General features: G+C 40.7%; 19 protein-coding genes, 2 long non-coding RNA genes and 6 other non-coding genes across 30 annotated transcripts in view; 8 read left to right on the plus strand and 19 right to left on the minus strand.

Moving 5' to 3' along the window:
* Positions 1–3,342: 3,342 nt before the first annotated feature.
* Positions 3,343–13,795, minus strand: LOC137912793 (neuromedin-K receptor-like). Its single transcript, XM_068756932.1, has 5 exons — positions 13,425–13,795; positions 10,531–10,719; positions 9,325–9,475; positions 4,383–4,579; positions 3,343–3,676 (listed from the first exon to the last, which is right to left on the minus strand). Exons 1-5 carry the CDS (start codon positions 13,790–13,792, stop codon positions 3,343–3,345), a joined length of 1,239 nt encoding a protein of 412 aa, XP_068613033.1. The 5' UTR covers positions 13,793–13,795.
* Positions 13,796–17,606: 3,811 nt separating this feature from the next.
* Positions 17,607–21,267, minus strand: LOC137912784 (cyclic nucleotide-gated channel rod photoreceptor subunit alpha-like). Its single transcript, XM_068756921.1, has 7 exons — positions 21,188–21,267; positions 21,051–21,113; positions 20,677–20,841; positions 20,479–20,583; positions 20,109–20,215; positions 18,728–19,338; positions 17,607–18,632 (listed from the first exon to the last, which is right to left on the minus strand). The coding sequence occupies exons 1-7, from the start codon at positions 21,265–21,267 to the stop codon at positions 17,607–17,609; spliced, it is 2,157 nt and encodes a 718-aa protein (XP_068613022.1).
* A 13,408-nt stretch (positions 21,268–34,675) lies between these two features.
* On the minus strand, positions 34,676–35,614 carry LOC137912817 (uncharacterized). Its single transcript, XR_011106364.1, has 4 exons — positions 35,588–35,614; positions 35,373–35,449; positions 35,185–35,253; positions 34,676–35,094 (listed from the first exon to the last, which is right to left on the minus strand). It is a non-coding gene; the product is annotated as an uncharacterized lncRNA (long non-coding RNA).
* A 697-nt stretch (positions 35,615–36,311) lies between these two features.
* Positions 36,312–37,488, minus strand: LOC137912815 (threonine-rich protein-like). The gene is made up of 4 exons (XM_068756954.1): positions 37,434–37,488; positions 37,248–37,322; positions 37,058–37,126; positions 36,312–36,949 (listed from the first exon to the last, which is right to left on the minus strand). The coding sequence occupies exons 2-4, from the start codon at positions 37,302–37,304 to the stop codon at positions 36,707–36,709; spliced, it is 369 nt and encodes a 122-aa protein (XP_068613055.1). The 5' UTR covers positions 37,305–37,322; positions 37,434–37,488; the 3' UTR covers positions 36,312–36,706.
* Positions 37,489–39,625: 2,137 nt separating this feature from the next.
* On the minus strand, positions 39,626–40,450 carry LOC137912818 (uncharacterized). The gene is made up of 4 exons (XR_011106365.1): positions 40,421–40,450; positions 40,233–40,306; positions 40,047–40,112; positions 39,626–39,928 (listed from the first exon to the last, which is right to left on the minus strand). It is a non-coding gene; the product is annotated as an uncharacterized lncRNA (long non-coding RNA).
* A 1,624-nt stretch (positions 40,451–42,074) lies between these two features.
* Positions 42,075–44,237, minus strand: LOC137912785 (uncharacterized). The gene is made up of 9 exons (XM_068756923.1): positions 44,229–44,237; positions 43,854–43,889; positions 43,720–43,767; positions 43,429–43,683; positions 43,229–43,285; positions 43,005–43,127; positions 42,432–42,464; positions 42,219–42,281; positions 42,075–42,110 (listed from the first exon to the last, which is right to left on the minus strand). The coding sequence occupies exons 1-9, from the start codon at positions 44,235–44,237 to the stop codon at positions 42,075–42,077; spliced, it is 660 nt and encodes a 219-aa protein (XP_068613024.1).
* A 2,434-nt stretch (positions 44,238–46,671) lies between these two features.
* trnac-gca (transfer RNA cysteine (anticodon GCA)) lies at positions 46,672–46,743 on the minus strand. The gene has a single exon. It is a non-coding gene; the product is annotated as a tRNA-Cys (tRNA).
* A 921-nt stretch (positions 46,744–47,664) lies between these two features.
* Positions 47,665–47,736, minus strand: trnac-gca (transfer RNA cysteine (anticodon GCA)). The gene has a single exon. It is a non-coding gene; the product is annotated as a tRNA-Cys (tRNA).
* Positions 47,737–47,999: 263 nt separating this feature from the next.
* Positions 48,000–48,071, minus strand: trnac-gca (transfer RNA cysteine (anticodon GCA)). Its single transcript has one exon. It is a non-coding gene; the product is annotated as a tRNA-Cys (tRNA).
* Positions 48,072–48,334: 263 nt separating this feature from the next.
* On the minus strand, positions 48,335–48,406 carry trnac-gca (transfer RNA cysteine (anticodon GCA)). Its single transcript has one exon. It is a non-coding gene; the product is annotated as a tRNA-Cys (tRNA).
* A 257-nt stretch (positions 48,407–48,663) lies between these two features.
* trnac-gca (transfer RNA cysteine (anticodon GCA)) lies at positions 48,664–48,735 on the minus strand. The gene has a single exon. It is a non-coding gene; the product is annotated as a tRNA-Cys (tRNA).
* A 2,464-nt stretch (positions 48,736–51,199) lies between these two features.
* Positions 51,200–54,810, minus strand: LOC137912799 (SPARC-like protein 1). Its single transcript, XM_068756939.1, has 10 exons — positions 54,757–54,810; positions 54,584–54,649; positions 53,475–54,485; positions 53,095–53,203; positions 52,699–52,820; positions 52,500–52,620; positions 52,270–52,406; positions 51,833–51,981; positions 51,459–51,607; positions 51,200–51,228 (listed from the first exon to the last, which is right to left on the minus strand). Exons 1-10 carry the CDS (start codon positions 54,808–54,810, stop codon positions 51,200–51,202), a joined length of 1,947 nt encoding a protein of 648 aa, XP_068613040.1.
* A 3,171-nt stretch (positions 54,811–57,981) lies between these two features.
* Positions 57,982–60,708, plus strand: LOC137912816 (dentin sialophosphoprotein-like). Its single transcript, XM_068756956.1, has 11 exons — positions 57,982–58,035; positions 58,390–58,437; positions 58,804–58,896; positions 59,068–59,121; positions 59,237–59,269; positions 59,392–59,439; positions 59,524–59,565; positions 59,655–59,714; positions 59,826–59,867; positions 59,943–60,002; positions 60,101–60,708. Exons 1-11 carry the CDS (start codon positions 57,982–57,984, stop codon positions 60,449–60,451), a joined length of 885 nt encoding a protein of 294 aa, XP_068613057.1. The 3' UTR covers positions 60,452–60,708.
* A 185-nt stretch (positions 60,709–60,893) lies between these two features.
* trnai-aau (transfer RNA isoleucine (anticodon AAU)) lies at positions 60,894–60,967 on the plus strand. The gene has a single exon. It is a non-coding gene; the product is annotated as a tRNA-Ile (tRNA).
* Positions 60,968–61,243: 276 nt separating this feature from the next.
* On the minus strand, positions 61,244–64,102 carry LOC137912810 (aprataxin-like). Its single transcript, XM_068756950.1, has 7 exons — positions 63,973–64,102; positions 63,554–63,600; positions 63,094–63,372; positions 62,926–62,985; positions 62,609–62,835; positions 61,993–62,096; positions 61,244–61,871 (listed from the first exon to the last, which is right to left on the minus strand). The coding sequence occupies exons 1-7, from the start codon at positions 64,100–64,102 to the stop codon at positions 61,720–61,722; spliced, it is 999 nt and encodes a 332-aa protein (XP_068613051.1). The 3' UTR covers positions 61,244–61,719.
* Positions 64,103–64,255: 153 nt separating this feature from the next.
* LOC137912796 (dnaJ homolog subfamily A member 1-like) lies at positions 64,256–69,696 on the plus strand. Its single transcript, XM_068756936.1, has 9 exons — positions 64,256–64,306; positions 65,298–65,449; positions 65,688–65,880; positions 66,189–66,293; positions 66,514–66,741; positions 66,828–66,942; positions 67,323–67,438; positions 67,803–67,903; positions 68,047–69,696. Exons 2-9 carry the CDS (start codon positions 65,318–65,320, stop codon positions 68,272–68,274), a joined length of 1,218 nt encoding a protein of 405 aa, XP_068613037.1. The 5' UTR covers positions 64,256–64,306; positions 65,298–65,317; the 3' UTR covers positions 68,275–69,696.
* Positions 69,697–70,928: 1,232 nt separating this feature from the next.
* LOC137912805 (WD40 repeat-containing protein SMU1-like) lies at positions 70,929–77,115 on the minus strand. The gene is made up of 12 exons (XM_068756945.1): positions 77,090–77,115; positions 75,294–75,504; positions 75,046–75,198; positions 74,847–74,963; positions 74,510–74,632; positions 73,764–73,883; positions 73,475–73,591; positions 73,144–73,271; positions 72,201–72,327; positions 71,921–72,082; positions 71,272–71,424; positions 70,929–71,027 (listed from the first exon to the last, which is right to left on the minus strand). Exons 1-12 carry the CDS (start codon positions 77,113–77,115, stop codon positions 70,929–70,931), a joined length of 1,536 nt encoding a protein of 511 aa, XP_068613046.1.
* Positions 77,116–78,386: 1,271 nt separating this feature from the next.
* On the plus strand, positions 78,387–80,268 carry LOC137912786 (perilipin-2-like). The gene is made up of 6 exons (XM_068756924.1): positions 78,387–78,407; positions 78,535–78,709; positions 78,999–79,081; positions 79,163–79,412; positions 79,508–79,617; positions 79,960–80,268. Exons 1-6 carry the CDS (start codon positions 78,387–78,389, stop codon positions 80,266–80,268), a joined length of 948 nt encoding a protein of 315 aa, XP_068613025.1.
* Positions 80,269–81,133: 865 nt separating this feature from the next.
* Positions 81,134–84,000, minus strand: LOC137912798 (small ribosomal subunit protein eS6). Its single transcript, XM_068756938.1, has 6 exons — positions 83,952–84,000; positions 83,226–83,357; positions 82,898–83,108; positions 81,881–82,027; positions 81,644–81,801; positions 81,134–81,267 (listed from the first exon to the last, which is right to left on the minus strand). Exons 1-6 carry the CDS (start codon positions 83,955–83,957, stop codon positions 81,172–81,174), a joined length of 750 nt encoding a protein of 249 aa, XP_068613039.1. The 5' UTR covers positions 83,958–84,000; the 3' UTR covers positions 81,134–81,171.
* A 643-nt stretch (positions 84,001–84,643) lies between these two features.
* On the plus strand, positions 84,644–89,754 carry LOC137912814 (alkaline ceramidase 2-like). Its single transcript, XM_068756953.1, has 6 exons — positions 84,644–84,757; positions 85,028–85,142; positions 86,902–87,043; positions 87,519–87,656; positions 88,701–88,838; positions 89,255–89,754. Exons 1-6 carry the CDS (start codon positions 84,644–84,646, stop codon positions 89,439–89,441), a joined length of 834 nt encoding a protein of 277 aa, XP_068613054.1. The 3' UTR covers positions 89,442–89,754.
* Positions 89,755–92,217: 2,463 nt separating this feature from the next.
* LOC137912797 (tetraspanin-5-like) lies at positions 92,218–99,237 on the plus strand. Its single transcript, XM_068756937.1, has 10 exons — positions 92,218–92,301; positions 93,403–93,453; positions 94,447–94,593; positions 94,717–94,887; positions 95,020–95,145; positions 95,555–95,602; positions 96,493–96,609; positions 96,713–96,774; positions 97,133–97,185; positions 97,299–99,237. Exons 1-9 carry the CDS (start codon positions 92,218–92,220, stop codon positions 97,143–97,145), a joined length of 819 nt encoding a protein of 272 aa, XP_068613038.1. The 3' UTR covers positions 97,146–97,185; positions 97,299–99,237.
* A 1,180-nt stretch (positions 99,238–100,417) lies between these two features.
* On the plus strand, positions 100,418–110,636 carry LOC137912792 (microsomal triglyceride transfer protein-like). The gene is made up of 18 exons (XM_068756931.1): positions 100,418–100,478; positions 101,172–101,359; positions 101,504–101,647; positions 103,415–103,522; positions 103,620–103,736; positions 103,815–103,954; positions 104,315–104,465; positions 104,922–105,079; positions 105,685–105,853; positions 106,133–106,240; positions 106,388–106,600; positions 106,679–106,890; positions 107,000–107,097; positions 107,249–107,370; positions 107,513–107,740; positions 108,063–108,187; positions 109,503–109,673; positions 109,782–110,636. Exons 1-18 carry the CDS (start codon positions 100,418–100,420, stop codon positions 109,927–109,929), a joined length of 2,661 nt encoding a protein of 886 aa, XP_068613032.1. The 3' UTR covers positions 109,930–110,636.
* On the minus strand, positions 106,971–120,380 carry LOC137912790 (uncharacterized protein C4orf54 homolog). Of its 4 annotated transcripts, XR_011106363.1 has the most exons (3): positions 116,251–120,380; positions 114,616–114,762; positions 106,971–107,124 (listed from the first exon to the last, which is right to left on the minus strand). XR_011106363.1 is itself a non-coding variant. In XM_068756929.1 (2 exons), the coding sequence occupies exon 1, from the start codon at positions 120,343–120,345 to the stop codon at positions 116,275–116,277; it is 4,071 nt and encodes a 1,356-aa protein (XP_068613030.1). In that variant the 5' UTR covers positions 120,346–120,380; the 3' UTR covers positions 106,971–107,124; positions 116,251–116,274. The 4 variants fall into 4 exon arrangements, 3 of the variants coding, with proteins under 3 accessions (XP_068613030.1, XP_068613029.1, XP_068613031.1); XM_068756929.1 differs by lacking the exon at positions 114,616–114,762; XM_068756928.1 differs by lacking the exon at positions 106,971–107,124 and having other exon boundaries at positions 114,124–114,762.
* A 4,114-nt stretch (positions 120,381–124,494) lies between these two features.
* LOC137912787 (leucine-rich repeat LGI family member 2-like) lies at positions 124,495–127,711 on the plus strand. Its single transcript, XM_068756925.1, has 8 exons — positions 124,495–124,670; positions 124,823–124,894; positions 125,112–125,183; positions 125,530–125,601; positions 125,742–125,813; positions 126,065–126,234; positions 126,520–126,684; positions 126,876–127,711. The coding sequence occupies exons 1-8, from the start codon at positions 124,495–124,497 to the stop codon at positions 127,709–127,711; spliced, it is 1,635 nt and encodes a 544-aa protein (XP_068613026.1).
* Positions 127,712–129,439: 1,728 nt separating this feature from the next.
* Positions 129,440–131,630, minus strand: LOC137912788 (extracellular superoxide dismutase [Cu-Zn]-like). Its single transcript, XM_068756926.1, has 4 exons — positions 131,611–131,630; positions 131,357–131,554; positions 130,625–130,690; positions 129,440–130,022 (listed from the first exon to the last, which is right to left on the minus strand). Exons 1-4 carry the CDS (start codon positions 131,628–131,630, stop codon positions 129,440–129,442), a joined length of 867 nt encoding a protein of 288 aa, XP_068613027.1.
* Positions 131,631–132,918: 1,288 nt separating this feature from the next.
* LOC137912789 (extracellular superoxide dismutase [Cu-Zn]-like) lies at positions 132,919–135,122 on the minus strand. The gene is made up of 2 exons (XM_068756927.1): positions 135,032–135,122; positions 132,919–134,074 (listed from the first exon to the last, which is right to left on the minus strand). The coding sequence occupies exons 1-2, from the start codon at positions 135,109–135,111 to the stop codon at positions 133,453–133,455; spliced, it is 702 nt and encodes a 233-aa protein (XP_068613028.1). The 5' UTR covers positions 135,112–135,122; the 3' UTR covers positions 132,919–133,452.
* Positions 135,123–136,279: 1,157 nt separating this feature from the next.
* Positions 136,280–136,631, minus strand: part of LOC137912809 (extracellular superoxide dismutase [Cu-Zn]-like) — a 5,748-nt gene continuing 5,396 nt past the window's right edge. Inside the window, 2 exon segments of the mRNA XM_068756949.1 lie at positions 136,280–136,303; positions 136,305–136,631. The exon segment at positions 136,305–136,631 is cut by the window's right edge and continues 256 nt beyond it. Of these exon segments, the coding sequence (XP_068613050.1) occupies positions 136,280–136,303; positions 136,305–136,631 (351 nt within the window).

Below are 136,631 nucleotides of genomic sequence, written 5' to 3' on the forward strand. Positions count from 1 at the left end.
TTGGACCTCAGATATTCTCACATGCTATTATCACGGGCTACTTGCGGTAAATGTATTCTATTGAGTGACCATTTCTAATTTATCGTTTGATCTTTTCCTGTAACCGCTGCATCTCTCGCAACACTTATCTGCTTCAGCTTCGGCTGGTGACCTCACATACTTGCCGGAATGCCTACGACACTAACAGGCTCCAGCAAATAACCAAGATCTTCTGATAACAAAATGTCTAGAGTTAACAGGAATAACACTGGTAATGGATTTTCACACAGGAGGAACGTCTTTCAAGCTTCCAGCAGAATTTTCCATCATCAACACATATTCAAGGTTTTATAGGTGCAATTACTGTAATCTAATAATACTCAGGAGTGGGGGAGGGTGAAAGGAAGGTTAAATCACTCCTGCCTGGTCACTAAAAATTTCAGCTGAGGAAAAGAGGATCTAAGAACACAGATTTTAAGGCAAATCTTAGATTTAGACAATCAGCAAATCAATCATTGTCAAATTGTGACATTTGATAGACTCTAAAATAGCACGTCTGGACTGTTTGTACTGGAAGTCAGGAAATAGTTTCACTTTGGTTATGCTCATATTTTCTAGAGCAGTCCACACAACAGAGAAGCATGTGGCATTCATTTGGCCCCATTCTACTCCAATGCTCATACTCACTGTCACAGTATGAATAGTTTATTAATCAATTCTATACAGCAAGACAAGGACAACAAAACACTATAAGCACTTAATAAAGGTCTTCTTAATGTTATAATCCACAATATTTAAATAAATCTCAACTTTGGTGGCTTCTTTGAACACTTGCTTATTTTCTTTTTCTTTCCCACAGCTTGTTGCTTGTTTGACAATTTTGTTGTTGTTGTGCTCATATTAGATTACTAATGTTGCAGTTGCAGGATGCGCTATATAAAATGTACTGTTTACTGTTATTCACAAAAGCACACGGAAAGTGATAAACTAGCTCGATTGAGGTCGGTATGGAAATGCAAAGCTCCATAATAGCAGAATATTAGGAAAATATTTCATTGCTACAAAATCCATATTTAGATGCAGTCTTCAATGCAATTTCCTATCATACGATCTAGTATAAAAGATACATATATTGGGAAAGCCAAAAGCTGTGAATGATTACAATAAGCAGACAATGAACATAAAGCAAAACTCTGTTTTGCAAATTCAAGCCACATTTCAAATCTTGTAAACACATGACAATGGAGCGATCTTTGTAATAAAGCTACATTGTTGAAAATAGATAGATAGATGGACAATCACTTGACAGGCACACATCGTACGGTACATTCAAAAATAACATGATACTGCCACAAGCAAATATTTCACCAATTTCAATTAACAGCGGCTTAAGAATACATTACATTGAAATACACAACTTTTTTTTTTTCACATTCTTCATTAAATACTTTCATGAAGTCTGCATATTCTGAACTGCTGGGAATTTTTTTTAGAACAATTATGACAACTCCTTATCAGAAGTATAAATCTGGATCTTCTGGACAACAGAAAATAAAATATTCTAATAATTCTTGTAACTATATATTTTATTCCCAGCTGGGCCACCCATGAGCACATAGATTAAACATTTACTATTTACACCCTTGTTTATGCACTTTTCTGTGTCTTTTGATTAGCTGCGCCAGCTTTCAGAGCCCTACATTTATTATATAGTAAACCCATGATGGCTCATGGCACGCAATCGAGGATATCCAATTTTCCAGATGTACACACACAAGCAGGGAGTTGAATCAAAGGCAATATAACAGTGAAACAATGGCTGTTTCCACAACACTGTGCAACTTCTTCTTTCAAAATACAGAGAGCAGGGACAGCGACCCATTACCTCCTGGTTGGTTAGGTCAGGTGTTCATTCTTTGGCATCCTGTTTATTTACACGCTACTAATATATGCTGGATTTCACCTCTGGCTTGTTCCCATTTATACCAGGAAAAACGTCTACTACATGTTACGTAATTGAAAGCCCCGCACACTTTCAGAGGCAAACTTAGAGCCACATTTAGAACCAAACAGAGTTCAATCAATGGTTTTTCCATTGGTGACTGTTGCTGATGACTCATGTAGCTGTTTATTCAATGGAGAGCCAGACACAGAGCGTACGCTCGAGGAACTGTTCTGTCAAAACAGCACTAACGCTAAGAGGTGGAAATGAAAACTAATTACAATCATCATGACTGATCTTTTAATTGTTCTCGCTGTGAGATTGACTCACCTTTCCAGGATTTATACGAACAGCAAACTTCAAAGTAGAATAAATTAATTTCATTATAAATCATTTTAATTTTAGGGTTGAGACCTTATTGAAGCAGAAGTATGTTTTACATACTAATCTCTATCAGGGTTGAATACTAATCTGAGGAAGGAATATCAATTTAAAAAGTTGGATTCATTCAGTGGGACCCCGACTGGGCCCGCCGCTAACAGGCAAAGTGCCCGGAATGTAAATGAGACTACCGGTACTAAGCGAGGTAGCATTTTTCACTTCATATGTTGTTCTGGGCAGACAACAGGCACTGTTATGTACTTGTTTGAGAGCTGCTTTACGAGCAATGATTCATTTGGCCACATTTTCAGTATGCAAACTGCAGTTTGTAAAATAACATTATAATTCTCTCTCCCATGATTTTTTTTTTTTACACATTTCACTAAGACGAGCAAAGAGGATGAGGCCCCATAACCTTAACTTTGATAGTAGCAAATTTGTGAATGACACTGTTACAAATATTTTGGGATCTGCATTCGAGCAAAGCTCGTCTAATTCATTTTGTGAAACAGGCCACTGGATCCACAATGACACGCCTCCTCCAGAGATAAGTACTTACAGAGAATGCACAAAATGTTGGAGGAGAGAGAGAAAAAAAAGTGTGATATGTGATATATTATCCTTAAAGCAGAGGAAGTCTGTTGTGAGTGGCTGGTTAAAAAATACCTAGCATATAAAGAAAACTATAATAGGTCAACCCTCCCTTTTATTGAGCCGTGCAACATTTTAATGAGAACTGCTAATAACATTCACTTCAAACTGAAGCCCTGGGGCCTGTGCCCAGTAAGCGCGCTGACTAATTCTTCTGTGCTCCAGAGCACCTAAAAAAGATCAATGCTATCCATCAGGGTAAAATATTACATAATCTCCATATCCACATGGCCATTCTCTGCACGTTAATCACTTCCACAAATATGCAATATTTCCACATCTAAATCAAGCAACCAACAGACTACTGCTTGCAAGTACAATGTATGCATGCATGTAAGTACATTTGCTGCATGCATATGTCTGTTGTGTAAAGTCTGCCAGAATACCCTTCAAGCAAACTCTTCTGACTGGGCATTTGGAGCCTCTCCGTTTTGCTTCTTCCCGCTACCTTCGCCGCATCCACCGATCTCCGCATGGCGAGACGTGATGTAGCTTTTCTTCCTAGTGGACATAGGATGCTTCTGTCCAGGGCCACCATCAGCATCACCGTTGCTCTCGGGGGGGTCGTACACCACCAACAAGGAGGTATCCATTCGAGACATAGTGTACATGCTACTCTGCCTTGTCGGATGCATCCGCGTCGAACGTAGTTCCAACTCGTCATTGTTGGACACCTTGATGAACGGGCACCAACGAAATGCTCGCTTGAAGCCAGCTCGAAACCTGGAACCACATGAAGAAGAAGAAGGGAAAACATTGAAAACGAAGGGCAGCTGGTCGTTTGGGGAGTAATAAATACATGGAAATAAAATAATCTGTGTTTGGAGTATTTATGAAGTTTATTTTCTGTTAAGTGCTGCATGGGGAGGTCGTCTCCTAAATTAGGAAATATTGTATTAACATGTCCCTGAAGCTTTTAGAAAGGCATTTCATTTTGTGCAAAGATATAAAAAAAAAGGTCGTACAGCCTTCCTGATAACATTGTTATCTGAATACAATGAGATTATATTCATTCACATAGCAGAGGAAACGCTTCTAAATCAATTCAATAATTCAATCCAAGGATATTATAGACAACAGTTATTTGCTAAAAAAAAAAAAAAAGGTCCATAGACATTTCTGGCAAGGGAAAATTGGATTAAAACTGAAATTCTGATTTTTAATTGTTCAGTGTTGCATAGATTAAATGCTCCCGAGGTGATGTCACAACATCTAATCAGCCAATTCCTTTCCAATTCTCTTACCACGGGAAGATAATGATAAAAGCCCCAAACTTCATCTGATCTTCCATTAAAACATGTAATCGACTTAATTAAATTCAGCGATGTTAAGCAATAACACAGCAAGTAACGCAACAGTTTAGAAATAGGGGCATTCATTTGTAACATTTACTTTGCCAGTATATTAACATTGTCCTATTGTTACCCACCTGCTGTTGAGGCAGCAGTAGATGATGGGGTTGTACATGGTGGAGCTCATCGCCAGCCACAGCACTGAGAGATACACCTGCTGGATGTACTTCCACTTGCTCAGTCGCTTGTTGACACCCGTCACAATGAAGTAAATATGATAGGGCAGCCAGCAGAGGGCAAAGGTTACCACGACGATAATCATCATCTTCACCACCTGTGAAGGAGCAAACAGTATTGAGAAGAAATTCTTGTCACATTGTCCCAGAAACATTTAGGATGTTTCCTACACTCAACTCTTGAACGAAGGAACAAGTCACTGCAGTGTTACCTTTACAGCTATAAATTGTATATACAGTATATATATATATATATATTAATGCATCTACATAAATGCATCTAGATAAATGTTGAAATTGTTACCTACTTTGCGGAGTGTTTGGTTAGTGTCATGGTCCCAGTGAGTTCTTTCCAATACAATAGTTAAACAGTGTACTCTACAGTATTGTGTTGCTTTTATTTTGAAAATCTAAATACCCAAGCAGTTTGTATGTGCTGCGAGAGACCTATGAATTAAATGTGCCATCTCGATTCAGATTGTAGAGCCTTTAGTTACTTTATTATCTTCCCGTGTCGAGGCTGTGCTATGATTTTATACGAGCATTGCAATTAAAACGTGGATCTCCTGTTAATAAGAAAACCACCATCTTCCTGCACGTCCCAGCATCTTTCATCCCTCCTTTGGGATTAATAAGGCATTCTAAATCTGAATGTTTGCGCTGCAGGATGTTCTTCATCATTTTCATCTTCATCTTCATTCAGTGGCTCATCCAATGATGTACAAAGCACACAGCCACTGACAGTGTGTAGACGAAACGACCTAATCGTCTAAAGAAAATGGATGGATGGACTGCTGTTGGCATGAATGTGGCACTTGTCTGCCATTTGTTTTTAGAGGACAGGCCTTGCAGAGAGGTCTGAAGAGCGCATTCAAATTTTCTTTTGATTGAAGGATGATTGTCTGCTCTAATGATATACAAAATCTACATGGGTAATTTCCATGCACTGCATGCTCATCAGCATATATTATGTCATTATGTCAGTGTCATCTTATTGAAAAGTACAAGAGACAAATTGTGTTAGTTTGGCCAGGCCCAAATGTTCTCTCAGAGTTCAGACCCGACAAATGAAACAGAGTTGTGTGCCCAGTGGTTCACCTCTTCTGAATAATTTGATGAGCTTTTTTGTTTCTCTCTAGTCCCTTCTATCACGTCACATGAAAACTAGAAAACTAAACTTCTTGGCAAAGGCAAAGAGAACCTGCATGGTGGAGAAAAACAGAACCTGCATGGTGGAGACAAACAGAACCTGCTTGGTAGACAGAGCCTGTTCTCCAGCCTTTATGCCACTGCATCACATTTTTGCACTGGAAAAGCACGCTTTGTTGCATCAATTTTGAGAGCAGGCCCTATTTTATTTTATCGGGTTTAGCCTGCTGTAAAAGCACTCTAGTGGGCATTTCACCACAATCTTTCAAGAGCAAAGGCCCCTGTAGGGCACGCCATTTTGTTTTTTCCACTGAAGACGCACCCAGGAGAGCCTTAGAGGTATTTCAGTGTTTTGGTTTTTCAAACATTACCACGAGTTTCCCATTTCTACTTTTAACATTGCAACATATAAGGTAGACTGCTGCCAGATATTTGTTTTAGAATCGTTTAAAATCTACATACTTTGTAAAATACTGATGTACAAAGAAACACTTTCATCTAAATAATCAATACCATACTGCTCATTTATCATTCAGTGCCTCTTTCAGCACCCTCCTCTACTTTGAATCGAACCTAATAAACTGGTGTGGATTACCTCTAGGTGGTTAGAACTGCGAGCAAACTTTATTATATTGTCTGGCTTCTCGAAGGCAGGCTGGGGTGACATGTTACAAGGAGCAAGACAGATGCCACGGACCCCTTCCTGAAAGCCAAACACAGGTCTTGGCACTGCTTGTTTTGAGAGCACATTTCGAATACATTCGTGGCACATGCTGGAAACTTCCAAGTAGGCTCCTGAATGCTGCTTGAATATAGTGATGCTGAATGGAGGCTCTGATTTTCTCAAGCAGGAGCAAGCAAGACTAGAGAATGACTCGGAAGACTAATTGAAAGACATAAATATCAAAATGTTAACACTGCAGGGTAAATGTTTCCACGAAGTGTTGCCAAAGAATCTTCAAGCAAGCGAGACAGCGGAGAACAAAAGGAGGAGAGTCCTGTGTTGTGTTTATGTTAAGGTTTCTGGATTGTATCAACCTGTCTGCAGGTTTGTAATTGTGAAATGTACATCTCTCAGGTTTTAAATCCATTATTACAATGGCGGTGAATTTTACGTCAGTCACGTGTTCTTTGGACAGAAGATAGCTGTGCCTTAATCTCCGTTATTATATTCCCCCAAAACTATGAGCAGTATTTCATTTCTCAACACTTAATGAATTTCTATGCCAAATGTTCTGTTTTTTCAAGAAGGTCAGATCAGGATAGTGTTTGTCAGTCAGTGTTTTACCACTGACAACCTTAATATATATCCCTTAGACATTTTGTTATTCATTTCCTTTCTGTGAATACAAGCTTTCAGGCTCTGGCTACTAATGTTTTAAAGGATTCTCTTCGTGTCTACTGGCAGCTGATTTTGTAGCAAAGCCTCAGGCACGCCCGTTTAACCTTACGGTGGAAAAAAGGGTTTGGAGATCTGCTTGTGTAACGCTTTATTGATCGGTGGAAAGCCTTTACCACTGTTGACCATGACATTTTAAAACTCAGACTCCTTCACTTGTGACTCTCAGAGCAAGACGTCGCTTGGTTCACAAATGCACTGAGATCTATCACCGCAATAACAGAACTCAGTGCATTAAATATGACCTTTTGTGCTCTGAATTTGTTACTGTCGACAAGAGGTCCACAGGGTTCTGTATTAGATCCCCTCTTAGTCATTGTTTTTATAAATGATCTAGGTCTTAATTAATCAGGTGCTAATTTGCATTATTAAGTTGACGACAGTTATTTACTGCTGCAAATCAACTCTTGTTCAAGCCATTACATTCCTACAAAAAGCTTTTTTGCCCTCCAGCACTCGTTACTCCAACACAAACCTGTTCTCAATGGAGACAAGACTAAGCTTATACTGTTGTTCAATTGTAGAAGTGGCCACAAATGAGCCCCTTATCGATTCCTCTCAAGGAAAATAAAATAGTGTGCGTATTGATTTGATGACTCCCACGCTTTCAAGCATCATGTGGATAAATTTGTGAAGACACTGAGGCTGAAATTAGGTTTTTATTTGTGAAACAAGTTGCGTATTTCTTTAAATGCGAAAGCGCTTTGTAGCTGCAATATTTTTTTTTCATGGATATCTTTTGTATATGAATACTTCTGCTGAATGTCTTTGAATGGCTGATGTTGCTTTTCTGGTTTGTCTGAGGTTCATTGTATTGTTTATTTACAAAAGCAAACTACAATAGGTGCCAGTCAGCCAAAAAAAGAGAAAATGCTACTAATTCACAATACTGTATGTGGTGCAGTTTGCTGCATAAATAATTAAGTTTACTAATAAATGCACATTTTAGAGAGCATTTTATTGTGAGAGGTCGAGAGTACACATGTACTGTAATAACTTGGTGACAGTCTCAGTAAATAATACCACATTATGAATTCATATAGTATTTTACTATTATTAATATTTAGACAGGAAAATTGCGATGGCTGATGGTCAAATGAGTCATTTTAGAGGAGACAACGTGCCATGCATACTTTGCTAAAGACTTGTAAATTAGCATCTAAATGGTTATAATTCCCTGTGTGCTTTTAATAGAGGTGACATTGTTATACTCACACAATAAAACCTATATTATCCAGGATCTGGATCTGTTATCCCATAAATAAATCAAGACTTGCCCTTAAAGAACTTTGTCCAGTATGATTTGTATTTTCCCGGGATCCTTCAGTAGATGATTAATTTGTTTTTAGCACCTTACATAATCGACTGCAAGATGTATTTTCTCTTGTTTGGACACTCTTTGCTGCAACAGTAAACAGCCTCTCTTAAATGAGCGCCCGACTCCTCGGACATAAAGGCCTCAGTGTAAGACACATCGACAAAAAAAATACAGCCTAATCCGTAATGCCTTGAGACAACGTTGTTCTTCAGCGCTTGTGCCTGTCTGGATGCGCGGACGAAGAGTTGATTGAGAATAGGTGACAAACGCAAAGGTTGTGTTCCCTGAAAGGATCACAGTGCAGGGACTCTACCTGCTTCACACACATGCAACATGTGCCATCTTTCCCTCCCACAGACAAAAGAACTAATATCTTTACTCACTGTTGAGTTTACCTACATTCATTTTTTTTATCCCACCACTGAGTATGATAATATTTTAATTATCCACCTCTGTGTTTATTTTTATTTTTTTTATTTTATTTTTTTTTTATTTTTTTTATTCTCTTTTTTTTTTTTTTTACCTTGTCTGCATTCGTGCTCCACAGTGACGGACATAACGTCAGTCACTGCTGGAGTTCTATGCAATTCTTATTCTTATAGTGTTTAAAGTGTCTACTGCTTGGGCTTTAGAGAAGGCATATACTGTAATTATAGGTTTGGGTACTGCTGCATCCCGCAAGGCGGATAAAAGGGTTGTAGATGAAAGGATTGAAGTCATCTTGTCTATGAGAGGATGGATGGATGGATGGATGGATGGATCTGCGTGTCTAATACTGATTAAATAGAATGTCCAATTAATTTGCAGACATTTTACTTCCAGTGATTAAACACACACATCTGAAAGCTCCAAAAGATTTATTAGGGTTCATTTAAACGTGTTGTTAAATATTCAGATGGAAGCTTAAAAACTGTATAAAAATATTCTAAAGAAGTTCCCATATTGAATTGTAATTCTTATTTTCTTAATATCCTTACCTTCCTTTTGGCCCTGAGCTGTCCATGATAGTTATCCGATGAGTCTCCTGGAATCTCGCCCCCCCACAGAGTCACACCCACTATGGTGTAAGTGACGCCCATCACCGCTAACGGCAGCACGTAGACTAACAATGTCACTATGGTATGATACCTGTGGAGAAAAAGGAAGAAAGAATGTAAACGAAATGGTGGCATTTTATGTTTGAGGCACCTCTACAGCATAGATCCTTTTAAATAGTGAATTACAAAACACTCGTGAAACATTGTGACTGCATTCATGAACATAATTAATTTCTTACACCCTTCAACAGACCTCAGAGCGCGGACCTCCGCCGAGCATCTCATTCCCCTCATAATTAGATTTACACCATCCACATGGTGATCTGGATCATTACCAAAAGGTTATCAATTGTTCTTGGTATCTTTATACACCAACCATGAAACGTAAAAGTGAATCGGAGTTGATGTGTATTTGTAACAGATTTTTTAATCCGTAAATGGGGTTTTCATTTCGGATCGTGATGACATTTCCTGAAAATGTCATCACGATCCGTCCAGAGCTCTTTGAGTTATCTTGCTAACAGACGGACAAACAAACGCCGGCGAACACATAACCCCCGCCGCAGCAGAGGTAATTATTCATTATGCATTTGGTTTATAATTACCTCCGCCGTGGAGGTTAAGTAATCGACGGCATTTGTTTTTCTGTCCGTCTGTTAGCAAGATAACGCAAAAGGTTCTGGACAGATTTTTTTTCGTTGAGCAAAATATGGCACACAAAGAATTACAGCTCTGGGTTCTATGGGGACTCTAAGAGTATTCCTGCAAAGAACGCAGAATTAAGAGAGAGCTCAAAGTTGTATCTACCTTGGTCCCACCCATGGGGGGGGGGGGCCTATCCTGGATCAGTTTCTATGTGTGTTGCTTCATGGTCATAGCAGTTCTGTGATATTATGGTGCATTTTGAGTGTGTGCTTGTTGCTGTAAGCTGAATGCAGCTATGAAGCTTAGCTATCTCTAAAGTCCTCCTTGAATAAATAAAAATAAAATATACTAATCCTACACTTCTATTGAGCTTTTGAAACCAAGATTGCAATGTCTAGTTTTATAAAACAAAATGCCATCTATCATTTTTCTTGTAGACGAGACGACCTCGATCAAGGAAGTCTCAAAATGTGTAAAAACAAATGACTAAATATTCCTCACATGAACGGGTCCTTGGCCATGCGAGGCCAGGCCACGTAGCAGAGCGTCCTGCGAGGCAGAATTCGAGTGGTGGAGAAGTAGCAGAGGGGGAAGGCCAGGACCACGGCCAGACTCCAGATACACACGATGACCGCTACGGTGACCTTCGACGACAAGCGAGGCTTCAGAGGATGGATGATGGCCATGTACCTGGAAGGTCAGAGGTCACATGGTCAGAAAGACTTGTGCTAAAAGCTAAACCAAATCTGATGTTGTTGGTTTTATCATCTGGGATTTATTGATCTAAATGAATTTTGCTCGTACGGGCAAAAAGCCAACAGTATCTTACAAAATAGGAAAAACATTTGATGGCACTACAAAACATGAGTGTAATATGAACCTGTTGCCAGGTAATGCCATGTAAATGTTTATAATTAATAAAAGTTCATATTTCTACCTATTTTTTTATTTTTATATTCAATCTTTGAGGGACAGAAGACAACTCTAGGGGGTTCAAAAACAAGATGCCCCCTGCATCCACCAGTAATTGCTTGCCATTTAGGTGAGTGTCTCCCTGGACCTTTTATATGGCAGTGTGTGAAGTGACTGTTGGATGTTCAGTCTAGAACACAAAACAGCAGTCTATAGATATTTGAGATCCATCACACTTGAACAATGGCGGCTTGTAACCACAACGCAGCTGAAGAAAAGCCTGGATAACGTAGCTGAGATTAAATGTCAAGGTATAGTCACAGAGGCGTCGGCGACGAGAGGCCTTGATCTCGGAGACGTTAAAGATGCAAAGTAATAAATTATTTCAAGCATGTTATTTATTTATTTTTCCTGTGAGTCAAAACTTAAGTTGCAAAAGCTTTCAGACAAAAATATATTGTGAAGCAATCTCACTGTGATGCGGCAATGCAAAAATAAACACTCAATATTATACTCAATATTATGCATGCAGTCACGTGTTGAATCAAAGCTCCTCAGAGGAGCGCTGTGTTTAATCTCGCATAATCTCTCTCCTCATTTCTTTAAAAAAATAATAAAACACTTGTTTACGTGGATTTCCATCCGTCCATCGATTGCCAGCGGCTTTTCTGATTTTGCGCGGAGATCTGCTGGAGCCTATCCCAGCTCGCTGTGGGCGAGAGGTGGGGTACACGTCGGACACGTCGCCAGCGCATCGTGAGATTTAAGTGGATTTCTTTCAAGAAAAAATCCTCTGATTCAAGTAATGAAGTAACCATTGCACCAGATTTTCAACAGACCAAGAATTATCCACAGTAACAGGATAATTGTTCCGAGAAAGACACTTTTATGTTCTTTAAAACATTTTTTTAAACATGATTCTTCAATAACGCAGAAAAAATAGAACTCATTGTTCATCATTGTGTTGTTGAGGCATAAATCTCAGAGACATTTCACAAACTGGAAAGCGATATTTGCGTGTGTGTAATGAACTGAGACCTTTATGGAAAACATACCCAGCCATAAAAAGCTTTAAGGCTTTGCTGGTCGCATTTCATTTTGATGCAATGCCTGAGGAGACATGCTCGGCAGCACAGAGAGTAAGGCAGACAGACAAATTCACAGACGATCACGAACTGTGGCCTCGTGCCATTTCAAGACATCGGAGCAGGTACAGCACCATGCTGAGGTTAGGAAAAGCGTGACCGCAGGTTATGTCTCCATCACGCAGGTCATGGTGATGTTCTCTTTCTCGGTGCATGCTTGACAGAATTGAACGGACATCACGGAGTAAAAATACAAAAGCATCGAAGTTGCTCTGGAGGAGACAAAATAAGCATCAGATCGTTCCCTTTGTGTGTCAAGGAGAAATGCTGGAGGTGGAAAACAGCTCATAATATCACAACACACATGGCATTCCTGATGTATAGACACACTGTTCCAGCCTCTGCATGCATTTTCTTTCCATTGTGCTCCATCTGTAACCGCTTCCTTCATCAGTCTGATCCCTTTATTCAAACACTATGACATACAACGGCCCACTGATCAGTATCAAACCCCTGCTGACTGCTGTGACTGCATCACCACATTGCAGGAAGGAAAGAAAGAAAGAACAAATGAGTTGCTGTGATGGAGTACAAGGGAGCCAGAGAGCATAAATGCTGAGGGAGAGGGTGATCTATCATATTGATTGCAGTCCAAATGTACATCTCCAGTCTATTAAACACTGACAGTGAAATATACAGAACATGTAAATGAGTGAAATAGACCCACATTGGGCAGCCGCCTTTCTATAATGCCATGTCATAGTGTGAATACTAAATCAGCAGGGAGCATAAACTGAAATGAAAGCATGAAATATTCCGGGGATGAACCCTATATGAGATACCATCAGTGGAATTACTGGGAACGCCATATAATGGAGCTCTCGTGTGGGTGAGAGAACAAGGCAGGGCTTCAAATGGCTTTCATTTGCATCAGATTTGGTCAAATTGAGGGCAATTCTCTTAAAGCAATTAAAAATACTGTTTTGAGTTTTGAGCAATACCCAAGTGGAATAATCTGAGATGAAATGTCCCTGAAATTCCTGCCTGGAGCGCGTCTGCGGGATGAATGTGCTTGGAATTTTACATGCTGGTTGCATATCTTGGAAATGTTAATGCGATGAGCAACGTGCTTGGGGTATTTCATTGCTTTAAAAAAAAAAAAAAAAAAAAAAAAAAGCATATGGTCTGTGGAGGACATTCTATTGAAAGCTGTTCTATCTCATCGAATCCCAATACAAGCAGCATTTACGCGAGGAGAATATTAAACGACTCGTCCAATTAAAGCGCAACACATTCACCAACATGAAATTGATAATCGATAGTTCAAGTGGGAGGAATGGCGCGGCGCCATCAATCGATCCTTCAATCATGTTCATTCATGAAATCTAATGAGCCCACCTGTCCACGGCGATCGCAGTCATGGAGTAGATGCTGGCGAACACGGACGTGACGGGGAAGAAGTTGTGGAACCTGCAGTACGCTTCGCCGAAGTACCACTCCCCGTGGGACGCGTAAATAAAGTTTATCAGGGTGTTGAACGCGGCCATGGACGCGTCCGAAAACGCCAGATTTAAGAGAAAATAGTTCGTCACCGTCCTCATGCGCTTGTGCGCGAGGATGATCCATATGACGATGAGGTTTCCGAACACCGCCACAGTCAGCACAAGGCTGTAGGCGACCGACCAGAGCGCGACGCGCCACGGCGGCTGCACGAACTGGTTGGAGTAGTTCCCCGTTGGGTTCGAGCCGTTGTGTGGAGCCGCCATCCTCGTCTCCTTTACGCTTAGATTAAACCTTCTGAATGGCGACGCGTCAGTGGTGGGACAGGCTTTGAATGCTCCAAAAGCGCGCGCCTCGGGCGCATCATCACCGCTCCGAAGAGACGCGCATCACCCTCCGAGATCTCTGCTGGATGCGTCTCCAAAAACGCTCCGCGCGCTTCCCAGCGCGCACAAATACCGAAGGTCCATTTAACAACTACGGCGCCTGTTGGACGTGCGTGCGTGTGAGCCTCCCCCCCGTCCAGAAGCAAGGCGCTGCGCGCACCCAGTGACGCGCCAGCAGCCCAAATGGTGTCATTGACTGATCGATGAATATTCGATTGCTTTTAGTTTTTTCAGTTTGGCAGAAGTTTGTCTTCTTCTTCTTTTGCTTGCTTGCTTGTTTGTTTGTTTGTTTCCATGACTCCATGGATAGACAAGAAACGCACACATGATGAATAATAACATTTTAGTCCGCACTCATTTGTCTATTGCATGCAAACGTTACAGAAAGCTATAGGGCCCATCTCTAGGCTCATGCGAGCAGCAATTGAACAGATGAGGCGAAGACCACAGACCAATGGATGGAAATGACCCGCCAGCATGATGGTATAACTTAGGATGGAATTAGCTCCACAATATGACATAAAACAGTAAAGACTTTTCACCTGTCAGCCAAGAAGCTTCTTCATTTCTGATTGGCTGCTGGGGAGTTTCAAATATTTGTATTCAGGCAGGAACTCTGTCACAAACTGGTAATAATAATAATAATAATAATAAAGACCCATTAGGCAAAGCGGCCACTTCAACGGGCCTCAGTGATCCACAAAAATGTGGTTTTGAGTCAACCGTGAAGGTGCAAACCTTTTTTTAATGACCTCATAAGAGTTTCTTCTATGTTGTCTATCTCGGAAGATTCTGTTTGCACTAAAGTTTGTTTTACAAGTTTCATATGATTAAATAAAGGCATTTTTCATGCGTGTTGTATATACATACACCTCTGTGCTGAACGTAGCGCATAGCAAACATGGCAATACATGTTATAGCAGCCTATTTGTAGCAGCAGCAGGACTCATTAGGATGCAGGCAGCTCTTGTGAGGGGGGCTAAACATATGCAGTTTATTTTTTCCTCAGTTGGGTCAAATGGTTTTGTGGTTGGAGCTGAAGCTTCTGGCCCGTGGTCGGCTAATTAGTGACCCCTGATCGGAGGGTACATTTACATGGGCAAGGACTAATATTATGCTTTTAGGTGCAGTGACAGTGACATGGGTTATCTGGAAACTAAATTGCTTTGTGGAAGGTTGTGCTCCTTGAGAGCTCTCTCTCTCTCTCTCTCTCTCTCTCATCATACCTCCTAGCCCACATGTTCCTTTATCGTGTGACCTCTGAGATGATCTTCGGTCAACAGAATTTCAAAAGACAGACAGACAGGATATTGAAATGTCATGAAGTAAAGAAGGAAGAGAGATGTGCCTCCCACACACCCCAAGCTCTCCAGAATTTCAATTTAAATGCGATGGAATACTTTCCAGATAGACTGGAACTGAGCTTACATCAGAATCAGAATACTTCCCAGTGGGAAATTCGGCACATGCGCACTAACAGGCTGTACATGTACATGCAGTCACATTCAAGCCGCCTTCTCCTTAATATAGTTAATAGGGGGAGAAAATAGTGTAAAGAAAAAGACATCTAGAATTTTATTTTAGTTCTTTTTTAGATGACATTGGTTTTATTGGACAAGGCTTTGTGTTAGAGCAGGCTTTTATCTTCTGTTAATTTGCAGACCCACACCCACACTGTAGCTCGAATTACTATATGATAATATCTCATGCGGGTAAGTGTGGGTTCTTTCAGTACTTAGTGGCAGTCTGATGGAAAGAATAATGTGAATTCCCAGCATGTTGCTATAAACTTTCATCATAAAGTTTCATACACTGTGCAAAAACAAAGGACGGCAAATATTTTAGTGATTTCTTGAGATTCTCCACCCCGATCCGTTGCTGTTTAATTTGGTTCCATGACTTCCATCTCAAGATCAAATCTATTTTTGATTGCTACCTGAGCTCATTTAGTATTAAGCTACACATAATAAAAAAATCCAGTGAAACCTTGTGAATAAAGTCAGTGAAAGAAGCAATGACCGATAAACCAGTGTAAACGTCACGACCTTTGCTAATATAACAGCTAACAATTTCACTTTAATGACTGTTTATGTTAATGCTGTTCAATGCAGAGAAGAGCTGCCGGCCATGAATCTCACTGAGAAATATCTCCCCTGGGAAATCAGTCTAACAGGCTGCATTTTCCTAAAAATAAATAACATGCATTCCATCACTTCTCTGTGCTCAGTCAGCTGGGACCTTTTCATTTGCTATTACGGTTTCGATCACGACAAAACAAAGAATCCGGCAAGGTAAAGGTAAAAATGTATATTAAAACATGTTCGAATGATTGTCTGTCTGCTTTGTCTGTTTTGGTTGATTATTGCATTTTCCTTCACGCCTCAAAATAAATCTGTATAATCTTGAATTTTAAAGGTGACGATGCAGTTGCTGAAAAAAAAGAAACCATTCCAGCTGACGTTGGACCAGTTCAACACATGTTTATTTGCAATTACGAGTCAGTGTTTCAAAGATATTGGCTGTTGCTGGACTTGATTAATGCATTAGGTTTCGTGAACTTCACTGTGCGAGTGAAGTGCGGCTGTGAGAGATTTGTGTCTGTTCTGAGCAAAAGCAAATCGAATGCGCTCGGTGATGGAGAAACAACTTGCAGATACATTTCATTGGTAAAGAATTGTTCACATCCGGGCAGGCCAGCCCTACTGTGGTACAAACATCAAATTGAATGTGCTTCTATATAAAACATAATTGCTACACTTGTAACAGGATTGGCACTCAATAGAGCTCACAACCTCCGCCAAGGACTAATAGGCATATGCCCGTTTAGGATTCCTGCCACATTTTCCTGCCTTGCATAAGGATTACTTGGAATCTTTACAGCTCCCCCTCCCCGACTCAAAGTTAAGGAAAGCTATAAAATATTCCAAGATGTGTCCTTTTCTATGGATCTACATTTGATGGCCTCCCTTTCTCTCGCTGCCTATGACCCATCCTTTCAACAAGTTTTCTGGCGATCTGGTAGTTTTTGTGCAATCTTGCCGACAAGTGAAATAGCCAACCAACCAACCAATTGATCTGACCATAAGGTTTACTGTGAATTTCACAATCCATTTTTTTCCCAGTTTCATTTTGAAAGCTGGTTTCTTGTATTTTTGTATTCCGATTTTTCTTTTATGTTTCCTGTTTGTGTTCTTTCCCTCTCCATGTTTCATGTCAGCTATCATTGTGTCTTTCTTTTGTCTTTCCCCTGAAGATTTCCCTCTCCATTTCCCCTTTCTCCTCACTCTCAAATTGCGTTGACCTGCTTTCCATTGTCTCGTCTCTCAGTGTATTTGGTCTGCATCGTTCTTCCTGTTTGTCGATAGTTCAAAACGGGTTGCCGAGGTCAACGTGAAAAAAGAACTCCACATACATGAAACAGAAAACTCCTGATACTGTTAGATTATCCTTGCTATCTACTACCCCCATGTGAACAAAAGTAGGTACTGCAGGATAGTGTAAAGCAGTCTGATGATGTTACTGTGTATGTAGGTTATGAAAATCACAATAAACAGGACAACTGAAGCAGGTCTTTTATTTGAATTTAGTTCCAGTGTTGCTATTGGCAGTATTTGTTCATTTTCAGTTTTGTGATTCAAAAAGAGACATTCTTTTGTATCTAATAAATTAATAAGTACTTATAATTTTACACAATCTATGGGCTTTTTTTCTCCTCCTCTGTGGCCTCCTGAGGCTTTGTCTTCTCTTCTTCTGTTTCTTTGCATTTTCCTTCCTCCACTTTTGTCTCCTCTCCCTTTTCCCCCTCCTCTGTTTTCTCTTCACCCGTTCCTTCCTCAGCTTTTATCTGCTCTCCTCCTTCCCCTTCTATCGTTTGTCTATCCCCTTCGCCCTCATCCAATTTTTCATCCTCCCCTTTCTCCCCTTCCATCTCTTTCTCTTCCCTTTTCACATCTTCTTCATCCTCATCTGTATCTTCTACCTCCTCTCCCATGAGGTGTTCCAGATCTACGAGGCGGTATTTGAGAGCCTTGTCAGCATCCTTGTACTTTCCCAGAATCTTCTTCAGTTTCATCTTCATCAGCTCCATTAAGCTGTACAATTTGCTGACCTTCTCTTCCAGCTCCTTGGCCTCGGGCAAGATGTTAGCTGGGTCTAAATCTATCAGCCCGTCTTTCATCAAGATCTCCCGGCCTTTCTCCTCTAGCATGGCTTTAGCATCCGGATACTCTAATAGCGACTCCATCAGGTCATCCTTGGACAGGCAGAAGAGGTCTGAGTATCCAATGCTACGAATGTTAGCTGTCCGCCGGTTGCCTGCTTTGCTGCCTTTGATATTTAGGATACTGATCTCACCAAAATAGCTTCCGCTTCCCAGCACGACAAACTGTGTGACGCCATCATCAGCAACGACTGCAAGCTTTCCGTCTTTGATGATGTACATCTCACGGCCAATGTCGCCCTTTTTGCAGATGTAGTCTCCTGGGCTGAACACCTGTGGCCTTAACTTGAGCACCAGCTCAATCAGCAAGCCGGCCTCGCAATCTGCAAAAATCCGAACCTTCTTCAGTGTGTCCATGTGGACTTGGATGGCAATCTCAGCCTTTAGCTTGTCTGGAAGATACCTCAGCACTTCTCTTTCGTCCTGTGCCTTGCCGTTATTCCACAGATAGTCAAACCATTTGATTACCCGCAACTCAAGCTCCTTGCTGACCTTTCGAACCTACAAATTAAAGGGGAAAACTTCACAATTAAATTTAAGGACACATTATTGTTATTCTCATTCTTGTTCCGACTGGAAATAAGAGGTCCATTTACCTGCATGTACTGCTTGATGTTGTCAATCCGAGACTGAAACTTAGCTTGTGCAGCGTTCATATTGGAGATCATGGTGGCGATGTTTCCAACAATGGTGGCAAAGACCAAGACCCCAACTAAAAAGTCGATCACGTGAAAGAAAAATTCTGAGTCCAGGGCTGGTGGTGGTGTTTCTCCAATGGTAGTCAAGGTCAACGTGGACCAGTAAAGGCTGAATGAATACTTCCGCATTGGCTCTGCAAATGCTGGCTCTTCCGGATCATCCAGAGATGGGTAAACCCACTCATCCGAACCAAATCCAATGGATTTAGAAAAGGAGAAGTAGAAGCAGGCATTCCAGTGGATGATAATGAGGATGTACATAATCAAGTTTGCAATTCGGAAGATGTTGGGGTAATTGGTTTTAGTCTCTGTCCTTTTGAAGAACTCCATCATTCGGCCAATTCGGAGCAGCTTATTGAGCCGAATCTCTGGGTAGTCAAGGCCGAAGTACAAGTAGAAAATGTCAGTGGGAAGCATGGAGATTAAATCAAGACGGAACTGGATGCTGTTGATGTAGCGATCCCTGAGTAGCTGTTTGTCTTTCACCATCAGGCCTTGCTCAAGGTAACCTGCAATAAAACAGTCGATAATATTTTGTTGAGTTAGATTTTCCCAACATTCAGATTTTTTAAAGCAATAAAGACATGGCCCGATTGGCTTTGTTTTTAGCTGCAGTGTCAAAATTAAACCACAGTCCAATAACCGTGATGCCCACCTCCCTTTATGCACGTTGGTCTTTAAAAACCAATAATCCCTTGAGAGGGGTCTGGACCAAGCTGAAATGGCAAAGAGGAACCTGTTGACTGTCAACCCACACAAAGTTGCTGGGGCAGGACATGTGCTAAAGGGACCATGCTAATCAGCTGCCAGATGTTCTCTCAGATATTTTCAGCTTCTCCATAAGTCAGGCTGTCGGACCCACAGTGGATGAAAAATACAGCATCAGCCCAGTGCGGAAAATGTTGAATCACAGTGACTGTTGCCTTATGACACTGACTCCAAATAGTCTCACGATGTATAAAATCGTGTCTGCATATTGCACCGACCAATTTGGAGGTGGCACAATTTCCTTTTTTCGTTTTTTTAATCCCCACTCGAGCAACAAAAAAACCCACTTACATCAGGATGCTGTTTATTGACTTTAGTTGAGCATTAAAAAAAAAATTCAACCCTGAGAAGTTGGCAGGGAACCTTTTTTTACACTGGGCCTCAGCATCCTGATCTGTTTGTGGATTGTGTGAACAAATGAAACACAAATGAAAACATTTTGAAAACATTTACTGTGTTCATGGCACAATAACAGAGGCATAATAACAGAGAATCAGGTTGGCCTGTTTACCTGTTTTGGTCCTGAAAAACATATCAGCCAGGTAAACAAGGTCTGCGCCGTAGTCCAGAAAAATCCAGTAAAGGAGGAAGTTTTGCTGCAGCTCCTCAAAGCAAGCCCTGTTGGAAAGAGCAGATTATTCTGAGTTTACTTCATGAATAAAGCATGAGAGTTTTTTTTCCCTTCACCCATGACCTATCATGCTATTGGAAGTCTGGTCTCAATCCTAAAAAAAACTTCACCCTGCTGTTGGAACCATAATAATGTGTACCTTGTGTAATGTGTAGGATTGGATGTTAATATCACTTACATGGAATGATAATAGGATTTTGAACTGAAGCAAAAATAATATTATTGCAAGAGAATAATTTCCTGTAGTTACCTGGCAATGATCATAGTCCAGTTGTACATAACTGGTATCGTGATAATGAAAAGCCAGTGGTAATACAAATTCCCAGCTGGATTTATGACAAATATTTCTTGGGGCCTTTGAAAACAGAAAATACAATTTATATGAAGCATTTGTATAAGTTAATTCAAAATTGTACGTTGAGTAGATTACTATGAAAGATATACTTACTTATCTTTTTCTTGTTTTTCCTTTTCTTGTTTTTCTTTTTCACGTTTTTCCTTTTCACGTTTTTCCTTTTCTTGTTTTTCTTTTTCTTGTTTTTCTTCTTCCTCCTTTTCCTGTTTTTCCTCTTCTTTCTCATTATCCTTTCCTTCATTTTCCTCCTCCTTCTCTCTGTAATTAGATATAATGCATATAGATTGTTGCAATTAGTGAACATGAAATCTACTTTTAAAGCAACATATACAAAAAGCTTAATCCTAATTACACGTTATTCTGCTTCTTTTCTTTCTTCTCCTTTTTCTTTTCCTCCCTGGAAAAAGAGATTCATTAAAACATTTAATGTGTTGTGTAAAATAGAAAGTTTGCGCTCCTATACTTACTCTCCATTGTTGTTGCTGTTATTGATATTAAGCAGGTGGTAAAAATTTGCTTGAGGGACACTTCTGATAAAAGACAGCACAATGCATATGAATGTAATAACTGTATGATACACTCTCTCTGAGTTTCTTTTACTTACATGTCATTATTGCTGTGCTCCTCACTGGCTGAGACAAGCTGTGGCGCAGTGAGGGAGGTCGGAGTGTTTGAAGAGGTCATGGCAGCAGATCTGAATTTTTATCCCGCTTAAGAAAAATATATTTTTTTTATCTACAGCCACACATGCTGCAATAATAATAATAATAATAGTAATAAAAAAAGCAAAACACATTTCTAGGAACTTGATTGATATAGCTCTATAGGTTCTCAGCAATGAGATAAACTAACTGTGACACAGAGTCTCAGTGACCCTGATAAGGATTTGAGGATTAGAGCTGGCAGAGGGGAGGAGAGGTAAAGTAACTCATCCTCATTGCTTGTCCACTCCAGTGGGAGATGGGATACACTAAAGTCAAGCATGAAATCCTCACTCGTGTGAATGTGAGGACAATGAAAACTTTTGCATTGGACATCCTTGTTTGTTTGATCAGTGACAGACCATAATTTTGACCATTTATCAAATGGTGAAGGATTTATTCGGCTTGCGCGCACACACACACACACACACACAGGCAGCCTCTGCGCATTCAGCACTCTTAACGATATCCAGCTCTGATCCTATTATAGTGTGCTGTTTCAGATCAGTCTGATTGGGTTACTTATAAATGTCTAAGAATCACAGGACTGAAATTAGATCCAAACACCAGTGAGTCGTATGATGCGGCCTCACGGCAGGAGAACCTGCTACCCTGCGGTTCAGTAGCAGTTCCTGTTGGCTGATGTTGCAGCTTGTTATGTTCAAATAACATATAATGATCTTTCATTGTCTTGGTGTTCTCCATGCCACAGAGTGTTATCCTTAAAAACACTCGTAATAATTGTTGGTTCTGTGAAAAATACCTCTCTATGGAAGAGTCTCCCAAGACCTGTAATCTATACACCTTTATCACGTGACGACAGCAACATATGTGTTTTGCATTATATCTTTTATTTAATCAATAATAATAACCGGTAGAATGAGACGCAAAAAAAGTCAAAGAAACATTTTAATGGTCCAGTTTTGAACTCGAAAGCACGCTTTACTTGGTTTGTTTACAAAGAACATTACAGATTGTTTCCACACTTATATTTTTATTCTGATCTCTATTGAACATGCCAACGTTCCAAACGTATGTGTTGTATCACATCTAATGGCTATAAGCGGAGCACTTTGACCAGGGGCAAAGGACTATTGTACAGTCCTGCAGGATCTGTGTCTGTCTACGCTAGCAGAGGGGAAGCACCAACATCAACAGCAACGGCAGCATCGGCTACGCCTGGGTCGGCTGCATCAATGGCCACCTCAGTGACTGCTGGGAAAATATCAATAGGAACCACATCAACAGGGGGCACAGACACATCACCAGCATCAGCTGCAGCAGGGTCCGCTGCCGCAGGGTCTCCTGCAGCATCAGCTGCAGCTGGGTCTCCTGCTGGGTCTGCCGCAGGGTCTCCTGCAGCATCAGCTGCAGCAGGGTCTCCTGCTGGGTCTGCTGCAGGTGCTGCAGGTGCTGCAGGTTCTACCGCGGGTCCTGCTGCTGGCTCTGCTGGTGCTGATTCAGTCACAGGTGGTTCCGCTTCTGCTGCCTCCACTTCCTCTGTTTCCTCTTCCTCCTCTTCATCAGAGTTCAAGGGGGCAGCTGGCACACCAGGTGCTGCAGCTTTGGGAGCAGGGTCTCCTTCCTGTTCCATACAGAAAGAAAATGGCTTGGGTTTGATCTGCATAAATTCCAGACCTATTTGGTTATCCACTGAAGGAGAACGTGATAGTTGTACGTTTACACAATTTTATACAGCTTTACACAAACATTCTCTAAAAACATAGTGTGTGGATTTTTTGTTTTCTCAAGATACAGAAATGTTCTTGGCAGGAGGAATCCAGTTAAAGATGACACTTGTAGCTAAGACTATCAGACGGATTTGATGGACTTACAGTGGAACACACAAACTCCAATGTATGAACAAAGACAGATCTACATAGACTTTCTGCTCACTTCTGTCTCCTCCTCTGATGCATCGCCAGCACCAATGGGAGCTGGAGGCGGGACATCAGCTGACTGGACGGGTGCAGCACCCACCTGTATGAATGAAGCATCTGTAACTTACATTGTTATTTGAATTGTGACAAAACTACTAAAGGTTGTCATCATACAAGGTGCAAACTTACAGGAGCATCGGCAGCAGAAAGGAAAGGGTTTCCAACTACACCCTGAAAAATAAGATTTAGGATTAATGAATAAATGATTGGTTAATGAAAATGTATTTATTTGTTTTTAAATGACAATGAGCCTCCATAACCTGCTGCTGATGCATCCTGTACATCTCCATCCACTTTAAGGCCAAATTAGCATGTGCCGCAACCTGCTAAAGAAATACCAGACATTTCCAGACGGCCATTGCAAATTACATCAATTACCCTTCTTCTGTCTGACTTCGAGCGTCTTCAACATTTGATGACTTTACAAAAACATGGTACAACATGCCTCAGAAGACAGAAGCAAATTCTCACAGAAAGGGAAAAGTCTTTCACCTCATTGCTATCACTCTCCTGAGCCTGCAGAGCAAACGAGATAGAGGAAAGGCTTAATGCAACTTTCCTACAGAAAAGAATATTTGACATTTTTAAAGGTGACAGAAAAAAATGACACATCATGATGAGGTCAAACTTACAGGAGCAGCCAAGGTAGTGATCATCAGACACATCATGAACCCCAAGATCTTCATCATGACTCTTTCTAGGAGAAAAAGTACAAGTAGTACAGCGTTAATATATTGTTTGCTTAATTTACTTTGATGAAGAACAGAAAACACATTGAAAATTAAAATTATGAACTGACTAACTATGAGACTATCAGGTGGAATATGTTTTTTATAAAGTGCCATTTGTTTTCATATCTAAAAAAAAAAATACATCTCACCTTTTTTGATGATGCCAAGAGAAATTGAAGACGTGACTCCTCAGTGATGGAACGTAAACTACCTCATCTCCAACATGAAGTCTTTTTATATACTGGGACAGCCAATCACATCTTGTAAAACACATGGACCTATGTGTTTGAAGAAATCATCTTAGTCTTGACAGCTGGAGAAAGAGGCAAGTCAAATGAAAGCCCCTCTTATAGTTAATTACATGTTATGCACTTTTTGCTTAGTACATATGCTGCTCTCTTTACTGCCCTAACATTAAACTTAAGAAGAGGAAGAAGAAAAAAACTTGAAGCCTACATAAGATTGTAATTATTATGGCTGGGAGTCAGTTTAATAGGATGGCTCAATGTTTTAACATTGGTTTCATCGGCAAAAACATAGAAATTGACAGTATCGCCCATGTTAGGAGAAATAACAGTGTCTGGGTTTTCACTGGTTGCTACATTTCTGATCTTTATTATTTGGTGTGTTTCCAAAACAGATCATAAAGGATTTAATCTGTAATCTAGAAAAGAGTGTTCTAGACAGTGTCGCCCCAATCTGCTGAGCTAATGCGTTCCCTCATTAAATGACAGTTTTTCAATGTGGAAAGGAATGTGCTTTGTGGTTCCCTCAGTTGAGAGCTTGTCCTGTAATGTAATGTGTTCCAGGAAGCCTGACAATGTTTTCACTTTTATCTCTTGTACCACCAGAACAGTTTTTTGTTTAATCTCAGTGCCACCATCTGATTGTCTAACTGGGCCTCAACTACTCAATCAATCGCTATTTAAAAATACTAATAAAAATAGTAATTTGGGACAGACATTCCTGCCCTCTTTGTATTTAAGTCAATGTAAAAAAAGCTACCAAACTGAATGAATATATTTACCATGTATATATTCAAACTAGGGAAACAGCACTGGGTGCAGAAGCAGGTGCTGAGACATTGTATAAATGTCGACGGCAACAACGCTGCCTTGCCAATGTAGAGTCACCCGGTCCCAAGCCGCGATTATAATTGAGGCTTTACAAATATATATATATAAAATATTTTACTTTTCATGGTTAGTGTATAAAGATACCAAGAACAATTTAGAACCTTTTGATGATAATCCAGATCACCATGTGGAATGAGCTGTGTGTTGGAGTTCTAAAGTCTGTTCTCGGAGTGCTTTTCTAGTAATCATAATGTGCCCACATCTCAGCATAAACGAGCATCTAAAATATATATAGGAAAAAAATATTGTGTTTCTTGATTCATTAACACCTGTAGATGTTTCTTCTGCTTGTTACACAACATTGTCTGATAAGCTTTTTTTCACACAAGTCATGTGTTTATGTATTTGTACCTACAGTAGCTTCACAGACATATTGTAAAATGCTATGGACTATCATACTATAGTACTTTCTGAAATGTCAACTCTTCCTCTGTTACTGTGAATTTATTGTCTCAGATTCAAGTAAAGAGTACTTTTGGGGAAGAGAGAGCAACAGTGTGAGAGGATGGCGCCTGTACATGTCAAGTGTCTCTTAAAAAAGACAAGTGTTTCTTCTGTGTTAAATTCATGTTAAGACAAGTGTGTGTCCCCAGGGAGACATGGCTGAGATAGATTACTGTTCCATTTCTCTTTGTGGAATTTATTTTTCCAAGACAGTTCAATTTTGATGTTGGAAAATTTGCACCTCTGCCGTGAGCAATTAGATTCTCTGTAAGTAGTAATTACAGTTCAAATTTCATTTCTCTAATTATCACTGTGCAACATTAAATTGCTCAGTAAAATATTAAGCTGTAATACCATGCGTTAACCACAAAAAAGGAATTCATTCAATGCCGTACACCAGCAATGCATTTTTAACCCCATCAGATGTGTATCATCTTTTTTCCAGTTTTGTCACTGAAAAAAGCTGGTGAGAAGCCAAATGCGAAACAGCAGAGGGAAAATCCACAAACTGAGCTTTATTGTCAAAAACCGGGTAGTCAGTCCAAACCAGCAGATAAAGCAGGCAGGGCAGGTACACAGGAGTCAGGATCAGGATACAGCGTGGAAATTACATCTCGAATGACAACAATCTGGCGAGGGTGTGTTGTTGAGTATGTGTAGTGTCCGGGCTGATGACAGATTAGGTGCAGGTGAGCACAGGAGCACAGGTGACCAGAATGAGCTGATTGCAGTAGTAGGATCTGGGAGACACCTATGTTTTGTTCTTTTTGTGGTCACACAAACAGTAGTGACACCGCTAACCATAATTTATTTTAAAAAATCGGGGAAAAATTCATGTTGATAGAGGCTTCACATCTTTTTCCTCACCCCTAACACTTTTGTACATAAAGTCAATGTATGTAGTGACAATGGAGCCTCTTGTCTTTACCCCCTTTTCAAAAAAATTGCAGATTGAACATTACTCTTGTATTTGTATTACTATTTATCCCTTTTACATCCTATTTTTATTCTTAAAATTCCTTGCGGTACCAAAAGTTGCAAACATGGAAACTTTTCTGATGATGTCATTCAAACCCCTCCGAATGATGTCACAGCCCCACTAAAGTTACTTTAAAAAGACAAGGTCATTTCAGGGGCTCAACTATCAGGCCCACCCAGGAACTGAACAGGTTTACGCAGAAACCACAAAGGACTAAAGAATTTAAATTACTGTACTGTGGTGAAACATGAGATCTAAAAAAATTTTAAATTGTAGTATGGTGGTGGAAAAATAGCACAACCCTAGAAAATAAAATGGCAGGATCACAAAAAAGAAGGACGATGAGGATGATTTACATTTCATCTGGTAGAGGCTTAGATAATGTTCTTGTCTTTTAAAGGTCTTTTGAGGGTATTCCAAGTATTTTGGAATTAGCATTGTATGTGGATCAATATTATTATATGGTTTGGCAGCCAGAGGCTCTGAGGAAATTATTTGTTTTTTCTATTGTTTTCTTAATATTTACTGGCCAATCAATTAAATTATGAATTGCTAAAATAACAATTGATAATTGATGTCAACTCACGTTCCATTTTATAAAAGGTTACTGCTTTAAAACAGATCATATGAATCAAATTCTTAAAATATTTGAAGAAGCAGAAACAAAACAAGAAATTGCTTGAAAACAGACTTTAATTCTTACTGAAGGAAAAGTTCAAATGAGTTAATAAACATATGCAGTACATGCGTTATATACTGTGGAAATGCAGCTTTAATAGGTGCTTCATTAACACAATAATATTGGCAATCTATAGAGACTATGAACTGAAGCGTAAAACTCTTTAAATCTAGGCAGATGAAACGTTTCTGTTTACTATCGCAACAGTTTTCTTGGTAGTATCTTGTATTTTGTAAGCACATCCACGTGATCCAGAAACAGATTCATTTCAGATTAGTTAACCAGCTGCAGATGTCTGGACATGAAGAAGGAAGACATTTGTATGCCTCCTTTTCATGTTTCTCATCCACCTCATGCATTTGTTGGTGTCTGCAAATACAAAAAAAAGCAAATAATGATTTTCATATCAGTGATCATTCCCTGCATGCCAGTTTCAGTTTGTACCTGGCTTGTTGGTGGTGGCTGGTCCTGTTGAAGAGGTTGCAGGGGGTCCTGAGATGGAAGAGGGTTGGCATCAAATCCGGGAATCTGAGAAACGTAAAGTTAAAAACTTCACCAAAGAACTGGGAGAAAAGTGTTCATATGTGGTGCGTATTTGCCGTCTTACATTTGGCATTGGCTGAGGAATATTTTGAGGGGGAAATTCAAATGGGAGTACCTGTGAAAAGACAAAGGGATGAATACAATATGATGTGGGGGGGAAATAGGGTGCAAAATAATGATATTTAAAATGAAAGATGTCTTACATTTGGGATCTGAGGGGTGTTTCTCATTGGATGCATATTTGTCAATATCTGGAACAAAAGCAAAGATATTCTGTCCCTTATTATATGATACATAAGAAATTGAAATTACTTTCATTGTGCAGATATTCAAGCAAACATCTCAAAGCCTTACCCTCTGCTGTGAGAAGTCATATGGGTAGTACTGCAAATGTAAAACAAAGGGTACAAAATTATCAATGCATCTATCTCTCTGCTGTGCCAAATATGCTTCTATATACTTGAATATACATACTTGAAAATTTTTCTGGGTCCTGCAGTCTCAGTAATCTAAAATAATATTGAAAGTGACAACACTTACGAGTTCCACACTTTGTCTGCCTGGTGGCTGAGGAATGGATACTTTGAGGAGACCATGAGAGGGAAAGGGCTGCAGGAAAAAAAACAAGTGAGAAGTAGCAGTAGGTTAGGAGATGCTTGCATCAACGTTTCTTGAAAGATAACATGGTTCCATAAACTGTGCAGACACTGACCTGTGCAGGGTTTCCTGTACCAGGGAATCTATGGGGATAAATCTTGGAAAACAAATAATAAAAAATAGATCTTACTTGGAACCGTACAGTTCAATGTCAGTGAAATGAAAGCATGTATAAAATTAAGAGTTTGACATACAAATTCCATACTGTAGGCACCAGGAATTCCAAGCTGCGGTAGAGGCTGACCAGCCGAAAAGGGACTTTTCACCTGGAAGGATGTGAAATGATCAGTAGAGAGTGAATGGCAATAATATTTTATTGTGTTTCATACCTGTGTTGTCATATTGCTGTATACATGAATACACCATACTAGATGCATGATTACCTGTGAAGGTGGTACCTGTTGTCTGGAACCTGCATAATGAGGCAGGTAATGAAAAAAGGACTGGAAATGAAGCAAAATAAAACAAAGATTAATCAAAGAAACATCGCTTGTTGTCTGAATTGAGAAAATGGTGTCATGTGATCCATCAATTATTTGTAACTTACAGGAGCCGCTAAGGCTGTGGTAGCCAGAGAGAGGCACAGGATAGCCAGTTTCATTGTTTACAAAATCCTAGAGTAAGAAATATATTTTATATATATATTAACTTCAATCAAAACAGGAAGACTGTTTGTCTTCCTGTAGTAGAATCCATTTCCAATTGAAAAGCCAACCAAAAATTATTGTGGCCTACCAATATTGAAATAATGGCGCCACCTGCCATGCAGGAACTCAAGATGAAGTTCTTCAAAAAGTTCTTCCAAACTTACCTTAATAAAATGCCAATGGAGAGGATAATGAATGGCGATGTTGGAGATGGTGTCGGTCGTATCTTCCACAGAATGACTCTGATTTTTATAGGGTGCCAGCTCCCCTGAGAGCCAATCACAGTGGATGGGAGTGATGCTGCACAATGAGTGGGTATAGTGCAGGTGTCTAGTCTTCAGCTTTACTAAATGATCAGTGGTCAAGTCCACTTTCTGTGTAATAGCAGACTTGGTTTGATTACACTGTCTAGAGCAGCGCACAGCTTCACTCTGCTCATTCTGCCCGGTTGACAGATGCAGCATTGTGGCATAGATACCTGAATCAGCATTATTTTGATATTAATTAAAATACAACTTTAAACACAACATCATTGTTTGTATCTTATTGTGCTTCCAATTCAATTGGAATTAAAAGAGAATTCTAAAATTTTATTTCTTTCTTTCTAATAAATTACACGCTAGAAACTAGAATCTCCTTTATGTATTGGCTTTGATTATATTTCAATATTATTATTATTATAAGCCTGTTTGAAATTGTAATTCTTTATTGTGTACTTTTTATGGTACTGCAATCTGAAACTCCACATTTTAAAGTGATTTGATCATAGTTATTTCTAATTATTGTGAAGTATTGTCATATCAAACTTACACGTCCTTGAATAACACCGCTTTTATTTTGAAGCAGTGCTTTTTCCAGTGTTTCATAGAAAAGCATATCATCACAAGGAGAGCATCAGTATGTCTTAAAATCCATTGACTTACTGTACCTGAGCCGGAGCTTGATGGACATCCATCCATTCCATGATATGGAAAAAGCTGCAGAATTAGAATCAATTGAGAATTTCCTCATAAAGATTATGTGATTATTATTATTAGGATTATAATGGGTTTTAAGGTAAGGGTTCCTTTGTTAAATATCTACAGTTTTTATTGTGAAAATATCAATAAGTGACAAATACAGCAAAACAGTTGTTAGAGTTGTGTTACATTTGTACCATTTAAATATCACCCCATGAAAAGCAGAACCTTTTAGGACTCCCTTTTCTCAGAAACTGAAGAGCTTCCATGAGGAGCTGGATGTTGTGGGAGCCCCGACTGTGGTTGCTCCACCTCAGGGAAAGAATGGCCCAACGTCTGAGCATCGGGTGTCCGGTCTGTCTCTTGAGCAGCTCCTCCTTGTGACAGAAGAGATGAAAGGGAAATTTGGACAAATCTGAAAATGCACATGACTGATTTCAAAATCACCATTGCCATCATAGTGCATTTAACATAAGAACTGACTTGTGCTCGTCTCATCGCAACAAAACAGCCAAAACAGATTTGAATGAGACTATGATATCCAAACCAGAGGAAATCCACTGAATCATCTAAACTGCCCGTTTCCTTCAGTCGATATCCTGTCATGTCTATAGAAATGAATAAACAAACACAGGGAAAAACCCAGGTTCTGTTTGGTAAGAGCACACCAGGGAGCGACTGATGTGTCATTGTCTCATGTTGTAATCGTGGTCAAACCAAATGCTGTGTGGAGAAACAGAAAACAAAGGATCACAAAGGAAATGTAAGTAAAGTGTGCATAAAAAGGTTTAAATCAAGACAGTATAATCTAAATGCTCTGAATGCCAGATATCACCATGGAAGAAGTTTCAGCTGACATTGGCCCAACTCCATACGTGTACTGAAAATAAAATCCAGACAGTGAAACCTATCGCCTTGACACCGGGAGGTGTGTTTTAAAATGTATGGTTGATTGCCGGTGCATAATGATAGAATAATAAATCGGGAGGACAAAAAAAAAAAAGTATGTTTTGCTGTCAGTCATGAATCTAAATTCCAGCCAAGAATACCAATGAAGGTTTCTGTGCTGTGGGAAGAACCCACAACCTCTGAAATGTACAGTGTTTATCCCTGGTGATCATTCATTATGCAGCGTTATGCTTCGTGACGTAAACATCCACACATTTTAATATTTCTGCGGCGCCACATTGGACTCACAGGTAAAAAAAAAAAAAACACTCCAAGATTCAAATGGATCAAGATTTTATTTACACAAAAAGTATAAAATATACAATTTCTTACTCAGTGCATTAATCAAAAGTATTGATTTTCACCAAACACAATCCAGTTTTCGACTTTAACTGCTATACGAACTTTGGAAAAAGATTACATTCATCTGGAGTTGCTTTGTAAAACCCACTTCTTTGGTACACAATTAAAAGACATGGAAGCAGTGTGATCGATTTTATGTCAAGAATAGATGTATTTCTGAAAATATTAATGCACTTGCATATATATATATTCTTTTTGTTTTTGTGAGTAAATACTGCGTAGATCTGAGCCAGCAGAGCAGTTTGATGGGAATATGGGAATATTATTCAAGTTTGAGGCAAGATTAAACTACAGTGCAACAGACTTCACTGATGAAGCAAAGAGTCAGGTATTAAAGGCTCAACACTCATCCCTTTCTTAAGCTCCGCTGATCCAGGGGTGGTGATGTGTGCCCGCTGAGTGGGCATTAAACCACCGTGTCGTCAGCATCCTCCCACGGGTTTCTCCAGCATCGTCCTTAACCAACCTCTGACAAAACTCATAATTACGCCCCTGCCTCAATTGTAGCTTTTCTAACTCACAATAAATCAGCACCTTCTTTAGGTTTGATATGGGCTGTGGAGGAGAGCGTGTTTGGTTGATCAGGAAGTGGTGAAAAATGAAAGGACAGAAAAACACACAAAAAAATGTGCAAAGTTTGCTCGGCAAATACTGAAATGTGGAAAAACACCGAGAAATATATTTGTTTTAATATATACACACAGTATTTAAAATAATAATAATCAAACATTCATCTATGTAAAAAAACAACAACAACAAACATTTCCATATTGCTTTTGGGCATTTTCTATTCTGAGGGAATATTTGAACATTTTATCCGCTATCTCCTCGACTCTCGGTGGTAGAAGCTGTTGTTGATGTGGTCATAGTCGGGGTTGTAGTTATGGCTGTAGTTGTAGTTGTAGTTGAAGTTGTAGTTGTAGTTGTAGTTGGGACTGTGGTTGTAGTTGGATTTGGCTTTGGTGGTGGAGGCGGTGGTGGGACAGTCGCTGGTTTGGGAGGCCACAGACCTTGTAACAGAACCCATAAAGGGATAGAAGGCTGGGGAGGAACTGGGTTATGATTGCCTCGCTGCAGATAAAAAAAAAAACTCAGAGATTTATTTTTAAATAATCTTTATATAATTGAATATTTAATATATAATTGTATATGATAAAAAAATGATTCTTACCTCATCGCTGTCAGACTCGCTGCTGGAGCTATGATAATATCTCCGTACCTCATTACTTTCTGAACTGCTACTGCTATGACACATCTGCAAAAGTACATTTAATTAAAAACCAGTTGATTAATACATTAGCTGAAAATGATTCATCCGTCATTGGAAAGCAACAAGAAAAGAGAATGTCTGATTACTTACAGCCACAGGAGAATTGAGCAAGCAGAAAGTCATCAGCAGGAACATATTCATCTTGCAGTTGGAGTTATATTGGAAACCAGTTGATAATCAGAGCTGCCAGCTGCAGCATCCGAGATCGAGGGTTAATAAGGAATAAAATATTACGCCTGTGTTCCCCACCTTCAGTATGCTCCCTCCAGGAAACTCCATTAGCTTTTAAACGGCCTCGGCTTGCCCGCATTGCTCTTGTACTTTAAAGGTGTGTTACTTGGTGTTAGATGTGGTCGTTGTCATGGCAGCCTACAAAGACAAAACCAAAACAGGCGTGTACGCAGTTGTATTACCTGACAAGATTGTGTTTCATTGGTGTGGAACATTTAAGACCAACATCCCAATTATGATCCCGACAATCTGACATATGCTGAGCTGAAACATTGTCTAAACCCAATTTGTAGCAGTGATCACTCACACACACACACACACAAACACATAGAGTGTATGCCTTGTAGGTTAAACACAGATTTAAAACATAAAATGCAGTGTTATAATTGTTTTCAAAAATAAATTAAAGTATTTGTGGCCGAAGTCAGAGGAGTTGGACGTTGCTGAAACACTCCGTACTTGCAAAGAGAACATGCAGCCTCAAACTTCCAGATAGGCCAATTTTAATATCAGATATAGACAATATCGTGACTGGAAGCGGCAACTTAGTTTGTGTAGAAATGATGCTGTGGGAGTCAAGCTTCAGTTTCAACACCGCAGACGGCTGCAGGCACAGTTTGGAATAGCAATGCTGCAATCGAAAAAAACAAAGGATAACGTGCACCAACATAGCCTGTTTATTGGTGCTGTTTGTTTTTCTGCTTATTGGCTTTCCAGGTAGATTCTTGTCGGGTCAGACAGAAACCTGAGTCATTATTGTGTCATCTCTTGCTTATTTGTGAAATTCATTTCCTGCAGGGGGTTAGGGTTAGGTCTGTTCTCGCACTTATATGTGGTATTCTTTCTTTCTGAGAATTAGAATTCACAATATAATATGATTTGAGAATTATGACTGGTGTGTCAAATTGTTGTTTTATTCAAATTACAAAATAAAAAGACACCAGAGTGTGTATTTTAAATACTTCTCCCACTTGTTCATTTATGTGCTGACATTAGCTCACACTGTAAGCAAGGTCTCCGTCCACAGGTGACACAAGAACACCTCATGTCTTGCAATCAAACAGTGTCATTGCAAAACACTCAAACCAGCAAAGGTAGAAAAAATACTTTGTAAACCCATGTGCTGCCATGTCCAACGATTCAACTTGTTATGTTTGGTTTGCTTCACTCATCGCATGCATTGATTGAGAAATCACATTGACAACGGTCTGTCAGTAAAAGGGTGGATCTTGGATTTCATCTGTTGACAGATTGATAGAATGATGTGCAAACAAATCCGCCTTCATCCAGAACATTTTCAGATTAATGTTCTGATGTGAAACCTTTTTTTTTTTTAGAGATGGGGAACAACAGGAAAAAGGGATTTATGGCTTTCCTGGTTAACTGCTGACTATTTGATTTCCAAATTACAATACTGGGTCACTTGAATCTACTCACACAGTAGACGTTTGCCTGTACGTACCTTCATAGTACTGCTGTTTATCATTATATCCTGACTTGTGGTTCATCTTATGAGGACTTAGCTATCAATATAAGGCAATGTGGTGAACAAATAGAATGAAAATGGGATGAGATTCTTTCGTTGCTCAATCCAACCGTTGCCTCAGCCGTCTGGTTGGTCTCTGTTGATGTCGCAGGTGGATGTGAAGGTTCTGAGCTGGTCTGCGGCCATGAGGCTTAAATGATGGTTCATCGTAACCAACTGTTTTGAAACTGTATCTCGGCCTGTCTGTTGCACTTAATAAAAGACTTTTATATGTATATGCATGTTTTTATATATTTGATATACATGCATATTAAAAGAAAAACACATACTAGTCCATGTTCTTTATTTAAGAAGTTTATTTAGTGTAATACAGGGACAAGTGTTTGAAAATTTAACTCTAATTTAAAGGGAACAGCGAATGAAAAACACAAGAAGATAACATCATTTAAAGCTGAAAAGTGTCACTCTGAGAAAACATAAAATAAGAGTGATTAGAAAAAAACAATGACAATCAAAATGTTTTTCAAATATCAAGAATCAAGTAATCACATACTGATATCATGGAGTTAACCTCAAGGAGGAGGAGTGGTGGTAGTGGTGCCTGGGCCAGGGGTAGTAACAGGTGAAGTAGTAGCTGCTGTAGTAGTAGTGGTAGTAGTAGCAGTAGTGGTAGTGGCTGCTGTAGTAGTGGTAGTAGCTGTAGCTGTCGTCGCAGTATTTTGTTGCACGAGGGCGAGAATGATCTGGTACAACTGTTGTTGAGTCAGTGTTTGAGCTGCCGTCGCTGCCTGGACGACCTTCAACAAAATCAAACACATTCATCATCAAACCAACGGCAGAGAACTTACCTAAACAAAAATGTGTTTACTGATATCGAAAATACTTACCTCATTAGAGTCCGAGTCAGAAGCAGAGCTAGAATACGAGCGGGTGAGTCGTCTGTGAAGCCCCGCCATCTGCAGCAAATCCACAAGTCGCATGTATAAGGCACTCACATTTAATTACACTATTACCATTATGATTGAACAAATAAAATCAGTGACAGCGATGGAGCTTGTGAGTCAGTTGCACTTACAGGATGAGTAGCAGCGAGGCTCAGGAGGCATCCGAGAACAAATAGCAACTTCAGCATGGTTGCAATGATCACTCCTGCTGAAAAGCAATAAAAAGGAAATAACAAGCACATGATTAGATGAGCTGGTTTAGAGAACATTTCTAGGACATATTATATAATATACACACTCTACTTATTTCAAATAGAAAAAAGTAATAAAATAAAAACTGAATTACATTCAAGTCTTCATAAAGTGTCTCCAGAGGAGTTTGTGTTGCTCTGAGTGTTGAGCGTTGCTTATATATTGTCATGGGTGTGGCTGTCATCTCATCAGCCTACAGCATTTTTGGGAAATTATTAATCATTATTATTATTAAGCTTCTTACTCCACATTTTACAGTGAGGAAATAGATCAGCCATGCGATTATGAGAGCCACACCTGGAGGGTGTAAATGGTTAAAATATGTTATCTGACTATTTTAACACATTCAATCATTTTACCATTGTTTTTATAGATTTATTGTTTTGTTTTGAACCTATAAAACCTACATGTTACCCTCTGATTCAATACAATGTCAATATAACAGAGGAGGCAGGATCCAAAAACAAAAAATAAATAGTTGATCACGTATCCGATTTTCTAACAAAACTGAAACAATTATATATTTTATGTATTTTATACCTTTTCTAATAATATATATATATTTAGATTAAATAATAATTGTTTTGGGTCAAAACATACCTTGCCAAGATAAGGACCTTTTGATATCTTCTATGAATGTATTGTTATTCTGATTGCATTGAAAAACACCTTGACCTGCATTTCTTACTTCAGAGATGCTATGTAATTACAGGTGAAGACAACAGTGATGATGATGATGCTGTCAATGTATTATTAATAATTATTACATTATTATGATCCTGATTTATGGTTTTACTTAAATGATAAAGGAGGGAGGCTGACTGGAGAAATTAATTTATTTCAGAAGTTTCCAACATTTAAAAAGCTCAAAACATCCACAGACAATTTATAGCAACCGCTTTCATCTGAATCACACTCGTTTTGACATTTTCAAACACATATGGGTGTGGAATGTGTTGCCAAACAAATACATGGTGGCTCATTGTCGCCCCCGGTCCTCGGTGGAGTCTATCACAATCCGATTCAGGCTGTGGAAAGCAGTGAAGGTTCTGAAACTAGGAATCTTTCTTTGAACCTCCATGATACTGCAATACTTAGTGCACAGAAATGAGTATATATGTATGTTTATATGAATAGATGTACATACATGCATATATGCATGCTGTAAGATAAGAAACACACACTTTGAGAAATGCTGATTGCAAAACGAAAGTTAAGGTGGAGGAGTAGTAGTAGTAGTGGCAGTTGTAGTAGTGGTAGGTGCAGTGGTAGTAGTAGGTGCAGTGGTAGTTGTTGGAGCAGCTGTAGTAGTAGTAGTAGTGGTAGTAGGTGCAGTGGTGGTAGCAGTTGCAGTCAGCTGTTTTATGAGGGCCAAAATGACCTGGAGCTGGGCCTGAGTCAGTCCGGAATTGGCTGTTGGTGCTGCTGGTGCTGCTGTTGTCCGGGTGGGAGCGCGCTTCAAGAAGATAAGACGCGTTCCTTGTCAAACTTACAACGCTGCAGTTTTCTGAAGAATTTGACAGTATGTGACATTCAGGTGTGTCAACCGATAATCAATACTCACCTCATCGGAGTCAGAGTCAGAGCTAGAGTCTGAATCTGAGCGGGCAAGTCGCTTGTGAATCTCCACCATCTGTAGGAAATCCATAAGTCACTTAATGTACAGGGTACTCACCTTTAATTACACTATCACACAGTTATGATTCAGCATATATAAACAGTGACAATGAAGATTGTTAGTGTGCGACACTTACAGGATTAGCCAGAGCGAGGCTCAGGAGGCATCCGAGAACAAATATCAACTTCAGCATGGTTGCAAACGATCACACCTGTTGAAAAGCAATAAAAAGGGAAATAACAAGCACATGATTAGTTGCATTTCCAGAATCTTCTCACAATCCCACCGAGAAAATGCACATGAGAGTCATAAAAATAATTACCTTTGAGTGTTCACAAGGTAGACTGAGTGTCTCACAAATCTGTTAGTGTCGCTCTGAACGCTGGTCATTTATACGCTCATGGGTGTGGGATGTCAACACATCAGCGCTTGGTACTGTTGGGAAATTGCAGTTATTGGGAAATCTTTAACCTCCAAGGTGAGGAAATTGGTTGTCAAAGCAATTATGAGGGGCACACCTGGAGAATATTAATATGCACAATAAATCCAAATGCACATCCTACATTTTATATTGCAGCCCACAGAATCAAATTCTCATTTTTTCTTTTTTACTGCATTTATTTAAACATTTTTAACTGTTACAACACAAACCCATATATAAATGTGTCTTTTTTTATTATTTCTAGTGAGTTGCTTTCTCATCAAATAGAAAGGAACCCAAAATGAAGAGGCAAAATTACACATGCCCATAAACACAGAAATTTGCCAAATTTGCCTTTTTTAAAGTGAACATAATAACTGATAATTGCTGCAGATAAAAAAACACAGGAATGTTGGACACAGTTATAAATGTTTCTTTTTATTTTTATTTTATTTTTTACAATTTGTTGTGTCTCCTATATAGAAGTTTTATTAAACAGAATCTGTCTCATCAAAATCGTCACATCTGTTGTCCAAGGACAAAATAAATTCTTCTCCATTGTTGACTGTCAAGAAAAGTAAATTTATCATTACTGGATTTGTCTCAAATACAGAGCATGTCATTTTGAAAGCTTCCAGCAAAGATTAAACTTTATTTAAAAAAGAAACCTTGCAGTATATTTTGTTTTGATAATAAATTCAAACTTGTACTAAATAACATATGAATGATTTATTGGATATTGTGACTGTGAAATCTTACATTTGCATACCACCTACGGGAGGTTTTCCATTTCATTTTGGACATTTTCTATTATTAATATTCAGCTGATGTCCAACAATTGACAAAGTTCTGCTAAGGCCTGTCCAACGCTGTCTTTGATGACCTCATCTGATGTCGACACGCTAAGAACATCTGCGGTGAGTCATCTTTCAAGCATTCAGCTCTGAGGTCAGAGGGGAGATGCGTTATCTCACATTTAGGGATTTGTTCTCGGCTCCAACAAATTAGGGGATTTGGGGAGAGTCTGATTTTATTAATTATTTATTGTAACTGATATTCCCTTTATATAAATTCCTAAATGGCATGCCAAAACCCTTAAAGATCTCACTGACATCCCAGGAAACTGTGACTGGCTGTACTTTGAGTCATATGTGGGTTCTATTTCATCATTTGTGGGCTGGGACAGTAAGGATTAGATTATTTCTTAATGCCTTAACCGATGTTTTGTAGTAGACTAGTATTGTTTCCACCATTAATCACTAAAACTTGTGGTTTTCTTTAAAAACGTGAGAAACTGAAACCCTGTAATTAGGACTTCCTGCAGCAAGTGTGATGAAAATATCAAACAGAAAGCTGCTCTGATGTTTGCTTCTGACTGAGGTTGAGGTTGAAAGGCATATATCTCTAATAAGCATGAATAAATAAAGACATCCAGACACTGTGAGCTGAGTGCTTGACAGGTTGGTTAGGTAACTCCATGCACTCGCTGACCCTCTGTTTACGTTGCTCTGCTGTGGCCGTGCTTCCTCCATCTCGAGCTCCAGAACAGTTGGAAGCTGACTCAGTGGCTTTGGATGCACCAGGTCCCAGAGTGCCCCATGCATAAAGCAGGAGCAGCAGCAAGAGTGACAAAGATCTCCTCACCCCAACCCAAACACCATTGTGACTTATAATGGAGGTATTAAAATGTAGTTAAAGTATCCAATTATTGAAAGTTTCCTTTTCAGATTGCATAACATTCTGAAAGTTTTAGTAGTGGGGGGGGTATTCTTGGTTTGGACATTAACAGTCTGTATTTATTTTGTATTTAATGCATTTAAATGTTTGTTAAAAATTCATTGTAAATCACATACTTGGGGGCTAACTAATTTAATATAATATTGTATTAAAAAAAATACATGTAACACATGAGCAAAATGTCTTAAAATATTCTGTACTGTTACTTTATATAGTGTTGTCTAACAATCTTGTAATGTCTATACTGTATATGCAAACATTTCTGCACAACTTCATTGATATACCTTATGCATAACAAGAACAACAAATACATTTGTTTACAAGTTTATTTTGCAGATGCGAAGGACAATGCAGTGATTCTAATCCAAATGACTCATGATTATGAAATTACAATAAAACAGTATCATTTAAATTTGGAAAGAGGCAAACAGACAAAGAATAGCTCATTTAAAAATCAATATCTGTGAATATGAGCTGTCTTTAATTAAGCTGATTACTGGTTAATATGGGGATAAAGGATGCAGGCAGGTAGTGCCTCATTGTTGCTGGATGAGGGCAAGCAGAAGCTGGAACAGCTGGTCTGAAGACAGCGTTGGTTCTGCAGTTGCTGCTGTAGTTGCGGCAGTTGTTGCAACTGTTGTCCTCTGGGTGGCAGTAGCCTTTAAAAAAAACAGACTTATTCATTGCTATTATGGGAAGCAAAGGAGTTTCTAAAAAAAACAAAAAACAATCCGGTGTTGTTCCTGTTGAATGCTAGAGGATAGAGAGAGGGCTTACCTCATTGGAATCCGAGCCAGAGGAGTCGGACCCAGACCGAGCAACTCGTTTGGGCTCTGGATCCAACTGCAGAAAATAATTATTTGCCTATTTAATATTGCATGTGTTGTAATATTACATTAATTATGTGTCAATGTTAATAAATAAATACAACTCTCTATTGTATGTAGAGAGTGTTACACTCACAGGATGAGCCAGAGTGAGGCTCAGGAGGCATACAAGCACAAGTACTTCTTTCAGCATGGCTACAGGAATCACACCTATTGAGAAGGAAATGGCAATTGCATGTCATAAATGAAGGAGTATATTTACTGAATATATTGAAAAATCCTTCCATCAACTGCAGAGAAACAAAGTGAAAAAGATTAACACACCTCACAATTCAAGCAGGCTGTCTCGCGAGAGCGTTTGTGTCGCTCCAAACGGCGTGCCCGACTTATATACAGTTACAGGAGAGGATGGTCATCTCATCAGCATATAGCATTGTTGGGAAACTGCAGTGGTTGTGCAATAGGAAGTCTGCCTTCGCATTCCAATGTATTGCTAACTATCGAAGATGAAAGCCACACCTGGACAGCGGAATACGTAGCATTGTTTTATTAGCTCGTAGAAGAAATAAGTACCGCAGACACAGAGAAATCATATGATCATATGAAGCGTTAAATCACCTGGATGTCAGCCCTTCAAAATAACATCTAAAAATGGAACCCATAAAAATGATGGGACTGACCAACGGAGATGAAAAAGAAATCTGGAGTGAGGCAAAGGACACCAAAACTGTTATAAATTTGGGTGGTTTTGATTTGAGATTTTTGTTTATTTCAATGGTGTATACAATTTTATTATTTTGGTTGAAGGGATTCTTTTGGTTTCATAGGACGATATGTCCGTGTGTGGTAATGATTTCGTGACAAGCCGGCAAATTCCCAGAGTCTTGCTGCCACATTGAGGTTTACCAGTCAACCAGCAACATGGGGTGATGCCGTGTTGTTCATCAATCTAAATTTACGTCATAGAAGTACCACACACACAAAAAAAGTACACAGATCCCGATTGATATATGATATATGTCAGTTTCCACAGACATTTAATAAATAAGATACAGTTTAATATGCTAAACACTGAACCTTCAAACCTTGAGCGGCACATGTACAAACATTTCAGGCCACCCATCTTCTCCATGTTTATAGTCTAAACTGTTTTTCTATGATTAAACTATGATTTTTCATGGCACCATATGAAAGAGCTGAGTATCTGGGAGGTATGGTATGAATGTTAAATTACAGGAGTAGGAGCGTTGCTTTTGTTTTTTTACATTTGGCTTCATCTTCCCAATTAAACATAAACATCTTGGTGGGTTATAGTGAAACCTGTCAGATCGGGGTTGGATACTTGACTCAACATTTATATATGAGCTGCATTCTTTATGACATTGCCTATTTTACAGGTGAGCAATGAACTGTCTTTAAAAAATACCTGTCATGTTCAGTCATGTGCTTCCACCCTATGTGCAAACACAGAACAAACAAACAGTAAATAATAGTAATCATGATTTTGTTGAAGGGAAAAACAAGATTCCAACTCCTGAAAGGTGAAGGTGTTAGCAGAGTGCTACTAATTATGCTTCATTAAATTATCATCTGTTTGTTGACTGCTGATGACAAATTGTCTTTTCTCCCCCACTTTCCACAGGAAAACAACAGCTACAAGTCTGAGCAACAAATGCCAAAGAATACTATTTCTTTCATGTGGTATATTCTAGAAAGTCATTCCTGTAATTAGTCGTTTTCCTGTGCGAAGTTATGCAGCCGCAAAATTAAATTCAAAATCAAATGTTTTTGGTTGAAGTTTTTATTTGGAATGTTGTGTAATCTCAGGGCAAGTTCCCCAAACTAGGAAGACAATGTCAGTGCAACATAACTTTAATTCAGTACAAATTAAGTCCACAAATCACACATTTTATTACATTTACCAGAAGAATGCTTTTTTTTATTTTTTATCTTCATCTGGTCAATTCTCAAATGAGCTTTAAGGCTCAAATAGGAAGGGGAAGTTGGATTGACCCTGAAGAAAAATGAAAAGAGAAAAAATAAAACACTCAATTAAATGACAATGATATATCTGCTTTCTAATTTAAACCAAGGTTGCATACGTGTGAATGTAAGCTTATACCTCGTCAATTCCTGGGCCAGATGCATCGCCACGAGGATCAGGAGGAAGTGTTGTGGACTCCTTCTGTGTCCCCAGTGGCCATGTCTGATAAAGGTATAGAAAGGTACAGAGGAATTAAACTAAACTGCAGCACATTTATCGGTTTTATTGGATAAATAACAACAATTAAGGATTGCAATGAAGAGTTGAAATTCTGTTAACTTGTGTACTCACTCGTTCTGTTTGCACCTTAGGCTGGGAAGACCGCTAAAATGCAGATATGCAAGGAAATTATACTCCCCCAAAAAATAGTGTTGAAAAAGTATTAACCTGCATATTCTACATTTAAAGTTTAAATCTACATCCAATGACAAAACCAACAGGCAGTTAATTAGAAAACACACCAAAAATAAATAAATAAATCATCAAATAACAATAATATTGAGCAAAGAACATTAGAGTCTGCAGGAATTGCTCATTTACTTATGAGTTATTGAACAATAAAGCGGGACTAAACCAGACAGACAGCGTGTGGCCAGTAAGGCAGACAGCTGTCATTGCATCACAGTCACCACACACGAGTCAACATCCTCCTCAGCCGTTATTATATTGTCTTGTATTTAGCATGTCTGCTGTTTCGTCTCTAACCTCAATCATTTCAAAGTTTCTACTTTTGGTATAGTTCACTAAATAAGAGCCCAATATGCACTGACAACATATATTTTGGTCATCGTAAAACAGTGGCATTTATTTTTATTTGAAGAAAATAAAATCTTTCTCCTGATCATGGCCTCTTGCACGTCTCACCTGTAGGGGGAGCTGTGGTCTCTGTGTGACTCTCTCCAGGGTTTGCTGACCGTTGTTTGGCTGAAGCATCACATTGGTCCTCTGCTGAGGATAGCCATAAGGTGGCACAAAATAAGGAAAGCCCTGTGGAGAAAGGGAATATTTTCAAAACTCCACAGAGCATTAAAATAAATATATCAAGCTCTGCACTTTTACACACATGTCAATACGTTTTTACTTCTTACCTGCTGACTGGGATACTGAGGAAATCCATAAGGCGGATATTGGAAACTGGGAAACATCTAAAGGGCATTCGAAACAATTACACGTGTTTCCATTTAATTGTAAAATAAATAAACACATAAATAAAAATAGCTTGACAGCAGCTGAAGTTATACCTGATGCGACAGAACTATCATTGTGACTTCATGCTCTTTTGCTTTACCTGAAATGTGTTTTGCGATTGCTGAGGGAAATTCGGAAGGTTGGGGTCCAATGGAGGGCTGAACTGCTCTTGGCCGTTGGGGACAACCCCTGGTGGAAACTGGTTTCCCTGGTTGGGGAAAAGCAGCTGGGGATTGAAGGGACCTGTCATTTGAGGGTTCAAGTTCACCACCTGTGGAGTGAGCAGCACCTCGGGTTGCTGCTGTTGCAGCACATACTGTGGGAATAGTAGCAAGGGTTTGGTTAAATTGCCACACTGTTCATAATATTTATAGTAATAAACTCACAGTACCTGTGTCTGTCCAAGAGAAGCAAGAGTGAGACCATTCAGCCTCAGGAGCTGAACACACGACAGGGTTAGTATTTAATTTCCCAATGTTATTCTCAAAAACATAAGAGATTCAACTATATTTATACTACAATTACCTCATTGCTATTGCTTCCAATAATCCCAATCTGTATCTGCAAAATAAAAGTAAAAACAGAAAATGTAAAAAAAATAACAAATAACAAAAAAAGGAATTGCTTCCAATTTAGAAAATAAAAGTTTTAACTTACTGGAAGAGCAAAGTTGTTTCCAAATAGAAATACCAAAAGGAAGGCAGTATGATGCATCATGATGTTTTAAAGTCTGTTTTTTTTAAAAATCACACATTTTAACAAACTATTAAAAATTCCACCATGCGCAGAATTAAAACTAAACAATAATGACAGAAATGTTACTTAAACCGTGAATGATGCAAAAATAATTTTACCTCTTCTCTCGTTCTGTTTTCACTGCCTGTGCACGTCTTTCCTCACCTTGTCCATACCCCCTTTAGATCCGGTCCTTGAGAGCTGTTATAGTCCACTGCCAGCCCATCCAGACAATGTGTGGTCAGCACGACAGACATTTCTCATGGCCTTTCTCCGACTCAGACACTTACAACACGGAACAGGTAAGTATGTCATTAAGCATGACGCCATGGCGATGTCTGAATCTCTAAAGAATCTCACTTTGAAATAGTATGTTAGCGCTGTTGCCTCACAGCATGAAGGCTCGCTGGTTCAAATCCAAATTGGGGCCTTGCTTTTAATCCATCCATCCATTAAAGAAAATGGATGGATGGATTAAATATTAATTTACATTGCCTGCTTTGATTTTTGGTTTAGAGGACATGAGAGCATAATGCCCTCCTTACATGTTTTTAGTAAAGCTTGTAGCTGGGAGGTAACAGTTTTGGTCACAGCACACTGGCTTTGGTATCTAATAAAATGTTGATTATTAATTATTGAATTGAATTGTCTGAAAAAAATGGACAGATCATCAATTTCATTAAAGAAGAGTGTTGCAGAACATCCTGCAGATTTAAGCTGGATATGGCATCTCCCACTACAGGTTATGAGTGGCACTGAAACCATGCAGAGATACGTTATTCATATGCATGAGCAGAGTGGGGCATTTTATTTATTTTCTCCCGAGATTATGTATTTGTTTTTTCAGATATAATGCAGATTTTAATGCTTTTGCAGTACAGTCTAAAGGGGAGAGATATTTTTGATGCTCCAACATTTAGTATGTTTATGCTCCCTATCTTTCAGATGGCAATTTACCCTTAAGTAAATTAATTACAGCTTATTGCTGATTTAATACAACAGTATGACGTTATAAAGGTTTAATGAAGCAGACTTTATATTTTTGTATTAATCGGTATTTATTGCACAATTGACACATACAAGACAATTAACCTTTTGCTGATAAGAGATTCAAACTGATGTGAGCTTCACAGCAAGTATCCACAATCATTAGTGACTGACTAAATAATATGAATTATGTTTTAAAGTAAAAAAAAAAAAAAGGTTTTTAACAGTGGGATTTTATTTATCCTCATGACCATCATCACAGGATGTTGTTGCCGGTGTTTCAGTAGGCGCTGGAATCTGAGGAAAAGAAGAGGGAGCAGGGACTGAATCAGTGAGACAGACTCCATGCATGGATCACAATCCAATCCACATAAATAAGATTATTTCATTACATTTTCTAACCGCTTATTCCGCTATCGGGTCGCGGGCCAAGCTGGAGCCAATCCCAGCAGTCAATGGGCGAGAGGCAGGGGACACCCTGGACAAGCCGCCAGTTCATCGCAGGGCAATAAATAAGATTATCTGACCTCCAATTAAATTTACCTGAGTATCCATTGTGGCCTTCCGGTCATTGTCCTGTTTCATAATTTGACGCTGAGGAGTCAAAGAACAGTTTAATGTAGTTTCCATCTATATTTTTGATACATCTACTACAAACTGTGCTTTGGTTCCTATACCCTGAATCTTCTAAAGGGATCTGGCTGGAGAGGATACTGCTGTTGCATGGCACCACCTGTAATCCCCTAAACAAAGACAGAAATGTTTTTATTGGCATAAAAATATATTATGGGCTGAAAAGACTGTGATGGATGATTGGCTGTGAGAGATCTACCATCAGAGGTTGCTGCGGTTGATTGATTGGTGTCAATTGAGGGACTCCCATGAACGGAAGCTGTCAGTATGTAAGAAAGATTTAAATGAATGCTCTGAAGCAGAGGCAACACCAGCTGAAGTTTTGTCAGTATGTGCAACACCAACCGTGTTGACTGCAGGGACAGGGTACACGTTGGGAAGGGTGGCTGGTAACGCATAGACACGAAGTCCAGGAGCAACCTTTGAGTAACAGACAGGGATTATTTACAGCAGTGTATTATTAGTTTAAAAGCATGTTTCTGAACATCTGAGCTAATATTTTTAAATGTTCTATTAAAGCATTTTTTTAAACCCAATTCTATTTTAAATTTACAATTAAATCTCCTTAACAGTGTTTACAGTAAATAAACTAATTAGCATTAACACTTGATACACTGACCTGAGCAAACTGTGGCTGCCCAAACACACCTGCCCCACCACCAGCTACCAGGACGGGGTTCAGCCCTCCAGCCAGCATCCCAGGGATGACTCCATTTGCCAAACCTCCATTCATGCCTGTCATCATTCCCGCATTCATAGCTGCAAACAACCTCTTTGTCTGTAAGAGAGCATAAAAGAGAAATCTCCTTAATCAGTCAAATTTTAATTCATTAACACTCATAATGCTTAAATTACTTTATAAGAATGTTGCAAACCTTGTCTGCATTGACCTGCAAGAACAAAAGACACAACATAGATGGTAAATGAACAAACTACTTTGTGGAAATTAAAACACGAGACCTGATTTCACTGTCCCTAATTCGTCTATAGGGGGCACCAGGATTTGAACCAGGGACCTCTTGATCTGCAGTCAAATGCTCTACCACTGAGCTATACCCCCTGCTCGGTCAGGTGCTGTGCAGAAATACAATCCGGAGCGATTCACTTTTCATTGACAAATATTATAATACTTTTACACTATTACATTTAGTTGACTGCTGTAGTTACAAGTAGATCAGAGAAAACAAAATTTAAATACATGATAATATAGATAGATAGATAGATAGATAGATAGATAGATAGACAAGATACTCACATAGCAGACAGTTACAACAAATGTTGCGAGGAGGAGGAGGAGCTTCATTTTGTTGTCCTAAACCTGAATGGTATTGAATAAAATGTGTATTTTAAAATGTTATTAATAATTAATAACTCATTATTATAAACTCTAAGTCATGGAATACGTACCTAATATTTTCTTTGTGTGTCTTTCAAATTATATGTGCCAAGCTGGACTATAGTTGCTCTCTGAATTTAGAGGACCTTTTATCAGTGCCATGGATTATTATGAACCAATTAGAAGACTGACCTGTTTACGGACTGTATTTGTCACCACGTGTCATTCTGACATGACATCTTTTTTTCTGCTGGAGGAAATGCAAAGAAATGTGATAGCATGAGCTGCTTATTTTCAAAGACACTTCCTTCCATTCATTGATGAGACATTGTTCTCCATAGAGCTGAAAGACCACAAGCAATAACAGCGTGAATCACAGTCTTATGAAGGTTTGCTGGAGGATTCTGGAAGATACAAACTAAAAACCAAAGAGTGAATCATGAAAATGTGCGGATTGTAGTCACAGGAGGAAAACAGCTGACATCAACCCTGAATGCTTTCATGGGCGGCCTCTGAAACATGTCTACGCTGAAGTTAATCAAATATTTAAACTAGTAGATTTGGATATTGGAAGAAAAATATTATTGTATTTCTGAAATTTGAAGGAAAACATTAAATTCCATAATTATATCCTGTTTCCCTGCGAGGGGGCACCCGGATTCGAACCAGAGACCTCTTGATCTGCAGTCAGATGCCCTACCACTGAGCTACACCCCCTGATGACTCCAAGAATAGTCTGTATATTCAGCCACTGTGATGAAGTACAATCAGGAGTAATTCGATTTTCACTGACAAATATTATTATTATACAACTGACATCATCCTCGAATGCTTTCATGTACAAACTAGGAAAAGATGTTCACTAGAAGTTAATCGAAGATCTAAACTATGAGATTGTATATTGGAATAAATAACTATTATAGTATTTCTTAAAATCTAAGGACAACATTGAATTCTAAGGATGTCCTGTTTCCCTGTACAGGGGGCACCTGGATTTGAACCAGGGACCTCTTGATCTGCAGTCAAATGCTCTGCCACTGAGCTATACCCCCTGACGACCAGAATGTGAGTCTGTATATTCAGCAACTGTGATGAAGTACAATCAGGAGTAATTCGATTTTCACTAAAAAATATTATTATTATACAACTGACATCATCCTCGAATGCTTTCATGTACAAACTAGGAAAACATGTTCACTAGAAGTTAATCGAAGATCTAAACTATGAGATTGTATATTGGAATAAATAACTATCATAGTATTTCTTAAAATTTAAGGACAACGTTGAATTCTAAGGATGTCCTGTTTCCCTGTACAGGGGGCACCTGGATTTGAACCAGAGACCTCTTGATCTGCAGTCAAATGCACTACCACTGAGCTATACCCCCCAATGGCTTCAAGAATGGTCTGTATATTCAGCCACTGTGATGAAGTACAATCAGGAGTAATTCGATTTTCACTGACAAATATTATTATTATACAACTGATATCATCCTTGAATGCTTCTATGGACAAACTAGGAAAACATGTGTACACTTACAGTTCATCAAATGTTTAAACTGGTAGATTGTTCAGTGGAAGAAAAAAATATCATTGTACTGAAGGACAACATTAAATTCCATAATGATATCCTGTTTCCCTGTGCAGGGGGCACCTGGACTTGAACCAGAGACCTCTTGATCTGCGGTCAAATGCTCTGCCACTGAGCTATACCCCCTGATGACTGCAAACAGAGTTTCTCTCTTTTCACTGTCAAATATTATTATAATCGAAATGACATCACCATTAAATGCTTCTCTGGACAAACTCGGAAAACATGTGTACACTTACAGTTCATCAAAATTCAAACGAGTAAATTGTTCACTGGATTTCTGTCATGTTTCATCAGCACGTTTTCTCAGGGTGTTTAGAGCCATCTAGAGACATTCATTCCCAAATGTGGTCGGCTGGGTAACTTGTCTGGGCGCTGAGGCTGTCTGGCAAAGGTGTTTTTCTGGCTGCTGACAGGGCAGCCCGCAGCAGAGCAGGTAAACACCATCTGTGTACGCTTGGTCTGGATCTTCACTCTAATTGCGCGCTGTCATGGAGTTCACCTCTGGAAGCGTTGTCTTCCTGTTTGCAGTTGCAACGAGTGCTCATTCCTGATTCTTTTTTTTTTGTGCAAATTATTTTCTATACATCTGATTCATAAATTCGCAGGGATTGATTTAAGATTTATGAACAAGATGCTTCTGCACAACTAGCAAAAGGCATTGGATGAGGGATGTTTGCAGGCGGCGCCATGCAAACAGACATGTGTGCTTATTTCCAGTCCCTTGCACAAAAACAAATGACATCAGAGGAGCCACACACGCTGACGCGGACTGCTGTTCAGTGTTTTGCTTCCAAGTTCACCTGGAAGTATTTTCATTGGCTTGAATTTCTAAAAAGAACATTTGAATTCAAGCACATATTTAACTGATATGTTAGAATAAAGACTTCAACATTTTCAAACATTGATTTAAATTATTTATTGGTGATTAGACAGCGACATTCATAAAACAAAATTTGGGACATTTGTATTTATTTCATTTAATCATGAACACAGCTGTGATGAGCTGCGTCGTCTCATTATGTTTGCTCCTCCTCCGTCTCCATCCCAGAGCATTCTTCCTCCTCTTCCTCAGCAGCCATCGCCTTCATCACCGCCGGTTGCGTCCTCCTGAGGCGAGCGGCCGCTGAACGCTGAAACCTCAGTCTGCCGGCTGCCTGCCAGCCAGACGCTCGTGGCTGTTGCTGATTGTTCACCCCGGCCAGGGAGATCACGTGCACCTGCCCGGGGGTCAGCAGGGCGTTCTGTGGGTCCCCTCCAGCAGCGCTCTGTGGCAGCAGGGCAAACATTGTGACCGGCCCACCACGGGCAAGCTGAGCCACACGCCCCTGTGAATTCACTTTGGTTCCGACTGGCTGCCCCACAAGAAATGCTCCAGCTTGTTGGAGCGCTCCAACAGGAATTAGATTCTGACTCGCTTGGCTCCCGACTGGTTGGATTAAAAATGAGCCGCCAAGTTGAAACAAGCGTGCTACAAGGGCTTCAGTGTTTAATGGGACCCCATTTGGAGCCCCAGGGTTGGCATTGCTGCCAGCGGCTGGTCCGTTTTTCAGTCCCTTATTGGTAGCTGCCTCAGCACTCCCTGACGACACGCCGCCCTCCACCACTACAGCAGAGATCTGAAAGATAAGCCACAGTGTGCAGAACATGGCGCATCTCAGTCACAGCAGGCAACTGGCAGGTGAAGAGCTCTGTGTTTGCTTTGCTTATGTAGACGACGTCAGATTTGGTGTTCGCCGAGAGAGGCCCAATCAGAGTCGGCCACTTTATCTCAAGACAACAAGTCGCTGTCATCATCATCATGACCATGCTAAAGGCTATTCTTTTGCTTTGTGGGTGCCATTATTCAGGATTATGTGGCAAACCTGACACCAGACATCAGTTACCTGCTCTCTCAGATTCGTGTTTTCATGTCATGGACTGCGCCACAAAAACAACACGATAATATTAGAATCGATGTCAGTCAGTTGGGTTCGAGTTAGGATATAATATTTCTGATGATATTTTTTTTATTTGAGGACTGTAATGAAACAGCGTTTTGTAAGGAATTCATAATGAACGGCCTGTTGCAATTAAATATTCTGAGTCAATGTCATTCTCCTCCGTGAAACTTTAATGAGAAGTCAAATGCAAAGTTTGGGTACAAAAAACATTTACAGCACTCTCTAAAATGACAAGAAACATTGATTCAGTGGAATACAGGGGTGTGAAAGAATCTTAAACTTGATTCAAGTAGCAATTCTACACTAAATATTATAAAACACAGTTCTTCTGAAATACTCTATTTAAACATTTTCTATCTTCGTCTTCTTCTTTTTCTCAAGAGTGATGTAAACTTTTCCCCTTTCTTGGAATGAATGGGGTTAATAAGACATCTGAATGTGCTTCTTACTATATTCTATTAAAATTAAGCAAACAGTGGAATACAGAAGAAAATCCCAAATTTCAAAGCTTGGCCTGAAGCAAAAAAAACAACAATTACCATCAATGCTTGCTCTATTTAAGAGGAGCAATAATAAATGTCTGCGTCTGTTCATGGAAGCTTCAGTGTTGTGGCTGCTTCTACAAGCTCATGAGGAAAATACAGAGCTCAGAATAGCTGGTTGACGTCCATATCCTCTGTGGAGAGAATAAATAGTTGGTGTCATTCAGGTGAAAACAGCAGCAGCATCCCAGGATTTGCCAGAATGCAAAGAGTCTTAAAATACCAAAGATTATCAAACTCTAACTTGATCAAAATCCCATTATTCATTAAAACAAAAGCCCAAATCAGAATAATTATAGCCATTGTCAATGTGTAGAACAGTATTTGAGTTACAATATGCTTCTGACATTGCTGTTGCTCTTACCTTTCTTGATACCGAAACAGGAAGTCCACTCTTTGAAAGAAAGCTGCTTGTCCTTGTCAGTGTCGCACTCTTGGAAGAAGCGGGAGGTGCAGTGCTCCATTGGAACCAGAGGGACTCGAAGTGGAGCCAGCTCTGAGTGAGACAAGGCTCTGCACGGGGGAAGATGGACATCAAATCAAAGTATTTCAATCAGGGATATGTGCAGCTTGCATCAAATTGAAAACATTTACCAACAGGGTTGGAGAAGAGTTCCGGCTTCCAAACGCATACCATAGTGAAAATATGTACCAAGAACATTTATTAATGTAATCCAAGAAATGAAGAGAATTGGAGTTTGATGTATTTTATTGTAATGAAATCGAAAAAAAATCTACCTGTCAGAAGGGTGTTGGTCCAGTTGAGCAAACTGCCAGTGCACGGGATAAATGTACATGTTGTAGTTCTTCTCAAAGTCCTGAGCGAGCAGCTCAACAGAGTGATCACCTGCATGAAGACGCCTCTCATTCTCAAAGATTTTCTTCACCTACAGAAAATGGAGCGTAAGTTTGATGAAAAGAAAATCAATCAATCAATAAACAACACAACAAGTCAAGTCAGCTACATCTCGCTGTGACATTTCCAGTGGAGAAGCTCACATCTAAATGCATTTCATAGTCAAACCTCATCAGACAAACCGTCGCTGTCGGAGAAAACCTACTCTAATTGACCTTGCATTTTCATTAACTGACTGAATGCATATAGAATATTTTTTTTAATAATCCTGATCATTTCCGTTACTTTGATATATATTCCTTTGAGCAGCACATCTTACTCTAAATCGCTGCTTCGCGGTGAGAAAGCCGGGAGACATGGAATCATGATCATAGAGTTGCAGCAGCACATTTTTCAGCCAATCTCGCATGCGTAGGGGGAACTGCACCAGCTCGGTGTCGACGCATTCCGGAATTACTGAAAGGGAAAAAGAATCAAAGCATTTAAAAAAAAAAATTGCTATACTTCAACCAACTTCAACTTCAATTTTTCACAACATTTAGTGCTCACATTTGCATGGCCCAGTGTAATCCAGATGCAATCGGTGCCCTCTTTTTGAGCCCTCCAGGTTGCATTTAGTAGCAAAGAGCTCACATGACGTATCGTATGTTTTGTTGTCCGTCCCACAAACCTGCGCAGCAGCGAAACGCAACAATCAACTTCAGACATAACTGCTGAGGGCAGGGTTTATTTATCAGCAGGCACTTACATGATCATACTCATTCACACCAGGACGACACTCTGCCGGTTCTTGACAAACACAGCCCGGCTTATTGTCAGTAAGGAGTTTGCACACTTTTCCACGTTTGCAGGGGAATTTTTCACACGGATCTAGAAGACAGACAAGTTACAATGATCTTTGAAATGTATAGTTTTCACAAGGCCATTTAAGGAGTGGCTTGATTGTAACTTTTGGTGTGATTGCTGGATGACGGTGACACGCCAACCCCTACATTCCTCCTGTTTAGTGATTTCATTCAACTCGGTCTGTATTATTCTCTCCATAAGCCTGAAGAGCAGTTTTGATAATGGCCATGATGGTTTAACCAAACGATCCAGTCAGCAGATTCCCTTTAGACGATGTTGATCTAGTGGGCCGACCAACCAGCAGAGGCTTCTGAGCGATGCACGCCTCCGGCAAGAGAAGGCCGGGAACCGGGGTACAGATCCACCGTGGCTCGTATCTGCACTGGATTCATTCCTACTACAGGGCCCTGGAAGAGCGTGCAGAAAAGACAAATACGTTCAAATAGTTACAACCGCTAATTTATGAGCATATATCAGGAAGTTAAAAAAGAACAGATCATGGCTAAACCGTGAAATTTGCCGATTTATCTAAACATGTGGAGCAACCTCACATTGTTTGAGTTTTTTTTTTGCTTCACTTTTAGTTTTCGGTTCAAACCCATTCCTGAGCTGAAACAACAGATAAAGGGAGTTGTACAGTTTGAAAACAAATTGAAGTGCAGATAATCCGCTCATTACCCATTTCCCTGCTCGTCTCCTTTTCGCCTTTGGGACTCTATTGTCAGTGTTGCTTCCTTCAGACTCCTGAGGATCCTGTTGGCCGTGTTCCTGTCCAGATAGTGTCTCCTCGCTTTGTGGGGCGTGCTTTCCTTCCCTCTGGTTCTTCTTTTGCTTCCTTTTCTTTCCCTTGGGGAGACTTCCACTGATGTTCTTGCTTTTCATTTCCTCCTTTCGAGCCCGTGTGGACTCAGACTCAGGCTCTGAGCCACTCCTCGTGTCCTTAGGGTCCACGTCTTCATCGGGTTCATTCTCATCAACAATTATTCCTTTAGATTCTGCACTTGGATCCTGAACAGGCATTCCGTTACTGTCCGCTGCCTCTCTGTTTTTTGTATTTGGTTCACTGTCTTCTGTAATCATGGGCAGGCCTTTCTCGCTAGCCCCCTTCCCTGTTACGTCCGTTCTGAAGAGAGGCTGCGTGTCATCGGTTTGTGTCTCTTTTTTACCAGATGAAATCTCTATATGTTGGAAGATGCCACTGTCAGCTGCGTAATCAAGGTCAACTGGGATTTCAGACTCTGTGCTACCGTCATCATTCAGCAACGCCCCGAGCTCCTCTTTATCTACTATTTGATCAACAGACTTTTCCCTCAGTGATGTTCTTTCCACTTCCATCTCTTTCCCCATCATTACAGCAGCAGCATCATTATCCAGTTTCACTTCTTCCTCATCTTTCGCTTCACTAATTTCTTCAGTTTCCAGCATGTCATCTGAAGTCTTCTCCTCTTCTTCTGCTTCCTCTTCTTCTGCTTCCTTCTCTTCTTCTTCTGCTTCTTTTCTGAGGATCTCTACCAGGTCTTCATCACTCAGCAGAACCGCAGTGCTTTTGGCGACCTTTTCAGTCTCCTTGTTAGCATTAACGTTATCTTCAGATTGCAGTTCTTCATCCTCCTGCTCGCGGCTGCTGCCCTCAAATGGGAGTGAAGTGGGTACGGTCTGTGGATTGTCGGCCTCCTCTGTGATCATATCCTAATTTAGTTGGAAAGAAAAAGTATAGGCTACACAACATGAAAAAAATAATATTTTTCATATATTTTTTTTCCGAAATCAATTTAGATTTATTTTACCTTTTCTTTGACTGTATTTGAAGTCTTGTGCAATCTGTGATGTTTTCCATGGCCTTTACCTTTTATCTTTTGGGGAAAAATAATAATAACAGATATTCAAAAAAAGCAGATACAAAAATATCACTTTGCAGTTTTCTGGAAATTAACAAAATAAAATGTTAGAAATTACTCACAGAAAGTCCAACTGTGACTGCCAGTAAGCAGAGGAATACTAAGCAAGCCCTCATACCTGAAACATAAAAATGAATGGTTTGAAAAAAATTTATAAAGGAATAATTTCACATGCTGTTTTATAAATTCTTTAAAAATACATTTTAAACAATCAATACATTCTAATTTGACTTCTAACTGGTTCCAAAGTTACAACAGATGAGTAAATCTGTATGCTGCCAACACTTTCATAACAAGTGGGGCTGCAGGATTGTCCTCCACCGTTGTCAAGGTAACAGGATTCTGAGATGCGCCTCTCACAAAAGTCACATTCAGAACTAAAGTAAACATCAGAAGTTACCAGACTGGAAAAAAGTTTGCTAAGTCCACAAACTTTTTTGTCTCTGGACGGAAACAAAACAGACATTAGTGGGTCTGTCTGTCCAGTGGAGCAACGGCTCAATGGTTCAGCCCCGTAAATCCCAAAGAGGTGCAGGCGGATGGTGTGTGTGTGTGTGTGTGTCTGTGTGTGTGTGTGAGTGTGTTTGTTAAAGGCACCACCATAAGCAATAAGTCGTACAGTGTTTCTATATTATATTATATTATATTGTATTTTATTATATATTATTCACTTATGAAAATATAGACATAATATCATTTGAACACATTGAATACTAACTTTTAGACTATGTAATAATAATAATAATATTACGCGGTACCACATATATTTATTGTATTTTATCTTTTTGAGGCTTATAATTATTAATTTTTGACTATATATTTGCTCATCATATAAAATAACATCTACCAAAAAAGCATCCAAGTTTAGGCGGCCACAAAAAGGGCTGCACCATTTAACCAAGCCTGCAGTCACTGCATGCACTACACTTCAAGATCATTTAAGTTCAAGTTCAAAGTAATTATCGAGCATGATGTCGCTCACAGACAAACACACACATGCATATCTATTTTGTAATTAAACAATTGCCTTTCAAACCACTGGAAAACTCTCTGTCAGATTTTACCTGAGGCTGGAAGCTGCAATGAGAAATGAGAATCCCACACAAGGGGTTGTATTTGCCTGTGTTGGTCCTTTGAAGATGTCCTTTTGTATTCGAGGAGGCCGGCACACTGTCACACAAACACACTGCTTTTTCTGGGTCTATTGCGTCAATACATTTTCTGATTGGGGAGGGTCTCTGGGGAGGGTCTCTGGGCGACCGAGATACAGAGAGGGAGGTGGGGAGATCTTTCACTGTACGTTTTAGGTAATCTGGCTAAAAATGTATCAAATTTAATACACTTGGTCTTTCAGGATGTTTTGACGTCTGACATCATATGTTTTGATATGTTTGTTTTCTTTTCAATATTAATTACATCTAATAATAATTAACTAATTCTAAAGTTTGGCCTGACGGTGGCGCCAGAGAACTGGCCAAGATATCATTATCAAGGGGTTACAGTAGTTATGTATTCAACAAAATACCTGACAAAAAAAACTTGATCAAGAATTTTCTGTAAATCATTTGCTGTAGGCGAATTTACCTGGAATCAGATTGACTCCAAGGATAAAATGTGTTTGAAATATCTAAGGATAACGGGAAGGTTTTTGGAAATGTTTAACAATTTGTAATAAAAAAATGAAATAACAAAAAACTTGTGAGATGAAACGTGTAGACACATTTGACCACCAGATGTCACTCATATCATTAATCCTGAGGTTTAGCTGAGGACAACCCCCACCCACCCAGTATACAGATTCTGTATACTGTATGAATCACATAAATTTGCAGAGCAACTAAAATGTTCAAAAGCAATATTTTTGTCTGAAATTTAGCGATAAAAGTATGAAGATGAAACAACGTTTTAAAAAAATATTGAAGTTCTGGAGTCCATGTATTTAGTTTCAGTTTATATCTAAGGGCCAGACACTGTCCTGTAGGATTCTGTACCTCCTTCATTGGATATATCTTTAATGGACCAGTCACAACAAACTGCTGGAACGCCTTGGCGAGGAAGGGTTTACAACTCTGGTCTGTCCTGTTCTAAATTTCCATTTACCTGTAATATAATAAACCTCATCTGACCATTGGAAAACTGGCTGAAAGTCTTAATAAAAGATCATGTTGTTGACTGCGAGTGTGTATGTCATAACAAGCGTCCCCCGTCCTCCCGTCACTCCTCCCTTGTGCTAAAGCAGGAACTTACAACAACTGGCTGCTGTGGTTTTGGCAAACATCTCCAGACTGGCGAGCATCCTGTCTAATTACATGTTTCTTTTGCATGGCTTCAATCCAATGTGAGGTCAAATTAGGAATTCTGTCGTTACATTTTTGGCTTGCCCATATAAGGACATCCAGGAAACCCCTTTAGGCCTCAGTGGGGACACACGGAAGTCTTTATTTTAGCATTCTACTACATGTGCCCAATATAAAACAAGTCACATTTTCAGTGGCATCAAGTAACAATGAAGACAAAGAGTTCCAAATGCACATGTTTATTTTATCATATTTAAGTTTATGACAAGCTTAATCCATTTTATTGGATTTGGATTATTTAGAAAAATATTTTGGAGGTTGAAACTTCAGATCTCATCTGTTCTTTGTATCTAATTAGAAAGAAAGAAAAAACAAAGCAGTCAAAGTTTTGGTCAAATACAGAGCGTATAGCTGAAAAAACAATCCTGTTCTTCGGAAACAAGTATGACCTCATCTACCTCTCCTTTCCTCACTCAGCGGGTGAGGCTGTTTTTTCAACAGGCCACAAACCCTATGGTTTAAGATGCCGAGCTATATTTTACAGAAGACGCGAGAGGGGGCGGAGGAAATGTACCATCTGTCTGAATGAAACAAATGTGTGTGGAATATAGACAGTGGAGCGACATCCGGAAGGAAGTGATGCAACTGCTTCAATTAAGCTTGCTTATAAAAAAGGCTTCCTTGGAGTTTCCAACAGTGCATCCACACACCGTTGCCTTGACTGCATCAGCTGCCACTGGGCGCTCGTTTTGCTGCTCCATCCACTGATCAAGGACCACTGAGGACATTTTTTCACTGCTCTGATTCCAGCGATCAATGAGGTGAATAATCATGTATTGAGTGATTGTAGTTTTCTGCAGTTTTTGATGTGGTAATATCGTTTCCAGGAATGCAACCTCAACACCATGCTGACTTTTTTTTCTTTTTCTGATTGGCATTTTATAATTAGTAACTGAATGTATTAATTCCATGATGTATCTCTGTTGCAGAATGAAGGTTACCATAATTGCATTTTGTCTGATTGGGGCAGTTTTTTCCATCCCAGTAAGTATGAAAAGTTTTTATTTGGTTTTTTTGCTCTCTGAAGTCAGGCTTTTTAAAGTTATACGTTTTAGTTGTCATTTAGAAAACGTCCTTAAATGTCTTCTACGGATAAATGTATATACCCCATGTAATAAATGTTATATTCTGTCATCTTTCTGCTGCATTTTTTTCTTTTTTACATTTTTTCTTTTTTACATTTTCTTAATGTCACCATTGCTGTTAGATGTAAGCAAAGCATGATAGCTTGGTGTGGCAGAAAGTGGGGTAAAAATTATTTAATCTCCAACATGTAACAGTAAGAATTAATCTAGTTGTTTTTTCACTTTCCTAATCATGACTTCTTCTTTATGGCAGCTTGTATACAATGACGCTTCGGAATCGAATGAGCTTGGCTCAAACACTGTGAGTTCTATAACTAGTCTCATATTTAAATATTTGCATTTTTTTTGCACACAAAACTCAAAATTGTTGTCACTTAAATTGTTTAATTGCAGCCAATTTGTGTTCCGTTGAGACGGTCAGCAGAAAATCTAACAATAGATGTGGTTACTCCAAGACATCCCACACCTCAAGACAATGTTAGGGATCATGCTTTAACATCCTGCCTGTCTGGAATCATTTCTTTATGTAGTAACAGCTTGCCTGGGTGAGGATTTGTGTTAAAGGGCCTTAAATTGAATAAATGATTGTTTGTGCTGCAGTTTTAAAGCACTGTTAAGTATAATTTGTCTTATGCTTGCCTTGTTTTTGTGTGTGTGTGTGTGTCAGGCTGAGAGTGTGTCTGTTTCACAATCTGCTGAAAATCATGCCACAATGATTCAAGTGATGCAACAGAGTTCTGAAGAAAGATCCTCAAGTCAAGTATGTTATATTCAGTTTGTAACCTCGTCACCCCTCCAGGGACCCCATATATGAGTAGTTGTTAATGTAAAAGATGGATGGATGGCATGCAGGAATTAATACATACATTTATTTTGTGTTGCAATTTTTAAATATATTAATAGTTGTACTTTCTTTTATCTTCTTCACCAGGCTGAAACACCATCAGTTCCACAAACACCTGAAAATAAGAACGCAGAGATTCAGGTAATGCGTGCACTTCTTCCAATGATTAGTAAATAATTATTTTTGCAATGCAGATGAGTTTGTGCATCACTTTAATCAGCCGATTTTCACTTAAATGGGTGTGTTTGTATTTTAGCAGCAGAGCTCTGAAGAGATGGCCTCAAGTCAGGTGAGCTATTTGGATTTTTGAATCTTTCTACATGATTGAAAAAGAAAATCACGTCATTTTAATCTAAATAACATAAATAAATGATTGTGTCTGAATTCATCTTATCAAATGTGTCTTTTCAGAGTCAGAGTTCAGAGTCAGAATCATTAGAATCGGCATCAGTGGAAACGGTGTGTTGAATCAATTACTAATTAATTATTCAAAAACTGGGAAGATACATTTTCTAAAACATGGCATTTATTTTTCACAAACAGAATTCAACAGAGAGTGACAGTCAATCTGATGAAGATGATGAGGTAAGACTACCGACTACCAGCCGGTAATGTATGGAACAAGATCCTTTTGGTCTCCCACTTAGCTCATAATATTCCCTGTATTTCCACAGGCAGACTCTCTGACTGCAACCACAGATAGCAGCCTGAGCAGCGAGGAGGAGGATCAAACGGTTGCACTTTGGAAATTATTATTTTCATTATTTAGATTGCTAATTTTATAGCTGTGGGAATGAAATCCTGCATCATTACTCAAATTCTATGTTTCTTTTTTTTCTCCACAGACTTCAGAGGAAAGTAACAGTCAATCTGATGAAGTAAGACTGGTCAAATAAAGTTTGTTGTCAAATTAGACATTTCGTACCCTCTGAGCTCACTTTTTTTCCTTTCTGTTTCCATAGGCAGGATTTGTGAGTGAAACCAGAGATGACACCATGGGCAGTGAGGAGAATGTCCGGAAGGTAGGATAAAAAAAAAAATCACACTCGTAGTTTTGAACTTTTTCCTGCTTTAGATGAGATTAAATTTGAGACAATTTTCCTTTCATTTTACACATCAGAGCTTGGTTCAAGTGATTGCCAGTGTCATGAAAGCCCTAAGTGCAGAAAACAGCAGTACAGAGGCCAATGGCCAATCAGACCTCACTGGGAGCAGTGCCAGCGACAGCAGTGACACCAGCGAAACCAGTGAAACCAGTGACAGCCGTGACACCAGCGAAAGCACAGAGGATAGCGATGCCAGTGACAGCTTGGAGATTGAACAAATCAAAACCCCAGACTGTGTGAATGGAACGGAGAGCTGCGAAAGTGAAGAATATTTCTTCCAGGATATAGGAGACGATGCTCAGTTTTCAGTCCACAATATGATGGTGTCAGAAGAGAATGAGAGGGAGTTAACGCTGAAGAGATGATAGAGGGGAGCTCTGTGTCACCCACTGTGAACTATAACACCATTAAAATGACCTGTTTGAAAACCTCAGGAAGTCAAATTTACTTGTTAATGTTGATTTTGAGAATATATTATGCAGCTGAGAGATTTTTACGCGTGGTCATTGTTATGATAATTTTGCCTCTGCATTTACATTGTTTAGGAAATCATTGATGACTAAAATGGATATATGTTATTGCATGTTTTAATAGTAACTGACCATTTATAGACATAGACATCACAGAACAATGATTAATGCCTTATTTCAGGCAGTTCAAATTTATATGTTGTAAACCAGTCTAAGCTGCGCGTCCTGAAAGTTGCTATACAAATAAAGATGTTTTTTATACTAATACATTACTTTTACTGGTTTTTTTCTTTTACGATGTTTGTTTGCATTTATTTTAGGCGGCGTTGCTGCCACTGGCCGGTTAGCTCAGTTGGTTAGAGCGTGGTGCTAATAACGCCAAGGTCGCGGGTTCGATCCCCGTACGGGCCATCAAGATTTTTTCACATTTCACAAATTTCACATGAAACGTGACGTGGATACGACACACAAATTTCGACACTTCAAAGAGCCATCCTAAAATCTCGGAAATGTATGTTCCTTCTGCTCAGTAAAAACGAGAGCTCCCGTTTGTACACTCGATGGCGATGAGTCTTGCATCCCACTGTGATTTGCAAACAATGCATATATTCACTTTGATTGAGGCTATTTTGATAATTGTCATCAGAATAGATATAACAAAAGGTAGCTCTCAAACTTAAATGGAAAGAAACAAGTGTTTATTTTGTTGCTATAGTGTATGTACAGGGCCAAGCATCCCAAACTCAAGCATAGCAACAACTTAAATACAATTCAATTCAAACACTTTCCGCCACACAAGATGAAATGTGAAGAGAGATGGGCATTCAATGCGATTATATAAACGAAATTAAACACATCAGTGCTCTGCGGTCAGGGAAAAATCAGTATTTTTGGGGGGGAAATATTTTATAAACATATTTAAACATGTAGTATCACCAGAAATATTCTAATACAGAAGGTGAAATCCAACAGAAGCGGCAACCATCTTCATTGTGGCACTCATTTTACTCCCTACTGAAAAAATCACAAGTTGCAACTTGGGATGTTGTTCAACTTTTTAAACAAGTTTTATAAAATTCTAAATCATAATTTACAGGAAAATATTATGTCAATGCAACACAATCTGAGGTTGAACCCTTAAACACCTGAGACATTACATCCTCTTAGGGAAAGTGAGACTTTAGATGTTCCTTCAGAGACGGTATAGTGGCCAGCTCTGTGGGACACATATGACAGGAGAGGCGTTGTTTCAACAGCTCAATGATCCCTTCTTTGACTGTGACCTCTCCATTCGTTTCAAGCATCTGAATAATATCTGAAGATAAAAGAAAAAGGCGGGGGAAAGTTTAAGTGTGTATGAGTGTACCGCTGAAGTGCACTGACTTCAAAGTCCAAGTTAACAACTCTGACAAATTCACATCATAAAAGTCTCTCACCATGAGACTCAATGAAATAACCAGTTGTGAATGAGTTCCAGTGCTTTTTGGTCTTCAAACAAGGTGAGTCAAAGTCTTGGCTGATCACATGGAGGTGTACATGACTGAAAAAAATAGACAAACACTCAAACCTTTAGTTTTAAAACTTTAGGCACAAATTTGAATCATAAAATATATATGTGCCAGTTGTTTGCATTTAAAGAACTGCAGCCTTTGCTGAGAATAGTTTTTAAAAGCTACTGAGACTCATGTATTAGGTAAATTAAATGACTTCTGAATTATGTTCATTGTGACAAATGTTAGCATTTCACACTCCACAGGTATTTCATTTCAGTCTGCAATTACAATATATGCAATCAAGGAAGACAACAAACAATGGACACTAGTCACAGTGTATGCCCCCGCAACGTTTTTAATACTATGTGGAATTAAAGGGTAAATGTAAAAGTTTACATTTTTAAAAGAAAAAAAACTCAATAATTAGACAGGAACAGATGTAAGTTGTTCAATCAAAGGCAGCAGTGAACATGCAGCAGACCTGAAGTCACAAAGGCTCTTAATATTTTTACGTTTTTAGCTTAATTCCAGGGTGCGCTTTATGCTTTGCTGTGGTTACCTCATACTAGGGATGGCATGGTACCCCTTTCGGAAGCGTAACAAGTTAACATCTGGACACTGCTGAATCATCTGATCAGCAACTCGCTGCATGTGTTTCACCAGGCCACAGTGCTCGTCGCGCAAGGCCTTCAAACTGGAAATGGTCTGCCACGGTAGGACAAGCCAGTGGTAGCGAGCTTTGGGGTACTTATCCTTGATTACTACCACTACATCATCCTTGTACACCTAGAAAAAAAAGGAGAAGAACACTATTCTATACTCTGTTTCAGTGTTATAAGCACAACAAAGTGATACAGTCATGTGCCTGCAGCTTACCTGCATCTGTGGGTCTTGCATTGAGGCCTTCAGACCTTGGTTCCAATGTCCAACATGTTCCTGTGACATAGCAACAATATTCATAACAGCTCCAGTAAATCCAGAAAGGAGAAGGAAAGAAAATCAAAAACATTTTAAATACAGGCATGTCAGTTTCCTTCTTCTTACACTTGTTTTTGTGGCTTCTCGGTGGCTGACTGGCACAGACACCCTATCTGTCTGTTTGGCTGCTTTCATACTCTGGGATTCTGTGTGGCTGTCTTTGTCCTCTGAAGTCGGCTGCCGTTGTTTTTTGGTGGCACCATGTAACCCACTGGGATCCTCCTTAAACTCCAGTGTGTACTGGTATAGCCGATTTACAATACGAAGCTGCTGTCCAGGCTTCATCTTAACCACGTTGCCCTTGCCCACCGCCACAGAATCTATGGAGGTGGGGTTCAAGCCAAGCTTTGGAATAAAGGTGAGATTAAGATGAATGGTAAATAACAAGTGCTAATCAGTTATGATTCCTGTAATGAGGCTTGAGAGAAAGAAATTGTGTTAAAATTAAGTGTTCAAATCCCAAGTTACACAGACCCCATTTCCTTTTTTGTTGTTGTTAATTCTGAAGGAAAAAGATGTTCCTTACCTGTTTGACTTTGACGTAGCCTTTGTTGCATTCTGCTTGTAGTTCAACTGGTTGAGAAAGAATAACATTTGCACAGGTGAAAATGTAATAAAAACCTTCAGGTTTTCCTTAACTTAAATATAAGACATGTGCACATACATTAATATCAGTACTCTATGACAATCATGCAAAATAAAAACATAATACAGCAGCATTCATTGTACGGAAATAAAACAAAACATTTTTATTAGTTTTTAGGAATTCTCTAAATAAATCAATATTCTGGTAATAAGGATGGATACTATTTTTATTTTTGACTATTTTTCTTAAAATGTTCACGATTAATTTACATATATTCCTCTATATGTTCTAGAGTGGCATATACAAACTTATGAACGAATCATAACTCTTAGCTACTTGCTAACGTATCCTGATATTACCTTGCTGCCGAGAGCATTTTTTGTCTTTAATAGTCGTTTCCGGACCTCGACCCAAAACAACTGTTTGAAGGTGAGGCAGTCGAATTGGTTTATGATTACCTTCCACACTGAGAAGCCAGCAAATAGGCATTTCTATCATTAAATGTATCAGATTCTTCCGGAAGTGTTTACAACCCTCCCACGCTTGTTTTTGGTGACGTCTTGTCGCGGAAAGTTGACGTCACGACGTCAGGTTTTTGGCCCAGGTTTACAGGCGTGTTGGAAGGTTCTGGAAGGGATTGAACTGAGTTGTGTTCTGAATTTACCAGGATTGGACACACGGCTCTTATATAAGGTTGGAAGTGAATTATTTAACTGTATATATTCTGTTCGCACCACTGTTAACTTTATTTTCCAAGCTTATATAGTTAGAAACTCAGTTTAGCCAACGTGTTAGCATTAGCAAAGCTATCATTTGCAGGGCCATGTAACGCTATCTTAAGTAAGCGTGTATAAAACGGGTCGGCGTTTTCTTCGTGAGACAGCGGGTGAATGGGTTAGCTAATATGTTTGGCCTGATTTATAGCTGTCGTTTTATATCGATTTATGTTTCGTGGTTGATGCTTCATTGTTCGGATTTAATCCATCACATCCATAGCAAGCACGAAATATTAAAGTTACAGTTTACTAGTGGATTATTCAGTTATTTTCTGGGTTCCTGTTTACTTTCCGTAAACAAACACGTCATGTTAGATTTCTGGACTACATATATAATGATCAAAAGGTTCCTTACTGGTGGTAGAATGTAGGTAAATATTTTTGATTGATATCCCAGTTTATTTTTATTTATTTAATTTTTTTTGATCAAACATGTGATTGTAAAACTTCCCTTTATTCTAAATGAATTTACCCAACAGTATATACAGTTTCAGTTTCAATTCTCTGTCACTGGTTTAACGTTGAGGGCGGGACAAAGTCCATTCAGTGTTTTCTGCGTAATGAAGCAGGTGAATCACCCTAAAAACGTCACTTCAGCCTTTTAGAGTCATCTCGAACTTTAAACAGGATTTGACTAACAGGCCGGTTTCAGTCAGAGGCTCCCCAGCTCTCATTCATTCTTCAATTTAATAATTCTGTATTTGGTAATTATGTTGCATCACATTATTGTTTTATCAAAGAATTTTGGTTTTCTTAAATGCCAAAGTGTTTAAATTGATTTTTGACCTTTTTCATTCATATCTAAGAGAGACTTTCAATTCACATGGAATAAGCAAAACTATAATGGCTGTGCTCCATGCTTGGTGATCATGATCTGAATTGTTTTGTTTTGTTTTTTTCTGATCCAGATAATCTTTTAAAGACAAACATGGTCAAGGAAACGGGCTTCTATGATACTCTGGGAGTGAAACCCAACGCTACTCCTGACGAACTAAAGAGGGCCTATCGGAAGCTCGCCTTGAAATTTCACCCTGACAAGAATCCCACAGAAGGAGAGAAGGTAAGCACATTTTTATTGCACAGCTGTCGTTGAATTCCTGTCTTGATAAAGTTTCGACCTTTCCAATGGTCTGTGGTGAATTTATCCGAACTGTACATTTTTATATGTATAAGTCATTCAAAGGTAATATGTGAAGAGCTTTCATTTTTACACGCGCTTTCAAAAGAAGAATTTGTTTCACGCTACGATGAATTTTTGACCCTTTTCAGTTTACGTATATATTTTTGCCTCCTTGTAGTTCAAGCAGATCTCGCAGGCGTACGAGGTGCTGTCAGATGCCAAGAAGAGAGAGCTGTATGACCGTGGGGGTGAAAAGGCTATAAAGGAAGGCGGGAGCGGTGGCGGCGGTGGTGGAGGAGGCTTTGCGTCACCCATGGACATCTTTGACTTGTTTTTTGGCGGTGGCAGTCGGATGCACAGAGAGCGAAAAGGTACATGAATAGAATCATGAGCTTTATGTTGATGTATTTAGTTTTACAACTTTGATTTTGATATAATCAAAAGTCAGTCAATGATATTGAGGAAATTATTCCAGTGAATGTAATGTAAAACCAAAAAAAGCAACGCATATTCATATTTGAATATCTGGAAATATACAATATTTAACATTTTTGTTTATATGTCAGCTAAAGAAATATCCGCTCATCCATCAAGCAGTAGTAATATCTTTGTCTTACTCATTTACTGCGTTCCTCTTGGGGAAAATTGTTGTTAAAATCTGTCATTTGTTTCACTACAGGGAAGAACATTGTCCATCAGATCTCAGTGACACTGGAAGAGCTTTATAACGGAGCGACGAGAAAGCTTGCTATCCAAAAAAATACCGTTTGTGAGCGGTGTGAAGGTAAGAGGTTGCTGCCCAAGTTATTTCTAGATGCGCTTGTCAACATTGATCAGGACACGGAAAATGTAGACATTTTAGAGAATGCGCAAATAAGTGTTTTGTATATTAATTACAGGTCTTGTTTCCAAATTGTTTTTAATAAAAAGCCGAAAGTAAAACATAAATGAACTTTATCTTCATCATATTGTGTGCTCTTTTATTTTTTATTTTTTTTGGGCAGGTCGTGGGAGTCGGAAAGGAGCTGCGCAGATGTGCATGACTTGCCACGGTACAGGCATGCAGGTCCGCATGCACCAACTCATTCCAGGTATGGTCCAGCAAGTGTCCACAGTGTGCCACAGCTGTCAGGGCCAAGGGCAGAGAATCAGCCACAAGGACCGCTGCAAAGCATGTGGGGGGCGAAAGATTCTCCGGCAGAAGAAGGTCTTGGAAGTCCACATTGACAAAGGTGAGAGCGAAGGGCGAGGTATAGGTAATCAGTCAGTGACTGGTCCCAAACCAGAAGCCCGAATATTCAATATTCAACTGTCACAGGAATGAGAGATGGCCAAAAGATTGTTTTCCATGGAGAGGGAGACCAGGAACCAGGAATAGAGCCTGGTGATATCATCATTGTCTTGGATCAAAGAGAGCATCCGCGGTTCACCAGGTAATATTTTAGATATCACCTGTCTTGTTTTTGATTGAATCCACGTCGGTAGATGTTGTGAGGATCTGATTCTTTTCCAGTAATTGGAGGAACAATATATAAAGTAAGTATTTATTTACAGCCATGCGTAAGCAATGCATGTATAGATTATTGAAAACAGAAGCAGCATGTAGAGGTGCCAGTTCAGCCACTAGAGGTCAGTAAAACTTCATTATTGCTAAAAGAAAAAATATTTTGGGGGGAAAGGAAACATTATTCTCATTATAATTCTCAATGCAGCCGATGCTTCTGTCTGCTACATTAAAGCACACTTTACCGATCAACCGAGTAAAATAACCTCCGTTTCTTTCGGTTTCTTCCTTTTTTTATTGCCTCATCAGGAAAGGAGAAAACCTGGTCAAGTCAATGGAGTTACAGCTGGTTGAGGCTTTGTGTGGTTTTAAGAAGCCTGTTCAGACACTGGACAACAGAACTCTTCTCATCACCTCACATCCAGGTAAAACGAGTCAAAGCTCACGAGAGAACAGAGTTCAATCTGTTGTGCGATTATTCCAGAAAACCGGAACAACAAAAAAGACTTCCTCTCAGACAGTTAACCACAAAGGTTGGAGTCCGTCCAGCTAGTTTACCCATCTTCATAAATATCATCCCTCTTTGCAGGACAAATACATATATACATACCCAGAGAAATGCATTAAAAAAAAGTTTATCTACTTGAATTGTGAATAGATAAATACTAATTGTTTCTGTATTCACTCGGCATTGGCAAGGTCATTTTTGAGAAACGTGGATGAATAGATTCATTTGTTCTAGTTCTGTTTTTCATGACAAAGTAATTGCCTCTTTTTTTGTAATTACAGGAGAATTAATCAAACCTGGAGAGACAAAGTGTGTCTTGAATGAAGGGATGCCCATGTATCGCAGGCCGTTTGAGAAGGGACGCCTCATCATCCACTTCTCGGTAAGAAATATCAGACATTTTTGATAGATTTCCGTCCCCATTTTCTCTTGTTTTATTTTGACTGCGAAAAAGCACTACAAACGGTACACGTCTGTTGTGTTCTTCCGTTCTATCTCTATTTACTTATTTACTTATTTCCGTAGGTCGTGTTCCCAAAAGCCAACTTCCTCCCTGAGCAGAAGCTGAAGGAGCTGGAGCGCTTCTTCCCAGAAAAGCTGGAGGCAGAGCACCCGGACAATATGGACGATGACCTCTACATCTACGCCGACCTGGAGGACTGTGATCTTGAGAACAGAAAAAGACCCGGCCATCAGTGCTACTACATGGAAGAGGACGACTGCTCCGGAGGTGTCCAGTGCCAGACGTCTTAAATACCAACTGACCTGGTTCTGATACCAGAAGCCCGTAGCCTCATCTCTAAAGAAAAGCTCCGTTGTGGAATTTTGTGCGCTTTTACTTAATTCCATCTCTTAAAATTATTACCGTTAGCGTGTTTGTTGTTTTTTTTTTCCCCCAAACTTACTCGTATAACATAATTCCAACATGCTCCTGATTTATGCTGTTTTGGCGGACCCAGAGGTTCCAGTAGTGGCGGGTGTAAACTTGGGCCTGGGTGAACAGGACTTCATGTCATCTCTTGCACCTTATTTCTTAGTCTTTCAGTTACACTGTGATTGGAGATGAGGGCTGGTATTAAGGGGCTTCAGAAGAAAAACACATTTGGTCTAAACAAAGACTGCCTGCTTATTTGATGCCAATCTTAATATGAAAGTATTCTTTATAGTATTGCTGATCACCTTATAGTTGTGTCATTGTTGCTGACTTGTTACGTCTGCTCTTCAGATTGCAGCGGACGGATGAATGTCGAGTTTAACCATTTATGCTATTTTACCCGTTTAAGGGCTCTTTTCTAGATATTTGTACGCAATCTTAAAAAGATAAGGGGGTAAAGATGATACACATTCAGGTATGGCAGTGTGTAAGTTTGACCACTTCATTGTAGATTATTCAAACATTTCGCGTGCATTTTGATCTGCAGTTTTCTGTGATGATGCTGCACACCTATTGATATTTGGAAACCTTGTGTAGAACGTGAAATATCTGGTGGGTATACAACTAAAATACCTGCAATCCTAATTCCATTTGGTTTTCTGTTTTACTGTTATCCAGATAATTATCCTGCTTCTTGTGACTGGATCGTAATGCCTTGATGGAAAGCATTTTCCCTCTCTCTTAAACGATGCCAAGCTGCACTCAGAGTGTGCAAAAAAAAACAATAGTGGCTAATGTATGTGTTGCTGTAAAGTCTGAGTGATTTTGGAATGATTTCATTTCCAGTCAGGGTTTAGGTTATTTAAACTTGGAATTTAACTGAGCGAGCAAGTTAAATCCTTGGTGTTGTTGGGGAGGTTTTTATTTTAATTGTGTCTTTTGTCATTATTGTAGTACAAATTGTAAATGCCAGATGATAGATGGGAGGTTATGACGAGACATAAAGTTGGGACATCTGATACCTCATTGAAGTTTGAAAGCCTTATCACAAATGATCTAGACGCTGTGTAGTGATCCAGGTTCTCTCAGTGGTGACGATGCCTTGGATATTGTGAAAACACAGTGAGCAGAATGGAGGAGCTTATAAAAGATTTACAGTTGTTATTGAATCAAATGCAAATTTAATTGTAACATTGGGGAACACAGCTTGGAGTGTTCTTCAAAATTCTTAATATACCTGTGTTAGGACCGTTTATCTATTTGTTAATGCTTTTTCATTTATTAAATTCGTTTTCATGGTTTCTCATTTGTGCTTTTGTGATATAACAACTGATATTTGAAAGGACAAGAACCTCCCTACTCATGACGATCTTAATCATTTGTACTCTACAACTAATTCCAGTATGAAGGGAAGACTGACTTGTCACTTTGAGAAACTGGATATATTTTCATGTTGTAGAGTTCTAAATTTCAAAGTAAATTTGTAAGACATTTTAAAAATATATATTTTTAGAGATATATAGGCTGATTAAAAAACTGGGCAACTGTAAAGGTTTTTTATGTTATTGCTAATCATTTTTAATGTATCCTTTTTTTCATCATACTCATCCATCCAAGGAAGGATGGATCATGCACATACAAAATAAGGTGCAAAGTGGCTAAACAGTTTGGGAGATGGTGCAGATACCGATGTTAACTTTTACCAGATGGTGTACAAATAATAAATACCAGAGAAGGCAGTATCTGTTAGTTGTAGGTGTACACATCCGATACACAGGGGCAGGAACTAACAATAGGTGGGATCACGTTAAAAAACTTTTGTTATACAAGATACAGAATGTGTCATTGGAGGTCCACTGAGCTTTATCATCATGCATAGTACCATGCGGAGTACTAAAAGTATTGTAGAGCCACATGTAGACAGTACACTGAGGTAGCATGCATAACACGGAAGAGGATAAAACCCAATACATCTGAATCATAATCATTGAAATACAGTTTTTTAAAAAAAGTATTATAAACCAAAGCTGAACAATTAGATACCTGATATTGTTTGTTTATGCCCAAACAAAAAAAGCGTTATTTCATTACAAATATTTTCACTACAGTTCACCGTCAGGCATTTTCATGTCTAATAAAGACGGAAGAGATGAAAACGGGGATTTGAAACTGCACTGGTGCACTGGAGATCTGTGAGGACGAGTGTGTGTTGAGAGAGGAGAACCTCGACAGTCCAGAAAAGGTTCCTAAAGATAAGACCTCGCAAATAAGTATCTCAAAAAATAAAACAAATACAGGATATAAAAAACGAATAAGCCAATTAATATAACAATTGTGTTATTCATAGATCAATTGAGATTTCCATTTTGTACAGTTTCTCACTACAGTTTATAGCATAACCCCCCCCCCTCCACTAAAGTATAACAAAACCATAGCTGCCATCTGTGCTTCACTTCCCCATATTCCACATACATAAATGTATAGCCATGTTTAAGGCTATCTGGCTCATCCGTATCATGGTGCAGGTGACGGTTTAAGGTTTCCATAGCCTTAGGAGGCCGTCCTCGCTGTACGTGGCAATCAGGTTCTCGTGTGGATGGTGAGCGATGCCGATCACATCTTTCTCGTGAACCTGTGGGGTGAAAAGGAACACAGATCACCAACGCATTCTACCATTTTCCGTCAGCCTTCCAGCTTCCCTATTAGACCTCGGCAGTGGCAGAGAGCCCCAATGTCAAGCGAGACAGCAATTTACTATATATAAAAAATGTATGCAGGGGATTTCTTTTCAATAAATCACATTTCACATGAGTGTAGGATGAACTACTGCCTCATGCAGAGTTGGATAATGGGGGAATAGCAGCAGCAGGGCTTACAGTCAGCGTTTTCTGCAGCCTTCCTGTCGTGTAGCTGAAACAGTAGAGCACTAAGTCCTCTCCCACACAGTAAATCCACTCCCCGCGGGGTGACAGGGTGCAGCACACGAAATCACCTCCCTCCTTTCGTTCTGAGCTGAAGGTCTTCACGGTCTGAAGATGAAGAGGAGGAGACATGCAAGCCTCTACAAAGATGCTCTGGGGTCATGTAAAATAATAAGAGCGGCAACAATGCTGGAATAAACAATATAGAGATAGAGGTGTGTTGTAAGGTACTGATCAATTATTTGATATAGTGGTACCAACTCAACAGCTGGTACCTACAGCTATAATCGCTGCTGAACAGATATTTGTGATCCTCAGAGGATGAATCAGTAACTGAATGTACTGCAGCATAACTTGGTACGGGCAGTTTATATGATTGTTTATAATCATGTATTAGTAAAGCTAATTCACATGTCGGTTATTATAAGCATAAGCTAATACAATAAATAAAGATGATGAAAATAAACAATATTATAACTAAGTGCCAGAATTGTCATTGTGAAACCTGCTAATGCTAGTAGGTTAATGTGAGCAACTTAAAATCGTTGCTGCTCCTTTTTTTATTTTTTTTAAACTGTTTTTATAATGTAATATTGCATCTCACCTGACCACGCATGTTCATGATGATCACCGTGTTGGAGTGATTACAGATCACAAAGTGCTCTGGATTTTGTGGTAGAGGAATCACACTGTTGACGGGGACTTCTGATGTCCGGGACAGGGATTTGAAAGTGTGGATGCATTCACAGGATTTTGTATTCCAAATCTACAACATTACCAAAAAATAAAATAAAAAAGAATATGCATAAATATATAAATACTAATAAATAATATGGGTATATGATTATTTAATCAATTACAGCTATATAACTTCTTCCTTGTACCTTTACTGTGCCATCAGCCGAGGCACTGATGATGTGAAGTCCGTCTTGAGTAAAAGACACATCGTTTACCAGAGATGAATGGCCGGTCAACTCCTTTAGTGTCTTGCCCGATCTTAATTCATGGATTCTGAAAATGATATTGAAAATGATAAGGATTCAAAACAGAATGTTAAATATACTTTATTGAAGATCAAGAGCAGAAGGGGGGGGGACTATTTATTGATAAGTTATTGGGTAAACAAAATGTTCTTATGTTGGTTTAAAAGTCCATAAATAAACTTTTCATTATAACCTCAGTTGGTAAAAAGAGGAGATTATTCTAGCAGACAAAACATGTCACGGAGCAGCTGTTATTCTTAGACTATAACAAAACTTCTAATGCTCACTGATTCATTCCGTCTCTGTCGGGGTGAATTTTCACTTGTAAATATGTCAGACCCCCCCCCCCCCCCCCCCCCAGCATGTGGAATGCAGCTTTGTGCTTAGGCACATGGTCTTTGTCAGTTACACCCACACCAAACATGTGCTCCACAGCATGGCAGCGAAGTTCAGCCCACACTCCTCTGAACTCAGAAATAGACATTTAACTCCTTCTCAGACACGACAAGCCTTCAGTCTGAGAAGCGTATTTACATTCCGCTGTGCTGCTCGAGTGAGCGTTTGTCAGGCATCAACTATGATGGCTGACATCTGTGTGGACTTTTTGGAAGGGTGACAATATGGTTATCTTCATTCCATGGTAATCTAATTCAAATTCAAAATCAAAGGTCAAAATGTTCTTTCTTCTTTAAGGTGATTTGCATGTTCATTTCTTGGCGCCCCCTCACAGGCGACAAGCCGAAGGTACAGTAGTAGTAGTAGTAGTAGTAGTAGTAGTAGTTCCAAATGTTCTGATGACATCATGCTGTACATCACGTTAACGCATGATGGCGTTTCATCTCACCTGATGGTGTGGTTGAAGGAAGCGCTGAGGATCTGGCTGCTGTCTCTGGAGAAGCTCAGACAGGTCACACCTTTGTTGTGAGCATGCTCAAACCTGCGCAAGCATAAGCCACTCTGGATCTTCCAGGCCTTAATAACCAACACACACGCACACACACACACACGCACACGCACACGCACACACAAACATTTTTTTGGGAGTGACATTGCAAAATGACTTGAATAAAAGCATTAACTAACTACATACCACACTACATAATTATTCAACATTTCACATATGACTTAGCATTATGTGAGACACTATATTATGGGATGGTGTTCTAGGTTCCAACCTTTATTTTGCCATTCTGAGCTCCAGTCGCCAGTAGATCTGTGTCCTGGCTGAAGCACATACACAGCACAGCATCGTCCATCATCATGAAGCTATCTTGGGCTTGATACTTTAAATCCTATTTCATCCACACACAGTGGAAAAATACATTTTCAATTTTATTTTTTTTATTACATTTTCTATTATTTAACCAGGTGACAAAGACTTTTGGGCTATATGTGCAGATTAAAACATAATTAGATATCTGGAGACTATAATAATATGATATTTGTTATATAATAGATGTTTACCTTACTAATTTTTCCCGTGTTGAAATTCCAGACCTCTATAAAACCATCCACTGACCCAGTGATTAAGTACCTGCCATCGGGGGAGAAACGGGCACATTCTACGTGCGACCGTCGTCCAAACTGTAGGATAGAAAGACACAAAATAGGATCTCTTTAACAGTATCTGAGCGTGTTTCTCAATTTGACCTGTCTGCACTGATGAATAAAAGGCAAATTGATATTACGCACCCTCAGGGAAACATTAATTTCCCCACCATGCTGCAGTCTAGATTTGAGTAGGCCGGCTAGTATATAACCTTGGCCAGAGAAAAGGAAGGACGAGCATTTCAGGCAGCTCCATCTGGATACATGTCATGAAAGCACAGCTAGAGTCTTAAAGGACTGCCTTCAGGTGAGAAAAGCAATTATGTCGTGTGAATGCACAGACATTCTTGTCCCAGCTCACAAACTTTAACTCTCCAGTTGGAGTGTAGAAAAGAGTATAGTAATGGAAGAAGAACTTTTTACTTTCTCTCTTTTTTTTTTTTTTTACAAAAGCAACAGCATTAACACGAAAAATGCAAAAGTCCTGGTGGATGGATGGATGGATGGACTATTTTAGTATGAAGCGGTTAAAAAATTCAAATACATTAAATTACTTGAGCTAATGTTCTTGTACTACATTCCACCACTGAATGTAGTGTACAGAATGTAGTAGCGCTTGCATGCTCTGTGTTCGATGCTAACCAGAACCTATGCTGGCCTACCTTGATGTGACGATACAGCTGGGTTGGGAAGCTTTCTTTCTCCGCGTGTGTCACCTTGATGCCGGACGTGTCGATGGCCATGTCAGGGGAGAGATGATCCGGATGCTGCTGCAGTCTCAAAGACTGCGTAGAACAGGCATGATAAATGATCAATAGAAAAGTACACGGGTCAACTTCAACTTCATGGGGTAGGAGGCTTCAGCGCGACGCATGACGATTACTAGGGAGAAGGTTTTGGATTCTTTCGCTCACAATCACAGTGTTGCGTTTTTCCCTTCCCTTCCCTTTTGTCCTAATTGGAGGGAATATTGATAGGAATATTGATCTGTAAACTCACTCCAACTTGTTCCAGGAGCCCCATGAGACGAGAAGGAGGCACCACACTGACCTCCCTGACCAACGCTTCGGCTATTGCCATGCGCCGCTTCTCCTTGCTGCTGCCTCTTGGATACGCCTGCGATGAGAAAGGACACATCACTTTGTAAACTGCTTACGGATTCGGTTGTGGGAAAGGCAGAAGCTTTTAAATGTCTTACCTCAGAAGGGTCAAAGTAGGAGCATGTTAGCAGGCTTTCCAAATGGATGTACCTCTGTGGCTGCGTCTGTTTCAGCATGATCATGGGGTCAGTTTGTCTGAGAAGGGAGCGAGCGGCTCCCACCTCCCTCATTTCAATGAGCTCCATAACAACCTGTGGAAAGAGATCAGAGAGCTCATCAGATACAGTTCATTAAAAAAAAAAGAAAAAGCAAATGAAGGCATTAACCGATCATTCCAAAGCTCTACCTGCTCGTAGAGATCAATAAGTGTATTGTCGGGCAACTTTAGGGACTCGATAGCCATTAAAACAGAGTCCCAGTGACCGTTGTTTATATCTGCGATGAAGCTGTCGATGCTTTCCACTGTGTTGAGCGACACGGTGGTTTCCTCCTGCAGGGTGGTCAGTGTTCGGTAGAGGTTGTTCTCCTTGAGGTACTGCATTATGAGGCGGATCACACTAGAGGAGGGAGGAGAATGTCACCGCCACATGCTGACTCATAATCCTACACATGTAGGCCTGCAGCGATAACCTCCAAGTGTGACTGAGAATGAAGTCATGCAAGAAAAGCAAAGACACTAATAGACTGTCTTTGTAGATTTATACTGTCCTACTGAATCTTCAAGGGCAAGAGGGCAAATTCAGATTTACTAATTAGTTTAATTTTTTTGTTTGTTTTACAGTAATTCAACAATCGTATCCTAGTTATATCTAAATATGTAGGGCAGACTGTTTGTAAGAGGCGTAATGACTGTGCATAATACTTGCAGTCTGTGATATCTTGTTAAGGATATCAGTTTCTGTTTTTTTTCAGTGTACAAGGGAAGAGCACAGATTTTTGCGCTGTCACCGATGATGATGATGTCAGATAAGCTGACTCATGCTAAATAATTACTGTGATCTTGAATGCATCTGAAACTATTGCCTCACACATATCGTCGTCAGTGCCACGTCTATGTCCCTCTCTGATCCAATACCAATAGAGGTAGAATTAGAGTTGTCATGTTTGCGTATTTTAATTTAGATTAGCCTATTGATAGTTTTATTGTTGGTGACAAAATCAGTTTGAATGATTTCAAATCAAATACATTGTAATTCAAAATCTACATCTGCACTTGGATCTGCCTCAATATTAAATTAATTACTGCCCAGACCAGGATCTACCCCTACAGAGTACGCCATCGATAGTATAGAAATAGATAAATATGCTGATCACATAACCTCCATTAACAAAAGCAGCCACTTTTTGCGTCACTTCAGAGCCACCTGCTGGCTATTTTCACATCCCTCTCCTGCCTCCCCCCACTGTTGTCATCAGGGAGTCTTTCCCGTGCATCGTAAGAGACATTTATCAGCGGCTTTGTCCAGTAACTGGGTTAAATATCAGTTACTGGTGACATATTTAATGATACATTTTATCTTACTGAAATTGGGCAAAGCGAACTTAGAGTCCCGAGTTTCTCCGCATGCAGGTTGTGGAGCAATAATAATAAACGTGGGGGGGGGGGGGGGGGCAGCCCGAGAACATCCTTGACAGAAAGTATATTAAATCAACAGGCGCTTGTGGATCGTACAGACACCACAGTGGATGTCAAACACACCAGACTAGCCTCCCAGCATAAATTTAATCAGATTAAATTCCTCAAAGGAACCATTTGATACATGCTGAAGGTTACATTTCGGTGCATTAAGATAGATATTATCTTTAAACCAAACATTGGCGTGAAAGTCTTTGATGAAATAATATATTGTAGAATAAAAGGGAAAAATACTTCGACACTCGCAGTAAAATTATATTTCCAAATGAGAACAAGCGATGCATCAGTCTTCATGTTAATGCGTAAAACACAACTGAGCATGTGAAGACCTGTACGCACTTCTCCTATATGTACAGAAAACAGAAGTTTTGTTTTGACGTTGACAATGAAGGTTTTTGTAATTGTTGCTTCCATTTTGTAATCATTGTGTGATCACTGAAAACGTGTTATTTCTAACCCGCTAAATAATAGAACTGTAAAGACTAAGGAAAGGGAAGCGCGCTTACTCAGAGGGCTCCATCTCCGCAGCCATGGTGACGTCGTCTCCAGCTCCTGCCGCACCAGACTAATGTTGTGGAGGCTCGGTGCTCGCTGGAGCCACGTGAGCTTTGTCTGCTCAGGACAACCCAGCATACCGATTTATGTGTGTGGGGGGGGGGGTGAAATTCCTGGGCATATTGTGTGAAGGAGACACGGCAGCGAAGCTACAAAAGCCGCATCAGCACCACGGACAGAACCTCGTGACACAGAGCGTGCTCGCCTTTAAAGAACCAGTGGAATCCCAAATATCCCTCAAAGCTCATCAGCATGCACATCCAGAAAAGAACACATTTTCTTTAAGACACGTTTCTTTTCATTTAATCCCTGCAGATATGGTTATATCACCCGTATCAATGTCTTTCTGTAATTACACTGCGCATGCGATGCTGACGCGGGTTGCGCTTATGCCTTCCTTCAGAGACTTTACAGCCGCAACTAAACATGTTGGTAAACAAGATCATAATTCTCTTCCAGAATAAATTTAGGACCTTGTGGATGCCAAATACAGTGTGAGATTTAGACTGAACCGCCCCCGTCATACAAAAAATAAAAACAATATATATGGACACTGGCCGGGAATCGTCTAAATTTATAGAAAGGGGTTTACTTTGAAACTAAAAACCCGTGCTGGGAATAAGGTGGCGGTGCTAAATACTGCATCAACATTGTTATTGCCAAAAATATGGATAAATCAACATCTCATATCCATCAAGAGATACAGAAACGAATCGTTATTGTGTTACATAAACAATAAATGGTATATATATATATATGTATGAGGCAAACAGCAGGCCTCATAAAGGCTTTATTTAATAATTGTCAAATTAGGCAGGCTTGAAAGTACCACGTAGTGTAGTTCTATTTCTACATGCCGAATAAAATGAGTGATAATTAAAATAATGATTGTATGATTGATGAATGAATCAATAAATAAACATACAGTTTAATAAATTTCCTATTCGAATTGGTCACAAAAAAAAACAAAACACTGCATGAATTTAAATATTTGGGTTTATCTTCGGGTCCTGGCGGAGTTGAAGTATCGCGATAGTTAAACGCAAGTCTCTGAGGAGCGTTCAGCAGCACAGGTGAGCGCTAATTGACGGCTGGGCGGACACGCCACGGTTCCCACTTGAACCAACACTTCCCACGGTGAGTGTTCAGTCTCCTTCGATATTATCAAGTCACGACTGGGTCCACGTTTTCATGCCAAACGTTGGATCCATTTTTTTTTTCATCTCTCCCGCGGGAGTGCAGGAAAACATGCCAATGAACAACAACCAGGTGAGTCCAATCTAGAATCTCCTGAAAATGACGGCGCGACTTAATATTCAATTACAGGTAGCTGAATCAATAAAGGTCCCCAGATAATCATTTTGCTCTGTTTTTTGTCCCTGTCGTTGTCTCGCAGAGTGTCGCTGCGAGGCTGGCCAAACTGCCGGCGGTCCGCTCGGCCTGCACGAAGCTGCTTGTGTTGTACGCTGAGGCTAAACGCAGCCACCCCGACCTGAAGGCTGTGTGTGAGGGGCTGGAGGGCAACGTCGCGGCTCTGGCTGCATCTGCCACACTGAAACTGGAGCCTCAGAGTGAGTACGTTTGTGTTTTTCTTTTTTTTTTATGGGACAATGTTCACATTTGAGCAGGCCTTTTGAGTGTAGAAAATGTTTATTTGAAGTTCTAATTCGTTAAAATGCATATCTTTAAGAGGTTGTTTGCAGGTAGTGTTGTGGATATGGAAATTTGTCTGTATATTGTACGTATAAAATTCACATTTTGCGAAACCAAACTTATCTTTCCAAATTCTTCCTTGTGTGTCTCCTCCTTAATGAGGTTGTCATTTGTTGTTGGATAATTTTATTCTTATTACTTCCACAGTTTGCGTTGCAAATGACATTGCATGCAAAAGCCTGGACTGGCTGGAGACCACGTTTCCAGACGTTAAGGCACCGACGGGGCTGGTAACCTTTCTTCCCCTCTGATATTAACAAGACTCACAAATGACACAATTCATTAAGCGATTCTCTTTATGCATCCAAAAGATCATTGCCGCTGCTCAGAACAAGGTGCACGAGATCCAGGACGCGTTGAAGACTGCCACGGGTGGGACTGCGGGCTGTGTGCAGAACTCTGTCACGTGGCTGATGGGTAGAATGGAGCAGGTCGGTGGCCGGGTTGACCAGCTTCTTGTGGCGAGAGCCAACAATGTGGCCAGCGTGGGACTGGACTCTGCTCTGACTGTGTCAGAGGCAGTGATGGACACATTTCTCCCTCCCACCGAGGAGGAAAAAGGTGCTTGCCGGGTTTAACGTAGAGATGCTGATGTAAAATATGTCGGATTCTGAACGTGCACTTTTTTTTTTTGTTCTCCATTCGATGTATCTTAGCAGCAGCAGCAGCTCAGTTGTTGGAGCGCGTTGATTTGGCTACTCCCAGATCTTCCCGTGAGCGACTGGTCTTACTGGCTGCCAGGCTGTACGAGAGGATCAACCTCGTGGTAGGGTCCAAGGCGCTCTCTGTTAAGGTGTACGGCAAGTACATTTGAAAGGAAATGTTTTGATATTTTGGGAAATAACTTTAGTCACTGCCTGGAATGGAATCCCATCTGTTCATTACTTTATGTTAAATATGAAGAAAAAACAGCCAGAGCCTGCTTAGATTATGGTTAATTGCTGCTTCCTTGAAATAACAAACCTTAGTCTGAGGTTCATTTTCATTTAATGCTGAGCTATCTCCTAAAAAAGTTATTTGGGAAGATTGCAGTTTAACTAGTGACCTATACAAATTGTGGGGAACAAGGATTTGAGCGATGCATGACTAAATTTGTCTTATCCAACAGGTCGTGCAGACTTTTACCAGGTCTGCAGTTCTGGTTCAGTCTTTGAAGACCTTGCCCTGGAGAATCCAAGAGCTGCCGCAGTACATGCGACATCAGTTTGTGTCCATGCTGTTCTTTATCGTCTGCATATTTAACTTGAGCTGTTCACAATCCCAGCGCCGCCAGTCTAACCGAGACGGAAATTATGTTAATGCGGACGAGAACTCGACTTACAAACGTATGATCCGAGATGACCCGGAAGCTGCTGCATCGACGCTTCAAGTGAGACATCCCAAGAGGCTGGCGTTTGGCAGCGGGTGTAATGGTTAAAGATGGGGGTGTCGCTAATCGTCATTGCAATCGATGTTTGTACCGAATGCACCCCAATAGTTCTGCTCTAATACTGATCATCCTAAAATAAAAGCTTACAATTCATGAGCTGCGATTCGCTTATTGCCTCGAGGTAGAGGAGCCACGAAAATCTCTGTAGGTACAGGAAGTCAAAATGAACTTACTGGTCATGAATCAGACGTCGGTATTTGGGCTGAATTATAATTCCCAGCCTTGGGCATTGCACTCTGTGGCATCACAACTGTTCAACATGCATCAGTGTCTAGAATGTGAGAATTTTAGTGACTGTCAAATTTAACATGCTCAACTCGTTCACAGGATTTAGGGAGTTATCGAGGTGCCTGCCATTACCTCTGCCGACGGGGTTATGTAATCACCGGCCTTGATTTGTCAGAGCAAGATAAGTTACAGGGTTACATTAAATGATGATCCAGGGAATAATCATGGCCCATCAATGTTTTTGAATTAACAGAATTTGTTTTTTTGAAGCTTCATTGACTGCAATCTATTTATCTGTTTATGGAATTTGATAATGTGGGGTGGGGAACTCGCTCACCACCGAATATCTGGATCTGATCCAGAATGTCTGGAAAGTGTCACTTTAACTTCCCTATTACGGGATTAGAAAATCAGTTAAACACAGCTCCAATTCACTTTCCATGGTCCACGTATAAAGATAAAGAACAATCGAGTACAGCAACCTTTTGATGAGCCTGATCACCATAAGGATAAACCCAATTATGAGGGGTATGAGCTGCTCTTCTAGTTTAATTTAAACCGAAACCTACAAAGTGCACATGGATTCAAAATTGAAGGGGGGAAAAAAAATCAATTACACTGGCAATTCTTCAGCAAAACTTGACTTTATTTAACTTTTTGATTTCACTTCTGGCTGGACTCCGACTTGGATGTGGAGGCTCTCAGCGAAGACAGGCGGCGGCGCTTGGCAATCTGTTCCTGACGCTTCTCTTTGGCCTCCTGTTTGCAAAGACAAAATTATAGCAAGTCAAATTCCCAATATCACACGCTGCCAATAAGAGTCCTGAACGACACAGTTCCTCGCTGCCTAATGTCCTACTATCAAAGACTTACGAACTAGAATCAGATTCCGGTACATGTCAGATAACGCTGCTTAAAGGCTAAACTGGTAAATACATTTCTCTAATTTGAAAACAGAAGTTAGAATGATCAAATATAATCAGAGAAATGAATCTTTTGGACAATAGTTAAATTAAATTGATAAAAAAAAATCTATTAATTTTTTTTTAAGTCCACCTTAAACCGCTTACAAATCTTTGATCAATGCTATAATTTAAAGCAACGGTAATGAGAGCAAACCGGAAGCACACGCTACCTTCATCCTCTTTGCCAGCAGCTTTGCATACTCGGAGGCCTCCTCCTTATTCTTCTGGGTGCGCTGTCTCTTGAGGGCAATGCGGCGGCGCTTGTGCTGCAGCACACGAGGCGTCACCAGTCTCTGGATCCTGGGAGCCTTAGTTCTGGGCTTCTTACCTATCAGAAGGGATCCAGTTAGTATTGACATTGAGAAGAAACCTACAGTCAGTACTCGACAACGTTATTGCTGTCTCACCTTCTTTAGTCAGTGGTCTCCTCACAACATACTGCCTAACGTCATCCTCCTTTGACAGGTTGAAGAGCTTGCGGATCTTGCTCGCCCTCTTGGGACCCAGGCGGCGAGGGACGGTGCTGTCGGTCAGCCCAGGAATGTCCTTCTCACCTGTGAACAAGATGAGTGGAACCAACAAGCTAATCAGAGCACATTCTTCTTTACGTCCAGCGTTCCCTACATCTATTGAATTCAATCACTAAAACCAAATGAGGTCAAAAATGCACAAAATAACCTTAATGGTTCTCCCTTAAGGGCCATGGAACAGGAAAAGAAAAACAACCAACAACGGATGACAAAAAACAACAATTAAATCGTGTGCCGTTTTCCCAATTTTAAGATGTTTTTGCTGATTTTATATACAAGTCACGATTGCATAAATAATATTGTTAAAATGTCAAACACCCATTCATCACCATGCTGGCTCAATCCCAATTGTTACCACCACCTATTTGGGCCCAGAAGAAACTCTTTCTGCATTTTACAGACATGTGAGCGGTGCAATAAAGGCACCCAAGTTCCACCTTTACAAAAGGAGTTGCTGTTTGGACTTGAAAGGTAAAACCAATTTCCTTCATGAACTGAGAACTGCCTCAATGCCAAAAAAAAATCCCGTGAATGCGTTTTGTAATACCAACAAGAACAAATACTTTGTGTCATTCCTGCATGAGTGAGAACGAGACACACTGAGAGAGCAATTCAGTCCAACCGTCCACTGCCCTGGAACTGGTCATATCTGGTAAGCTGCTCCACGGTTACTTTGGCAACACACTGTCCCCCCTTAATGACTACAGACCAATCAAAAAGGGTCTACTGGTGTGCCACAAACAGAATTGATAAAGAATTAATTTCAAATTTCCATTCTGGTCATTGAGAAAAAAAAAAGAGTCTGCACTTTGCAGCCAACACGAGTTCCGTCTCTTTACTATTAAATAGTTTACTTCTGTATAAAATCAGAATCAACACGACGAAACATCTCACCTTTCTTGACGATGACCAAGTTAAGAACGCTGAGATTTGCATCAACAATGCAGCCGCGGACAGACTTGCGTTTGCGCTCGCCAGTCCTGCGGGGACGGTAGCAGGAGTGCCCCTTGCTGAGGAGCAGGCGCACGCGGCCGTGGGTCAGCACGCCCTGCTTCATGGGGAAGCCCTGCTTGTCGTTGCCTCCGCTGATGCGCACCACATATCCCTAGAAATGGAAAGAGAGCGAGCGGTTACTTCTCTGCTCCATCGATTTCCTGACGTCTATTCTATAGGCAACACACAGATCAGATGCACGCAGGTTTAATTTGTAGCTCCACATTACCTTCCATTCATCTCCCAGAGGGTCAGCAGCCACCTCAGTAGCCATCCGCTTCTCGTAGAAAGTACGCAGCTTACGCTCATCGTCAACTTCGATCAGCTTCTGGCAGCCAGTAGCGGGGAATGAGACGTTCAGCTGGAAATACAACAGTAAAATAGGCATTCATATTTGGCTCCAAACAAGTTAGCATTAGTCATGCAGATTGTTAGTTCAACAGGGATATACCTCACAAAAACGCGACACAAGAGAGAACTATCCCTAACGCGTAATAAATGTTTGGTTAATCTCCTTGCAGCAAAGCTAGGGCCAGAGATTCACTGGTTTGGGGCCTGTTAGCTTCTATGCTAAGTACTTGGAGACCAATTGACATTAGCCTTCGGCGCATGACTAGCAGTGCGATAACCACCTTTACTTATTACGCGAGAAGCAAACAACGCGGCTAACGCTGTTAGAGTGGATCTAACGGAACAGTTCGAGAACTCGTTGCATTAACCTGACGGCTGATCACGGCGCGCACTTCTCTTAGTGCGGCCATGTTTCTGCTACTCATTTAGCTCATAGGTTTGTAGGCACTACCATCACAATCAAAGCTCATCCCAGATACGAGAGCCGTGACTCCGCCATTAAACTCGCCCGTATTAAAGTTCACAATCATATCATCCTCCACGCGTTGGTATTTCGAAGGAAAATAACCAGAATTAGATATTTATAGTTGGAGAAACATTGTACCTTCATTCTGCCAAACCGGCCCTCGAACGGTCCGCCACAGAAAAGAGACCGTACTTCCGCTTCGTGGTCTCACATAGACCTTGCCTGATATCGCGATAACTGGCTCGGGGTAAATTTATCAAAAGACGCAAGAAAGGAATTTAAATGTATTTTTTATTTGTTCAAAAGTTGTTTCATGTAAAATACCAATACATATAATATCCGGATCAAATAAAAACAGAAACATTATAGTTAGTTATCACAGGAGACTTCTAATAATCAATATTACCGATATTTTTAATGCAACAAAAATGTTTGTTTTCTTAATTGTCCCTCTTTGGTAGGGGTTCTTATTAATTACAATTATTATTGATTTTTATTTTTATTTTTGTCCGAAAATACATGATAATAATTTCCGGACTCGCCGTGGTCACGTGTCACGGAAACAGGAAGTGCACCCTCTTATCGGTGTCACTCTCTGGTTTAGAGACCGAGCAGCTGTGTCAATGCACGGCAACAAGCGTCACGACGAGCCGAGCCGAGGGCTTTGTGGACGGACAGAGGCTCAACGATGCGGCTCAACCATGATTTATGTACAACATTACATTGTCGGGTGTGCAAGACGCGTCGAGTCTCCGAAGCTAACCCGTGAACATCGAGCCGAGACGCCGCGTTGACTTTGTTTTTGTCCAGCCGAGAGAACTTGTCCAGACATGAGCAACGTTAATCTGATTTTTTGGGACCAGTTCCAAGCTGGTAGCTCCGACGTGGATTGGTGTGAAGGAAATTACATAATATACCCCAGCATCGCTGAATTTTACAATACGGTCGGTTGAAGAATTTATTATTATTATTTTTTTTTTTTAACAATACAGTTTTGTTTCCAGTCGCAGCTCGACCACAGCTGATCCGACTTTGTTGTTCTTTTGTGTTGTTGTTAGCCTACAGCTAGCTTTAAGTTGCACTGACTTTCAGCAGTTTGGCTGCTTTCCGACTTGTTGTTCGCTGCTAGCATCAGGTTACGTTGTCACTGACTTACAGGATTTTTCCATTTCTTTATTTTTCCCCCTCATGGCTTTCTTTGTTTATCATTTCAGATCAGCAACATTTTGTTTTTTGTTTTGCCGCCCATATTAATGTGCTTGTTCCGACAATATGCAACACATTTCAACAGTGGGATTTACCTCATATGGATTCTCCTAGTTGTGGTCGGTAAGTTGGCTGGAATGACCTTACTGTGTGATCCTCAGAGAAACAATCCATATAACAAAAACTCATTTAAACATGAGTGTGATTTATCAAGAGAGAAAAATACACTCCTGCTGGAACTGAAATGGAAGTCTGCAGAACATTAAATAGATTTCTAACTTTAGCATTGCTATTTGAAATACTTCTTCCAGTATTCTCTGTCATCATTAAAAGAAATACTGATTAATTTGTTGAATAGTGTATGAGATGAAAAGCGGTTGTGTTTGTTTTTGTTCTAAACCATTATGTCATTGATTTACAGAGAATAATCTGCAGGTCACAAGGAAGGAAAATTCTGTAATTGCAGACTTAATTAGAAACAGTGTATGAGTTACACACTTGTATAAGTAGTTTCCAACAACGACGACAACACGACGACGCGGCCTGACCGCGTCCTCGTTTAAAGCTTCACGCGATCCTGAATCGTTGCACCCTCGACGAGGCGTATTCGTTGGTGAAATGAATCACCATATAGCCTAAAGGTTCATTTGATTTTCAGTTTCAAATGGCGTAACTGTATATTGTTCCCATACTGCTGTTTACGAACACACTCGGTGTGCGTTGTCAGCAGAGATAACCCCGACAGGCTACACTGCGTTCCCGGCAGGTGACCTTGCTGCATAGCATTTGTACCCGATGGGAATGTGCTTCACTGAAGGACTTTGAGATTGGTTTGGATGTAAACTAGTGATTGATTTATGTTTTGTCCCTTAGTTAGCCCTGCTAAAACAATCTGTCCTCCAAACCAGAGTCATCACACCAGAAGGGAAATGAAAGCAACCTCCTCTCTTTGTACGGGCGTGTCTTGTATCACACAGGAGCTTTGACTCCATTATTAGTATCTGAAGGTTGAGGGAAAAAAACAGCTGCTGCGGGGGGGGGGGGGGGGGGGTTACATGCTTTCCCCTCTCACTGTTTGTAGTAGGGTGACCTTTGACACAAGGAGATAACGACTTTGTTCTAAATTGTAAACCAACATTCAGTTGCACATAGATATGGGTTGTTATGTTGAATAAGATCCACCATCATTATGTTATTTTTATGTTATATGCTATAAAGCAACACTAAGATGCTAATGAAAAAACAAAAACTGACTTAATTTACATTTTAGAAGCTGGAGACAAGTTTTAGTTGGTATATTTTGTAGAAAAATCGTCCAGCTCTCTAAGTAGGTAATTAGAACATGCATTGAGAGGTTGTGGTGGAAAGACTTCGGATGCAGAGTCGCTTTTAGGATAAGAGGTTTAGAAGGAATCTCCTGCAGAGCAAACAGACGACTGATAATAGAGGGTCTGTTGGACTGCGATAACATACGGGCACTAACTCATCCTTCCCTCCACGGTCTAAAAAAAAATATTTCACATTAATACTGACATCGGCTTCCGACACACACAATAATATTCTTTCTAATTCTATCATGGCTGTTTTTTTTTAAGTGGTGTCCATTTATCAGTGCTGTAATCTGAGTTACTGGAGAGATTGTCAGCTCGGTCCTCAAATTTATTTTTGTTCAAAATGACTTCAATTAGAAGGAAAATGTTCAACTTTCTATTTGCACGTCGTTGTTTTGGATACTTTTCACATTTGATCAATGGAATCAGGAACACATTGGCTGTATGCTTGAGGAAACACACTTTTGGCTGCCCGGGGTTTGTAGCTTGTAAAAACAAATTGTCCAACCTCGTCTTTTTTTCTTCCTTTTCTCTGCTTCTTTGTATTTAAGGCATCGGCTCGACCTATTTCCACGCCACCCTAAGCTTCCTTGGCCAGATGCTGGATGAGCTGGCCATCTTGTGGGTGCTCATGTGTGCCATCGCCATGTGGTTTCCTAAGAGATATCTACCCAGGATGTTCAGGAGGGATCGGTATGTTGACCAGTACGATGCTGAATCAGAATAACTGCACAAACTGATGTGTGTGATTGAATAAAGGCATTTGTGTCGCCATGAGCTTTGTGTACACAGGTTTTATGCCAGCTAGTCATTTTCAATTTAAACTAATCTCTGGAGTCAAGCAAATGCCACATGAATCTAGTATTTCCTGTGGACGTACAGTATTTGTTTGTGTAACTTACCCACTGCTACGACTGCCTGTTTAATAATAGGCCTGTCTGAGATAGCTGACGCTAGAAAAAGCTGCATCACATGCCTTTACTTCTCTTTCTACCATCAGAGTTGTCATGGCTGCTGTTTCACTTTAGCAAGTCGCTTGAAATGATAATAATTCATTATCCGATTGTTAGTGCGTGATTCATAGAGCCATTTTCTCTGTGCGTTTCTCATTGCGCTCCGTGCGGCCCAACACTCTGTTATTCTGACTAACGTTTGCCTTTTAATGTAGAGCAAGGTTCAAGTTGGTCATCGGCATCTTGTCAGGGATCACCACTGGACTGGCGTTTGTGAAACCGGTGGTCAACTCATTGTCGTTAATGACTTTGGGCATCCCCTGCACGGCACTTCTCATTACTGAGCTTAAAAGGTCAGTGACACGTTTATCACACCTCCGCCGAGGAGGTCATGTTTGTGACCTCCGTGTTTGTTTGTTTGCAGGATTACAGTAAAACTGCTGGGTGGCTCTTGATGAAAAAATAAATCTGAAGATGGGTCTTGGTCTAACTTGGGTCCCATAAAATTTTGAGAGTGATCCGGATACCTGTCTGGATAAAAAAATAAATCTGGATTTTCCCATTTACTTATAATGGAGGCTTTTGAAAAATAAATCCTATGTTGTAAAATATGGGAAGACTTGAGGACTGTCTTCGTTACTAAACACTAGTCAGAGTGTAGCCTCTGCAGTCTATGCTACATCAACATGTGACCTTTGACCTTGCGTTCTTACATTGTCGAATGGCGCGTCGTCTGTTCAGCTAATTATCGGATGTTATGCCAGAGCATGTTCCTGAAAACACACAAGTCACTCGAGAGGATTTCTGTGTGCGTGTTTGTGCCTCTGCAGTATTCTTTCATCACAGTAATGTGGCGCTGCTCCGCTCTTTCCGTTTCCCACCCCCGGTCGCCACCGTCGGACGTTCAGCTCGGTCATCTATTGTTCAGCCTGTTAGCAGTTCTTGACATTACTGCGCGTGTTCGTCGTCAATACAGGCTGCTCGTTTTTGTTCTGGAAGTGGGAGAGAATTCCTCTGGCCCTGGCTTGTGGATGTTTCCTCATAGAGGTGTTGTTTGCCTTTCTACAGTGTGACCACTTCATCTTACAATAAACCCGTGGGTAGCATACAATTAAATACTAGTATGAACTTTTTAGTTTGGGATTTAAAAACATGCAAATATCTGGAGCATTCAATAGTGTGGACAGCGCAACCAGTGAAATCAATACATTCAATGTCAAAGCGCCAGGATAACTGCTCAGTCCTGAACAGCAGGCAACGATGGCGACTCGTGGGTGAAAATGAGATAATCTAGTGCAAAAAAGCCTGAAAACAGTGTAAGAATTGAATTGAAAAAATGCATTGTTTTTTCCTTCTTGGTTTTGTTCCTATTCGGATTTCTTTGTTTGGTTTTGCAGGTGTGAAAACCCACGAGTGTTCAAGTTGGGCCTGGTCTCGGGGATCTGGTGGACACTGGCTCTGCTTTGCTGGATCAGCGACAGGATATTCTGTGAAATGTGGTCGTCTGTCAACTTCCCCTACTTGCACTGTGCTTGGTAAATCTAAACACATGTCAGAAGAGGGGCGGTATGGTTTGGAGACGATTATAAGGTCGTCTTTTAGGGGCCATTTATACACCGATGTGTCGATAAAGTGATTATTCTTTAAAGCTGAAATGCAAAAACAAAATACCTGCCGGGAGGTGAGATCGTTCTCTCCTGTTTCAAAACATTTCCTGGAAGGTCTGGACTTTGATCCACAAAGGAATCATTCCTGCACTAGAATCAAGATTTCTTTTTTTAAATACATATTTGTGAAATACTAGAAATCAGAATCTGTTAACTTAATTATGAAATATGTTGAATTTGTCGTCGTAATTTGAGGCATTACAGCGAACCCTACGATCAATGGACTATTTCATATTTTGTTTCTCAGATGGGCTGGTTCTTTCTAACCGCTCTCCCTCTTCCAGGCACATCCTCATTTGTCTGGCTTCCTACTTGGGATGCGTTTGCTTTGCGTACTTTGACGTCGCCACCGAGGCCCCGGAGCGAGGACCCGTCATCATGTTCTGGCCCAACGAGAAGTGGGCCTTCATTGGTGTTCCTTACGTTTCCCTGCTCTGCGTCCACAAGAAGTCTGCCATCAAGGTGACTTGAATCCGTTGCTCCTCCGGCTGTGCTACAGAACCTCACGACAGAGTGTACTCAGCCAGGCGACAAGAACGCCATGACATGAGTGGTGGATGTGATGCGCAGACATGGCAACCGAGAAGATTTCTCATATTTTTTTGCACCTGGTCAGGTTGACTTTTGATACGCGATATAGCACAATGTGGTCGCCACAAAAAACCTTTACACTATTACTGCTCAGGCTTTGTATAGTCTACCTTTGAAGTATTATGTATTTCAAGCTTCCTTAAAGAGAAGACTGGAAATTTTATAGCAACTCGGAACACTTTGTTATAATGCATGTTATAAGCGTAGATTTCATAGCTGCAATCTGGCCATTCTGAAACGATGTTTATACTCAATAAAGCACTGGATTGATTTACTGTGATTATGATTGAAGTATTAAAACTTCATATTTTGTTGCTTAGCCAAATTGACATTTCCAATGAATCACAAAGCTGATGTTGGAGAACTGTTACCAAAATAACTACTCCTGTACTTTTGGCTTGTCCAGTGAGGGGTCGCCATTGCAAATCAATGTTCTCCACTTCACCCTGTCCTTTGCATCGGCCTCCCCAACCCCAGCCACTCTCATGTCCTCCCTCACTACATCCATGTATCTTCTCCTGGGTCGACCTCTAGCCCTGTTACCTGGCAGTTCCATCCTCAGCATCCGTCGACCGATATATATATAACTGCTACCCAAAGATATTTCTCATGAAGCCTTATGTGTTTTTAAATACATAATAGTTTATACTCGAGGTTAATGGACATTCTAATTTAAAACATACAAAACAAAAACTTTCTGTTATGTATGTTACATGATTATTAGTGTACAAGCTAGTACTGTATATGAGAATGTGTTACTATATAGTCTTGTATATATTTTGTTTATACTTATTTTCAATACTGAAATATTACTGAATTAAATAAGGTACCCTTTGATATTGACCAAAACCCAAAGAATCAAGAATGTATTGAAATATGAATGAATATTCAATGAAGTAATTATATATTTTGCACGAACGGAAGCATGAGTCAAAGCTGTTGGTGCATTTTGTTCATTTCTGAACATAATTACAACTATTTACTTTTTTTAATGTGTAACATTTACATATTAGCGATGCATCAACTCTCAATGTCTCTTCAGGGTGATTCGCTCCATGCGCAGTCAATTTAGACTTTCTGGTATGAAAACTACGTAAAAGGCCTTAATCAACCAGGATAATGGACAACAAACGAATGTGCATTGTGTTCTTTTGCAATGTATTTGAAACGTATGAAAAGGGTATAGAGTCTAGTAAGGGAATTCAACAGCATGTGGAAATAAGGTTTAAATTGTAACAGTTAAGTTTTGGGATAGTGATTTTTATTACATCAGACTTGATGTAATTTTTAAGTATTCATATTTTAAGTACATCAGACTAATTTAATTCATCAGTGTTTATTTTACAGGTGTGTGTATGTTGAATATAAAAGGGAAGTTTATAGCATAAATACTAGACACCATAGGTTTTATTTTTTTGTTGTTGTTTTTTTTTGGGGGGGGGGGGGTAGAAACAACTGCTATTTTTGTGGGAATCCAAAATGTTTTCTATTTTTCTAAATGTTCAGCCCAAATTGAAACACAGAGTTTAAATGCTACACATGATTGCTACCTTTTGTATTGCCAAAAATTGTGCACGTCATTTTCAGGTAAATTGATAGCATTAACAACATGACATAACAGTCTTCAAATCCCATTGAGTCATGCACCAGATCCATGATAGCAGGTTATTTTTATGAAGATGTGCCACTAAAGCATCCTCAGATGTCTGTTTAGTGTTTCTCTCAACAATTGTATTTTTATCTTAGCGTGAGTTCTATTTAAAATCTCATTATATTGAGTTGCTTTTTTTAATGGGCTTTCATGATTACAATGATTGCCTTGATATTTTTTTTTCTTCTGCCTGCATTGCCAATACAGACAAACTGCACAGTATTTATTACATAATTTATCCTATTTTGTAAACAAATGTTTGAAATACAGTATATTACAATGCTTGTACTGTATGTTATGCAATAAACTAAGCCAATATTCCCATGAATCAATGGTCTTATTTTACAATCACACACACAAGATCATGATTTAATCCATACACTAAAATGTTATTCTCAGTCAGTGGTGCAAGGTACCCTTTTATTTTAATTATATTTACTTTTAACATATATATATATATATATATTAAAGAATAGAGATCCACAAATGTGATTCAGTTAAATTAATATTAACAGTCACTACCTTCTTTTAAAGTTTTTTAAATAAAGCTAATAATAATTTTCTACGAGATTATTGTCTAGTCTAGTATTTCCTATTTCATGGTCACATGAGGGCACCGTCTCTGCTGGAGGAAGTCCCGCCTTCTTTCATGCATTGAAGACCGTCATTGGACAGCACGCATGCCACTCAAATAACAGCCATGCCTCCATTACGGCTCAAGTAGAGGTCCGTCGCGTCCGCTTCAATCTGATTAGCGATTGATTCCCGTGGATATATTTTGACCTCTGCAGATCCATATAGTAAATGAATGCGCTGCAGGGCTGTAGCATTCAAATAAAAACGGATCAGCAGCTTCTGCGCCTTTTATCAGGGGAAACTACAGGATGGCGGCGGCGATCTCCAGCCGCTTCAACGACTGACGGCGGCGCGCTTATCGAGCCACGGAAAAATAGAAAACAAAAAAGGTTTTGACCAAACGGGACCGTCGATGTGATTCCGTCCAAAATGATGTCAGGGAAGCATTTCAAGGCTCATGAAGTGAGCTGCTGCATCAAGTACTTCATTTTCGGCTTCAACATTATATTCTGGGTAAGTCCCCTTGTTTGACTGCTTGTGACGTCACGCTGGACGCGCTGGTGCGTTCATGTTTTTGTCCAACAACAAGGCTTGACGTTCAATTCCTGGAAAGTGGTTTTTTTTTGGGGGGGGGGGGGGGGGGGGGTCAAGCCTTGTAATAGGATGCATGGATGGACTGGATCGCTTCTCCTCTGCACTTGCCGTCATCAACACACTTTTTGTTTAAATGCAGACACAGCATCGAAGCAGTGTGTGTGTGTGTGTGTGTGTGGGGGGGGGGGGGTAATTAAGGCATATTTTATCCTGTAGTCGTTTCAATTACAGCTGGAAGTAAAATTATTACACGTTGAATATGAGCGTTTATTGCACATCCAAACACTACCTCTCCTGGGGAATCTTAGCCCATTCCTCCACTGCTGTAATATTCCTGACTTTATGTGCTCCAACTGACTTCTTTCAGTCCCACCAGAGATCCTCCGTGGGATATAAAGTCAGGCGACCATGAGAGAGTATTCCAGTGGATGTGTAGTGTGGAATGTACAGCGTCGAGCCTCTTATGTTTACAGTTTCAGCATATGCGCATGTAGTTCCACAATAAACGGTCCAGGTGCTTGGTTAAAAAAAATAAAAAATAAAAGCAGAGCAAAAGTATAAGCTGCGGTTTTCACAACAGGGCCTTAATCATTGTGAAGTATTGATTCACGAATAGTTTAGCACATATCATGTAAAAAGTCATGAAAAATGTGAATCACCCATCTGCCAGCGAAAAAAAGCTTCTATATATATTTTATATATATTCACAGATATATCATGTAAAAAGTCATGGAAAATGTGAATCACCCATCTGCCAGCGAAAAAAAGCTTCTATATATATTTTATATATATTCACAGATATAGTTATGAACCACAGGCTGTCAACAGATACTTTCTCATGTGGGAGTCTCCTCTCCTCCTGATACTGCAGCAATGAGGACTATTCAGTGAAGGAGCGCTGCCAGGAACATCTCCCCGTGGTTTGCGTGTGTGTGCTTCTGTGTGTGCTTCTGTGTGTGACGACTCCACGCAGCGGTCGCAGCAGGCTGATCCTGGCATCTCTCCTCTTTTGTCTTCCAGTTCCTCGGAGTGGCCTTTCTCGCCGTTGGCTTGTGGGCGTGGAGCGAGAAGGTGAGTTTTTGCTGCCATTCATAACCAACTGTCTGCGTGAAATGCCAGCTGTGTGTTTTTTTTTTTTTTTTTTGCTGACTCTGAAAGGAATGTCCCGCCGTCCGGTGGGACGTCCCTCTGAACAATGGACAGAAGGAAGGATGTGATGCATTTCACAGATTAATTTACTGCATGTGCACCCTCGGACAGCTTTTAAAGAATAAGATGCATTTTTTTCCACCCTTCATGTATTATCGTGGATGTTACTGTTTTAGAGATTATGCTCGTTAAATTGTGGGAATATTCTTTTGTGCAAACAGTTCACTGAGATGACTGATGCCTTGCTCATGTGTTCGAAGCCTGAACTAGCAGACAGTGATTTCAGTACAGACATAGGAAATGGGGAAACAGTTGGCCTGGCTCTATCCGCGGCACCTAAACCTTTTGAAATAAAATGTTGTTAATCCGCACGCAAGTGAAACTATAAAAACAGCAGTTTTCTGTTTTTACGAGGGGGGGGGGGGGGGGGTTATTTGCCAGGCTCTGTTGTGGCGAAGAGCAGTAGAGGCTCAAGTAAGTCCTCCTGCCAACAAATAATTCGGCCACAATCCTTCCCACAAAACACGTTTACTTTTTTCACCGTTTTTCTTTTCTTCTATAAAATGTACGGTAACTTATTTTGTGGGTGAAATAAAAAAACATATTGATGATTGAGCTACATTTCAGTTGTTGCTAAGTTAGGTGCTAACGCCAGCCTCGCATTCAACGTGCACACATGTGGAATTAATCTTCTCATTTGACCCCCCCTGCAGAAAATGGGAATCGGCATTGAGGAATGAGTATTTTCCAAAATGATGTACAATCAAGTAATTGTCTCGTTCGAGTTGAATCCGAGCCAGAATGTGCACTAAGGTCATGGAAACATAAAGCACTTCCTGTACAGATGATCGATCAGCTTTACTTCTGCTTGTAAACCTCGTAGAGAAAGTGGACTGATTGACTTTGTCTCGCCAGGGAGTCCTGTCCAACATCTCATCCATCACAGACCTGGGGGGGTTTGACCCAGTCTGGCTCTTCTTGGTGGTGGGTGGCGTCATGTTCATCCTTGGCTTTGCTGGTTGCATTGGAGCGCTGCGCGAAAACTCTTTCCTGCTCAAGTTTGTACGTTCCCGCATGAAACATATTTTGAAGAAGAAAACATTTTTTTTTTTTTTTTTCAATCTTCTGTGGTCTCGTAACATTTTTCTGTAAATCCTCATAACTGTTCATGTCTCTATATTTCAGTTCTCCGTGTTCCTGGGTATCATCTTCTTCCTGGAGCTGACGGCAGGAGTCCTGGCCTTTGTCTTCAAAGACTGGATCAAGGACCAGCTCAACCTTTTTATTAACAATAACATTCGGGCCTACAGAGACGACATTGATCTGCAGAACCTGATAGATTTCACTCAGGAATATGTGAGCACTGTGTTTCTTACATTCTCCGAACTGATCTCCACACAGTGTGGTTTTTGAAATCCCGATTGTTCATTTCTGTCGGTCATGGTCGACCTTCATGCGAGCGCTTTGTGTCTGTTTAACACTCTTTAGTGGGAGTGTTGCGGCGCTTTTGGAGCTGATGACTGGGATTTGAACATCTACTTCAACTGCACTGATTCCAACCCGAGTCGCGAGAAATGTGGAGTGCCCTTCTCCTGCTGCACCAAAGATCCAGCCGTATGTCGTCCCAAAAAACTCTCCGCATTTCAGTCTTTCTAACCCACTTACTCGCGTTAATGCACACGCCACTGGGTACAAGTTGCCTAATCTAGCATATTGAAGGGGAAATTGTGAAGGCCCTCCCCCCCGGTGTCAGATTGGTTATCTCAGTCCTCCAGAAGGCTTGCCAGAGCTGCCAGCTATCATGAACAGGACATCCAGGCGTCACCGTTCGGGTTTGGTCAGACTCTCTGAGAGTAAGAAGAGGAAGCATTCTCGTGGCCACGCCCCTTTTTTTGTCAGAAAAATTTCTCAACATTGGACATTCTGTCCTGTAAAAGTTACACAAAATACAAGCCAATTATTCATTTTTTTAAAACTATTTTAAGCACTCATTATTAAAGCGTGAACCCTGTTTTCTTCACAGGAGGATGTGATCAACACTCAGTGTGGCTACGACATCCGGGCAAAAACGGTGAGTCACTAAATTCTAAAGGCCCTTATCGGAAAATGTAGAACAGCATTAAGAGTTGGAGTTGCTTGCCATTATTTTGCACCAGACAGTTTTCTTTTTTTTGGCGGGGGGGGGGGCTATGTGACGTCATTATGTACTCCACCCTCGACACAATATCCCTCTTTCAGTAAGCTTCTCAAGCCCTTTTTCTTCAAAATGCAGCAGCTGGCTCCCCATCGGCACTTTGTGCCGTGCGGCATTACTCACACTGCAGCGATGCACTCGGAATTGGAACCCCTCCCCCCCCATCATTAGCTATGACCTTAGTGCTTAGTGGGATAATGAGAGAGACAGAGAGAGGCTGTTTGTTTTCTTGATTTACAATATGAGGAAAGTGCCAGGGAGAATTTGTTTTAACAAGAGTCAGGGCAGAAAAACAGTGAGCTGAGTGTGTGCTAAGAAGCGTGTGTGGGTGTGGGTGGGTGTGGGTGTGTGTGTGTGTGTGCGTGTGTGTGCGTGTGTGTGCGTGTGTGATGATGATGATGAATATATTTATTAGATAGAATGTTAGAGTACAAGTACAGTCACACAGTAGCATGTATTACAGTACAAATAAAGTCAAACATCCTGTCTAAGAGGAGCATTTCAAAAAAGCCCTTGCGGTCTTGTTTCCGTTGAAAGTCCTTCGTACATAAATCATCCATGTGCGTGTGTGTGTGTGTGTGTGTGCTAACATTAGATCACAGGGGTTTTATTCTGAGGGAATCTATGTGAAACGGTGAAACGTGTGCTACCATTAAAAATTACTTTGCTGTTGAGCGCACAATAAAGTTCTTAAGATGAAAAACATTTAAAGGGATAATCGATCAAATACGACGGCGGTTTGAATTGCTGCTTTTATAATTTGTCAGGACTCTGAGCAGCGGACCTTTATCTACATCAAAGGGTGTGTCCCTCAGTTTGAGAAGTGGCTTCAAGATAACCTGACAGTAGTGGCTGGCATCTTTATCGGGATAGCATTGCTCCAGGTGAGGATCGAGGCGAGCTGCGTCCTTCACCGTGGTTGATCTCTGGCCTTTTCTAATTCATTTTTAATAACGTGTTTTTTTATTTTTTTTTCATTCATTTTAGATCTTTGGCATCTGTCTGGCACAGAATCTTGTGAGCGACATCGAAGCCGTGAGAGAGAGTTGGTAGGCGGAAACGTCTGTCCGTTCATACACAGTTTCACATTGAGGAAGACGTCCAAGGGCTTTGATTTACTACCATCTCCTGATGAGCAAATGTCAGCATGCCAGAATGTTGTCCATGTTATACGTGGAAGGTGTTCATTGTGAGAAAATGACCGTGACTTAAGAGTAAACGCTCCACCCACTCCAACGTTTTTTTAGAACAACATTGTGGTGCAAGTGGATGACATTGTGGGAGAAGTTCCCACTCTATCTTAAGCACAGCCTTGTAAGCCAAGCCACATTCTAGTTATATAACTGAGCATTTTGTGTCTTGACTTTGTACAATCTGTTCCTGAACTTCCTTCTTGTCTTTGTACAGTTTGTTTACCTAAGAATTCCACAGAACGTTCAAATTCAAGAAGGATGTACCCGGTAAGCACTATTATACGTACAGTATGTAAATGTTTATATTTGTATTCAGTCATTCTGGTGATTCTTTCTTGTGGTTTGTGTTTGCACTGAAATTCTTTTTTTTTTTTTTATAGGTCTCTGCAGTTTCAACACCAGCAATGAAAGGAAATAGGTTAATCAGCAGGAAGTGTTCAGAAGCCAGAGTCTCAGCCGTATGTAAATAGGGCACTTATACGGATTTCTGGGTTTTTAGAATGACGCAAGACCTTTTTAAAATGTCTTGACGCTCTCATACAGCACAGATAAAAACAAACGCAATGCAATTTCTTTGTAGTATAAGCAGCTGGATGGTAGTCCCATTTCAGATTACTCGTTCGTAAGCCTGTAAGTGAGGCGCTGACAGACAGAGCCTCGTAACTCGTAACCGGGACAAAGAGTAGTAGATTTGAGGCTTTATCATTCAGACGAGGTCATTGGTTATTTATGTCTCGCAGCTGCAGCTTTTTAACACTGCACGTAAGGGTTGTGGACAAAGATAAAAGTGATTCTGGAAATGCACCGCATGCCTGTTCTCTGTTGGTAGAACTTTTGCCTGTCCTAAATCTATTTCATTTATGTTAAGTATTTTAAAATATGTGTAAAATAGTCACCAGTGTAGAGTGCGTTGGCTGGTCAGCACTTTGTTTCATGCGATCTATTTAAAGCTACGGAAACCAACTAAAGATTTATTTCCATGCTCGTGTTGGAATACAAATACATTTTGTGAGCGAAGTTTTTATGGGGCTGAGCTGAATAGAGAAATGTAGCATCATGGCGGATATGTTGGATGATGTAAAGAATTCTTGCAGAGTAAAAAAAAAAAAATACTGGAGGAAACCAGAAAATGTGGCATCTAAATATCTAAATCAAAGCTCAGCCTTAAGCACTTTAATCATGTAAAGAGGAGTTCCAGCAGCAGCCGCTAGAGGGAGCACTTTTCCTTAAACCTTGCATACTGCATTTGCAATTTCGTGTTGCTCCATGACGTCAGACAATTTGACCAAAATCACCTTTGACTGAAAGTGTTTCTGCACATCGTAGGTGCCGTGCCGTTTCTCGTGTATTACCTGATCTGACTGTATATTACCCTTCATGCATTTCCCCTCGCTTATGATTATGACCATTGTGGTTCTTGGTTGAGAACTGCCTAATTGACACAATGGCTTTGTTGATTGTGTTGTTGATGTTGTTGTTGTTCTTTTTTCTGTTTTTGATCTTGTTTTTGATTTTGAGCGTTTTCACTGGAAAATTAGGATACAAGCGGCTACTTACCTGAACTTTAAAAAAGATGTATAGTTTGCAGACATGCAGTGCTTGAAAGCGGAGCACACACTCTTTCACCACCATTATCTCAAATGAAACGTTACAATTATTAGTCTCTCTCTTTAGTCGTGTATAATTCCATTGGTAACCTTTTATTAAAACTGATCAGGCATGTTAAGTTATGCAACGTAAACCTGCAGAGCGCTACTCAGCTTTTCTTTTTGCAGTACATTCTTGCAGCCTTGATGAACTCAGCTGAACATCCTCATAAATACAAAGCCAGATTATTCCCCCCCCCCACCCTTAGCTTGATATGATTGTTGCTGATAACACTTTTTCTTACCACTCAGTGCCATATTTGTGATTTCTACTTCTACATACCCTGGATCATGAGATTATACTTTGGTTTCATGTCTTCTCCTAATTATTGTAAATAAGTGATCATGAAAAGTTGTAAATATCTATCTGAATAAATGTGGTTCTTAACTTTTGTCACTGTGCACTTTATGATATATATTATATGATATGAATATGAAAGGGGCATCGAAGGTTGATTCATTCAAGTGGAAGGATGAGGGCGATGGTTGTGAAACACACAGGTGGGTTCAGGAACGACTGGAGAGCACAGTTCTTATGCTGGCTGGCTCAATCAGCTGATCCAACTGCAGCAGCCGTGGACCAGCTGACTGTCAAGAGGCGGGGCCTGTCTGTCACCTGTCACCTGTCACCTGGTCCACGCCACATAACACATTAGGGAAAAGCACAACACCGTACAACATGACAACACGCGAACAAGTGGAATAGCAACTTATTATTTGACAGGTAGGACTGTGGTAATGCCTCAAATTTCCTTATTGCATTACGAGCAAATGAGAGGATAGATGACAAACACTGACATCTACTGGCTGCCGAGTTAAATTCACCTTTCCTGTTTTCCTGTTGCGTTATGTCTGATTGCAGTGATGGAAAGTACAAATATTCACGCTTAGTATTAGCACTGTACAGCGAGCTTTGAGAACTTCCTTGCTTTGTGTTCTGGTCTGCACCATTATTTTACCAAATGAATGTAAAATGCAAACTAATATTATTTTATATTATTATTATCCACACTCTTTCTGTCATTTCCTGAATCTTGAATTCATGCTGGAATAAGTGCCTTGTTTGTCTCATTATTAGAGCATTGATTCTCTGGGATGTGATTTTATATGTAATCAATAATGATCATATTGATGTGCATAAAGCCTTTTTATTTCGATAAGTTTGATCGTGTCCAATGTGAAAATGAGTGATTTAATGTAAACATCTAACATAATGTAATAATTTAAATAGAAGCTAATTGCCCTGACATTCTACCCCTCAAGGTCACACAGAGACCTTAACTCACACTGATGGAAACGTCAATCGCGTATTGAGTGACGCTCAGCTGCCATTTACTTCACTTTTTTCATTTTCAGGCCGCTTGAGACGCTGTAATTTCCTCTAGTAAACCGAAACAAAGCGACAAAGCGGAGACTGCCCGCCCTGATAAACGAGGACGTGCCGCTAAATCGGTAAATAGACATGTTTAATAAATTAAAGTTTTATTTCATTTGCTTTTTCCAAAGAATTTTAGTTTGTTTTCTGCTAATTCGGGACATGCGGCCACCTAAAACGCTCCTCCCTTGATCAATTTTGAAGCGATCAACTTAATCCCATCTCTTCGATGAATCGATCACATGGCCGCGCGCAGTCGAAGCGCGTACTTTGTATTAAAGCTGGAGAAAAAACAAATGTGCGCTCCTCAGGTTAATAATTTGCTGGTTATCGCGTACTTAGTACTTGAGCGTGGAGTTTGGAGTCTGCCCTCCCCCCCGATAAAACGCAGGAGGAGAAGCTCGGAGCTGATTCTGCCTTTCTTTGCGGCTTCTTCGTGCCATTTCAGCCGCTGTCTGCGTGGACGTGGACGGGCATAATGTTAACTGCGGTCGTGCTCTTGCTTTGTTCAGCCTCCTACGCCTCAGCCTCTGTTAAAGGTGAGTGGGTGCGTCTCTGGGGGGGGGGGGGGGGGGGGGGGAGCATGATATTATTCATTAAAGGACAGTAATTCATGGGGAAATGTTCTGTGTAAAATTCTTCAATGAATGAATGAATGAATGAATCCCCGGCAGGATCCATTCATTCATTCTTTCATAGCTTTACCCTGATTAAAGTTATATTATTTTTTTATTATTTGTGAAAATGTCAGCCAGAAGTCGACCCAGACCTTGCAGTTGTTTCTTTTATCGTTTGTGACCTGAGATGAAATCAAATATTGACACGTCATTCTATCTTCCCTCGTGGCCAATTGCCATATTTGCTCAAACAGATTTAGACTCTTTGTTTAAAGTGACTGATATTGTCGTCCTACATTAGATTACATCTTGGTAGTCCACCCGTCTGAGCTAATTCATCTTTTTGGATTTGAGACATTTTATTCAAGTGTCAGAATCCAAGACATTATCCTTCTCACAGCCACGCTTCCTTACGTTTTGTTTCCAGAGACCACATGCAGATTGATCTAATTGAGAATATTGTAAAAAAAAAAAAAAAAGCAGTTGAAGATGACCAATTTATGAAAGGAGTTGGATTTTTTTTCTACTATTTTGGACCTGAAATGGAGCCAATAGTTGGGTCAGCAGTCACGCACTAGGCTCCACTCGTGTTGCTCACTGGCCGTGTTTCCTCAGGTGGTGCGCTGGGACCCCGACTGAACAACAACCAGCTGTACAAATTCAGCTACACCACCGAGGTGCTGGTGGACAGGAGCAGGGGGTCAAAGCAGGGCAGCGGGGGCTACAGGATATCCAGCGCTGTGGATGTCAACCTAGTTTGGAGAGATCCCAGCAGCAAAGATGATCAACTGGTTAAACTGGTGGTACGTCGGTTCAATCACAGACAGATCCGTTCCTAGAATAAGAGAGATTGATTCATCTGACACGCACCTTTTGATAAAATGCTGTTTTTTTCTTTCTTTGCTAGTAGACATTGGAGTGTTTGCTCATACGATTTCATCTCTCAGATCTCAAATGTGAGGATCGGCCCTGCGTCCCAGCGGTCAGAGAAGGAGGACGTCCTCCATGGAACCACTGCAGAAAGCCTTTTAGGAAAGACCAGAATAGCAGCGCTGGCAAAGCCTTTCTTGCTGCATCTGCGAAATGGAAAAGTAAGAAAATTAATATTTATTATTTGTGGCTCCTGGAGGGGCGTTTTTTTGCATTTAACAATATGCGTAGGAAGAAGATGGTAATAGTTTATGAGCCTTTTATTTTGTCATACAGTTGAAATACAGTTGACATATTATAGCCACAAATATTTTAGGCAATTTCTTTTATGTTCACTCCTGGTTGTGACCAGCAACAATTATTTGTGAATTATATGATTTGTTTTCGGCTAGTTTATTACCTTATACAAGTCAGCAATGCCTCTTACAAGGGTTTGGTATTGCAAAAAAGTTTTGGCATTACATGGACAGAAAATGGAGGAAGGACATAATAAAATATTTTAAAATTTAAAACTCTTAATATAAGACTCTTAAATTGAATTTACAATCTGATTGAATGTTAACCTTGTACATTTTAAATGATCTATTAATGTGTCACTGCGAAAAACAGCAACAATAAGTATGACCGAAATATTAATTATGGGGCATGATTTCCATGTTATTTTTTTTAACCATCAGCGTTAAACTTAATTGACTTAATTACTGTACTTTCATTCTCAGTTGGTGATGACTGAAATAGTTGTCCAGGTAACTTAAGCTTCTGGCACATCATCCAGGACATTACATTTTTTGACACTAACATAGTGTCAAATCTAAATGAGACTATAAGAATACAGCACCCTGCTGCTGATCTCCTTGGAGAATGAATGGCCTTACCCTCGTTGGATTGGAGTGACGATGCCGTCCGGAGGATTACGGGCAAAGGTCAGCCGCTTCAGGAATGAATAAACCTCACTCTGAAGCAAATCCATGTTGGTGGATGAGGCTGTTTTTCTAGTGGGTGTGAGATGTTTGAACTAATTCACCATTACTACACCGTTATCACTGCATGTTATCTGTAATCATTCATAATTACCACCAATAAATAAACGTCCGGCTGATCATAGGAAGGGGAAAAATAGAGCTGAGTGTATTTTATATACATCATGAAGGTTTACATGGCGAATTAGATTTGGTTAGCTATCAAGTAGACATAAGTTCAAAAGAGTTAGATCACGATCACAAACTGATACCAATGTGATTTCAAATTCTACTGGGTTTCATGTTCAAGTGGGATTCAAACTAATTGCTGAAATATCCTTGACTTGCTTTTGATTGACTGTTGCAGGACAAATGCACAGAGTAGCAATAGAGAGTCTATTTATGGCTGCTTATATTGTGCTACGAATGAATCTGATACTGTACAGGGGACATTGCAGGACGATGTGGTCTTCACGTAAGCCCCTCAGGACGCATTCATTTCAGCAATCATCACTGAGCCAAACCGAAGCCTCGTTTGAAAATTGTGGGGGGGGGGGGGGGGGTGACATGATATTTCTCAAGAAGCACTAAGCTGGCTTGAGTGAGGTTTTGGTTTCATTCCTTTGCTATGACATCGGTAGCATAAGTAAATATAAGGCCGACTTCTGTTTCATGTAGCGATGTGCACTGAGAGTATAATGAGAGGAAATATTCTGCATGCCACTTTTTTTTTTTTTAAGTGCCATGCAGAATGCAGTGGTAATACCAACCAATTCCTGAAGCTGATAGTCCCTGATGTCCTGACCGCAAACGCGTGTGTCTATAGAAAGAAAACTGAGACCCCGAGAGTCTCTGTGAGCGCATCGACTTCCGTCAGCCTTTTGTAGCTGGCGCTGCTTTAGAAGGACAGAATGCTATGGTGAGAAGTATTGTTTAACATGGTGCTTTCTTTGTACACATTCGCATTAGGCTAAAGCTTTTTACTCTTACCGGACCGAACCCGCAATCATCAAGAACCTGAAACGAGGCCTGGCCAGCTTGCTGCAAGTTCAGCTCACAACCGGGAAGGTTATCGAGGTAAACGTCACGCAACCACCCACCCGGTTGATTCATGCCTTTAGTATTTCATCGTGAACAAACTGAAATGTGAAACGAGCACCATGTCTTGGAACAGAACGACGTGTCTGGGAGGTGCACGGTGCAATACAAGGCGGTCAAAGGTCAAGTGACGAGAACCAAGGTCCTGGAGACGTGCAGGACTCCAGAGACCGGATTCACGACACACACTCAGGTAGATCCAGATATGCTCGTCTCCTAAAATGTGAACTGTACCAGGATCAATAATCTTTCACATCTTGGTGCCTTGCAGGTCTTGGGGGTGAGCAGGAAGTCCAGTTCTGTTACAGTGTTCACACTTAAAGATGGTTTCATCCACTCAGCCGTGGCCGAAGAAAGTCACTCACTGGCTGTGAGCGCTCGACGATCCACCGCTGCCGAAGTCGTTTCCGGGTAAATGCGTTCGTCTTTCTCAAATGGTTGAGCTCATTATACTTCAAAATTCCAAATTCCAAGATAATTTTGGCAAAAACAGTCTTACAGTTCACCACAACTCCATAGCTCACCTGCAGAAAGCTCATTTGTTGAAACTAGATTCTATTCTCGTAAATGTCCCCAAAATGCATCGCCTCTTTAGCATTGTGTAAGCACTGCAGGTTAGTCCTTCAGTGAGAATGGTCACTGTGCTTGTTTTTACCTATACTTCAAGAAATGAGCCAAACCAGTGGAGAAAAACTATAATGAAGAAATAATGATTGCTGCTGTTTTGTATATATAGATAGCACTACATTTCTAAAAAAAAACAATTTTCAGTCAAACCCTCACATTGGTTGGGATAGAAGCTGGACCCCCGGAGGCTGCTGGGAAGGACGTGGCTGCGGTTGTCAAGTCAATCGATGCCAAACTGGCCGCTGTGGGAGTCGTTGCGGAGAAGATCAAATCCCAGTGCAAAGGATGTCTGTCGGTGAGCGACCCTCAACTTTCACACGCCAAATTCTAGAACAGGCGGCTGGGAAATTTTCTTCAGACATCCATAAATCCTGGAAATGACTTGGGGGGGGGGGGGGGGGGGGGGATTCAGACTTTTTCTCTGGCGCCATCTCGAGAAAAACATTTGTGAATGCAAGTGCAATGACGCGAGAGTTTTATTATCACAAAACGGGGAGAAAAATATCACATGTTATTGAATATATTCATTAGACTGTTATGATACTATAATAATGGATTGAGCAGGTGCATAAACACCCTGAGACTTTGAGTCAGTACAACAATCAAAGTCTGGGCTGTATGAGTCCTATTTAAATAAACATGTCCCTAAATATGGCTGTACTAGTGATTAGAGCCTGTGTATTTTTGCACTGCAATGATTGACTGCAGATGATTTGTCTCCTAAACTCCTCTCTCCCATTTCTCCCCTCAGCTTTTTGAAAACTGGCAGGCTCAAAAGAAGCAGCTGGAACCTGCTAGTCTGTCTAAAGCCGCGGCTCCTCGCAGCTTCCTGGCCCTCATCCAGAGCATTAGGAAGGCGTCCAAAGAGGAGATCCTTCAAGTTCTGAAGAGCGCCAGCCAGACAGCCCTGTAAACAGACTCCTCCTTCTTTCCTACATCTTAATTTACAGCCTGTAACTCGCAACGCTGCTGCTGTTTGAATCTTAACTTAACAATGTCAGGATCTATAGAGCTGGAAAGGGGGGTGGAGCGTTACATAATCTTATAATCACTGGGGAGAGGCTGTTTTGTTTCGCCTTCAGGGGCGGGACATGTCACTTGAGATTTGGTTGCATTTATGCACGCAGTGTTTTTCCCTTTCACAAAACCAGTTCATTTGTTTCCATGCACGTAATTGCCATGGGAATGGAGAGGGAGGTCATGTTCCTCCCAATATATGAAACACGGAAACTGGTTACCAAAACACACCGGGTGTGAAATACACACAGAACACCTCCTGTGTCATGTTTGCATTCCTGTCGACAACAAAAAAGTGAACACCACATTTGTGAGTGCAGTGGCAAAGCTTTGAAAATATCTGTGCATGTGTGAGTGAGTATATATAGATATATATATATATTACACACACACAGGTTTTGTATATTACTACCCCATCCCCTCTCATGAATAATGAACCCTTCAAAAGGAAAAAGGAAGGCGTTTGCTGTTTTGACCTTCCATCTGACATGTTGCAGACCTCAGGTGGTCGATGCTGTGACGTCCTCCCAGACCGTCGCATCTCTGGATGCCATGCTTGACTTCCTCAACTTCACTGACGTCAAGGGTTTGGTCCTGCAGGAGAGGTTTCTCTATGCATGTGGCTTTGCTTCACATCCCAACGAGAGGATGCTCCAGGCTCTGCTGGTGAGTAATCATGGTGTGAAAACCAAAACTGTTTTACTGTGCATTCAAGTCAAGAATAAAACGTACCTTCATCACATCAAGTCAGCAAGTTTGCTTGCAAATTTGCAAAGTAGGAATTTCCTTGTGCAGTACAACCGCTGTGTATTCCCTGCGCATATCTCTGGTCTTGAATCTAGTACAGTTGAGTCATTAATAGCCGGAAAAGGTACTTCGCTTTTGCTGAATTTGAGCTTGGTGACGGTTTACCTGTGGGACACCAATTTGTCTTCTCCTTTTCAGAATATTTCAAAAGGAAAATTCGGCAGCAACGATATTAAAGAGTCGGCGGTGATCATTATGGGAGCTCTGGTGCACAAGCTGTGTCAGAAAGGATGGTGCAACTCACCGGTAAGTAGGAGCAAATGGGCGGTTCAGCAACAATTTGATTTTAATTTAACGCCAAACTGTTCGATGCACTTGTTCCTTTTGTGGAATAAAATGATTTTGATTGAATTTAAGTGCTGACGGGCGATCTTTCTGCTTGTTGCCTCTCAGACTGTGGTGCAGGTGAAGAAGCTTCTTTTAGACGGGCCTGATGGCACACAGGACGAGTCTGAGATGCAGATGTATCTTCTGGCTCTGAAGAATTCCATGCTTCCTGAGGCTATTCCCATCTTCACCAAGTATGCAGAGTCAGCAGTGGGAGCATACTGCACCATCGCCCTCACTGCGCTGCAAAAGTACGACGTCAGCCTCGTGACTGCAGAGGTAAAGCTTGGAGAGCATTGCACTTGTGAGTTCTTACGACGAGGAGGTGACGAGTGTCTGTTTAACCGTGTGTTTTAGGTTAAACAGACGGTGAACAGGGTTTACCACCAGAATCGACGGATCTATGAGAAAAACGTGAGAGCCGCCGCCGCTGACGTCATCCTCAATAGCAATCCGTCGTACATGGAGGTCAAGAATCTGCTTCTGTCTATTGGAAATCTGCCTCATGAAATGAACAAGTACATGCTGTCTAAAATCCGTGACATCCTCCGCTTCCAGCTGTCTGCCAGGTTTGTTATGGAGCAAAAAAAAAAACACAAACAAAATAGTTTTATTAACATGTAATTGCACCAATGCAACGTCACGGCCATTTATTGTTTATCGCACTTAATTTTTCAGCAAAGTTATACAACAAGTTATGAAGGACACGATTTCCCACAACTACGACCGGTTTTCAAAAATTGGGTCGTCGTCTGCGTTCTCCGGTTTCATGGCACGTGAGTAATCAAGCCTCCTCCCTGAGCCTGAAATGAATCAAAGCAACATGTTGATTAGAGATTCAAAATCAGCCAAGTCAGAAAATGGACAACACGTAGTGTTGCGCTTGTTTAATCAGAAGTTGCACGCATGTGACTGTAATTCCACCAGAATCTGCTGATGTCACCTCCACATACAGTTTGGACATCCTTTATTCGGGATCTGGGATTCTGAGGAGAAGTAATATGAATATTTATGGTGCTATTGACGGAGCAATGCTACAAGGACTGCAGGTAAGAAAGATACGCCATGAATGAACATATAAGAAACGAGTTTTAGGTGTTCTGTTGCTTTAAATCGCTCAGAATTCACGCGGTGCGTTTGAAAGGTCAGAGCAATTGTCGTAAAATGCTAATTCAAGCTGCTTTTTTTCAGGTAGCGATTGAAGCGCAAGGTCTGGAGTCACTGATTGCTGCCACTCCCGACGAAGGCGAGGAAGACCTGGAGTCGTTTGCTGGGATGTCGGCGCTGCTGTTTGACATCCAGCTGAGGCCCGTCACATTCTTCAAGGGCTACGGTGACCTCATGTCCAAAATGTTCTCAATGACAGGAGAACCCATGAATGTAGTGAAGGGTCTCATCCTGCTGACTGATCATTCTGAGGTAAGCAGTTTCTGCTTGCACCGTTTCAGAGCCTCTCTTAACACTAATAGTCCGACTCCGTAAGGTTACATCCCATCGCCTGCTCTTCTGTTGTCCAGTTTTGGTTCAACTGGTTAAAAATAATTGATTAGGCATTTAAAAAACCAAAAACATACAAATTAGGTGAATTGGTTGCACTAAATTGTCCATAGCTCTGAGTGTGTGTGTGAATGATTGTCTGTCTGTGTGTGGCCCTGCGATCAACTGGTGGCTTGTCCAGGGTGTACAAGCATGTCTTTTATTGTGTTTATTTTTTTCTGCTTTGCTTCTCATCCGCCTCCAGGTGATCACGCTGCAGTCTGGTTTGAAAGCAAGTGCAGAGTTTCAAGGAGGGTTGGCCATTGACATCTCCGGAGGCATGGATATCAGTCTTTGGTACAGGGAATCCAAGACCAGCATCAATAACAGGTACGGATCAGAGAAGATAAATCTCCTGTTAAATATCTGCAGGGCAAAGGCCGTTTTAAGTAGACAATTCTTGGAGCACCAACTTTGTGACCTAAAGGACAGTTTGATTTTAAGGTTCAAGTTATGTCACCGCTCTGCAAATAGATCTGCGTTAATGTTGCTTTCATGTGAACCTTGGATGCCTGATTCATTTGTTCCACCGGTACATTGGGCATGCTCCCGTATTGCACTTCACACCAGTCTAATTTTGACAATCGTTGGAATATGACGACGGTTCTGCCTGGTTCTCTATTTTAAAACACAACAGTAGCAGCTGAAAATGGAGCCCAGCATCATGCTGGCATCAGTTAGCTCGTGGCATCCGATGATGAAACAGGATTTGAAGAGCAATGCTACAGATTTTACATATTTGAATAGTGGCGTTGCTCTGCAAGACATGGCTGCAACGCAGTCCTTTTTTAAGGCCAGCGTGACTCTGGAAAACTCGAGAGCAAAAGACTAATGGTGATTTTGAAATCACAGTGAATGTTTGGGTTTAGATAGACACCAATGACATTTTATCCCTGAGGTCAATATGACCCCAGGTCAGTTTGACTCCAGGGATATTTGTCTCCAGAAAATGATTTACAGAAAAGTGTTGACCAAGTTTTTGTGTCAAGGACTTTGTTTATTTGTTGAATACATAAATAACTCCTTGATATTGACATTTTGCGCTATACTCTAGCGCCACCATCAGGCAAAATGCCAGAATTAGTTATTTATTAGAATGTATTTATCTATGATGAAGAAGTTTCAAAACCTTGAAAGACCAAAGTGTGTCAAATATAATAGACTGGACTTTTTAAATTACTTTCTATTCACTGACTTTATAAACTGTCATGGAACCGTTGAACGTCTACCAAATAACTGAAGGCACTGATGAACACTAACGAAGCTGGGACTGCCTCCCGACCTACGAAGCCTGCCTGCTGGAGCAGATGTTCCATCTAAGATGTGAACATCTGGAAGAGCGGAGGATCCGTCTTTGATTGAAGCAGGAAGTAAAGGAAACAATGTTGTAGGAGAATCATGGAGCCCTTTGAGCCGTTTGATCTTCACTACGGTGGAAACAAAGTAACTAAATGAACTGAGCTACTGCAGAACATTTGAGAAGATAAGCAAACACTGGAGAGAGAGACTTCAAATTGACACCAAGGATAACAGGAGGGTTATCATATAAGTGTTTGATGAAATGTAATATGATGTCATATTTTACAAAGGAAAACACTTCTGTTTATTGCCTTTTGGCCACACTTGAACTTCTCACTGGTTCCAGGGCAGCGTTGGTGGTTACTGGCAACGTCACGCTGGACATGGACTTTTTGAGGGCAGGTGTGGAGGTCAGTTTTGAAACAGAGGCATCGCTTGACTTCATCACCACTGTCCAGTTCTCTGACTATCCCTTCCTGGTATGCATGCAGATGGAAAAAGCCACGTTCCCTATCAGGTATTGTGAGACTCTCTGTCTGTAGAACTGATTTCAGTCGTCTTTGAGGCTTTATCGTTGAATCGATCCATAACAGACCTAAATATGTCTCTGATGACGTTCTTTCAGTGAACACCTGAGCAAGTATGAAAGTTCGTCATCAGGAAACACTGTTGTGTCTCGCAAGAGCCGGAGGCAGTTTGTCCCTGGGTCTGAATTCCCACTTCATCAGGAAAACTCTAACATGTGCAAGAAGGTTTTTGAGTCTAACTGGTAAAAGAAGAAGAAGAAGAAGAAAAGACGATTTCTTGAAAAGAGGCTGTATTGCATTCAGGGACAACTTCACGCCTTATTCTCATGCAGTTAAAGACTGTAAGAGATGAAAGCAGCAAATATTATTGGAGGGGCTTTAACAATGCAAACAGTGTTTACATTCCTGTGAGTATTTAAGTCATTTTACTTTGATGCTTCGGTTTGAAATCAGAATTTCTTGAATTGTATTTTTATGGATTTCCTTTCAAATGTATTTATGATTGACACACACAACGGCGTATGCTTTTTGCGTACTAATAGTAATGCCACTGTAATTTCCCCAACTGGAGACATTGAGGAGGAAGTTTTTCCATCCGTTTTGTTTTTGTGTTTTTAATCAAATGTAGTTTACTAAGGAGGAGCAGTTCCACACACTTGAAATAACTTATTGAGTAAAGTATATGCTCAATGAATAATAATAATGTAATTACCACTATGGAGCGTGTCCATTTTAGGCAGAAAAATTAATCCAAAACTTGAATGTATTTTATTTGTACATGGCTGTAATTGCTCTGTTTGTCGGAAACGTTTTGGTAGTTTTGAGGACTTTGAGCTCCTCTGAACTTGTTTCCAGTCCCATAGAGCTCTGAAAATAAATGCACTGGAGACACATTTGACTTGGTTTGTGAATTCAGATTCAGAAAAACGACTTGTATGGACAAAATGTTAAATGTTCGGTTTGCCTTTAAAGGGGCACTACGCCAGTGTTGTAATTAAAAGTCAGTTTATGTGCCGTGTGGCCATCTGGTGTACTGCATGTTAAAAGAGCTCTGCTCAGGATAAGAAATACACTTAAAAACACAAACTCTAATGTTTAAACAAAAGTTTTCTTTAACTTCTGCTGCTTTGACATGTATGCATGTACAATACAAACATGCTCGAGGGCACTAGGGTGTACTGCTAAATCCTTAAATGCTAGTAGCACTCCTGAGCCTAGAGTCTCACAGATCCACCGCAGCATCGCTGTAGATTTTCAATCAAGTGATCCCACTGAAGGTGTTCTTGCCTCCTATTGCTTTCCAATAGGAATTATTCTATTGTTTCTGTGCGATGTAGATTACATTAGATTTGAAAGCATTACTCTCCAAGTATGAACGATATTTTCCTGTCTGTGCCTTCGTATTTTGTTCTTTCTTTGTGCTCTAAAGTAACACACACTTGTTGATCAGGGTGATGGACGGATTCTATCACAACTATGACGTCAGCGCCCCCTTTGGCAACCGAATGGAACAACTGGTCCTCAATGTGGATTCTTTAGAAACCACAGAGAGCAGCTGGGGGCAAACCAGTGTCTGCCAGTCTCACTGCATCCAAGGCAACCGTGTAAACACAGCCACAAACTGTCAGGCTAAACTTAAGCCTCTGCCTGGGTGATGTTTCAGTGTCACCGGAAAGCTAACCTTGCATGCAGGCAGATGCCAAATGGGAACTCGTGTTGGCATAAATCTTTCTGATTCCCTTTGACCCTTGTAATTCTTTTTCTCTCTCTGTGTGTGTGTGTTTTCAGTGGGGAAGGGTTAAAAACTCAAAGGAATAGAAGGCAATAGGAAAATTCAAATCTGTCTGCATAGATATGTAATAACGTTCACTAATGCTCATGAGACGTGTACAAAGTAATTACAACATGCATAATAATGTTGAATAATAGAGCATACAGCATATGTATATGTATATTGACTATTCTGCCATTCCTGTATCAGGGCAATAGCTGGAAGTATTCCAGAGTTCATCTGAACCTTTAAGGTTATCTGCTTACATGTATATGGCAGCAAACGTGAATAAATTCCAACGTAATTAGACCTTGAAGTGTTTTAAATTCACAGACAAGCAGATTCGGTGACTTGCATTTGAATTTATTGCAGATGTATGTAGACTTTTGAGTCTACATTACACTCATTCATCATATCCATTACTTTAAAGTGTGAAGTACAAACACGGCACTCGCTTCTCCCTTCAAAGTATCTCTCTGCTGCCATCCTGGCCGCTGTCATTTTGTGGGACAGCCACACAGCACATATCCAATGCCACTACATTACAATATGACCAATAAGCCATTAAAACGTACCCAACATTCATAAATGCACTTATCTCAGACCATCTCAACTTCTGGTAACCCTCTTTCTTTACACAAATGCAAGCTTTGTTCCTCGTATTTAGACACAACATCAGCAGGCCAATTAAAGGACAGCTGAAAGAACTTCCTTTAAAACAAATGATACTATGCCACAATGGATCAGAAATATTTTAACAGAGGCATTACAAATGTTCTGCTTTACAGTTTATTAGCGACATTCCAAATGTATAAAGTTCAATATTACGGTATTCACAAATAAGGGTCATAGAAGAAACACATTTCTTTAACAGTTTTATATTTATGGCAGCATTATAAATGATGAAAAAGAGCTTTAAAATGTTATTTCAGCCTTTGTTTTCACATGGATTAAATACAAATTATAATATATATTCTCAACATTTTAAGGGCATATTCATTTTTACTTCACATTTAGTCACTTAGGTGCACAAACTTCAAGTGAAATTTCACATTTAAACTCAATAAATGTTCTTCCATGTTGCTTTAAGGAGCAAATCATGTCGAATCTGCTGAAATCAGTCTTGAAAATCATTGCATGAGTTCAAACTACAAAATGAAATCAACAAAAAGGGAAATTCATCTCGATTCTGTTGTCACAGAGGCCTAATAAAATAACTTCTTTTTTTTATGGACTGGCCAGCAGCTCCAAATACATTCTAAAAATTGCATTCAATCTGCATGGGATGCTGCTATATATGAGTCAAGTACTGTATTCAAAGGAATCAGCACAGAAGAAGAAAATAACCTCTGAACTTCATCTTACAGATGTTGCCAGTCAGTGTGTGATTTTAATGAAGACCTTACACAGTCATTCATTCATTCATTCATACATTTAAATGCGGACGGTATTTGAACAAGAGACACTAATAGTGTTATGTGTATAGACACACATGTACAGTCGGGAGGCCTTTGTCTAGTGTCAAACGGCAAGACTCCTTGTTGTATCCGCTCAGAATGCTGACATGTCATAAATAACTCCCAGCCATAAACACAAACCCATTCAGATGCACGCCCATTCAACCCCGCCCATTTATCTGTGAAGCGTTCTTAATTCAGTGCTGAGAAATGGTCCCTGACCTCTATTTAAAAAAAATAATAATACAAATTGCTTGTATTAATTTTAAGTAGTTGTCTTAGTGTCTGAATTAAAGCAAGAATACACAACTTTCATCAACAGCGGACACTGTTATGGCATGCTATTGTCCGATAATGATGTGCTGAATTAAATTCATTTTCCAAGTCGTGGATTTTTGTAACATCCCCTTTGGTCGGCATCCAGATGAACCTGAACCAGTTTGACTCGCTCCTCACAACAGGAATAAAAAGCAACAGTTTTACTTGAACATCCTTTCACCCGAAATGTTTTGTGGCCTGGCCTGATCCTTCCAGCTCCTGCCCCTCTAGGGAACATGTGTCAATCAGGATCAGAAGTTCTTTAAAGTATTCTTTCAACTGTCCAACACTATTGTTAGTCCAGGACAGGAGTCCTAATCCCTTGCTTGGACCGAGCCTTACATTTCCCTCCAGAGATATCTGACAGTTTGGCAGCGACTCTTTGAGAGTGACCAAAAGTCGCTCTCCGATGCCTCCGTGAATTCTTTCCACACCCAGATTTGTGTATGACCACACACAGTCCCTCTGACCTCCTGATATCTGTCTAGTGTTTCAGTAGCCTCCAAAACAAACAAGGCCAAGAGGCCACCATACGCACTATAAAAGTTCACTTGCATGTTTTATTTATTTATATTTTGGGGAGGGGGGGTTGTCACCACAAAAAGAGTAGGTGACTTTCTCACCTCCTAACTGTTGCCTCTGCAATGGAGGCTTTGGACGGGGCCCCACTGTGTACATAAATATTCAAAACCTTCGACGGGATGCAGGAAAAGCCAGAATTAGAGAATATCTCGTCAATAATTGTTTGAGAGATTTTTGTTTCAGTGCCGAGCTTGGCCGCTCGGATAAAGTGGAAGCGAGGCCGAGTTATTGTGATGTTTCAAAATTGATATACCCAGAATGAGCATTTTGAGTCCACACACACACAATAAACATATCTCATGGAGCGGCATGGTGGGTTGAATACTCATTTTTATCTTTGTGATAAAATCGTCAAAAATGTTTCTGTGACGTCAGAAAAAGCACATTAAGAAACACAATATCAGGAGAACTGACTCAGTCAGTTACAGTTACAGTTACAGTTACACGACATTACCCATCAAGCTTTCTAACATTACCAAACATCTTCATACCAAACCAAGAAAGGTTATAGCAGCAAATCCCTTACTGAATTCAGCAAGATTGAGAAAGGAAGGTTTTTGCAAAGTTACATTATTTCACTTTAAAGACATTAAATTCATAGTAATAAAATAGCGACTTGCCAATAGTCATTTCTTTTGGATGATGCATGTTTACGGCCCTCAAAACGGACCTCCAGGAGTTCTCGGCAGCAGTTGAATGGAAATTATTACAAAGCTGATTCATATGGCATTATCACAGGTTATGGTGGCTGAATGAATATATAATCCTAAAAAGTGCTGCAATGCATACAAATTACAGTAATACCTGCTTCAAGAATGAGCAAAACAGGAGAGTGGAGGATAGAGACCGCTGTCGGCTGTTGACCTGGGAAGTTGATCACAGGCCGGCTCGGATGACGGCCATGAAAATGTCCTTTTCGTTGAATGGAGGCAGCTCCTTCTTTGGCGATGTCTAGAAGTGACAGAAGAGATATAACGTGGGTGTCGAGCTTGGATGGATGCAATGATTTCAGTTTCACTTGGTTTCATTTCCTGGTTTTGATCCAGCTGTCCAGATTCAAATTAGACAAGATCACTGCTGGGGGGGGGGGGGGGGGCATGCTATCAGTTTGTGTGCGTGTAAGTGCTGGAGGTCAGCAGCAGCGTTCTCCTCCTCCTCCTCCCCACTTTGTAAAATGCAGAGGGGGAGGGGGCTATAAAAAGTTGACCCCGTCTCAGCCCTGCAGACTCACTCCCAAGCAGGAGCTGCAGCAGCATCTGATCTCTCCGAGCAGCTGTCCTCTCCCTGCATCAGCACAACAAATACTTTACATTGCCTGACCTTTTCCTCTTGCATTACAATCCTAGCCATGCCTCCGCACGCACGCACACACACACACACACGCACACACCACAACTCAACCCCATAGGAGGCCCCTGCCTGCCACGCACCCGGCTGACATGTATCCCTCATCCTCCTGCAGTCGTATTATCTCTCTGACACATTAGCTGAGAATGGACTGTGACGAGTTGAAAGCATGTTTACATTCTATGAATGTATAAGAAACTGACAATAAATCAACTCTTTTTGAGTAAAGAAACAGCAAATGACCAGGTCTTTACGTATTTCTTTTTTTTTTTTTTACTTTTGACACTATTCTTCTCTTTAGTGTCAGACCGTCCTAAAATGTTCGCTTCATGTTTAAGGAACCATAAAAAATAAAAAAAAACTCTGCAGCGGGAAGGACTGAGCATTCTGAATTATTTGACAGCCAGTTAATATGTGATGTCGCCCAGCTCCAGGAGCCGATCAGGGCCTTGACCTTAACACTTGCCGGGGTAAGACGAGGCCGGGAGCCCGTCTGATACATCATGCCCTAGGGCAGAAATGGCTGGAGTACTTCCCGTGGCCCTCCACTATGGATGGCCATTGGAGGTTCCTGTTCTGATTGAGATTGGACCACTATTATGCAGGCTTGCATTAGCAGACACAGGCACCTGGGTTTCTTATGGCACTTGCCAAGTCCTGAGAATAAACCATGTAGGAACAAATCGTGCAAAATAGCTAAATGATGTGTAACGCAGAGAAAAGGGAACTCACTCTGGACTTCAGATGAAAATCCAGTGTCCCAGCGAGACCAGTCACAGCTCAGTGGAGTCAGGTTACCTGTCATGAAGCTGCTGCATGTCTATTAACACTGACATGCCGCTGCTAAAGCGCATGAGCTGGACTGCTTCTTTAAAACAAGACAAAAATGATGTATATGCTCAGTGGCTCAGGGTTCACGTTCCTCATGGTGACATAAACTAAGAGATCAAGCCACAGAAAAGGCCTTCAGAAACAGGCCGCTCATGACAAACACAACTGAACAAAGTTGAAACGGTTGCAATGAGCAGGGAATACAGGACAGATTGTTGAAATATTCTGGTGAATTAACATGTGTAATAGGTGCCAACTTACATATATGAGGAGAGGTGTCCTTGGTCACCAATGCTCCACTACAAAGCTCATCGTTGTCCCATCAAAGGAGGGGGGAGCGATGATTCTTGGACCTTGTTGTGTGGCGATGCTTATAACTGGCTTCCTTTCAGAGGACGTTGTGCCTCCTCTGGCGGCCACATGTCCCAAGTTCACAGGTAGCTCCTGTGGGCCGTGTGGCGCCTCACCTGTTGCACTGTAATATGCACTCTCCCCCCACATCGCATTCGTTTCTGGTCTGGGGCTTCTGGTTGTTTTTACCATTTCTCTACCTCTTTCTATATAGTGGCACGGTGACTGCGGCAACACCATCTGGGCTGGGAGAGTGGGTGAGGGGATAAAGCCCGGGCATATCATGTAGGCGGGGGTGTATGCTCCTGGACTCAGTGCCATGGGGGACAAAGAGAGAGGCACAGGGGCGACAGGTGCCACAGGAGAATGGGGCATAGGTACATCCACATACTGGCCAGTGTCAGGATCCAACAGTCTCTTTGTGGTGGGCTGTGTGGGCGTGTCCACCAGGTAATAATGTCCTGTGGTCGGGTCCAAAAGCATCTTGCGCTGAGTTTGTGTGACAGTGTGCCCGGTCGAAGGTGCAGGCGATCTAGCCGAGACAGAGGGAGAGAAATACACCACCTGTTGTTGTGTTTGAGGCCCTGCTGTTGCCCCTGCGCTAGGGTAGACGTGTGAAGCCGGGCATTCCATCCCTAATGGAGACCTCTGCTCTTTGACTTGGCTCACTTTTGAACTTTCTTCTCCAGAAGCAGGCTTTCGATCCGGCAACCGGAGTTCATTTATGCACCCCAGCCCCGGCATGGATAAATAGTTTTCCGAGTCCGGTGCGACCGTGGGATTAGTGGGAATGGTGTTGACCTTTCCCTGCTCCACCTGGCTGTTTTTCAGGGTCTCTATTTTCATGGACAGTGGAGCCACCATGGCGTTGAAGCCTTTCATGGTCGATGATGATGATGATGATGATGGCTGCACCACAGAGCTTTGTGGACTGTGTTTCCCAACTGAAGTGATACTTTGTGCCTTATTGCCAAAATGAAGGATGCTTTCATTGCTTAGTGTTTCTTCTGCTCCCTGCTCCTCATCAGCAATAAGCGACAGCACGTGGCTGCCAGTGATTGGTTGTGGAGCTTGTGTTTTACGCTTCCACTCATTTCTGTCATAGACATAAAGCTGCTCCATCGTTTTGACAGCAGCTTTAAGCTTCTCTAACGCAGCCTGCTTTGGGACTTTAGGTTCGTTCCTCCTTTCAGCTGTTTCGCCTGCAAACGCCTCCTGCCTGCGTCTTGTCAGTTTGCTTTCAGCGTTCAGTTCTGACAGCTCAGGATGCAGCTGCTTGGTTACAATACTTGACACCCGGCTAGTCGTGCAGTGCAATGGTACATTTTCACTTTGAGATGCTGTATGTGGGATTCCTGCGTGTTCCTCCGACTCCTCGGCTATCTGCTGTTCAGCATTTGCAGCATTTTTTTTTACAGACTGACATTGAATCACAACAGGAGATGGCAATGAATGTTTAATTGTCTCCTTTGTGGCCTTTTCTTCCAGTTTATCAGCTGCTGCGGATCCTTTGCTGTCACTTTTATCCAAAGAAACAAAGCGATAGGAACTCTTGACCAATTTGCGGATATCTCTCACGTGATATATTGGTATTTGAAACTTGCATTTGGTGTCTTTTATGTCTCTAGCTGTGAAATTTGGGATTTTATCTGAAGCAGAAAAAGTGTGGCATTTTGCATCAGCTGCCACCCTGAAGGTGTTAACAGTGTTGTGACTTATTTTAGGGGTTAACAAATTGGCAATATTCAGTGTGCAACCTTTATTTTCTTTCACGCTCCTAAGGCATATGTTTATATCGGGGGGTTTCCCTGCTTTCTCTTTGCCTGTTCCTGTCGAAGGTGCACAACTTAGCACATCTTCTGAATATCCCTTCTCTTTTGAAAAGAGCTGCCAGCTTGGTACAAAAAGCAGCTTGGTCAGCATGCTGCTTGTGTCTAATGCCGTTCTGTCTGTGGGCTGTGGGTCACTTACAGGTATGCTTTCAGCCTCCTTCATAGATTTCTGCTCACCTTCTCCCATTGGGTTGACAGCAGCGTTTCCATCAGGGCTGGGCGGTGCTTTGGAAGGCGTATGTTGCAGCTCTATTGAATCATCTGGTGCTTTGTTGCTTTTATATTCCTCTTTAGGAGCACAGGAACTGGGTCTGCTACCTTCCAAACGATGATCATCACCAGAATCCACTGTGAATCCTGAGCTTGATTCCGAATGCTGTCTTTGGAAGCCTCGTCCTAGACTCCCGTCTTTAATCCCGTCTTGATCTTTGAATTGAAAACCGGGAGAGGCCGCTGGGCACGTGTCACAAAGTTCTCCTCTCTCCACGTTACGCTCGTGTTCAAACTGCATCTTTTTAGAAATCACATCTTTCAACAGACCCGATGCAAACACGCCTCTTTTACACCCTGTGCTGTCCGTGTGATGATATCGCATCTCACACCCTGACCTGGCCAACAAAGTCCCAGCGGCTTCGTTTGCTCGTGCTTTCTTGGAGCATTTTGGACGCCTGGCGCTTTCGGGCTTTTCAGCATTACAGCGGGCATTGAGCGTAATTCCACTCGGTCTTGGGTCAGTATTTATGCTAGAGGAGGACGATTGGTAACACGTTGTTCTCTTGTTAAGCGAGTATAATTTGGTTTGTGGAGTCTTCATACCGGTAATAGATTTACCATGAATCTTACTGTCCACAATCGTATTCATTTCCAAAGTTGCGCAGGAAGACTTGTGCGCAATTCCGCCCCGTTCGCTTCTTCTAGACATGTTTCCATCCTTCCAGTAAGAAGACCATTTGCCATGTAGCCCATAATCCGACATCGAGGATTCACTGGAGGTGCTCAGATTAATGGCATCAAAATATGGACATGCTAAACTCCGGAAAGACTTGGCTGTTAAATTACGCACCTCTTTATCGGCGTCGTCCAGCTCGCTGATGGAGCTGGACGCTCCGCTGGAAAATTCGTTGATGTCTTTCCGTCTTAGTTTGGATGCAAGGTGCTGACGGCCCGGGGCAGGGATGAAATATTTGGCTCTGTCGCACAAAGGAGCCGCCGTGGCGCCGGAGCTCACAACAGAGAAGCGGCTCCTGTCTCCTGTTTTGCTGTCAAAGATATTTGCAGGTTCGTTCAAAGCCCTGGACGCCGTTTTTATTGATACATGTACTTCCCCCTTATTAACGTCTCCGCGTTGGCTTTCACACACGCTTTCATCTGAGCTCGCGCATTTGTCCGAGTCACAAAGATCACTGTCCTCCTGCTCGGTGCTGGGAACTGCCCCACCAAGCTTCGACTGCGCTTTTGCCCGGCTCCTGCCCTCCAGTATCAATGCCCCCGCCTGCGTTCCATCGCTTTCAAAAGACGCATAATCCACAAAGGAATAGACCAAGTTGTCGTCTTCAAAATCCCAACAGGTCCCTCGCCCTGGGTCGTAATCCACATCGTGGTCGAGCTCGGTCAGCTGGATTTCGTGCGTCGTGATGTAATGAGACTCGTCTTCCACGGCGTCGGATCCGCAGCGGTCTGACAGCACCGCACTGGCACCATCGTCCGACTCCGTCTTGCTGTTCAGATACATGTCCGTGTACTGGAGCTCATCGCTCTCACTTCGCACGGGCTCACTGCAGTCGCCCGGTTTGAGCTCGGTCTGGTGCTCCTTGTCATTTTCCGAGTCCTGATCCGTGCTGGGAAGTTTGATCAGAGTCTCCAAAGGACGCTTGTCCTCCAACTCTTCTTCAACAAAGTACCCTGGAATGGACTCCCCTTCGTTCTCGTGCTGCCTTTGCTTTGAACTGTCGCATTTCACCACAGACAGCCGGTTCCCCTCGCCGGTGAAACTTACTTTCACTGTTTTCGTGACGTCGCGATTAATGTTCAAATCCACGTAGTTGGACTCGTCACTTTTAATCTCGGTGGCGTGGCCCTTACTGTCCGTGTCCTTTTTCTTGTCCTCGGGGAGCAGCTTCCTGTGAAGGCCGGTGACATCTCGATAAATGAGAGTTTCCTCCGCTGCTTCCATTTAGTTCCGGTCTTACCCTCAGCTGGTCCTCCTTTACGATGTTATCCCAACACAGGACGGAAAACTCTGCAGGCTGGTGAAACAAGAGGACGCAGAGCGCTCGAGGAGGAGGGCGAGTGGGTGAGGGACGGAGGGAGAGGGAGAGACGGCGGCGGGGGGGCAGTCCTAAAGAGAATCCCGTCAAGCTTCTCACGAATGTGAATGTCGGTGTGAAGAGTTTTACAAATCAGCCTCCAAGAAGTGCAAAGATTCAGCACCTTTTTTCAGGAGAACAGCGCCACATGAGTTTTCACAGGATTTATTAAGCACGCTGCTCGAATGTTACAGCCAATAGCACGACACCCATTTAACCAGGTCTACAACGAATAGACAGCAGTGACAACAAAAAGTGCATTTCCTGTTGGATTGGCAGTGCTTGATGAATGCTCCGGTTAAATGTAGCCTAAAACTGACACGTTAAAATACAGATCTTATAAAATCATCAGACAAAACTTAACTTGTGCTGTCAAACCTACAGAAGTATAAAAAGTCCAAGTTCTCATTGTGCACTAAGGCTCATTTCATAATGTCATATTGCTGGGTTATAATTAGTGGTGCATTCATGTGTAATTATTTATTTATTTTAGCGTCTTCTCTGGTAAAGGTGGGGCTAATTTTAACCCTTCTATTCCAGCAACATGAGTTCAGTCCTTTGGCTCTATGATAGTTGACATATTTGAGTCTAGTTAACTGGCTGAAGGATGAACCTACTTTGAATTTTCTTTAATTCATGCCTTGTTTGATGTATGATTTCATTTATCGTGAGACATTGAAGGAATAACATTTTACTTTGCAGGCCAAGCAGTAAACACAACAAATCTGAACTCGCGTTATCAATAGCTCAATATATTTGCACGGTGACGCAAAGCAAATGTGAATAAAGATTTAACAACTGCCATATCAAGTTGTTGCTATCTATCTATACATGGTTGTGCTCTAGTGCTGGAAATGAGAGAGTGCCTTGGGCATGTAGAATATGCAGATATAAATATTTGCTGTGGATATGCATTACTATATTACTAGTACTACATAAGTTGCTTAATATTGCCACATGTGATAGTTGTGGACCTGAGAGGACCATCAGAGCTGAGCCATCTGAAAGCAGTTGCCTCTTCGCTGACGGACTTTATCATGCCGCTGGGCTAGAAGGGACTCGTAGGAAATTGGACAATGAAGGACGCTGTTCAATAGTAACGTTTGCCTTTATAGACGCTGCTAGTTTATGCTATTTTACACATGTTGGCGCTCTGTCTCGTGTTGAAGACACAACTGTTGGTTCTGGAGAGCCCCACTATGATGGAATGCAGCAGGGAGGAGGGGCGGTGGGGGGGCGGGGGGGGGGGGGTTGGCCCAACAGTTGCTCCGTGTGGAGGGCACACTGACAGCAATATCAAGGACAGAGGGCAGCCGTATGAAGCCTTTGTCGTGTTCACTTTTAACCCTCAGCGTCATGCGTGTGCTGTTACCGCTTTGAAATCCGTGCTTTGTGAACGGTGATGGAAACAAAACTGAGTCTTTTTTATTCAGTCACTGTGCTGAAATGCCATCTGGAGCGTCTCACTTTTCACTGAGAACATTTTTACTCTATTCCGATTTGTTGACTGCTGCAGTTACAATCAGACAAAACAATATTTAAATAAATGATAAGACCTTTAGATCGATAGATAGATAGCTCGTGTGTGTGTTTTGGAAAAGAAACCTTTAATAATTCAGACTTTAAGGGAATAAAAAGCACTGGCGCATGCAAAACGCACGCACACACACACAGGTTGAACTGACCTCCACAAAGATGATAAATTTAGTCCGCTATTTAAAATGGGGACACCACCCACACAAGCATGTCGAGATCAGTTTCTTACAGTGGCTACATTAAAACAGCAGGTGCTAAATTATGAGTGCCATTAATCAATGTCAGAAGCATTGAGGACAGTTTCAGCCCTTCCTCTCACACATCAGATGTTGACACAGAATGCACAATGTGTACCTGCTCTGAAAATAACCATTTGGGTGCGAAGGATAAGTTGGAGAGTAACACAGCAAATAGTCGGTGTTAACAAGTGATGATTTTTCCAGTAACAGAGATGGCGATTGCTCGTCATCTCTGTTGTTTGTTCATTCACAGAGCTGATCAAGATCAGGATCTGGGGGGGGGGCAGTTATTTGATAAACCCATTCAGCCGCAGCTTCAGTACTTTAAACATTGCCGATGAACAGAAAAGGCTGTGTAAGCATTTCCAAAATACATTCCACTTGGACTTGTGGCCGTTAGCAGCAACTTGGGAGTTTCTGATTCAGACTGCTAAGCCTTCTGCTGCTCCTGAGCGGGAACTGGAGAAGTTTGCGAGCCTGAGCACCTGCTGTGAAGCAGCCACCAGCAGCCAGACGCCTCACTTTTCCAGGTTACCCTCCTCTAAACCCCAAGACTTTCAAAGTTCAAAGGGTAAAAGGTCATCTTTGGATTTGAAAGTGTCATAAGTGAGCTACTTCAGTGGATGTAAGGGATTAGAGCGGCGCCCTAAACCGCAGATAATGATAGTGCACTTAAGGAGGATGCATAAGCTCTCGGAGTATCACTTTCACTGAGGATCAATACTTTTTAGTCTATAATGAGCCCCTTAATGTTTCATGCCTTTAAAATGTAAGAGATTATCTGCGAATTCATAAAGCTGATGCCTTTTCAGTTAGCTCTACGCCAAAATTAATTTACCGGTAAACTGATTTACAGATATTTTCCATTGTAAAAGTTTATCAAAATAACAATTTTGTATTTGAGACACAACCACTGAACAAAAACAGCAGACATAACTTTCAGCAATTGTCAATACATTGTTTTTTGGGGGGTTTTGGGCACAAAAGCAAATAAATACATTTCAATGTGTTTTTAAAGTTGTACAAACATCCTAAACATGAGTAAAATGTAATGACGTGACATTAACTGTGTCAGAGGTCATGAATAATGGGCCTCTCCTCGTGTCCTTGGGAGACATATGGCTGGGCCTGGGGTGACGCGTTCGCAGACAGAAATGTAAAACAAACAAAACAACAATCTATGTGGATGTTTGAAGTTTCTTGATCACACCTTCATGGCTATGTAGAAAAGAATAGCAAAGCGATGTTGGCTGTGCTGTCGTCTGGTTTCAGCTTGCACGTGTCCTGAGTGTTTCAGGGATACTCTAGCCTAAAAACAGCAATGGCGGGTAAGAGCTTTCCTGAATTATGCCAGCAATGGCAGACATGTACGGTCGCTCCCTTCTTGAAATGGGTATTAGTTTCACTGGTGCTTATAAACTCTTGATCCTCCAGCAAAGGACGGCACCTTGTTAGGACTTGGTGCAACGACGAAAAAAACCTATTGTTCGTGAATAATGGCAGGAAGAGGAACCAGAAACAAAGATAATGTAGTAGGAATAAAATATAGCTTTGGAGAAATTATTTCACCTGATCAGACTTTACCTCGGTCAACAGGTGCAGTTAAATATAGATAATTTAATGAATGAATTATAAATTACAGACAGCATTAATTTTACGGTACAGTATTTATATTTTTGAGTTGGAACCCTGTGTAATCCCTGTGTGGGAAAGAGTTAATGTAGTTTTAGATGCATCTGACAAATGAAACATGAAATGAATTGAGGTTTAATTCATTTTTATGAAAACTTAAAGTTATCTGAATATTTCAAATTGCAGGTAAAGAAAACTTGACAGAAAAAGTTAACTACAAATTAGTCAGAGAAAAACTTTGGTTTTCAGCGGCTGCCATCTAGCGGTACAGTCATGCAACAGCATGCAGAAACCAGAAAACAACTCTGCGTGCGTGCGTGTGCAGGGATGCTGCAGCAGTGCAGAACTCTGCGGTTTCTCGATTTCCCATCATCACACTTAAAATTATCATTTTATTTGAGTGGCATTAATTTAAAAATATATGCGTAATAACCGTGCGTATATTCATTTATTTTAGTGTATTTATTGAAAAATATTATGATTATAAATAATTCGACCCCCCTTCCCCGAACCTAACCCCCCCGTCCCGTCCCGTCCCGTCCCAAACCGAAGATCATCCGGAGACAGGGCTTTGCTGTATTTTGATGCCATCACCGATCAAACAACAACATGGCATTCCCTAAGCAGTGGCTGCTGGCCGGAATTGCGCTTTTGTGTATTTATGGCGCAGCTGAATCTAAAAGGAATTTCAAATGCCCTTCAGGATGCGCTTGCTCCAAGGAGACAATCATCTGCGTCGGTGCGTCGCAGATTCCACGGACGGTACCGAATGAGATCACCTCGTTGTGAGTAACTAGTCATCCCACCAATAAAACGCTGCATCCAGTGGGACGTGTCACTTTTTCTGCTCTCCTGGTGCTCTGTATTAAATATAGTACAAGTGTTAACGTGCCCCCGGAACCGAGTTACACTTTTATTTGTATGCTTGTTCCCACAGAAGCCTGGTAAATGGATCCATCTCTGAAATTACAGAAGGAATGTTTGCACTCATGCCCTCTCTTCAGCTGCTGTGAGTGAAATTGGAGACCGGTTGATCAATAACATCAGGGCTTACTGTGGGGGACGCAACACCGACAATAATCCTAATAATAAAATGCGAATTATTGCTGTTGCAAACGTTTTCATTCTGTTGTGCAATGAGGAGTTAGAAATCAAGCATTAGAAGCAAAGAAGGATGTTTGAGTCTTTGTTTTACTCAGATGTCAGCATCTGTGTATCTTTTACAGACTATTAAATGCTAATTCTCTTACCACAATCAAGGACGATGCTTTCTCCGGCCTTCCACATCTAGAATATTTGTGAGTACAGTCTGATAATCCCAACAGAATTAAGTAATGCTGATTATTATTGTGATCATCTTTAGATTTTTTTTTTTATGAAATCATATCATGTAATAATTAAGTTAAAGGATTGTATTACATCATGACGTAAAAACAACTGCTAATGACTTCTCCTCTTCGTCCGATGCACCCGTCCCAGCTTCCCGAGTCAGCTCAACAGTCCCGTTAATGTGTTAGAAATAGCTGTATTAAATTTGATCATCCACGCTTGAAGATATATCCATCTCACATTAGACGATACTGTACAGTATGTCATTATTAATACGTTTGATATACATTTTGCTTGTCTGCGCTTATCAAACAGATTTATTGAAGGGAACAAGATCGAAGCGATCACCAAAAATGCCTTCCGTGGTTTGCGAGATTTGACTCACTTGTAAGTCTATGGGTGTTCTCTTTACATGCAGCATCTGCAGCAGCTTATTGTTACATAGACAGAGTAATGATGCCGTTACAAAGGCCAGAATCTACAATACTAATATGCATGTTTTTGGTCTGTCTGTGCCTTCGGTTTAGATCCCTTGCCAATAACGAGATGAAGTCTCTGCCAAGGGAACTGTTTTTTGACTTGGATTCATTGCTGGAAATGTGAGTAAGCAGTTGTGGTGTCAGCAATGTGTGTGTGTGTGTGTGTTTTCATATATTGCAGTCCTAAGCAAATCAACCCATTGGATTTGGCAGCATTTAGCCTCACCTGAGCGTAGCTGAATGCTGCAGCACTTCTTCATCCAGCCAAAACAGCTGCCATCTTTAGTCATTCCTGCAAAGTTCAGATTTGGGAGATGCTGGTTTTTATTCTTTCATGTTCCAACTGACAGAGGATTCTTTCTGTGCTTCAGAGATCTGCGAGGAAACTCTTTCCAGTGCAATTGCATGAACAAGTGGCTCATGACATGGCTGAAAAACACCAACGCCACAGTGTCAGATGTGTTCTGTGCAGGCCCCAGTGACATGAAGGGGAAGCGACTCAATGACCTTCCCATTCCCCCCGGCGGCTGCATCTCCACAGGTAAACAACAGAAGACATGTTTGTAGGTACAGGCTGAGAGGCAAACAGAAAGAAAGAATTTTCAAATTGATATAAGTGTTAAATAATTCACCAGGAAGCCACCACGCACTTTTCCGCCTCTCATTTAAATCAAGTATTAAAATAAGTAAACCCAAAATATTAGACGCAGGTACTGTCCAGTGTCTCCCAGAAACGTATCACAGCATGAAATATATGATCAAAGCATTGAGGTTCTACATTTGTTGTGCAATTTCATCCGTTTCTGTTCTTGTCTGCACCGCTCAGACTTTGTGCGTCATCAGTCCATTCCCATTCAGTCCATGTCAGATGACATTTTCTCCTTCAAAGAGGACATCTACGTGGCGATGGCTGCCCCGAACTCCAACAGCTGTGTCATCATGGAATGGGATCACATTGAAATGAATTTCAGGAAATTTGACAATATAACAGGTTTGATAACAGACAAACCAAAGTTGTTGTTGTTTAAACAGCCATGGTGCTATTCTATATTTTCAGTCAGTATAATTTTGAAAATTGTCATTATATAAAATGAATCATTTTAGAGCGAAAACATAAAAAAATAAATATTGTCGTTGTTTCCATCTTGCTTTCTGTCACTGACAATTTTCCTATCCTCTCAGGGAAGTCTGTTGTTGGATGTCACTCAATTCTGATCGACAATCATGTCCTGATAATTGTCACGCAGCTCTTTGGCGGCTCCCACATTTACAAGTTTGACAGTCAGCAAAACAAGTTTGCAAAGTTTCAAACTATTGAAGTCTTCAACGTCTCAAAGCCAAATGACATTGAGGTCTTCCAAATCGATGGCGAGTGGTACTTTGTGATTGTGGACAGCTCCAAGGCCGGCGTGTCTACGCTGTACAAGTGGACGGACCAACCAGGCCGCAACGAAACTGGCTTCTACTCCTACCAGTTTCTCCACGAGTGGTTCCGTGATACAGATGCCGAGTTTGTCGCGGTGGATAGCAAGTCCTACCTCATCGTAGCAAGTCGCTCTCAACCACCTGTCATCTTCTTGTGGAACAAGAGCGCCAAGAAGTTCCTACTTCACAATGAAATCCCGCATGCCGTCGACATAGTGGCAGTCAAAGCCTTCCGGCAGGACAGCGACTTGTATCTGGCCATGACTTGCTACATCGGTGACTCCAAAGTCCTCAAGTGGGCCAGTAAGAAGTTCACTGAGGTGCAGGCCCTGCCTTCTCGAGGAGCGATGGTCCTCCAACCCTTCACCTTCACAGGCCGGCACTACCTCGCGCTGGGGAGCGATTATTCGTTCACTCAAATCTACCTCTGGGACGTGGACGCGAAAGCATTTCAAAAGTTCAAGGACATTTATGTGCAGTCGCCTCGGTCATTTACAGCAGTGATGACTGACAGGAGGAATTTCATCTTCTCCTCCAGCCTCAAGGGGAAATCACTCGTTTTTGAGCATGTAATTGTAGATTTAAGCTTTTAATGCCTTGCAAAAATGAGGACTAATGAAAGTACGGTGTTGATATACCACAAAGGAGTCTCAAATGCTGTTTATCTTACTTATGCAACTATATCTGAGTTTTCCTTTGAGGCAAATGTCTTTGGAAAGTCTCTGCAAAGCTTTTGCAGCAATTAAGGAGGTACAATTAATAATAGTCCTCAAATAGTGAAGTGGAAACTAGAGCTGCTCAGATGATTTCACCTGTGTGGAAATTTCTCCACAAATGCAAGCAAAAAGTTAAACGTTAACTTAAAAAGCTATAAACTGAGTAAAATGTTTTATTTTACAAATGTGTTTTCTTCATATCCAAAATACAACTGAATGTATTTGCTGAATATTGTATTATGAGCTTTTGGCCTAACTGTACAACATTTATAACTAGCTACTGTGTGAACAGAGTGCCTGATCATAAAACACAAAAAAAGAATTTACTCTTGATTCATATGCAAAGTACAGAACACTGAATGTTGCTCTGAACTACAATCACAAGATTAACTGTGTGTTGCTCAATGAATTTAAATAATTTATTTATGTCAAGACACAACTGTGTACTCACTTAATCACTGATTTTACTTTTCACAACTATGGTATTGGCAACTTACAATATCTTGTGCCTGTTTTAAAGGTTTGAACAATGCTACCAACTATGCCACCGTGTTGGTGAGGAACCCCCCCAACTGTAGCAATAACAAAAAAAGCTTGATCCCGGGTTGGGGTTCGAAGCATGTGTTGGACCAGGCTATTCAGAATTCCATGTTGAAGGACTACCAAGCCCTCAGAGTTGTTGAGAACGAGGGGTTCAGGGAAACCCTTAATGCTGATGTGTTCTCTGCAGCTGCAGCAAATTATGAGGAGCAGAACCTCTGCTCGAATCATAAGACGGAGCTTCCGGATGAGACAGATGTTTGTGATAATCAGGAATTCCAATGATAAAAGAGATGCATTTTAAAAGTGATGCTAATGAACACTTGCCAGGTTGAGAATTCCAAGGACTAAGACATGAGAATTTCATTCACGTTGCATTTCTGCTGGAGTAAGACGCCGATTCAGTTTTTGATTTTTACTGCAATTCAAATTTATTTCAAGATGCACAGAGTTTGAAACCATGGACGCTGCTTCGACATGAATTGTCAGAAACATTCTCCTTGACTTGAAACATCAATCATAATCTCATAGTATTGATCACAACATCAGCAAATAGAATCTTTTGTGAACAGTGTCTAAAAACATTGCAGTGCTTTTCTTTTCTTTCTTTGTTTTTAAATTGCCTCAAACAAATGTAGTCCCTTCATATCCCCATTTATGACTCACTAGAGAGGCATGGTAGGACATTTTTCGACAGGGAACCTGCCCTATGCCTGTATTTTCTTAAATCTCTGCAAAATAAGATGTTCTAGGTATAAACCCAAAAATGATTCGGGTCATGTCCCTGATAAATTGATGTTTTGTGACACATTCCTCTGAAAGTAGATATTTAATCTAGATCAAAGTGGTCCGATGACCCAAAACCTCTGCCTATATGTAACATCTGAATGAATCTAATTCATCATGAGTATCGTGGGCAAAGCTATTATTATGGCCTGCTACCGTTGATAATCCACTGTTCAATATTTATAGATTGAATGATTGATTTTTTTAATGTGATTAAAAACAATGCATTGAATGAATGATTGAATATAAAGGCTGAAGCTTTAGCATATACCGGTGCTGTTAGTGAAGGTACACTGTTGAATTCCAAAGGTCGGAGGAGCAAATTCCAATAACGCAGCAGGCGATTCTGTTCCCTGCATTTCCGTGCACCAGACTCCCGGGAGTCCCGCCTAGCCCCATGTCATCTTCGTCATCATAGACCACCACCGATCTTCCGTAAATAGACAGATATCCATAGAGTGATGCATTAGATGTTAGCAGTTCATCGATTATTCCCAACACAGGCAGAAAATTTTTCAAGTCTCCAAGGTGTTCGGGGTGAACTGCATCATGCGGATCATAGTGTCCGCCGGTTGATTCACAGCCGTCGCTCAGGTCTCCGTACTCATGGATGTGTATAGCTCGGTACAGAGGGCCACACGCTGTGGGGAAGCCACTGATGTTGACATAGATTTCAAGCTCGCTGTCAGAAGTATTTTGCTTAAACAGCACCCGGCCAGACACGTTTAACAGACCCGGACCCAGTGTGGAGCTGGGTTCAACTTCACAGGTTGCGTACAGAGTTTCGTTGTCATGGTGACCAGAGACACATGGATGACAGCTTGCCAGCACAAGCAAAATGGCCCCTGTTAGAACCATTAATCTGAAAGAAAACAAAAATCATCAGTGATGAGGGCTTTGCATATATTGACATTAGTATATTTCTAATATTTCCAAAGGCATGACAATTAGGGAGAAAAGATAACATGAATGTTGGCTAACACGACCTTGGGAGAGGTCAGCACTAATTATTCCTACAGTGGTGCTAAAAGTGTCCACGCTCTGGTGGATTACATATAACAAACCCAGGACCAAGATGACATCAGGGGGGGGGGGATTGCTGCTGTAACCAGTGCTAATGGGAACACATTAATACCCGAGTCTGTAAAATCCTGCATGCTGGAGTTGTGCCAACTTAGAAATTGATTCACTTTAAGAATGGATGATTAATGGTGGGAGCCCAACTTGGCCAATACAGTTGAATAAATCAGTAAAGGTAAGTTTGCCCTATTTAACATTTTTAAATTAGTGGTTTTAAATTAGTAGTTTTTAAATATAGTGGTGAAAATGCCTATACTGTACTTCCTCTACCTGCAATAAAATGCTGAGTAGCAAAACAAAAACAAATACAGGGCTAGATTTGATCAAACGTTACTTTCCCCACTGACAAACTAGAAGTGAAACAGTCAAACGCAGAGAACTCACCCGTGGAGACCCATCTTCAGCATGAACAGATCTTCCTTTGTCGGTGGGTAACGGTTCAGCGGTGATCTGAAGGTGAAGAGAAAAGCTTTCATATTTATAATCATGTCGGTGGGGCGTTGTTTCCCCAAGCCTGCGATAACAGGGGGGGGGGGGTCTCGTCCACCCAGTATCTAATTTATTACTTTTAATTTTCTGATTAGGTGAAGCTCATTCTGTTCCTGTTCAAGTAGATTCTGAACAGATTCTATGTCGTGATGGTTCGAAAGATTTCTGGAAAACAGGAACAGTTTAAATTTAATTTGTTTAGTCTGTGCTGCTCCTCCAAGTGTTTGCCTTTTTACATTTAGAATTACTGTATCTCAAAAATATGAATACAAAAAAAAATGCACTGAACAGCGGTATCTTAAAGAGACCACATTTAATTTTGCAACCGATCGTAGAATCAGATTTATTTAATTGTTTTTATTATTTTTGTTAATGTTCTATTATTTATTTGAAGTAATTTCATATGTTAAGCTGTATATTATAGCTCTATATTTATAGATAACTACATAACTACTTTTGTTAATTTCATGTTCATAATACAGGTGGGTTTTTTTTAGCAAATCTTTGCGGTCTTAAACATTGAATCGCACCAAAACGAGGAGTATTTGGGGCAAAAGGGTGGATTGTAGTGGCCTCCAGTTAAGGAGCACCCCGGGCCCCGGGGTCTCCATACTGGTGAATGTATACTCAGAGCTGAGCATCGCTATATCTACGAGGAAGCCACGGATGCTTCGATGGACTTCAAGAATACCTTGAGGAAAATCTTGCTTAAACAACACCTGACCTTTGGCTGGACCCTCAGCCAGCGTGGAGCTGGGTCTCATTTTACAGGCTGCATACTGAACACCACTGTTCTCCGAGACCTCTGCTGGAGCCTCAATGTCACTGTGAGCAGAGACGCGTGCTTTTCACACAATACAATACTATCGTCAGAGTATTACAGCACAGCAGCGGCACTCATTTTTCGGCCCACTTCGCCAAAACCTTATCTATATTTTAAAGTCCAATATATCTATATGCAGGAATGCTTTTGGGATCAATTTCACTGAAGTTTGGTGATGCGTATCTAATTTTTCTGAGTAAACTGTCTGAAAACAGTTTTTAGAGAAATCACTTTGATAAACCTAATCACAAATGTGCACTCACTTATTAGGATAACCCTCCCAAAGGCATGATGATTCGGGAGAACATGAATGTTGGCTAACGCGACCTTGGTCATGTCAGAGAAGATGTCCAGCAGAGGTGATGTCAGAGAGGTCAGCACTAATTATTCCTACAGTGGTGCTAAAAATGCCCACGCTCTGGTGGATTACATGGAACAAACCCAGGACCAAGATGACATCAGGGGGGAGGATTACTGCTGTAACCAGTGCTAATGGGAACACTAATACCCGAGTGTGTAAAATGTTGCATGCTGGGAGTTGTGTCAACTTAGAAATGTATGGTTGTCGCATTTTTTATGTTCTTTTATCGTTTCTTTCTTTCCCCTGTTCTATCGTCTCTGCATTGGCTTCCTGTTAGAGCAGGAATTGCATATAAAATCCTTCGTCTTTCTTTTAAAGCCCTCAAAAACCAGGCCCCACGTTCGACATGAATTGTCAGAAACGTTCTCCTTAACTAGAAACCTCAGTCATCACAACATCAGCAAATGGAATCTTTTCTGAACAGTGGTTAAAAACATTGCAGTGCTTTTCTTTAAGAAACAAATTGCCTCATACAAATGTAGTCCCTTCATATCCCCATTTGTGACTCACGAGAAAGGCATGGGACAGTTTTCTACAGCGAACCTCCCTCTGTCTGTGTTTTCTTAATTTTCTTTCAGTAATATACTGCATTTGGACAGTTTCTGGGCAGCCACCCAGCCAGCAGTTTCATGTCTAACTATCTCTCTCCCGCTGCTCTTAGCCTAGAGACAACACAAAACTGGCTCTTTGAATCCTCACGTGGGTGTATTTTTTGCTTTAATCTTACATTGTGAATAAACCACAAAATAAAATGTTCTTTGTTTGACTTCATGTTTTCATTGTCGACATCACTCCCTCTCTTATTCTCTCACTAACCTATGTGATCTTTGTCTGGACTGTTTTTTGCCGGAGGGGGCAACAACCAGCCTTCAACAAAGCAGCAGCTTCAGGCTGTCTTCTTTTCTTATTGTGTTCCAAACACTCGCAGTCGCAATTAATGTGAGAAATGTATTCACCTCATTCAAAGTGTTCAAATTCAACAACCGTCAGTCCTTTTGTTTCATTTGTTTCAAAGTATTTTTAATTATGAAAAGACATCATTGCACAAATATTGTGTCACAGTATACGTTTAGTTGCTTAGAAAGTGTTGCATTTTCTTTCAGCCATCCTTTTATTTGATGCTGTGACTAATTACTTCTAAACAAATATTTGCCAAAGTACAAGTATTTTTCAGTTGATGCTGAACAAAAAAGATCTTGGAATGGAAAATAAAATGCTCAAGGTAGAGACTCAAATAATGATTTAGGTCATTTCCATGAGAATTTGATGTTTTGTGGCACGCTCCTCTGAAAGTAGATATTTAGTCTATGTGTAATATCTGAATGATTCTATTTCGAGTATCTTGGGGAAAATGTCTACATAAATTCTTACAGTATTATGCAAGGCCTTTGCTACTATTGACAAGCCACAGTTCAATATTTAAGTATAGGAGAGATATAATGGATATACATTTTCATGGTATCAGCCATGGAATGCAAGGAATAGAATGAATGATTGAATAAAAAGACTAAAGCTTTAGCATAAACCGCTACTGTTATATTAATATTTCCTCATTCGCCTCCTGTTTGTGTTCCAGAGGTTGCAGGAGGAAATTCCGATAACGCAGCAGCCGAGTCTGTTCCCTGCGTTTCCGTGCAGCAGGCTCCCGGCGTCTCCGCCTTTTCCCATGTCGTCTTTTTTTTCATGGATCACCACCGCCCTTCCGAGAACAGACAAATGTCCAAACAGTGTTGCATTGGATTGCGTCATTGCATTGATTTTCCCTTGCTGAGCCTGGAAATTTCCAAAGTCTCCAGGGTGCTTGGGGTGATCTTCACTATGAGGATTGTAGTGGCCTCCGGTTGAGGAACACCCCTTGCTCAGGTCTCCAAACTGATGGATGTGCACCGCTCGGAGCTGAGTGTCGTTGTCTGGGAGGAAGCCATTGATGCTTAGACGGACTTTAAGCATACCTTGAGGGAAATCTTGCTTAAACAACACCTGGCCATACACTTTGGGCAGCCCCTCAGCCAGTGTCGAGCTGGGTCTCATTTTACAGGCTGCATACAGAACACCACTGTTCTCCGAGACCTCTGGTGGAGCCTCAATGTCGCTGTGAGCAGAGACGCATTGTGGGCAGCCTGCCAGCACAATCAACACTGCTCCTATTAGACTCATTGATCTGAAAGAAATTAAAATCATGAGCGGCGACAGCTTTGCAGATTATTTATCCATGCATTTATTAACATTATTATATTTATAATATATAAACATACGTGCTTTTCACACAATATAATACTATCGTCAGAGTATTACAGCACAGCAGCACCACTCATTTCTCGGCCTCACTTTTTTTCGAGAAATCACTTCTATACACCTAATCACAAATGTGCACTCACTTATTAGGATAACCCTCCCAAAGGCATGATGATTAGGGAGAACATGAATGTTGGCTAACACGACCTTGGTCATGTCAGCACTAATTATTCCTACAGTGGTGCTAAAAGTGCCCACGCTCTGGTGGATTACATGTAACAAACCCAGGACCAAGATGACATCAGGGGGGAGGATTACTGCTGTAATCAGTGCTAATGGGAACACATTAATACCCGAGTGTGTAAAATGTTGCATGTTGGAGTTGTGTCAACTAGTTGCATTTTTATGGGTTTTTGTTTTGTTTTGTTTCTTTCGGTCTTTCTTTCCTTTTCTTTTTAAATAGCTTCACTATAGTGGTGAAAGGTTCTACACTTCCAAATATAATAAAATGCTGAGTAGCAAAGAAAAAGAAAGAAAAGGACAGAGCTATGTGTTACTTTGCTCTGCTGACAAAGTGTTGTTTTTTTACAGTCTAATATTTATATAAAATACAACATATCACAAATATTATGAAATGTTACTTGAACTGAGAAGTTTGTTTTTGTCATTTTGCTGCGTGTCAAGCTTCACACATTCACTGTGTGAAGCTTGCAGGTGGTCGAGACCGCGTTATTGCGCTAATACACATCATCACGACTAACAAAGGCGCACGGAGCCTCATTACGCGTCCGGTTCCAAGAAGAATCTATGTCGCAGATCTTTTTTTTTTTTTTTTCGTGCAAATCAAGTCAAAGAACCCAGAGGCTTGGCAAAGAGCACTCACCCGTGTAGAGCCATTATCAGCGTTCGCCCGGAGTGCAACGGCTCAGTGGCGATAGAAATGTCAGGACAAAACGCGCTCATGTGACCGTGGGGCGTCGCGTCCCCGAGAGTGGAGCAAGTCTGCGAGGGAGGGAGGGAGGGAGGGAGGAGATCGTGCGTTTTTATTTTTTTTATATTTTATTATTTTTGGTATTATTTAAGTCGCGTTCTGCCATTATCGTAAAGGTTCTGGAAAACGGGAAGAGTTGACGTTTCATCCGTGTAATTTGTGCTGGTCTTATTATAAGTTTTGCCTTCTACGTTTCGAATTTTCTTAAATATTATAATGACTAAACATTTAATACAAAACACAGTCACGTGGATTTATTGTCAGCTGTGGATCAAAGCAACAATGGGCAAATATATGCATCACACCAAATGAAAAGTCAAGCCAGTAGCATTCATTAATGTCTGCACCAAATTTGGTTCCGTTATTTAGATGTCAGGACATCGATTTGGGGCACAATGCCCTTCTTTATTTATTAAGATGTTTACTCAATCATCATCTATATATTAAGACAATCATCCTATTTGGATAGTCGTGGTTTGCTCAAGGTGCATTCACAGTATCATGTAGTCAGATCACTTAAACGTGTGGTTCTGCCTATTCTAATGTGTTTAACACTGAATGTCCTGCTCAAACACTCGAGGTTTGGGTGACGGAACGTAAGTCTGAAACGTCAGCGTTTAGATCACCAAGCAGAAACCATCCAATATTGTCTCCAGGGTCATTCTGCATTATCTACAGGAGGAGAAAAGAGCTTCCAATGAAAGACTCAATTCTTAGTATTTGTTTAGCTTCATGGTTCTTCAATGATTTGATTTCTTGGTAAAACTCTGATGCCATTGAATGAACCCTCTGCAGAGTCCGATTCATTTCATTTGGCCTGTTGAATAAACCTTGTGATTTTATCATGTGCCGTTTCTGGAACGAACACGCTGCCCAATTTTCTGAGGACCAGAGAGTTCTGGGGCTGCTCAACCCTGTCAGCTGAACATTATGCGGAGTAAATTGTGAAACCTCTTGACAATTAGCACAGATACACACACGCAGACACACAAACGCACACACTTCTGCAGACTTCTACCATTGATGAGGCATAGTAAAACTTTTGCAGGATGCCTTTATTTTTGAATAATTGCTATTTTATGGTATCAGACAAGGCATATAAAAAGTCAATGAAGACAAAGGCTATGAATCGCTGTTAAACTAATTATGGCTCATGTTCCAGATGGCTGGGGGAGGAAATTCCAATCACGCAACAGCCAAGTCTCTGCCCAGCATTCCCATTCAGCAGGCTTCCAATGTCTCCGACTTGCCCCATGTCATCTTGTTTTTCATGGATCACCAACGCTCTTCCGATAATAGATAATCCTCCAAATAGTGTTGCATTCGCTTGCACCATTGCATTGATTTCTCCTCGCTGAGTCTCAAAGTTACCAAAGTCTCCAGGGTGGTGGGGGTGAGGTACTCCATGTGGATTGAAGTGGCTTCCAGTCGAGGAACACCCTTGGCTCAGGTCTCCATGCTGATGGATGTGCACCGGTCTCAGTTTAGAAAT

Source organism: Brachionichthys hirsutus, unplaced genomic scaffold (assembly GCF_040956055.1).
Source record: "Brachionichthys hirsutus isolate HB-005 unplaced genomic scaffold, CSIRO-AGI_Bhir_v1 contig_247, whole genome shotgun sequence".
Lineage (NCBI taxonomy): Eukaryota > Metazoa > Chordata > Actinopteri > Lophiiformes > Brachionichthyidae > Brachionichthys > Brachionichthys hirsutus.

Excerpts from the sequence above, each read along its gene's own strand:
- LOC137912793 (XM_068756932.1), bottom strand. The coding sequence starts at position 13,792 with ATGGCGGCTCCACACAACGGCTCGAACCCAACGGGGAACTACTCCAAC. Across the intron at positions 10,720-13,424 it reads ACTGCGATCGCCGTGGACAG|GTACATGGCCATCATCCATC; the intron begins GTGGGCTCATTA and ends CTGACCTTCCAG. Across the intron at positions 3,677-4,382 it reads TACTGCTGCCTCAACAGCAG|GTTTCGAGCTGGCTTCAAGC; the intron begins GTGGGTAACAAT and ends ATGTGGTTCCAG.
- LOC137912784 (XM_068756921.1), bottom strand. The coding sequence starts at position 21,267 with ATGACCTCTTCAAACACTCCGACCTCCCTCACTGCGCCACAGCTTGTC. Across the intron at positions 21,114-21,187 it reads GAGCACAGCAATAATGACAT|AAGTGTCCCTCAAGCAAATT; the intron begins GTAAGTAAAAGA and ends GTCTTTTATCAG. Across the intron at positions 20,842-21,050 it reads AACAGCAACAACAATGGAGA|AGAGAAGGAGGAGGAAAATG; the intron begins GTAAGTATAGGA and ends ATCTAATTACAG.
- LOC137912815 (XM_068756954.1), bottom strand. The coding sequence starts at position 37,304 with ATGCTGAAGTTGATATTTGTTCTCGGATGCCTCCTGAGCCTCGCTCTG. Across the intron at positions 37,127-37,247 it reads GCCTCGCTCTGGCTAATCCT|ATGGTGGAGATTCACAAGCG; the intron begins GTAAGTGTCGCA and ends GATTTCCTACAG. Across the intron at positions 36,950-37,057 it reads CTGACTCTGACTCCGATGAG|CGCGCTCCCACCCGGACAAC; the intron begins GTGAGTATTGAT and ends ATCTTCTTGAAG.
- LOC137912785 (XM_068756923.1), bottom strand. Across the intron at positions 43,684-43,719 it reads CTTCTCTTGGACAGACACAG|TGTGGCAATTTAACCAAACC; the intron begins GTACTGTGAGTT and ends TATTATGAACAG. Across the intron at positions 42,465-43,004 it reads GACCACAGCTCCCCCTACAG|CGGTCTTCCCAGCCTAAGGT; the intron begins GTGAGACGTGCA and ends TCTGCATTTTAG.
- LOC137912799 (XM_068756939.1), bottom strand. The coding sequence starts at position 54,810 with ATGAGGGCTTGCTTAGTATTCCTCTGCTTACTGGCAGTCACAGTTGGA. Across the intron at positions 52,407-52,499 it reads TTACACTGGGCCATGCAAAT|TAATTCCGGAATGCGTCGAC; the intron begins GTGAGCACTAAA and ends TTTCCCTTTCAG. Across the intron at positions 51,608-51,832 it reads GACCAACACCCTTCTGACAG|AGCCTTGTCTCACTCAGAGC; the intron begins GTAGATTTTTTT and ends TCCCCCGTGCAG.
- LOC137912816 (XM_068756956.1), top strand. The coding sequence starts at position 57,982 with ATGAAGGTTACCATAATTGCATTTTGTCTGATTGGGGCAGTTTTTTCC. Across the intron at positions 59,715-59,825 it reads GCGAGGAGGAGGATCAAACG|ACTTCAGAGGAAAGTAACAG; the intron begins GTTGCACTTTGG and ends TTTTCTCCACAG. Across the intron at positions 59,868-59,942 it reads AATCTGATGAAGTAAGACTG|GCAGGATTTGTGAGTGAAAC; the intron begins GTCAAATAAAGT and ends CTGTTTCCATAG.
- LOC137912810 (XM_068756950.1), bottom strand. The coding sequence starts at position 64,102 with ATGCCTATTTGCTGGCTTCTCAGTGTGGAAGGTAATCATAAACCAATT. Across the intron at positions 62,836-62,925 it reads TGCAAGACCCACAGATGCAG|GTGTACAAGGATGATGTAGT; the intron begins GTAAGCTGCAGG and ends TTTTTTTTCTAG. Across the intron at positions 61,872-61,992 it reads TTATTTCATTGAGTCTCATG|ATATTATTCAGATGCTTGAA; the intron begins GTGAGAGACTTT and ends TTTTATCTTCAG.
- LOC137912796 (XM_068756936.1), top strand. The coding sequence starts at position 65,318 with ATGGTCAAGGAAACGGGCTTCTATGATACTCTGGGAGTGAAACCCAAC. Across the intron at positions 66,294-66,513 it reads CGTTTGTGAGCGGTGTGAAG|GTCGTGGGAGTCGGAAAGGA; the intron begins GTAAGAGGTTGC and ends TTTTTTGGGCAG. Across the intron at positions 67,904-68,046 it reads GCCTCATCATCCACTTCTCG|GTCGTGTTCCCAAAAGCCAA; the intron begins GTAAGAAATATC and ends TTATTTCCGTAG.
- LOC137912805 (XM_068756945.1), bottom strand. The coding sequence starts at position 77,115 with ATGGCTGCGGAGATGGAGCCCTCTGA. Across the intron at positions 74,964-75,045 it reads CCTACTTTGACCCTTCTGAG|GCGTATCCAAGAGGCAGCAG; the intron begins GTAAGACATTTA and ends TTCTCATCGCAG. Across the intron at positions 73,272-73,474 it reads CTCAGAATGGCAAAATAAAG|GCCTGGAAGATCCAGAGTGG; the intron begins GTTGGAACCTAG and ends TTGGTTATTAAG.
- LOC137912786 (XM_068756924.1), top strand. The coding sequence starts at position 78,387 with ATGCCAATGAACAACAACCAG. Across the intron at positions 78,408-78,534 it reads TGCCAATGAACAACAACCAG|AGTGTCGCTGCGAGGCTGGC; the intron begins GTGAGTCCAATC and ends GTTGTCTCGCAG. Across the intron at positions 78,710-78,998 it reads ACTGAAACTGGAGCCTCAGA|TTTGCGTTGCAAATGACATT; the intron begins GTGAGTACGTTT and ends TTACTTCCACAG.
- LOC137912798 (XM_068756938.1), bottom strand. Across the intron at positions 82,028-82,897 it reads CTTGGTCATCGTCAAGAAAG|GTGAGAAGGACATTCCTGGG; the intron begins GTGAGATGTTTC and ends TCTTGTTCACAG. Across the intron at positions 81,802-81,880 it reads GAGACCACTGACTAAAGAAG|GTAAGAAGCCCAGAACTAAG; the intron begins GTGAGACAGCAA and ends CCCTTCTGATAG.
- LOC137912814 (XM_068756953.1), top strand. The coding sequence starts at position 84,644 with ATGAGCAACGTTAATCTGATTTTTTGGGACCAGTTCCAAGCTGGTAGC. Across the intron at positions 84,758-85,027 it reads TCGCTGAATTTTACAATACG|ATCAGCAACATTTTGTTTTT; the intron begins GTCGGTTGAAGA and ends TTATCATTTCAG. Across the intron at positions 85,143-86,901 it reads GATTCTCCTAGTTGTGGTCG|GCATCGGCTCGACCTATTTC; the intron begins GTAAGTTGGCTG and ends TTTGTATTTAAG.
- LOC137912797 (XM_068756937.1), top strand. The coding sequence starts at position 92,218 with ATGATGTCAGGGAAGCATTTCAAGGCTCATGAAGTGAGCTGCTGCATC. Across the intron at positions 92,302-93,402 it reads GCTTCAACATTATATTCTGG|TTCCTCGGAGTGGCCTTTCT; the intron begins GTAAGTCCCCTT and ends TTTGTCTTCCAG. Across the intron at positions 94,888-95,019 it reads TAGATTTCACTCAGGAATAT|TGGGAGTGTTGCGGCGCTTT; the intron begins GTGAGCACTGTG and ends AACACTCTTTAG.
- LOC137912792 (XM_068756931.1), top strand. The coding sequence starts at position 100,418 with ATGTTAACTGCGGTCGTGCTCTTGCTTTGTTCAGCCTCCTACGCCTCA. Across the intron at positions 101,360-101,503 it reads ATCAACTGGTTAAACTGGTG|ATCTCAAATGTGAGGATCGG; the intron begins GTACGTCGGTTC and ends TTCATCTCTCAG. Across the intron at positions 106,891-106,999 it reads CGCTTCCAGCTGTCTGCCAG|CAAAGTTATACAACAAGTTA; the intron begins GTTTGTTATGGA and ends TTAATTTTTCAG.
- LOC137912790 (XM_068756929.1), bottom strand. The coding sequence starts at position 120,345 with ATGGAAGCAGCGGAGGAAACTCTCATTTATCGAGATGTCACCGGCCTT.
- LOC137912787 (XM_068756925.1), top strand. The coding sequence starts at position 124,495 with ATGGCATTCCCTAAGCAGTGGCTGCTGGCCGGAATTGCGCTTTTGTGT. Across the intron at positions 125,184-125,529 it reads CTTCCACATCTAGAATATTT|ATTTATTGAAGGGAACAAGA; the intron begins GTGAGTACAGTC and ends CTTATCAAACAG. Across the intron at positions 126,685-126,875 it reads GAAATTTGACAATATAACAG|GGAAGTCTGTTGTTGGATGT; the intron begins GTTTGATAACAG and ends CTATCCTCTCAG.
- LOC137912788 (XM_068756926.1), bottom strand. The coding sequence starts at position 131,630 with ATGAGTGCCGCTGCTGTGCT. Across the intron at positions 131,555-131,610 it reads ATGAGTGCCGCTGCTGTGCT|TGACATTGAGGCTCCAGCAG; the intron begins GTAATACTCTGA and ends CTCTGCTCACAG. Across the intron at positions 130,691-131,356 it reads ATAGCGATGCTCAGCTCTGA|ATCACCGCTGAACCGTTACC; the intron begins GTATACATTCAC and ends CTTCACCTTCAG.
- LOC137912789 (XM_068756927.1), bottom strand. The coding sequence starts at position 135,111 with ATGAGCGCGTTTTGTCCTGACATTTCTATCGCCACTGAGCCGTTGCAC. Across the intron at positions 134,075-135,031 it reads CTGATAATGGCTCTACACGG|ATCAATGAGTCTAATAGGAG; the intron begins GTGAGTGCTCTT and ends AATTTCTTTCAG.